Consider the following 137776-nt stretch of genomic DNA (forward strand, 5'->3'; position numbering starts at 1 on the left):
CCACCCCTAACTCCTCCTGGATTCTCTACTGTCCTGTATAAATGCCAGTTACAGATTTACTTGCACCTAAAGTGGCAAAACAATGTAGCTGAGTCATTTATATGAGAAATTAAAGGCCCCGTGTCTTTTACAATAACGTAAATACAACTTAAAGAGGAACATCGCTGCCAGAGGAAGTGTTTTAGGACATATATGTAATCGTTTTAACGGGTTATTATTATATAAATATATATATATTAATCAGCTTTTAGTGAGTTTTCTTTCGTTTAGACTTATTTTGAAAGTGAAAACGTGTTTTTTCTTTAGATTCCATCTGAACTAATCCTATTTTTGTGATATTCGGCTGCATATCTTTTCCTCTTCAAACACACCTGAGATCCTCTCCAAGATGGCCGCCAGTCAGTCGGTCAGCGGCGGCGATCCCTGACTTTATCCGACCAGCTCGGCCTCAGGTACAATCCATGTGTGATTCAGGATTCAGACCCTCGACGTCCTCTGAATGTGTCCAGTATTCTTCTTCTTCTTCTTCTGTGGTTTTATTTATTGATGTGTCTCTTTGTGCTGAGATGGAACACTGTCTTTATTGTCCCTGTTGTTGTCTGTGGCGTCTGATCGTCTTTGTCCCTCTGATGGACTTTGAGCTTTGAACAGGAAAAGGTGAGAGACGTTCACACACCTGATCCAGACGTGAAGCCATAAACGACTCAGTGCAGGAAAACACAACTTCTATTCCTCTGCCGTCGTCACAGCGATCTGATGCTTCTGTTCTGGACAAATGTAAAGATGGAGGTCTGGAAAATAAAACAGGAGCGGATTAAACAACTGTAATTTTATAGTTTTGAAGCTAAAAGATTCAGAGAACTGCAAATAGACCGGACACCAGGAGGCGCTGCAGAGAGGAGTCAGGATGTTAACTCTAAGTGTTTACATGGACGCTGAAGAAAAGGAGGAGAAAAAGAATAAAAAGGAGTGGGGTGAAGAAGGAGGAGAATAAGGGGGAAAAGAAGGAGGTTAAGGAGGGGGAGGAGGGGAGGAGGAGGAGAAAGAGGTGGAGAAGGAGGAGGAGGAGGAGGAGATGAAAAATAAAAAGGGGGTGAAGAACAAGGTGGAAAAGGAGGAGGAGAAGAAGGAACAGGAGAAAGAGGTAAAGAAGAAGGAGGAGAAGAAGGAGGAGGAGAAGGAGGAGGGGGAGAGGTAGGAGGTGGAGAAAGAGGAGAAGAAGGAGGAGAAGAAGAAGGTGGAGGAGGAGGAGAAGAAGGAGGAGAATGAGGGGGAGGAGGACGAGAAGTAGAATAAAAAGGGGGCGAAGAACAAGGTGGAAAAGGAGAAGAAGGAACTGGAGAAAGAGGGAAAGAAGAAGGAGGAAAAGAAGAAGAAGAAGAAGGAGGTGGAAGTAGGAGACTCTGTGTTCATCGTGTTGTTCCATCTTCTCTCCATCAGGGGGCAGTAAAGCTCCATCAGCTCCGTCCGTCCAGGAGGAGGCGCTGTAGGAGCACAGTCTGCTCCAGGAGAGGATCTGACCGGTGACCTCAGGAGACCGAGGACTGGAGGAGAGATGGAGCTGGTTCTATTTTAAAGGAATTAATTTAAACATAAACGTCTGTTTTCTGTGTTTAAACCTGAAACCACTGCTTTTAAAGGCCAGAAGAAGAAATGAGGAGGAGGATGAGGAGGAGAAGGAGATGAAGTAGAAAAGGAAGGAGGAGAAGGAGAAGAAAAAGGAGGAGGAGATGAAGAAGATGAAAGAGGAAGAAAAAAGAAGAGGAGGAAGGAGAAGAATGAAGAGAAGAAGAAAAGGAAGGAGGAGGAGGAGGTGTAGAGGGAGGAGGTGTAGGAGGAGGAAGAGGATTAGATTTGAAATGAAGTAGTAACATTTTATTTTACAGCCTCGTAAAGTCTCAGAGAGTTTTCTATGAAGTTTCTTGGAAAGTTTCTGGAATCTGTTTTTAATCACGACGAGAAGCTGAGAGTGATTTCCTGCCGCTGCTTTTATTTTGATTGGTCACAAAAAAGGAGGTGAATGTAAACGTGACCTTTGACCTCTTTAATCCCCTCCTCCTCCTTCTCCTCTCTTCTCATCAATCAGGGAGGTTTAAATCAGGATTCAGTAGTCCATCACCATCGCCTCCTTCGTACTCCGTGAGTCGTCTACTGAGCGCGCTCAGATCGTGGATCTGTGGTTAATGAAGTCAAACCTGATTAAATGTGTAAAACAATCGCACAATTACCCAGAACAACACAAACTGCTGAGTCATCGTTGTGATGACAAGTCATCACAGGATCCCTCCTCCTCCTCCTCCTCCTGTTCTTCGATTTTTACCACAAACATCTGAAACTATACTCATAATCCACATGTTGAGTTCACTGGAGAAGATGGAGGGAGAGGAGAAGAAGGAGAAGAAGAAGAAAGGGAGGAGAAGGAGGAGAAGGAGGAGAAGGAGGAAGCGGTAGAAGAATTTTGAAGAACATTGGAATAATGTAGTTTCTTTTTTCTTGGTACATCTGTCAATAGTTAAAGGACAGACTCACAAACACGTTAAACTCATTTAATTTTCTAATAAAGACAAATGAAGTTAATATATACACATTAAAATATTTAACCCCTTTACAGATGAAGTAACAGAGAGCTCGGAGCAGTTTCAACCAAACTGTCTTTATTTATGTCACAAACTAAAACGTTCACAAACTAAAAACAACATTCACATATTTTACAGGAAGAAAAAACAGGATTTATATTTGAAGTGCCGATCACGGGAAGGTGCTAACAGCTATTTCAGTTCTGCTGCTGGGCGAGTGGGCGGAGCCAGCAAATAAGAGCCCGCCCACTTTCTTTTTTTTTTTGTTTTTTAGTAATTTAACATGAAATCCCAAATAACAACTCAGGAAATTAGGTTTTCTAAACACAAATTCACACACAGGACATAGACAAACATCAGCTTATCTGTCTTCACTCAGTTGTCATGGAGATATCAGATTTGTGTAAAAGCTTATTGCAGATTGTCTGTTTCCTTCATGCAACACAAGGAAATCTTCAAATTTAACACCAAATAACAAAAGAGAATGCGTTGAAAACATTAAAAATTCCAGAGGACGTTTGAGATTCATCCCTGGCAGATGATGGTCCCAATTTCCAACCCAGCCATCTAGTCTTTGTCTTCAACTCCCTGTCCAGTTCATTAGGTACACCAGTGAAGTCATTCTAAGGTAGTGATTCACCTGGATGATCATTTTAGAGGATGCAGTTTGTGGTGCTGTTAAAATGGATTGATCAGAGGACATGATGTTGGAACAAGCTACGAGTCAATAGTTCTACAAAATAAAAACACGATTGAATCAACAGGTCTCTCAGTTATTAGAAGCTAATGCTGTTATATGTGAATATTTCCACTAGTGTACCTAATAAACTGGCCAGCTCTTTTTAGTCTGTTATTTGTACATATTAACTACATCGTAGTGAAGGATATAAATGTGACTGTAGCGACAGTAAACCTCCTTGTACTCAAACAACAGAAATGTAAGGAACTTGTTTTAGTAATTGTTAGCATGTTAGCGTGATGCTGTTAGCATTTAGCACTGCATTTCATATTTTTCATATTTCTATCACATTTTGTCATAACGTCCAGCTGTACTAAATAAATATCATGAAATTATAATCAATGAGTTAACCTGACCTGGACCATGTATGTGATTCTACGCAGACATACGGGGACAGTGGATTTAAGAGGTCCCTGTACAGTTAATATGTATATTTTAGAAAGACTCAGACTACAACACAAGTCAATAGAACTAGAAAATGAAAACACAGTAGAATCAACATCTTGCTGTTATTAGAAACTAATGTTGAACACCAGAACCTTCATGGAGACTAGATTTAAAGCAGGACTGTTATATTAGAATACATTCACTAGCGTACTTAATGAACTGGTAAAGTGACGGTCCCTAAAATGATCATGAGTCTAAGTTTGTTGTCGTGTGCTCTCATAGTGACCCCTTGTGGCCATTTTGGGAAATTCACTTTCCCTCAACTGTCAAATTCAGGTTGTTGTTTTCCATCTTCCAGCCTTAAGGGGGCAGTAATGAGTCAATTAGATGTAAAATGTCACTGAGTGTAAAATAAAAATATAGGATCTGCACAAATCTTCAAAACATCACAAACGGCAAAGACTAAACAAAAGGAAAAAATTAGGATTGTCACAGTAGCCTGTATTTACAACAATATGTACAAACACATTTACTGAACACACACAGTCACACATGTGGTCCGTTTAATTCTATACAGCTGCTCCAACCTGTGTTCTCTTTGGAGATATTATGAATATTACGACCAGTTCTTATATTTTCCTGCTGGTGAACATGAGCTGCAGCTGTTTTTTATTTGTATTTATTTAGTGTGTCTTGATTCCTGTTTTCAGTGCGGGGATCAACTCCGTGATGAAAATCACACGGACGCTGCAGATTTCACACACACTCGCAGAAACACGAGCCGTCACCGCCGGCGTTTGGTCGAACATTTGGAAACACGGGGCTGTAAATTCTGTCGTATTTCAAAATAAAAGCTGGTGAATTTACACCCCTTTTGTACTGACTTTGTGTGTTTGTCCCCGGTCAAACGGGTCAGGACCGAGATTTGATAATTAAAGACGAGAGGAGGAGAGGAAAAAGGTAAACGAGTACATGTTGTCCTGTGGTTTTACTTCCTTTCACTTCCTTTCTGCTACATTTGCTGCCTCAGAGTCCCATCAGTCCGTCTGTTGTGAGTCTTAAATGTCTGTCTGGAGCATAGACTGTAGGAAACATGGACGCCATGACAGCTCGTGTAAAGTGAAGCCCAAAGCTCCTCCTGTTATCTGGCTGCAGTATAGGTCATATGAGCTGTCATGGCATCCACTTTTCTTACAGTCTATGGGATAAACCGAAATGGTTTTGTCAGGTGAGAACTTCAAACCCTTCGTTTGTGAGTTTAGCGACATGGAGCAACAAACTCCACTGAATGTTGCGCCCTTCCTCGCCCCACCTCCTCTTCTTCTTCTTCTTTAACAGCTCCAACGACCACCAGCGCCTGCGTCGAGTCACATGACTGCTTCTCTGCGTCCTCATCGTACGTTGAATTCAGCGTGCTTCCTCCTCCTCCTCCTCCTCCCCCTCCTCCTCCTCTGCTGTGGAGCTTTGGTATGACCATGCCCCAACAGGTTCGCTTGGCCAGCGCTGACAGCTCCTCCCTGGCGAGCGGGTTGAAGAGGAGATACAGCAACGGGTTGACGCAGGCTGGCAACGGCGCCACGAGCAGCAGCACTCCCTTCGCCGCCTCCGGCCCGGCAGTGGTGGTGGAGGGAAGCCTCAGCAGGGCGGAGAAGGAGAGGAAGGCGACGGGGAGGAAGAGGAGGCAGTCGGAGAACAGCAGCCAGGCCACGTGTCGAGTCAGCGCCACATCCTCCTCTGAGGTGGGCGGAGCCTTGTTGGCGCGACAGTAGAGACGAGTGTAGGCGAGTGTCATGAGGAGGAAGCAAAGCGAGTCGAAAAGCACGAGGGAGACGGAGAAGGCCAGTGAGGATGAGGAGGAGGAGGAGGAGGAAGGCAGCGGCAAACAGAGGGAGGTAGTACTGTGTCCAGCCACCAGGGGGGGCAGCGTGACGGCGAGGCCCAACAGGAAGCACAGACCGATGGACAGACGGATGGAGGGAGGTGACATGGAGCGACCTGGAGAGAAAAATCACAACTGAAGTCTAAATATCGAATATTAACAATAAACTACGCTGGTTTGATCCAGAGGTTTCTGATCTGTATGAGTCTGTATTCACTGTAGCTATTTTTAATTCGGTAAAATCTTCCTCACCGCAGTTCCCCTCAGGTTTATTCGACCGTTTGGCGGTGGCAGTGGCGGTGGTGGTGGCAGTGGCAGCGCCGGCGGCCAGGCATCGCTCCAGAGCCGCGACAGTCAACAGGAAGAGGCCGGTCTGCGACGCAAACACGCACAGGAAGCCGCTGAGTCGACACAGGAAACTGGTCTCCCACTTCGCACCGTACCTGAACGCAACACCAAACCTCTGTTCAAGCGTTTTCAGATATTTTAATACATTTCATGGAGATTAATGAATGAATCCAGGAACATGACACAATCTATTGAACAAACTAAACTAAATAAATACTGTGAATTTCAGAAGTGTTGTTAGTGTATTCTCAAATGTTTGAGACACGATTCTTAATGCTAAGCTAAACTAACTGGTAGTTCCAATACTATCATCAACAACGCCAACGCTCCAAGGTGCTATCATCATCGTGGATCTGGTGGTAGGAACTAAAATAGTGTTTCCTTCAATGTTTGGGGAACTCTGTGTTCGAGTCAAGTGTCAAATAACTGTATCAGTGGCTCCTATTTGCTGACATTCGCTCAACTTCTCAACATCTCAACATCTACAAAGTTTTTTTCTCCTATCATCATCACAACAACTCTCTGAGTTTCATCAACATTCATGACTTCCTGGTCAACACGGTGCTGCTCGCCTCATACTTTTAAGAGTATTTACATTCCAAAATGGCCAATTTATGGTTTTAAAATGTTTTGACCACATTCACAATAGTTTAATTAGTATACAGTATAGTGATTTTGATTTACTGTTTTTTCTAGAAATAGTCCTGGACTTATTTCTGGAAAGGTCCAAGATGGTTAAATTCAGATTAATCTCAGATCTTAAATTGGTCCAAATCCTTTTCTGAGTTCCTGTTTCTGACTTCTGACCTCATTGTTCCCTAATTTGTCAGAAATGTGTCTCAGGTTTTCCTTTCGTACCTCCAGAAGTTTCCAAATGTCCAGGCGTCCACGGCGGCCAACCAACCACTCCACACTCCCATCAGGCCGTTCACCAGGGCGAGCAGGCCAATCAGCAGCTTTGGGGGCGTGACCGAGGAGGCTGGAGAAAAGAAGACGGACAGGACGACGAGACTGTTGCTGACCAATGAGATCGCTGCGATGAGCCACACCCCGCCACGAATCGTCCAGCTACCGAGAAGATGGAGGCAGGGACGAAATGGTCCTGCAGGACAATTAAACCCCCTGTTAGCTTTAGCATTTGGCATTGGTAAATAAGTCTTTGATATTATTAACGGAAACTAATATGATGCTTTTAAACTCAACTATGAACCAATAATTTTTAGAGTAAGTTATAAAAAAAAAGTGTTAACCCTTTTCTACAGCGCCCCCTGGTGGCGGTCCACACTACTATTAGTACCTGGTGCTGGGCTGCAGTGAACTGAGTGTTGAGGTTTGGGTTCATCTTCAAACTCCATCAGAAAATCCTCCCAGTCCTGATCAACTGCAGAGAAACAGTGAGAACATCAGAGCAAATATAGTTTTATTTTCTTTTACATTTGTTTGAAAACCCAACATTCATTCGTGCAAAGCTGATGAACGTGAGTCAGGAGAAGGTGGAGCAGACTGAAAATAATTGATTTACTTTGAAAGACAAATATTCCTGCATTAAGAAAAGATGAATCACGGCTGCTTGTAGCAGGGAATAAGCAATAACTTTTCATCTGATTGAGTGGATCTGTGAGTAACCACTTCTATCTGAGTTTGAATGCATGACGAAATCATAAGAAACAGAAATATATCTAAAGCACAAAGAGGGAGGCAAATGACTCACATGGAAATTTAAATTTGCGATTAATCCAAACAGAAAATGTGTGATGCATCGTTACTGCCACTAATAAAAACACAAACAGAGCCATGAGTCACAAAGTCGCTCCTCCATCAGCACCGACCACATCTTAGTTTAGTGGTGATTAGTTGAGGTACACTCTGGCGCGTTGTTCAAGTGTTTTCTCTCAAAATAGCTGCTCAACTTTTGTATTTTCTTGTTGATGTCTATTTGATTTAGATACACAAAACCCTAACGTTAGGGAACTTTCAGAGGAAATGAAAGGCGTTGACGTTGTTGGTGACATTATCTGCTTAAACTTAACACAAACAAATACAACTGACTTCACCACCTCACTGGAGCCTTGAAAACAAGTTGAAGCCAGCTCAACTTTGATTTGTAGCCACGTCCAACTGTTGTGCGTCAGTTTGTCACTTCTACTTAACATGAATCGTGGCTTGTTGCTGTATTGTTGCTAGTGTGAATGTAGCGTTAGGCAAAGTCTTAGTCTGCTAATTTACTTTTAAGTTCAAGTTCAAGTTCAAGTTTATTATAGCCATTTCAACAATATAACAATACAGTTGATAGGAATGTGTTTTGGTATTCTCACATGTAACACACATAATGACAACACAGCATCACAGTACTAAAGCCAAAAAAGAATAGGCACATAAATAGCAGAGGTAACAACACTTAACACACATAGAAAAAGTGCATGGTGTACAGAAGCAGCAGTAAGGTTGGAGGTAAACCAGGTTATGGAGTTAACTCATAAAGTGCTTAGTGCTTAGTGCATGTTCAGGTGGCGAATAGCTTGTGGATAGGTACTATCCCTAAAACGTGATGTTTTACATGTTATGCTCCTGAACCTTCTCCCTGATGGTAACGGTGTGAATAGATGGTGTGCTGGATGGGAGATGTCAGAAATGATGTTTTTGGCTTTCCTTGAAATTCTGGTGATGAAATGTGAGGCTATGGTAGGCAGACTGCACCTTTTCATCAAAGAGTCTGGTACCTGGTTTGGCAGAATGTTATTTAAAAGGTGGTGTGTGTGTTTTTCTGCTATTCAGTTGCTAATTTTTATAGATTGTATAACGTGCACAATGGTAGAATTTGATTATACGAAGGTTAAATAAAATGTCCAAAGGTTGAATTGTGTGTACATTGTCTCCTGTAGTGGAATCAGTAGTATTTTGTAGCCAGATTCCCTTTCAAGAGGTAAAAACCCAATGTGGAACACTTTGGGTTCTTTGGTTCTCCACATGTCCAGATGGAGAGTGGGCCTGGTTCTATTGTTACTAGAACCTTTGTGGTATTTCTCTAAACTCTTGGTCCAGTTCTAGTCAAGGGGTTGCTGAATGAGGTCAGAATGATATCATTGCTATGAGCTAATCTAGAAGACATCTCCTTTACCTTGTCCGGAGAGGACGGTGTCTCTCCCTGTTGAGTCTGATGCCTCCTCCCTCTCCCAGGACGAACCTCCTCCTCCTCCTCCTCCTCGCTCACAGGAGACGAAGGCGCAGCACTGGAAGGCGTAAGGAAGCTCCATCACCCTGAACACAAACATGATCAACACCTCTCAAACCGTGGACGTGTTTCAGACACAGCTCGAATAAATCAGCTTTATTACACCTGAACGGGACGTGGACCAGAGCCAAGGTGTTTGAGTCACTGTAAACATCGCAGCAGTTAATGAGCCGTGAAGTGGCTGTAATTCAAACCCTTTGTTTAGTCACGTCAGCTGTGTTTGTGTTGCTGCTGTAATGTGGAGGATAAATCAGGTCCCGGGCCGGCGGCCATGTTGGACGTCCAGCTCACCTGACGCGGGGCAGGTCCTCTCGGGGTATTAACTCCATCAACTGATCGTTCCCCGCCAGACGCAGCTGAGTTAAGCTCTGAAGACCAATCAGAGGCAGCGACGACAGCTGATTGGACGATAGGTCACTGCAGAGACAGATAGAGGGCGGGACATTTACTGTTTTAAATTTCTACAACCAGAGACACAGCAGAGGAACATTTAAGAATATAAAACTTCCTGGTTTGATGAGCAGGGCCGATGTAGCATCCTGAATGGGCCCCGGGGCAAAAATAAACTGTTGGGCCCCAGTATTTCATTATGTCCCCAGATACTGTGAGAATATCCAGAAGCTAATGGCAAAGCTAATGGTAATGCTAATGGAGATGATATAGATGATGCTAATAGAGATGCTTATGGTAATGCTAATGGCTAACATGGTGGCGATGCTATCCAATAGTTTGTTTCTGCTGCTAGCAACGTTTAGCATTATCTTTTTGAGAAGTCAATAAATCTTTGGGTTAACCACAAAAATATGACAAAACTTTTCCTGATAGATTTTATTCCAACATGAAGTTTATGAATGAACACATAACAGCTTTATTTTCTTACTTCCACACATTTCTATCTTCGGTCTTTGACTCAGTTTCAGGCGAACTTACAGTTTAGTGAGAGCAGGAAGAGCTGAGAACGAGTTCAGCTTCACCGACGACAATCTGTTCCACGATAAATCACTACATGACAAAACCAGAAAACAAGACATTAAATTTAAATGTTTATCAATAAAATAAAACCAAACTTTCTCCCACCCACCAAACATTTATGGCATAAAGTTGGGAATTGATTATACTCTAGTAAAAACTCTCTCTGGAACATTTCCTCCATTACCTCTTGTCCATGTCCAGGTATTTTCATTTATTTCAGGTAGACACATGCTGGGAATATTTCTCCATGAACACTTAATGTGAACGCATTGAACAGTCTGTGTATTTTATAATAAAGCGCCTTGTTTGCATACATTCCGTCTCTTCTTGTTTTGAACATCATCCTGTTAGTCTCAGTCGACTCACTCACTGATTCACTCAGTCACATTTAAATGTGTTTGTTTCTGTTCCAGGTCTCGTGTGACGGGACGTCTTTTTAATCTGGCAGCGACCTCACGGTGCCGACCCGATCTCCGTGAGGCCCGTTTGTTCAGATTACAGTGAAAGCACCACAGATCCTAGCGTAACAGTCGCTCTTTGTTTCTAATCCCGGGATAAGAGGAAAGAGTGTGAGGGAGTGTAATAGTCTTACGACAGAATTATCCAACAAGCTGAAACAAGGGAAACTGGACTTGTCTGGTTTAGTTAGTTTTAAAAGACTGACGGAGGGAAAGTGTTTGATCGTGTCCTCTTACTCCAATGAACGGTTCTTTAATGAGCCATTATCAGTCACAGGCTCCAGACTTAAGGTGTGAACTTGGACGAAACATCTTGTGTTGCTTCCCATCCGTCCGTTGTGCCAGAATATGGCATCATACCTGTCCTATCAACGAGCAGACCACCTAGATCACTGAAGAGTTTCCATTTGGAAATACTTAAAGACCCAATCATGGGTTAATCAGTCTGTGTTTCTGTGTGTTTGCTTACAGCGAGCGTAGCGACATCAGGCCGGTGAAGGCGTTCTCCTCCAGTTCCTCGATCTCGTTATGGTGCAGATCTCTGAAAAACACACATTTACCTCTATCCTTAGTGGGTGTGATTCCTTCACTGACCCTTTTATCTAAACCTTTAAAGGCGCCGTCGCCAACTGAGAAGCTCACTTCTCCAAAACAACAGAATAAATAACTCACTTTCAGCATATTCATAGTATTTCCATTACATCACCGTCAGTCTGTTTTACAGCAGTGATCAGAAATAGACGACGGTGCTAATTACTCCCACAACGAACAGCTGGCTGCACTTTATTGCAGATTGAACAAACTTTAAAAAAGTTGCACCTGAGCTCAGAGCGTAACGAAACGAAACTCACATCTTCTGGATGCTCTCACAGCCGGAGAAGCTGGGAAGAGTCTGGATCTGATTAAAGGACAAATCACTGCACAGAGAGAGACAGAGACAGGGAGAGAGAGGGGTTTAAGATTTCCAAAACACACCGAATGCATCACAGAGACACTGAATAAAGACGCATCCAGTGTCGTTCTGCATCGGTGAAGACAGACATGAGCTGTATGAGACACTGTCAACGGACGGGTTTGACCTAAAAGAGACGAGTCACATGTGTGAAAGTGCACAGGTGTGGATGTAGTTTGCGTTTGGACTCACAGCAGCTGAAGCTTTGGAAGCTGTTCACACACTGAACCAGGCAAAGAGGTGATACGAGCTCCTGTGATAGTCCTACACACAAAAACACACAATAAACACACAACAAACACACAAACACAGTGTTCAGGATCAATTAAGAAGCATGGCGGTGTGTTCAGGTACATGAAATATATCGCCCTTTTGTTTAATAAAGAGCATTCATAGCACTGTGGTGTGTTCAGGTACAACAAGAGGGTATTATGGTGTGTTCAAGTAGTTGTTAGCACAGGTGAGACCACCTGCTAGGCACTTCTGCCTGACGCACTTCCGCCAGTGCCTTTTTGACCAATCTGGTTTTCTGTTTCCCTTGGATTAAATGTGCAGCATGGTGTGTTCAGGGGCATCACAAGTGTATTGCGGTGTGTTCAAGTACATACAATTTGGTAAACTTTGGGTGGATTGCATAGCTATTAGATTCTATTAGTCCTTGTGTTTGTTTGTTTGTTAGTGTTTAGGATAACTGTGGTGTGTTCAGGTACATGCCAGATGTAGTATAGTTTGTCCCTTTACATCAATTATGCTTTATGATGTGTTCAAGTACAGGAAATGTGTTGTGTTTTTGCATTGCAGGTGTTTTAGATTATCCAGTTTGTTAGACAGCATTTAGGAACATTGTGGTGTGTTCAGGTACATGACTCATCTGGTACGGTGTGTTCCTTCACATTAAACTCATGCTGTGATGTGTACAGGGACAACAGAGTGGTGCATTTAAGTGCAATAACAAAAGTACTCAAATGAGCTCTCTTTCATAAAACGGAACCATAAAATGTGTGATGTGTTCAGGGACATTAATGGTGTTTTATGGTGTGTTCAGGTACATAACCAATCTGATACGGTGTGTTGCCTTTACATTAGGTGTAAACTGTGATGTGTTCAGGTACAGCAAAGCTCCATTATATTGTACTATGATGTGTTCAGGTCCTTTTAAGACGTATTACAGTCTGTGTATTGAGGTGGAACGGCTCATTAGGGAGTAAATATGAAAATAAAACCTGAACATGAGAGAGTTTGATTAAATAAAAGCGGTTTTGTGTAAAGTTTGGATCCTCGTATGATTCAGGAAGTCGGGTGGAGGGGGTGGGGGGGGGGGGTTAAACGAAGGGAAGGGTCACTGAAAAGCAGCGAGTGGAAGAATGTGGGACGGTTTGTTTGGTTGGACCTTTTTATTTCCACCTACTGGTTCAGCGTGAGGTTACTGTCGAACACACGCAGCTTTCAGAAACGAGATTTAATGGAAAAAATACGAGAAAACAAACACAGCGACGGTGTTTATTATGACACGTGGTAAAAAAAAAAAAAAAACTGGGTCACAACAAGGAGAGAGGAGGGTTTTTAATTTCAGGCCCGAGCTGCAGAAAAATAAAGTTTAGAGCGAGCGACGGGCGAATAAGAAGCGCAGCGGCTTGATTCAAGGTTGGGCTCTGAAAACACTACAACAGCAAACACGGTCGGATGTGAAACATTCCTGAGAGTTGGTCTTACAGGCTCTCCAGACTTTTAGTTCCCGTCAGGTCTGGAAACTCGGTGAGGTCCGCCGCTCCGTTCAAAGACCTGAGAGGAAAACAAAGTTCAACCTGAGAAATGTAGCTAACATTCAGCTAGTGTGTCACATTACTAATTAGCATCTGATTGAAGGAGGCTAATGCTAATGCTAATGACACAATCACTCTGGTGTGACCAAATGTTTTTGACTCTTTGATGATGAATGTTGCTCGGAACTGGGCGATGACATCTTGTATTTATATCGACCAATGGGAGCGACTGAGTTCCTCAAACGTTCACCTGAAGGGAACACCATCCGCCATTTTGGTTCCTACCACCAGTTTCACCATGATGATATTGGCTCGGAGCGACGTTGACATTTTTATGTTCTGATTGTTCCACTTGGAAATATACAAGAGGGTTACCTAGGCAACCAGAGCCCAACTGTCAGCTACAAAGAGATGGACGCTTTCGGTATGAACAGGGCTTAGCAATGAAGATGCTAGTTTAGCTTAGCTTTGTGTAAAGACTGGAAGCAGTGGGACTCTGCTAGCCAACTGTTTTCCAAACGTAGTGAAAGTGAATGAAAGTTTCTTACAGCGTGCGAAGCTCCGGCAGGTTCTGAAAAGCCGAGCGTCCGACAGACTGGATCGGGTTGTCGTAGAAGAATCTGTAACAGAAACAAGATTAGCGTCTGACATATTTAAAAAACTGTTTAGTTCAAATTTGTCTGTTTTGAGGAAATCCTTTCCTGTGAGTCTGGTAACTCTCCATCTAGATTTCATCATGTGGCATAGAAATATCAAAGGGTAAACATCTATAAAATGATGCAGTAGATATTTTAAACACAAAAGTTCTTATAAAGACGACAGATGGTTGCAGGAGCAGAATCAGTTCCCAACAGAGAGACGCCAGATAAACTTTACTCTGGTGTGGTTTGGGGGAAGCTAGTCAGAGAGCAGCGGTTAAAAGGTTGAATCGTCTTATTTATCACCTGTTATTTTTCTTTATTTGATGAATGAATATTTATCTGATAATGCACCAATATTTACCAGGCAACAGTTTTGTGGATAGGGAAATTTTATCTTCCCTCCAGGATAAGGAAAAGTCACATTTTATAACATCCTGCATAAAATGGGGCAGGAAAAGATCTGTAACGACATAAAAATACAAAAAAAACCCAAAAACTAAATTTAAATTCCTCACTGGTACCTACATAGTGATCAGCGAGGGATTCCCAGTGAAGGCGTGCTCCGGGATAGACTGGATGTTGTTGCTATGGAAACCACTAAACAGAAAGACAAAAGAATTTAGCTTCATTTCACTCGGTCACATAAAGCTCTTCTTCTTCTTCTTCTTCTTCTTCTATATTAATGTAGTCAATTCATTCTTGGTGATTTGAGTGATTTATCTCATTTCTGGGAGGAACTGGTTACGAAGACAAAAAACAAAACACAACAAAGTAAAATCTTCAGCGAGTTTACGCTAACGTTTGCTGAACTGGAGACCCTGAGTTGTTGTAAATAAACTCACAGCTCCTTGAGGTGGCTCAGCGACCGGATGGCCGTGGGAAACTCCACCAGGCTGTTGTAGTTCAAATCCCTGAAGAAGAAAGAGAGAGAGAGAGAGTTGTCGTTGTTTAACCTCCAACCTGCAGCGCCCCCTGCTGGTTAGACGCTCTACTGTCTGTTTACTCCATGTCAGTATGTGCGTCCATTTAAAAACCAACTAAACAAAATAACAGAGGAATAAGTCACTCACACTCCACCTCTTTGACCATTTTCTTTTTTTAATTAGCTTGGAGCTAGGTTAGCTAGTTAGCTAGTTAGCCAAGATGGAGGCGACCGGAGACGCCACGCTGAGCTTCACAGGTGACGTCATGGAGCGTTTGTCCATCGTTAGAGACAGAAAGCGTCTGAGCTTCGGAGCAGTGGAGCTCTAGGTCAGATCATTTACTGGGAGCGCTATGGAAAGGCTTTACGACGCTGTGGGAATGTCGTCCGCAGCAGACTGGGAAAATGTTTCAAGTAAATGTTTGCGTTTGAAGCCCGATGTTTAGCTTAATCTTTTTTTTTTTTCCGTCTTTTAAGTTTATTAAAGAAACATTTAACTGTGCCTCGCTCCGTCTTTCTTTCTTTTCTTTCATCACCAGCGGAGACTAGAGCATTCCTTGAGTCCACACATGGCTTCAATCAGGTCCTCTCATCCATCTCTGGGATGCAGGTGGCTGTTCCACTCCCACAGATACACTGACTGAGTGGAATGAAGCTGCCACATTGTGAAAATACCATTAAATTGAAATTGCTTCAGTCTGGTTGTGAGTGTGTGAGAATGTGTGTGTGTCCAGAGGACGACTGCAGAGGACGACTGCTAACGACCATAGCTGCTGTTCTACTTTATTCTATTGATGGAGTTTGGAGGGTCGTGATTGGACGATAGCTTAGGTTAGTTTTAATCAGCTTATTGTTCAGATACACAAACATGAGGACCTGTAGGTGGCGCTGTAACAGATATTTAGTATCATGGTTTATCATTTCTCTCATGAAATTTCATTTCCTTCTTGTTTTTATGTTCACAGTTTGAGCAACAATGGATCTCTACCTACCGCTGTTTCAGAACCATGAACAGCTGTTATTTATTTCTTTTGTTCCCTTCTTTTTCCATCTTTCCTTCCTTTTTTCATTCCTTCCTTCCTTCTTTCCTTCTATCTTTCCTTCATTCTTTCCTTCCTTCCTTCCTTCCTTCTCTAAAATAATTAACGTCTGAAATAAATCAGATCTTAACATGTGAGAGTCTTTCCATCTTGTTCCAACATCTGGATCATGTCTCCAAGTCAACAAGCAGCTGTTGATGGTTCTGATCCAGCGGTAGGTAGAGATCCATTAGAGACAGCAGCTGCTACAATATTCTACTGACCACATGATGGCGCTGCTGATTTACAGACACACAAACTGAGATCAGATCTCAAGTGCTGGCTGGGGACGCATGTGGAGACACGTTTATATTAAGACCAGGTAGGTGGACAGGTGAGACCAGGTGTTGATGAAAGGTCTGAACCCGGACCTGATCAGATCTCAGATGTGTCCTGGGTGCGTTCACACCTTAAATCTTTCCACCTGTGATCAAGGATAGAACAAACAGGTCTTAACTTTAAAACTCTCAATGGTTCAAACTCACTTTTAACTATTTGTTGTAAACATTTGGGGAAACGAGGAGTCGTAGAGATCAGTGCATATCGAGGCTAATGCTCGGGGCGTCCTGCAGTTTTTCTAAAGTATTTGACTTGAACATAAATCATTTTAAACATTTGTTTTCACTCTGAATAAAAGCAAACACAGAATTCACGCAGGCATCTCAACGTAGCTGCAACAGAACCGACTTTCTTCAGTAACAAACGTCCCTTCTTGGTTCGGTGGCGCTACTCTGCTCCTTTGTCTTGACGAGCAGGTGTCAGTAATCTGTGGTGGGACGTTTTTTTTATTTTCTGCGGCTCGTGTTACCCACAGAAGGTTTCAGGGGTTTTCTGCGGAGATGTTTTGAAAGCTGGATTTGGGTTTTCTGTTCACCACCATTATCGTCACTTACTGGAACCAGAAAATCCTGATTTGGCCAAAAGGGACGGGGCCAACGTGAAGCTGAGGTTGAGGCAAACTGCTGGAGCAGACGGTGACGCTGGAGCGCTTTTAAAACCCGGATCCGTTTGAACTGGTCACATTAATGTATTTTTTTTTTTCTGCTTTCATTTCCGCCTACGTCGCCGCGCTCTGTGTTTGTGTTTGTAGTTTCGGATGAACATGAGCCTCGGCTGTGGTTTGTTATTGCTGATGATACAGGTACGCAGCCTCCCGACACATGCCTGTGAGCTGGGAGCATGAATAGTAATCATGATTAGCATAGAGCCTGGTGGGCCACACACAGAGTCAGCTCCACACACAACTATTTCCAAATGTATGTTTGTGTGTCTGAACCTGCTTCTCTGGTTGACTGAGAAAACAGAAACACTTCTATCCACACACACATTCCTCACATTATGCACACACACTAATTCATGCAAACACACTCAGGTTGTTCTGTCTCCGGTTAATGTCCAGAAATACTCCCTCACTCACACAACAGAGTTATTATTCGATAGTGAAAAACAGGATGAATCAACCTGGAGAGTGTTTATCAGGTATAAATGTGTGCAGAGCAGGAAACGCTGAAAACAAGTCGCTCATAAATAAAAGTGAAATCTGCAGGTGTGATACTGACAATATGTTGTAACATGATCGTAGCAGAAATAAAAAAATATATGGGGTTGGTAATTTAATTTAATTTAATTTAATTTAATTTTTACTAAAACCATTCATCCACTTGTTATATTTCTTCATCTGGATATTTAAAAAAAAATAAAATTAATTTTGTTTTTCTAAAACATTCATCTACGTATCTGGATATTTAATTTAATTTTATTTTATTTTATTTTATTTAATATTAAATATGCAGATGAAGAAATGTAATACATAGATGAATGGTTTTATAAAAATTTAATTTAATTTAATTTAATTTAATTTAATTTTTAATTTTTTTTTTAAATTAAATAAAAGTTATAGAAAAGTAAAGTTTCTCTAAAACCACTGATCCACTTATTACATTTCTTCACCAGCTCAATAATAACTCATCTAGATGTGGATTTGTTGCTGTGACGTGTCGTTGCTCAGTTTTGACGGCTCATGCTAAGCTAGGCTAACATGTCGTTGGGACAGATTTTCCAGCTGAGGATCCTCGGCTCTAATCTCTCATCTCCTGACCTTTGACCCTGACCCCAGCTCAACCCTGACTCCTCCTCAAACACTCAAACATTGAAACTCACAGCGTCTCCAAACTGTGGAGTCCGTGGAAGCAGCTCGTTCCCATGGAAACGATCCTATTGTTGTTAAGATGCCTGTGGAGAGAGAGAGAGAGAGAGACTGATGGACTAATGAAGCAGACACAGTGTGTGTGTGTGTGTGTGTGTGTGTGTGTGTGTGTGTGCCTTTTTAAAAGGGGCCCCGTCGTCCCGGGGGCCTCTCAAGAAGGTTTTTTTTTCTTTCGGTAATTTCATGCAAATTAGCTTCAAGCCGACCGGACAAAGGGAGTGACAGCAGACTTCAATGCTGCCGCACTGAATGCCATCACACACACAAACAGAGTCCTGCATGTTATTAAAGGCGCTAACACCGACGGACGGACGGGACGGTCCCTGCCACGGTTCAATTTGACGCAGCACACGGCGCCTAGCAACCGTCTGCCCCCCGACCGTTAAAAACAAAAACATCAGCGAGAAACCTGAAGATGAACTGATTTAAATCCAGATGTTTACATTTATGTAAATTTGTTTAAACTGATGTACCAGGTAGGTGACCTGCTAGCTAACTTACTGCTAACGAACAGATTAACATATTAGCAAGTAAGTTAAACTAAGATAAAATTATCCTAACTTAACTTGTTAAATAGAAAGCTAGTCAGATGGCCTGGTAGCTAGCTACACTATCTAACCTGTCTGTAAATTAATTCACCAACCTATTAAACAACTAACTTGTTGAATTAGCCTTAAATCAAACAGCTATCAGTTTTAACTTAGTGGCTAACTTTGTGCTAAACAACTAACTGGCTAACTTTGTGCTAACCTAACAGTTACAGCTAACTTGCTCCTAAGAAAGTAGATGGCTAAATAACTAAGCAACATAACAAGCCAACTAGCTATTTTACCCCTAAACCAACTACCTAGCATAAAAGCTACTTAACCAAACAACTAACCTTCATGGCTAACTGCAACCAGATAGCATAAAAGCTACTTTTCTGTTAGCCTCACTTTCAAGGCTAACTTATTACTAACAAATTAATCCAATTCAGTGTTTACCAACTACTAACTAACTAACTAACTAACATATGTAGCATACAAGCTAACCAAGCCAACCTAAATGGCTTAATTCTCAGTTAAGGTAAACAAGCTACTTTACTAGCCACAGTAGTAACATCCAGAGTGTGTTCATGTGTTTTTGATGTGTACGTACAGCACCACCAGGCGGCCCAGCTTGCTGAAGGCGTGGTCGGGCACGTGGCTGATGTGGTTGAGGGCGAGCGTCATGGCCTGCAGGGCGGGGAGGTCACTCAGCGCCTCCACCGGGACCTCCGCCAGCGAGTTATCGTCCAACCAAAGGTGACGGAGTGAACGAAGGCCGGAGAAACAGCCGGCGGGAACGCTGGAGATGTGATTGGCATCCAGACGTCTAAGTAGAGATACACAGTGAGTTTAATAACAAAAACATCTTTAAACTGACGCAATTTTTATTTTGCTTGATCTTCAGTGGCTACTCTGACTTGTGGTGTTCCCCAGGGCTCCATCCTTGGACCCTTGTTGTTCTCCATTTACAGTTTTGTCCATTATCCGCAACTAAACCTGTTAAAAGGCATGTCAGTCCCCGACACCAAATGTTTTTCTTTCTTAAACTGGAAATTAGTTTGAAATCAAGTGTATAGAAGAATTTCTGATGTAATTAAAAAACAAACTACAAAGTGAGAGGCTTCACTTTACTTTGAAGCCATTCAAGAAGAACATTAGACATCAAGAGGTCGACCAGGAATGATCGGCGGGCCACTCGAGCGCCACTCGACTCGACTGCTCTCGGGACAAACTGAGGTATTTTAATGAGCACAGACTTACAGCTCAGAGTGAGTTTGAGAGGATTTTGTTGAGTCAGTCGAAGCCAGAGCACTCACGACGCAGCAAACTCACTTAGAATTATTAATAGGATTAGTGGAAATCAGAATAAAATCTTATTTAAACTAGTGGCAACATTAATTACTAAAGTAATTACTTTACAAATCCAAATGCGAAGCAGCTCTTTAATAAATGAATTAAACAGATTAGACTTAATTAAACTTTATTGTCACTGCACATAGTAGAAGTACATACACGACTAAATCCACTTTGACATCTATGCTTTTAAATTTGAATTAAAGGAAACTCAACTTCATAAAATCCACCTGGGTTAGTTAGGCTTTAATTTTATTACTTTTGTAATGTAGTAATTTAATATAATTAATGCAATTAATCAGTTGAATGAAAATCTAAATTTCTCACTTCTAGAAATAGCAAATAGTGAGTTTAATTAGCTTTAACGTGCTCGCTGCAGGTGATGCAACATTAACGTGTATGTTTCTTTAGATACATAGAGGACTGTCTGTCTGTCTGTCTGTCCGTCTGTCGTCTGTCCGTCCTAACAATAGCTCCTCTGTTCAGGCAGAGACGAGGATGGGACTTCACGTAATCGTCCATCAGATAAACGAGACACCGCCGACCAGAAGAGAGTCGTCTCCATTCTTATATTCTTATCTACAAACACACAAACTCATGTTTCTATCTTTGAAAGGAGCTTCCACTGACGTAATGCATTCCCTAGACCCCAACACTAGACCCTAACTCTAATAAAATGGCCCCACAACGTTAGCATCCTTTAGTCTCGTTTTACTGTTTGGTGGAAAGGAATCCACACACACACACGGTCCATTATTAATGTATATAGGACAGACAGCCTGATAACACACAGTAATTATACTGAAACTGTACCTGAGTGTGTTTTTATCAACCTGCGGGGGCCAGTTCTTCATGGAATACTAACCTTGTGGGGACATTTATCTGGGGGCCACACAATGTTTTGAGGGTTAAAACCTGTTCAGACTTGGTTATAAAACTAAAACTACGTATGTAATAGTACTAGTGCAGGTGTTAGTCTAAATTATATTTAATATAAAATGTAAATAAGGAATTATGTGTTTATTTTGTATCTTGATTAAATTTGAGAATATAAAGTTACAAAAAGAACTAGAACCTAATGCAATGTTTAATATATATAGAGTATTATTAAATGTGAAAGTTACATTTTGTTCTTCCAATTTAGATTAGAATTATAGTTGTTGAGCAGATTAAATTACTAGAATTTAATGATGTGAACTTTATATGTTACAATCTATAAAAGTTTTTGTTTTTTAAACCTGCGTCTATGAAATAAAGTTTAATTTAATATTTGTGGCTAACGTTGGGCAACGATTAAGATTAAATGCTTAGCTAAGATTATTTTATGGCTAGGTTAGGTCTGAGATTAGACTCAGCTGCACACGAGAAACATGAACTAATCCACACTAGAATAAACACACTGACTTGTGGGAGGTAAAGTTGCTTGTAACGAGAATTAAAACAATAAAAAGATGAAAAGCAGACGTGTAGAGGATGTAGTAAATCAAATGAAATGTGTCTCACAGCGACTGCAGGTTGTGCAGGTTGTTAAAGGCCTCGTCAGGAACGGAGCGAAGCTGGTTGTTCTGAAGCATCCTGTGAACACACAACAAGTCAACCAATCAATCAATCAATCAATCAATCAATCAATCAAGGCAGGAAATCAATCAATCAAATAATCAATCAATCAATGCAGGAAATAATCAATAAACCAACCAACCAAACAATCAATCAATAAATCAATCAACCCACCCATGGTTTTAAATGTTATTATGGCCGTGGAGTTACAATGAAATGTCTCTGATTGGTTGCAGGACAATCTAGTTGATTGTTACTCGAGGCAACAAAAAAATGGTGTTCCACAGGGTTCTGGTCTAGGTTCACTCCTTTTTAGATTACTGTACAAAGATTAAACTATTCTTGTTACTGACTCCATTTCTTTGCAGATGACACACTTTTATATGCTACAGGGTCTATTCCAGATGAAGCTTTGGCTGGTTTTCAGTTTGTTATACTTTATTTAATAAAATGGCACCACTTTAAAACATGCTGTGTATTAAACTTTTCGACTAGATATAAATACTGTACACACAAATCTTAGCAGAGTGTGTTTTCCATGAATTTTAAGATTAATATAGTTATTATTTTTAGTTATTGTTATGTTGAGTTGAATCTTTTTCTTTTATAGAAACCTGCAACAAATAAAAACATAATCAGGACACAACATTTCACAAAAATAACAATAAAACTATTTAAAACAATTTTTTTTGCATGCATGCTTGGCACATCAGCCACTGTACACACCATTATTAATAGTCGCAGTAGTATTGGTTGGTCAGCTGCACTAGTTGTCGTGTTTGTAGGATTAGCAGTATTAGTAGTTCAGGAGTCTTGGTGTTTACAGGAAAACAATGATGAGTGACCCAGAAATCACCGGCTGATATGAGTAAACATGGGGAATGTAAACAGGGAACACGAGCGTCGTTCCAAGCGGCAGAAAGTGTTCGCTAAACCGTGACACACAGGAAATCTTCAAAGTGTCTCTGTGAATGATTAGCGCCAGTAAACATACCACACATTATTACAGTGTGTGTGTTTGTGTGGACGGGGGGGAGCCGGAGTTGGTGTCTCTGTGAGGACCGACTGAAGTTTTAAACCGTCGTAGTGAGGACGTCGTCCCAGTTGGACACGACTTCAAAGGATGGCGAGAAGATTAAGACTTTAAGGTTCAGATTAGGAATTGGGTTAGGCTTCAGTTAAGAGGTTAGAAAATAAAGTGCAAACTCTATTAAATTTACAGGTAACAGATATAGATACAGTTGTCCTTTCACATTTCAGTCACGTTTTCCTACAAAAATGCTCATCAAAAATGTTTTCTTGCAGTTTTATAATCATGGGATCTTTGGCTAGATTAATGTGAGGCTGAGCAGAAATTCAACTTTTTACAGTATGAAAATGATCTTTATGAAGCTACTGTTACCTTGTTTAGGCTAATGTAGGCTAATATAGTTGCTTGAGTTATGTTTTTCGGGCTATCATTAGCTTGTTTAAGCTAACTGAATGACTAATTGTATCTTTTCTAGGCTAGTTAAATCAATATACCATTTCTTTAAACTAACTAATGTGGCTAACATTGTCTTGTTTAGGCTATTTAAATGGCTAGTATTAGCTTGTTTAGGTTTGTTTAATGTTAGCTAATAGTAGCTCTTCCTAGTTTAGGCTAATGAAACGGCTAATTCTATCCTGTTAATGAAATTCAGTCCTCGTAATACAGGCTACTAAATGATGGTGTTCCTCAGGGTTCTATCCTCGGTCCACTTCTTTTTAGATTACTGCAGATTGTTTTTGCTACTGACTCCATTTCTTTGCAGATGACCCAGTTTTATACGCTACAGTCTCCACTGCAGCCGAAGCTTTGGCTGATTTTCAGTTTGTCTTCGACGTCTTTGTATTCACAGAAAACACCAAGTTTTTTCTCGGCCTCTACTAGTGACCACCCTCGCATTAAAACCTAAAACGATACCACAAATCTTAGCAGAAAAGCTGACGATGGCAACAACACATGAATACTTACAGCACTTTGAGGTTGTAGAGGCCGCTGAATGCTCCTCTGGGGATGAAGGACAGATCATTTCCTGCCAAACGCCTGAGACACAAAAAGAGAGAGAGAGAGAAGGATTATAAGCAACGGGGAAATAGAAATCCAGATTTATGTGTGGCGATGTTTGGCTAAAATCCAACTCCTTTCAGCATGAAAAATAACCTGGGATTGGCACATGAGTAAATGTTGACAGCTGTGAATGTGTTTTGTGGAGAGGTGAATAACAACTGGAGATGTATACAGTTAACTGTGATTAAATATGAGAAACCAAAGCACGAATATTATGTATGACGCTTTGTAGCTTCTCCTAGCTTCCTAGCCTCCCAGCTAACAGTAGGTCTTCCAAGCTTCCTAGCATACAAGCTCAAATGGTTACCGCACAAATCTTATATGTCATTCCAACAAACCAGAACCATGTTGTGGTTCCTCTGGTCTAGTGTCCATTCCTTGAGTTTCTTGGTCCAAGAAGTTCTTTCTTTTTCTTTTTCTTTTTCTTCTTCTTCTTCTTCTTCTTCTTCTTCCTGGAAATGTTCAGGACTGACTGATCTTCATTCTCTTAAAGTTATGACGGACTCTTGTTTCTCCTGACTTCATTAAAAGAACCACAGAGACCAAGTGTTGTCTTCCAGGAATTAAATCCAGAGCTTCCTTATATTCTTTCACTCTAAATGTCCTTAGAGGCGACCGTACTTTACAGTTTTGGTCTGAAATGTGGAGGAAGTTGATGTTTTGTAGTCAACTGAATGATTCGTGACCATGATTGTCCCAGGACGCTTCATCAACACTGACCAGGGACCCTCTGCAGGTCTGTATGTTTTCCAGAGGCCACAGAGAGTTCAGCCAGTCCACAGTGTACCCAGCATGCATCTGTGCGGTGTCCTATCGCCGTAGTGACGTTTCTCACGCCGCGGTGACAAATATCACACACACACAGCTGGCAGCAGAGCAGAACAGCAGCCAGAGTCATGTTCAGGTCCCGTCGAGTTCAGCCTCGCTCCCTCTGGGTTTTAACTCGGTCCAGTTTAGCTCTGAGGAAATGTTCATACATGACGCTGCTGGAGGGCGAGGACAGGTGGGATTACATATCATATCCTCACAGATATCTGAGCTCCTCGCCCGCTCAGACACCTACGACTCCTTGGAGTTCATGAGATACCTGATAATGTTTGAGGACTCTGGGGATTAACGTTATAACACCAGGTTTATATAATGTTTGCTCCGACTCCTCCTGAACCATCTGAGCTGAGTTTAGGAGGAGGACTGAGGATGACCGGGGGCCGGCTATCGCTACTGACTTCCTGAGAAGATTCAATATCAGTTAGTTTAGAGATATCTTAGCTAAAATGATTTAACTTAAATCTAAAGCTAATGTTTTCATTGGTTCCAGAACTTGTGGTATCTACACAATATTTTCACTACAGTTTCTCATCTTTCATGTTTCTGTGCTTTTATCCAAATCTTCTTAGCCTCCCTAGTAGTAGAGCTTATAGTAGAATAGTAGCTCTTCCTAGCCTCCAAGCTAATAGTATCTCCTCTAGCTTCCTAGCCTCCAAGCTAATAGTAGCTCTTCCTAGCTTCCTAGGCGCCAAGCTAATAGTAGCTCTTCCTAGCTTCCTAGGCGCCAAGCTAATAGTAGCTCTTCCTCGCTTCCTCTCCTCCCAGCTAATAGTAGCTCTTCCTAGCTTCCTAGACTCACAGCTAATAGTACTGCCACCTGCTGGTTGCTTCATCAGACTTGGATGAAACATCTTCAAGTAACCCAACACGTCCAGTTCCCTTTGTTTCTTGTTTTTGTGTTTTTTTATACAAAGACTTTGGTTTAATTTCAGCGTCAGTCCCAAGGAGGTGAACATTTGTGTTTTATACTCACAGTTCTTCTAGGAAGTGCAGGTTGGACAGATCTCCGCTGGACAACACAGTCAGATTATTCATACTGAGATCACTGTAGACACAGAGAGATAAAGACAGGATTGAAATAATAAAAAAAATGTGAAATTCATGTAAATAAATCAACATCTGAGGTAAAGTTAACAACTCCTGAATTACTAAAGAGCCACAGAGAGACACAGAGACCATTCAACACACTTGGTGTCATATCATCCTTGAACTAAAGTCTAAAACACATCACGAACGGCCTAAAACGGACCAAGAACGTCCTCATAAAGATATAGACATTTCAAGCAAACACACACACTTCACGCCTCCTTCAAAGAGCCGGGAAACGAATGAGTCCGTCAACACACACCTGAGTGAGAAACAAGATGGGAGTGGAAGTTACTGGAAACGCAGTGAAAGCAGGAAGACTAGGAAAGAAATAGAATAAAAATAAATAAATAAAGAAGTACAGGTTTCCTTCCTCCTCCCTGACCTCTGATATAGTTATATTCACAACAATTATTCCCCACAACTCAACTTTATAATAATGAAAACTCAACAATAAAGAGACTAACGGGATAAAAAACTAAAAATCTAATTCAACATCTGACTCTCCCCGAGGCTAATAACAGGTAGCTCAGCATAGCGTTAGCATAGTTTTGTACCCGTTAAGATAATGTTGACATAAGTGGACTTTTGGCTGATGATGGATCACTGTTAGCTTTGTCCTCTGATTCTGCATAAGCTCAGTAGCCTGTTAGCTAATAACAGGTAGCTTAGCATAGCTTTAGCATTGCATTGTATATGATGAATAATATGTCTAATGATTGTATTTAGCAGAAGCTCATCAGTGTGTTGTTGATTCTGCATCGTGAGCGTTTGTGATTGACTCTGAGAGACATTTGTTCGTTTCTTGTGCAGCCATGACGTTCCTCCTCCTCCTCTTTTCTTTTCTTTCCTTATCTGACCTCGTCTATTCCCCCCCCCCCTCTCTCTGAGGCTGATAGCCATCGGCAGGTAGCGTCTCTCGACTCGGGAGGTTCTGGGGTCTGAAAGGAGACGGAGACAGACTGTCTCTGTCCTGGACGCTGGCTGAGGGTGTGTCTGCAGGTTGAATAATATGCCGGTTGTGAAGGAGCTTTCTCAACACCCCATAAAGCCTGTTAATGTGTGAGTGTAGCTTTACAACAGTGTCCGCCGGTAGTGGTCCCGCTACACAAACACACAGAGGACGTTTGTTTGGACGTATTTCAGTGTTACGGCCGATTGGCTTTTACTGCCACTCACTAAAAACACAAGCAGATTTCATTCATTCATTGGCTGACACTCATAAATATATGGTTTATATATATATATATATATGTATGTATGTCTGTATGTATAACTAGGCTACGTGTGCTCAGATACTGAGTTGTTCATTAGCCAGACTGAGGCCTCAGTATCGTCCTGCAGACTTTAAGCTAACAGCCTCCATTAAATCTACATTTACACAAATCACAGTGTTTGTTCAGGATTTGTGTCGGCGAAAATCTGAACCTATAAAATAGTGGAAAGTTTCATCAGAGGCAAACGTTGTGTTTCAAACTGTAAGTGTTTTTAACCCTCTAATGAACAGAAATGAATTCCTGCTGAACTGTTTGCGCCGTTAGCTTTGTGACCTGTTAGCAAATAGCATGTAGCCTAGCATTTGTGCCCTTTTAGATCATGTTTGACAGCAGATGATGGATCACTGTTATCTTTACGCTCTTATTCTGCTTTAGGTCAGTGTCAGTATCCTGTTAGCTTAAAACGGGTAGCTTAGCTTAGCATAGCTTTAGCATATTCTGTGCCCTTTTAGGTAATGCTTGATCACTTTACATAAGTAGACTTTTAACTGATGTTATTAGCTTTGCCTTTGAATTATACATACGTTCTGGTTCTGGGTTAGCAAATAATGGTTAGCTTAGCATAACTTTAACATCACTTTGTGCCCTTTTGGGTAATGTTTGATCACTCGACACAACTGAACTTCACCTGACTATGGATCATGGTTAGCTTTGACCTCTGATTCTGTGTTATCTCATTGTCCTGTTAGCTTATAACAGGTAGCTTAGCATAGCTTTAGAATAGCTTCTTATCCTTTAAGGTAACTTCTGATTGCTCAACATAACTGGACTGTTAATAGATGATGTATTACAATTAGTTTTGCTCTCTGATTTTTAAATTAGCTATATAATGTAGTGGCTAGCAACAGATAGCTTAGCATAGCTATAAACTATTTTAGATAATGTATGAGTACTTAACACAGCATAGCGCACTGATACCTTTGACCTGTAATTTTACATGAGCTTTGTATCCTGCTAGCTAACAACAGGTAGCTTAGCATAGGTTTAGCATAGCTTTGTACCCTTTTAATTAATGTTTGATTGCTTAACATAACTGGAATGTAGGCTGTTATTGCATCACCTTTGGCTTTACAGAAGTAGCTTAGCATAGCTGATCTTTTGTTTAATGTTCGATAGCGTAGCGGGACTGTTGTGTGTTTGATGACGGCGGCGGTTTAACCTGTTGTGTTTTAACAATAAGCTAACATCCAGCTCTGATTACCCTGCTGCTGAGGTCACATACGACGATCACAATAAACTGATTGTTCTGTTTCGAGTTTAACCGCTTTCTGAGGCCAGAGCTTTTATTTTGAAACATCTGGATTTATCTGGTGAATCGTGAACGCACTCTTCAAAGTTTAACTTCAGAAAATAAAAAAAGTTTAATAATTTAGGATAAAATAAATAAATGTTGGGATTAGAAACAGAATGATCTGAGAATAAATTCACAAATTTACATGTTGCAAAAAATATTTAAAAATGCATAAAATTAAACAGATCATGAGAAGATAGTAAAAATATTTGCTAAAAGTTGCAATATTAAGAAATAATTTAAGTATTAAGTTATCATAAAATCAATAGAATTTTCTTGAAAAACTGCATAATATGTTGTAAATATTATAAACAAAATTCAAGGAAAGAAAGTTGTTGAATGTTTTGAATGTAAAATTATAAAAAATAAAACAAGAACATAAAAATGAGAAAGATGCGACACTAAAACAAAAATGTTTCAGCGCTTCATGAAGACTTTCTGAAAATACTTCAAATGATTTCTGTAAAGCCGTTTGAAGCTGTTTGAATCCGTTTGAATCGGTCGTTACTGTAAATCCAGTCTTAAGTTTTCACCTTTAAAGGAGACGGTGAAGATGTTTGGTTTGAGGCTTTAACTCTGGAGAAAGAGAGCGTGAAGATGAAAGAAAAGACGAATACATTAGCCACGTTGTGTGTTGTCTTTATTCCGTCTCTTTGGACTCAAACTGATGGATATCGGACGATTATTCAAATGTCGGTGCGGCGCAGAAAGACAAACTCTGGAGGAAGAAAGAAAAGCGATCTGTGTAGTGTGACAGCGAGGCCTCTCTCTGGTTTTGTCCTCTTTTGCTCTTTCTTTCGGCCTTTCTTTCAGTCGGTCGGGGCGGGGCGGCGGTGGGGCCCCCGGGGCGACTGAACTTGAGGGTGGGGGGTGAGGGGGGGTCTCATCCCCTGGTCTGTCCAATCAGTCCATGTCGTCCTCTTCCAAAAGCAAAATAATAAGAAGAGAAACTCTGTTAGATCCTCCTGAAGCAGATCGACCGCGGACAGAGAAATATTATTATTATTAATTTTATTTAATTAACAAGGCTTCAGTTTTACACGTGACGTAAAGTCTGGACGCCGCAAGAACTAAGTTGGCGAGAAAGTTTCGGCGACGCTTGTTTTTCCCGCGGTACTGCAGGCAGTGAAGGCAACATATTGATACCAGACAATAACAACAACAAGTTTAAAAGTTACTTCCTGTCGATATGTTTTACAGCTGATGTGATAACCATTGGTGATAACAGGCTCTAAAGCATAGACTGTATATAAATATGGACACCACGTCTCCTCTTCCTCTCATTGGTCAAACTGACTCTATTTTCCCGGGGATACGGGCGGCGCCATCTTGTGAGTTTGGATCCAGAGTCTGATCAGTACAGTCTGAGGGTGAATTTGGGGTCTGAGTTGAATTATTTATTTTTTTTTACAACTCACATGGTCCCACAGGACCGCGTTATGGGGTGGTTGGCACGGCAACATCCTGTTTCTATAGCGTCAAATAACTAAAACGAAGCTTATCCAATAAATTGACACTTGAACATTCATCAACATTATATTAACTACCTAATATGACAGAAACCAGTCTTGAGAAATAATTCTTTGTGTATTTTAGTGTTTTAGTTTGGCCCAAGTCCCGCCCACTAACATGGAGGGGGTGGAGCTTATGACCTATACTGCAGCCAGACACCAGGGGGAGCTCTACTTGCTTTGGCTTCACTTTAGAGGAGCTGTTCCTTCGTCCATCTTCATACAGTCTATGGTCTAAACATCTTGCTTCTTCATCGCCACATTAAGCCCCGCCCACCCGATCTGATTGGATCTTTGCTGGAGCAGAATCAGTTCCCAAAGGACAGACTCCAGAACAAACTTTCCTCCACCACAACTGGCTACGCTAGGCTAGGCTAACTCAACCATGGATAGCATTTTATTTCATTTAGAATCAAACACAACGCAGCGATCGTTTCATTTACTTCCTGGTTTCAGAACGTCTGGCTCCTCCTACTTGATGACGGGTCATGAAAGTTGAGGTGCAACTCTTTACAACTTAGTTCCCTTCACACCTGATGACAGAATCAACCATTAACCAACATTAATTCATAATAATTAACATAAATCAGAGATGTTGATCTTTGCTGTGAGAACTTTTATCGACCTCAACAGAAACTTAAACGTCTCAGTCTCTTTACGACCTGTGTGTTAAACCACCGTCAGTCTGAATGCTGCCATCTGTCAACGCCTTTGTGTGTGTGTGTGTGTGTGTGTGTGTGTGTGTGTGTGTGTGCTGCATGTCTAAGCAGTGCAGTGTGAAGCCTGAATGGATGTGATTGACAGCAGCAGCACAGGAATGCGTCGAGCCTCAATGTGATGAATGAACCCACGTACATGTGAAGGATCCTGTGGCCACGCCCCCTTCTGGCAGCCACGTCGGACGTCCTGAAACCTCGACCAGTTCCTCTTGCCTTTCTGTTTATCTGAATCTTTAATTAAATGAATTAATTAATGAGGCATGTGAACGTCCTGTCCTGAGCGACCCCTGACCTCTGACCTCACAGGAAGACGTCCTGGATGTTAGCGCCTGGATGACGGCGTCTTCCTCGTCTGAGCTCGGCTGTCGTCGAGCGAGGCTTTCCATCGCCACGGTCCAGAGCACACAGGTAGGTCAGTCATGACAGACGGGTAAGAAGGACTACCTGACTTCCTGAGAGGTCACAAGAGAGGTCACGTAGACAAAAGAGGCAGAAAACTTTAGCCTCAAGCGATTTCTTTCCACCTCTGTAAACATCCTCAGGTTCAGACGCTGACACAGAGCATGAAGAGGGAAGTTTACCTGGAGTCTCTTTGTTGGGAACTGATTCTGCTTCAGCAAAGATCGCTGGGCCAATCAGATTGTTTGAGGGCGGTGCTTAATATGGTGATTGACAGAAGAGTTGAAGTGTAAATATCTAGTTTCTTGTGTATTTCTAGGAACACGATCACGCCTGAACCCTGCAGCCCTGAACAAACAAACACTCATTTGATTAATTCTTCAATTAAGTTAAAGAAACAACCACCAAAGACGCTGACGAGCTGAAGTGAAACTAATGAAACGTGAATATCTTCAGCTGTTTTTCTTTCTTTTCATCTATAAAGCAGAAACAATAGTATGTGTGCACCAGAAATAGGTTGGAACCAAAACCAAATAAATGGCTCTAACAAAACTACAAAAGAAAAATATAAAAAGAGACTACAGCAACCATAAAACGACATCAAGCAACAAACAAGTATGCGCCAAATAATCACCAACAGCTGCAAATTAGCTTTTAACATATAGATCTTTATATTGCTATTTTATAAATAATAGAGCAACTGCCACGAAACTATTTCCTGAGTTTCTTCGCTAACAAACGCAACAACACTAGAGATAAAACTGCAAAGAGTAAAATTACTACAAAATACAGCAAACAGTTTGATGCAAACACCAAGTTTTGCACCACAACATGATGCAAAACAATGATCTGATTAAAAGACTGCACAAAAACTGTGACTCTAAATCTGAGCCTGTCGCTCAAACACTCGGCTGTGATTTGTTGGATTCGTTTCCCACTCGCAGCTTTAATAAAGACACAAAGACGCTTTGATCGGCGGTCGCTGTGTGTCCATCTGCCCGACTGTAAGGAACACACACACACGGCCGCTCTGAATAGAAGAAGGTTTTCTTTAATGAGAGTGAAATTTAAATCCTGGACATTGTGCTGCTTTCAGGCTGCAGTCAAGACGGGCAGGTTTTTCTTCTGCACGTATTCAGGACGCTGACGTAACGCTGCGTCCAGGCCGGTCACCTGCTGGGAGGTGAACTGGATTTGAATTCATTCTGGTGTTTAACAGTTCACACTCACACTGAAACACTAAATCTTCTCTGATAATTGATGCTAAAGGGGCCACGGCAAACGTCTACGGGAATCAGAGGAACCCTCCAAAGTGCTTCGGGGCCATGTTAAAGGACCACGGAAACTTTAAAGTCCACAAACATCTCTCAGAAGAGAACCCAAACAGCTGCAGAACTTCATGAATAAACCTGTGAATCTTTACGTTCTATGATCTAAAAGCTCTGAGATTGTAAAAACCTTCAAAGTACCCCAGGGACACCTTAAACTCTGAAGTCCACAAAACATCACACAGAAAAATGTGTAAATGCCTGGAAGTGGTGCCTGAAGTTAAGCCAAGTTTACCTCATGAACCCCTGAACTTCATCAAGAAGAACCTTTCTGAAGATCACCTAGAACTTCTTCTAGAACACTCTGCACTAAATCGGACCTTCTCAAAGCCTCTGGGAACCTTGAAGATCTGCGGAATCTCTTGAAGAACCTCTAACTTCTCTTTAAGCAAAAGCCTTCAAAACTTTTTGAACAACTGATACTGAAACATCTTTAGAAGTCACTAGAACCTCTTCAGGTCTCATTAAAGAAATTACAAGTATCAATTAAAATCCTGAAGGACCCTGTAAGACCACCCCCTGAATTTCTTGAAGAACTTTCTAAAGATCAACTGGAACTTCTGTGAAGCCCTTGCCACCAGTTGAACCTTCTCCAAACCTCTGGAACCAGTCAAACACAAGCTTCTGTAGAACCCTTGAGGAACTTCCTTGAACTTGCACAAACATCATGATGCATTTTATAGTTTCTCTAAACACTAGAACCTCTGAAACTTTGTGGAGAACTCCTCAAAAATCTTAGAACATCCTTCAGAATCTGGGCACCCAAAGTTTATTCAAGGGGAACACTTCTAGAAACCCACTAGAACCTCGCTGAGTCACCTGGAACTATTTGAGAAACTTTACCGGGAGCTCTGAGTTCCCTGAGATTGTGGAACATCCAAGAACATACTAAAGAACTACACGGCTTGCAAGAATCACAACAACCTCAAAACTTCAAAAATAAATCTTTCAAAGTTGACGAGGAGCTCTAAGGACTTTTTTGATTGTAGAACCTCAAAGAACACTGTAGCGCCTCAGAACATAAAAACAAACAAACAAACAAACCCAAAAAACATATTTCAAGAACCACAACAAACTGCAGAACTTGACAAACACATTTGAACATGGAAAACCTGGAGCTCCAAGAACATCCTAAAGAACTTCATGTATTTCAAGAACCCAAACAGCTGCAAAACTTCATAAATAAACAACTGGACCTGGAACAAGGGGCTCTAAGGACCCTGAGATTGTAGAACGTTCAAGAACATCCTAAAGAACAACACAGATTTCAAAAAACACGGCAATGGCATACATTGCTGTGCCCTGAGATCGTAGAACATCTAAGAACACCACAGAACCATAGAACATCCTTAAAAAATTGATTTCAAGAACCACGACAACCACAGAACTTGACAAATAAACATTTGAACATGGAAAAGCTGGAGCTCTAAAGAACCTGAGATTGTAGAACATCCAAGAACATCCTAAAGAACTTCATGTATTTCTAGAACCCAAACAGCTGCAAAACTTCATAAATAAACATCTGGACCTGGAACAAGGAGCTCTAAGGACTCTGAGATTGTAGAACGTTCAAGAACATCCTAAAGAACCTCATGGGTTTCAAGAACCCAAACAGCTTCAGAACTTCATGAATAAACATAGTAAAACCCACAGAACTTAATGAATGAACGTTTGAAGTTCCTGTAGAACCACTGGTTCTCCTCAGACGGAACAACAGCCGCAGACCTGCAGAGATAAAGTGACGCAGACAGGTGCGTCCTTTCTCACGACTGCGTAACATCTGCGGACGGTCACGGAGCTGGAGCCACAGGTTTGAACCCTCGGCGCTGACTTACAGGTAGGAGGTGAAGACGCTCAGGTTGCTCGGTATCTCCCGGAGCCCCAGGTCCGAGCAGTCGACCCGGTGCAGCAGACCGTCCACCTCGCACCGACAGCGGCCGGGACAGCTGGACAGCCCCGCCGACCCGTCCCCTTCCCCGGGGCTCTCCACCCGGACCACCGCGGAGCTGTTCATCCCGGACACGGAGCTCTCCTCTGCGGCCACATAGCTCTGCATCTCCTCCCCGGTCACGGAGCTCCAGGAGCCCGCAGAAGAGAGGAGCGCGAAGGCGGCCAGGAGAGCCGCAAAGCCCGGCATGACTTCTCTGCTCCGAGGCTGAAAACAGGAGGAGAGGATGTGTCTGAGTCCAGAGTCCGGATCAGGATGAAGGAGAAGCAGAGAGTTGGAGAAGTTTGAAGGAGCAGCTCGATGGTGGGGAGGCTGGACACGCGTGGAGGGGGGGAGAGAGGGAGGGGGAGAGAGAGAGAGAGAGAGAGAGAGAGAGAGAGAGAGAGAGAAAGAGAGAGAGAGAGAGAGAGAGAGGGAGAGAGAGAGAAAGAGAGAGAGAGAGAGAGAGAGAGAGAGGGAGTTGGTCCCTCCACTCTTCATTTACAGACTATGAACAGAATCTACTGATCATTGATTTGACTTTAATCAGAAATAAAACTATTAAACACCTGAGAGGTCAACTCTGGTTTTATTAGTTTATTAGATCTTTATGTCATTTTGGTAATTCCGTGTTTTTTTGTCATTGTTTTTCAGTCTTTCTTGTATCTTGTGTCATTTTTGTTCTTTTTTTTCTCTAATTTATCGGGGTTTTTTTTGGTATTTTTGGTCATTTTTTTTTCATCTTTATTGACAGTTTTTTGTCTAAGTTTAGGTCATTTTCTATTAATTAATTTTTTTATTTTTTTATTTGATCTTTTTGACCGTTTTGGTCAGTTTCTTTTTTTTTTTTAAATTTTTTTTTTTTTGGATAATTCGTAATTTCTGGATTTTGTTAATTTTTTTTTGTCTTTGTTTGTTTTAATTATTAGTCTCTTTTTTATTTCAGTTTGGTATTTTTTGTGTTATGTTTTATATCTTTCTCGTCATTCTTTTAACCTTCTTTGGCTTCATGATCTAACGTTCGGTTTCATCACAGTAAACTCTGTGATAGTAACAATTATTATTATTTGATATACTATTTTATACACTAAAAAAAAATCAACTGATTATTTAAACACAGTCACATGGATTAAACAGAAGAACTATAAATATAATGGTTGATTGGAGCTTTATATTCTAACAGGAGAGAAGAGTTCCTGGTTTTCTGTTTCTTGAACTTGACATGTTTCTATTTTCAGTGAGACGCTGACACCTAGTGGTCGAACAGCTGCACTGCAGTCACACTAATATATATTATTATTATAATAATAATAATTAAAATAATATTAATTATTATTATTATTATTTATTGGCATTACAGAGAGAGATAGAGAGAGATTATCATTATTACTGTTAGAACCTGTTTTCTGTGATTTGTATTAATTTGCTTTTACATTACTTTCAGCTGTGCCTGTTTTTGTTGTGTTTTATTTTATTTTATTTTCATCACAGTCTGTGTTTGGTGGTGTTGTTGTTTTTTTTTTAATGTTATTGGTGTTTTTAATTTATTTATTATTAGTCGTAGTAATAATAGTAGTAGTCTTTTGAAGTCAGTTTTCTGTGTTCTTATTTCATTTTATGGGAGCCTGTCTTCGTGTGTGTGTTTTTTTTATATCTTCTTCTAATCATTTATTTAATTAATTATTAATTTTTTGTATTTTTCTTTTTTTCATCGGAGCCTGTTTGTTGTTGAGGAGCTGCCTGCGCTGACGGCTCTCATCATGTGATGCTGCAGAGAGGAGGCCTCCGAGACGACGTCTCACTCTGCTGACACATCTGAGCACCAGCTCTTACCTTCTCGATGAGTCCTGGTTAAGCCAAAACTAATTAATATTTATACATATTAAAAAGGAAAGAGAAAACATGATATAAAATAAGAAGTTTATCCAATCTGAAATTATATTCCATTCTTAATAAAATGATAACTAACGTTAATATGTTTTATATTTTATATTTGAGGAAAAAAGGGTCATAAAAAACAGGAGGGGTGAACTGTCGGTGTTTACGTAGCTGTGAGTGAGACATCCTTCCTGACATAGAGGATCTTGGGCTGAGCTAGCCGGCTAACTGCTAGCTCTGAGAGACGCCATTAGTTGGGTGAAAACCAGGCTTTCGCATCAAGCTGAGACGGGAACTGGATCCCGTTTAGATCCGCTTCCCTCACAGCCGTGTCTCCACACTGATAAGAGCCGGGTTCCTGTGCGCTGTCGAGGTCTTCTTCTCATGGTTTTAGCTCCTTTTTTTTTTTAAAGTCGGAAGCCGATGTGAGCTGCGCAGGACTTCAGTTCCGACGGGGTTAGCATTAGCATCGCTAGCTCGATAACGCCTGTTTTGGTTGAAGATTTCCGAGATAAACTGCCAGCCATGGCGGCAGCGGGAGCGGCCGGCAGCAGCGGCAAGACCTACTCGTTCAAGGTGGTGTTACTGGGGGAAGGCTGCGTGGGGAAGACGTCGCTGGTGCTGCGGTACTGCGAGAACAAATTCAACGACAAACACATCACAACTCTACAGGTAAGACAGCCGGGGAGCCGCCGCCGCCGAGCCGCCCCCGAGCCGCCCCGGAGCCGTGACAGCCGGGGCGGCTCGCTGTGGAAATCAGGGCTCTGGGTTCGTGTCTCAGTGTCTGTCACTAGTGTGTGTGGACGCGTGATTGTTAACTCGAAGTGTCTCGGGGGAGCGGAGTTATTGCGAAACCGGAGCTGCCCGTCTAACCGGGATGATCCCGAGTGAAAGTCAGGTGCGTGTCCAGAGGTGCTGTCAGCAGGGCCGGACAGAGGTCCACGGGGGCCCGGGGCTGACGACACGGCTGACGACACGGCTGACGACACGGCTTCACATAAAGCACCGAGAACTTTCAGTTGTTTCTGTATTTTTGGGTTTGTGTTGTACTAAAATAAAACTAAAATGTAACCCTTTAATTGCCCCTTCATCAAGCCCCGCCCACTTGTGTTACTGCTAGCTAGAGTTAGCCAAACGGCAGCCAGTCAAAGCTCAGCTCGCTTACAGAACCTTAGCCTAGGTTAGCCGACACGTCTGCACCGATAACTTTTAATTATTTCTGCATTTTTGAAAATGTTTTCGTAGTAAAATAAAACAAAAACTACCCCTTTATCAAGCCCCGCCCCCTTGTGTTACTGTTGGCTAGGGTTAGCCAAATGGTAGCCAGTCAAAGCTCAGCTCGCTAACAAAACCTTATCCGCCCCAACAACTTTAAATTATTTCTGCATTTTTAGATATGTTTTTGTAGTAAAATAAAACAAAATTTTAACCCTGTAATTACGCCTTTATTAAGCCACGCCCCTCTAGCTACTGTTAGCCAAATAGTAGCCATTACGAAGCTCCATTCGCTTACAATAACCTAGATTCGGCTAGCATTTAAAACTCATGTGAATACAGTGGAGGAAATAACTGAACATAGAATGACGAATAGCTTTTACGACATATGCTAACGTTAGCATGCTAAGCTAAGATAAGACAATCATTTTAATTTATCACTCAGTGTTGCACACAGGAGATAAGAAGTAAAGATTAATAAAATAGATGCGATAAAATACAATAAAAGATGTAGGTCATCTCCTCGTTAGCTCTGGATGCTGTTAGCTAGCTAGCCTGGAGCCAGGGGTCTCCAGTAAGAACTAAAGGGACCTTATTTAGCATTTATAAGCTAAATCTATAAATGCTAAAGAGGTAGTAAACATCACTGGAACGTTTGGTGCCGTTGACACATTTGAATCCGATTGGTCTGATTTTATTTTTATGTTTTTAATTACCTGCTCAATCTATTTATAACCAGAGGCACCTTGGTAACAGTAACTATGGTAGGAGCCCTCTGATTGGTCAGAAGAATTGCCTGCCTCACCTTCCAGTGTCACCTGACCAGAGAGGACGCCAGTAAAAGTTCATTACTAGAATTTATATCAGGAAATGAACGGCATCATATTTCTGGCCTGGAGAAGAGAGTTTAGTTTAAACAAGAGAATCTACTTTCAAAATCATGTTTGTCTTTTGAGTTTACACAGAAAGATAAAGGTTCTTTATCAGCTTCATTGTCAGAGGATGTTTCACAACGTTAAACTGTGGCTGTAACTTAACGCTCACGTTTCCAGGAAAGGACGAGCGGTGGGAAAGTGTTGTGCAGCATTTCCATGTGAGTTTGTGTAATCTGCGGTTGAACACCTCCGAGTATTTGTGTTTGCGTCACTCCTGCAGCTTCTGGTGTTGAAGCTCGAGTCTGAAACTTGAGTCTGAGATCAGCTCACGGCTGCTCTGCTTTCATTCAGGTGTATGAATTACTTCTTGGAGCAGCTTTCACTTCCAGGTTCTTGGAAGACGAATCCACACCGTGAAGTTAAAATATCACGTCTCTCCAAACAGGAAGTGAAAAACAAATTCAAATCCTCAATTATTTCTACAACAACACGACGTGTCAAATAACTGGTCAGCTGATTCAGGAGAGGACGGCTCTGTACGACACTTTGTAGCTCCTCTCAGCTAATAGTAGCCCCTCCTAGCCTCTCAGCTAATAGTTGCTCTTCCTAGCCTCTCAGCTAACAGTAGCCCTTCCTAGCTTTCCAGCTAATAGTAGCTCCTCTTATCCTCCTAGCTAATAGTAGCTCCTCCTAGCCTCTCAGCTGATAGTAGCGCCTCCTAGCCTCTCAGCTAATAGTAGCTCCTCCTAGCCTCTCAGCTAATAGTAGCGCCTCCTAGCCTCTCAGCTAATAGTAGCTCCTCCTAGCCTTCCAGCTAATAGTAGCTCCTCCTAGCCTCTCAGCTAATAGTAGCTCCTCTTTTCCTCCCAGCTAATAGCAGCTCCTCTTATCCTCCCAGCTAACAGTAGCTCCTCCTAGCCCCCAGCTAACAGTAGCTCCTCCTAGCCTCCAGCTAACAGTAGCTCCTCCTAGCCTCCAGCTAACAGTAGCTCCTCCTAGCCTCCAGCTAACAGTAGCTCCTCCTAGCCTCCAGCTAACAGTAGCTCCTCCTAGCCTCCAGCTAACAGTAGCTCTGTGATGTCAGTGTGGTGAGGTTGGACTGAGTTGTGCCAGAAACAAATAAAATAATTCCAGAGTAAATAATTAAAAGTGTTTCAAAGCAGGAGGATTTTTTTTAATGAATGAAAGAGTCTGTGTTTGTAGAGGAGGGTGATGAGACGCCTCCAGGTCTCTTCAGAGTCACATGGTCCAGACTCGTTTCACTCACATGATGCTCAGAGTCAATCATCATAATAACAATCATCATCGTCATGGTGAGCAGAGGTTGTAGGTTAGAGGAAGCGTGATGAGCGTTCAGTCTCCTCTCAGCACGAGGCTCCGTGTTATCAGACCGTTCATTATGAGCCAGTTAGTCGTTTAATCTGTTTCTACCATTTAATAAACTCTAAAGTATAATCTAAATTTGTAGAAACATAAAGAGCATTACATCTACTGGAAATAGAACAGAAGAAGAAGGAGGAGGAGGAAAGACGGAAAAGGTGGAAGGGACTGAAGGAGAATAGAGAGAAGATGTAAGAGGAAGAGGAGGAAACAGAACAAGGAGATGTAGAAGAAAAGAAGAAGAAGAATGAGGAGAAGAAGGAATTAAACATTTTAAAAGTAGAAAAACTAAGTAAGAAGAAGAAGAAGATGAAATGACAAGGAGGGGAATAAGTAGAAGAAGAAAGAGGAGACAGAGGGAGGAAGAGTAGCTGGAAGTATTTCCTCCTCCATGTCCTCCATGTCCTCCTCCTCCATGTCCTGAATGTCTAGAGTCTTAGAAGATGACCAAGATGTCTCCACGTCTCCTTCATCTCTGTCCACATTGATTCCATCTTGGTTCATCTTGTTTTCCTACCTCCATGTCTCTGTCCCTCACCTGATGTTGATTAGTGAAGGTTACCATGGTTACCACCACCACCACCTCCTCCTCCGTAGCATCATGTGTTTTATTGTTGTTTTTTCTCTCGTGTCACGTGGAAACTTCACCTCTTGTGTGAAGAGTGTTAAAGTTTTTCAGCCTCATTAGTTGGAGGTCAGCTGATCCACCTCTGCTCCACATTCATTCCTCCACACGTTAAGTCTCTGATTAACTGAAGCCGTCGCATCGTTTCTGTCTGATCGTCTCCAACCAACGCTTCAATAAATCTGAAAATGGCTGCGACTTGTTTCCAGACTTTGAGCTTTAGCTTCTTATCAGACGAGTAAAACTAGTTTTACTAGTTTTACATTTAATAAACAGACAACAGATGACAAACACAAAGTAGATCAATTAAACTGGAATAAAATCAGAGCAACAGTCTTTAATTTCTGTTGTCAGTCATCGTCTCTGCTTCCTCCCAGCTAACAGTAGCTCTACCTAGCCTCCCAGCTAACAGTAGCTCTACCTAGCCTCCCAGCTAATAGTAGCTCTACCTAGCCTCCCAGCTAACAGTAGCTCTACCTAGCCTCCCGGCTAACAGAAGCTCTACCTAGCCTCCCAGCTAACAGAAGCTCTACCTAGCCTCCCGGCTAACAGAAGCTCTACCTAGCCTCCCGGCTAACAGAAGCTCTACCTAGCCTCCCGGCTAACAGAAGCTCTACCTAGCCTCCCAGCTAATAGTGGCTCTACCTAGCCTCCCAGCTATCAGAAGCTCTACCTAGCCTCCCGGCTAACAGAAGCTCTACCTAGCCTCCCGGCTAACAGAAGCTCTACCTAGCCTCCCGGCTAATAGTAGCTCTACCTAGCCTCCCAGCTATCAGAAGCTCTACCTAGCCTCCCAGCTAACAGAAGCTCTACCTAGCCTCCCGGCTAACAGAAGCTCTACCTAGCCTCCCAGCTAACAGTAGCTCTACCTAGCCTCCCAGCTAACAGAAGCTCTACCTAGCCTCCCAGCTAACAGTAGCTCTACCTAGCCTCCGGGCTATCAGACGCTCTACCTAGCCTCCCAGCTAATAGTGGCTCTACCTAGCCTCCCGGCTAACAGAAGCTCTACCTAGCCTCCCAGCTAATAGTGGCGCTACCTAGCCTCCCGGCTAACAGTAGCTCTACCTAGCCTCCCAGCTAATAGTGGCGCTACCTAGCCTCCCGGCTAACAGAAGCTCTTCCTAGCCTCCCAGCTAACAGTAGCTCTACCTAGCCTCCCAGCTAACAGAAGCTCTACCTAGCCTCCCAGCTAATAGTGGCTCTACCTAGCCTCCCAGCTAACAGAAGCTCTACCTAGCCTCCCAGCTAATAGTAGCTCTACCTAGCCTCCCAGCTAACAGAAGCTCTACCTAGCCTCCCAGCTAACAGAAGCTCTACCTAGCCTCCCAGCTAATAGTGGCTCTACCTAGCCTCCCAGCTAACAGTAGCTCTACCTAGCCTCCCAGCTAACAGAAGCTATACCTGTTTTTCCTTTTGAATAATGAACGCAGAGCACTGCCACCTGCTGGTATGATCAGTTATTTCATCCAGAACACAGGAACCAGATGGTTGTTAGGTTTAGTCTTTGTGGTGCGTTCATGTGCAACGTTTAGGTCCAGACGTTAGAGACGTGAGGCTCTGAACGACTCTCCTGCTCAGGACGTCAAATCAAAAAGAGGAAGCAGTCGTCTCAACGTAATCAGTTCAAGGCTCAGTTAACCTGCAGGTTGTTGTTTTGAAAGTGAATCTTATCTCTGTCTTATCCGTCACACTTGGACAGTAACTCAGTTTAAATGATTTCATGTTCTCACGTCTGTCCTCCTCTTCCTCTGCAGGCGTCCTTCCTCACAAAGAAGCTCAACATCACAGGGAAGAGGGTGAACCTGGCCATATGGGTGAGCCAGTCACAGCCTTTAATCCAGTCCTCATGTTGTCATCAGACTGTTTACTGAACCAAACTTTATTCATACGTTCACAGGACACAGCGGGACAGGAGCGCTTTCATGCGTTAGGTCCCATCTACTACAGAGACTCCAATGGAGCCATACTAGTGTACGACATTACAGACGAAGACTCATTTCAGAAGGTAATGACCGGGTCCTCACAGCTGATAGGAGCTATCTCTAGCTTCTTAGCCTCCAGCTGATAGCTATCTCTAGCTTCTTAGCCTCCAGCTGATAGTAGCTCTTTCTAGCTTCTTAGCCTCCAGCTGATAGTAGCTCTTTCTAGCTTCCTAGCCCTAGCCTCCCAGCTAACAGAAACTCTTCCTAGCCTTCCCGCTAACGGAAACTCTTCCTAGCCTCCCAGCTAACAGAAACTCTTCATAGCCTCCCAGCTAACAGAAACTCTTCTTAGCCTCCAGCTAATAGTAGCTCTTTCTAGCTTCCTAGCCCTAGCCTCCCAGCTAACAGAAACTCTTCCTAGCCTTCCCGCTAACGGAAACTCTTCCTAGCCTCCCAGCTAACAGAAACTCTTCATAGCCTCCCAGCTAACAGAAACTCTTCATAGCCTCCCAGCTAACAGAAACTCTTCATAGCCTCCCAGCTAACAGAAACTCTTCATAGCCTCCCAGCTAACAGAAACTCTTCCTAGCCTTCCCGCTAATGGAAACTCTTCCTAGCCTCCCAGCTATTAGTAGCTCTTTCTAGCTCCTTAGCCTCCAGCTGATAGTAGCTCTTTCTAGCTTCCTAGCCTCTCAGCTAACAGTAGCTTTTCCTAGCTTCCTAGCCTTCCAGCTAACCGTAGCTCATTCTAACTTCCATAATAATACTGTTTTTCTTTCTCTTCGTTATCTCCTTTGTTCATTCTTTATGTTTTCTCTCTGTCGTCTTTATAACCGACCGTTTAAACTTTCTTTGCGTTGCAGGTGAAGAACTGGGTGAAAGAGTTGAGGAAAATGTTGGGGAACGAGATTTGTTTATGTATAGTAGGTAAGTTACCGGTTGACTTCCTGTCAGTGTGTCTGTTGAGTCTGTAGGTGTGAAAGACTGAATCAGACCGAGAACATATTTATCATATAAAAGCTTTTAGGAAGCTTAGAGCAGATTGACAAACAGAGAACTTCCCAAACAGTCCAGAAATAAAACCAGTGGCTCATGAGTTCATGTTCGTCTCTGTCATGTTTGCTCGTGTTGCCATAGCTGCTAAATATCAAATTATTCCTTCGCGTGAGGAAGAACGTCTTAACTGGATTATGTCTGCGACGGCGTCATGTGTTTGTTTTTGGAGTCACGTGGAGGAAACGAGCCGGAGGTCGTTACCACGTAGCCGTTCATTTTAATTAACAGCTGAATATTTGTCCTGTGGTGGAGGAGGAGACCAAACATGGAGCTAAAAGAGGAGAATGTTCAGTTAATGTGAAGATGAGGTTTAAAGTTAAAGCTCTAACAACATAAACAAACTATAAATTAACATCAATACATGAGACTTAAAGGAGCTCTAAGTGACTGAACTGATTTAATCTGAAGTGCTGCTTTCATTTGAGTTCATAGTATTTAGTTGTTGTTTAAGTTCTTAATGTAATAATGAATAATTTACTGGTGTGTTACATAAAGCAGCTGAAAGAGGCTTTTGTTCAGACGTGAATGTTTTTACATTTGATGTTTGTTTTCTTCTTCTGCAGGTAATAAAATAGATTTGGACAAAGACAGACACGTTTCAGTGGAAGAGGCCGAGAGGTAACGACTCCTGTTAATTATAATAATAATTAATAATAATAATAATAATAATAATCCAAGGAAACAAACCTTCTTCCTTCTGTTTCCTCTTCTTCTTCTGCTTCCTCCCATTTTTTCTACTCCTGCGTCAACTTCCTGTTTCAGCTTCTTCTTCTACTTCCCCTTTTCTCTTTACTCCTTTTCTTCGTCCTTTTTCTCCTTCAGTTCTTCATCTCTTTACTCCTTCCACTTCCTTCCTCCTCTTCTATTTACTTCTTCTTCTTCTGCTTCGACATCTAATGAACTGAAACCACAGCTGCTCTGATTTATCTCCTCCGCTGACGTTCGTCGTCCGTTTGTGACGTTTCTTTCTCTGTTTTTGTTTAGTTATGCCGAGTCGGTGGGAGCCAGACACTACCACACATCAGCCAAGTTAAATAAAGGCATCGAGGAGCTTTTCCTGGACCTCTGTAAAAGTAAGACTCCGCCTCATCTCACCAGACGTTTGATTTATCATCAACACAAAACATCAGCAGGAGACTCTTTAACTTTCTCTGCGTCAGTTTAAAAACACTCTCTTGACGTATTTTTTGACGTTCTGCTCGTTTCAGGGATGATGGAGACGGCTCAGGTGGAGGAGAGACTGAAGGGCAACGGGGCCAGCCAATCAGCATCCGGTAGGCGGGGCGTACAGATCGTTGACGACGAACCCCAGGCCACGCCCGCCGGAGGATGCTGCTCCTCCGGCTAACGCTCTCAGTGCGTCGCACACGCTCGCAGACACAACATCCACCAACACACACGCACACACACACACACACACACTCATCAGCTGCTGTGTTCGTCCAGCGCCGCCTCTGCTGCTAAGGATCATGGGAAATCATATTTAAATTTGTTGAATCCCTCCAAAATAAAAGTAACTGAAGTCCCTGAGTGTGCTTTCAGTGATTAACTTCACCCTCCAGACTAAAATAAAAGAGTTTGATTCACTCTGACGACACAAGATGGCGGCTCAGGCTTCAGCAGAGGTTTAGTTTGGTTTTTGGGGAAACACACACACACACACACACACACAGAAACACACCTCCCTCCATTAATCTTCATGTTGTCAAACCCAGAGGAGCAGACTGACGGTGCAGCGACGCCACCTGCTGGACACAAGTCAAACTACAGAGTTCAGGTTTTTACTGGTTTTATTTAAATACTAAAACAAGTTAATAAAATAAATTCAAATAAAATAAAAAGATGAACAGGGAAGAGTTTATTATTCTATCATGTGTGCAGGCAGCCAGCAGGTAGTCAGGAAGGTTAAGGACTCTACTGAGCATGCTCTGTGGACTCGGGACACCTGAAGACGTAAAGCTGCGCGGACGCCATCTTGGCTCGCAGGGTCGTAGTGAGTATTTATTAATGGAAACTAGAAAAAGTCTGATCTCAAAGACGTCCAGCAGACCGTCAGTCAGAGCTGCACACAAATTAATATTTAAAAAATGATAAATAACAGTTAGCAGCTTTACTGAAAGAAAAAAGAAATTAATCTAAAAAAACTTCAGTCAGAGCTGCACACTTTAAATTAAAATGTAAATTAATATCTTTATATCAGTGATGAGATGAGAAACAACAGCAGGAAAAGATTAAAAAATAGCTGCACACGTTTTCTCAAAATGTAAAATATGAATAAAGAAAAAATTTGAGCTTAAACTGTCAGCATTTAAAAAAAATAAAATAAAATAAAAAACAGATTTTAATGAATTAAGGAACAATTGGAAGCAACAAAACGGAGAAGATAAAAGAAATTCTGCATTAAAGTTTGAATTTTTAAATTGTAGATTTACATAGATTATATTTTTTAAAGTAAATGTTTCCCAAAGACATTCTGTCAACATCAGTTAAAGAAAAGCTTCAAACTAGAGCAAATTAAATGACATTATTATTATTATGATGATTAATCGGTGAACTGTGCGGCTCAGCTCTGCTCCTCTTCCTCTACATGATTCAACGGGTTTTTCTAACACACAAACAAACAAGAGGAATAATACTGTGCATGTTTGATTTCTGTAAACCGCTTTGTTTGTCTTACTTTTAAAAGAAATTAAAAAAAATAAATAAAAAAAATAAAAAATAACCGAGCAGCAATTATTTAATAAGTTATATTCAGGTGATGGAAATCTGTACATGAACCAACGTTTCCTCTCTGTGTATTTTACTGTTGTTTTCCCTCCATTAATCTGCTTACTGATAACAAAATATACATAAATATAAATATATATATATTGTACGAGGAAAAAACATGTTGAAACACAGCGGCGGTTTTATCTGCTGCACATAGAAGAAGAAAACTAAACCATGTACTGTGTCCTGTTCTTCAAGGAGAAAAACAAACGCTTGAAAAGAAGAAGAAGTCATTTTGGAACTGTAATTTTTTTAAACTGCGAGTGTCAAAGTTAAGATGTTTTGTAAAAAATAATAGAACAATTATAACGATTTACGCATTAAGGTGTCGCAAACATTGTCGTTCTTTCAAGTGCATTTTTCACGTTCATATGGAGGCGCGAAAGTGTCCGACATTCACGGAATCAATCAAGTCACTGCAGTTCCTCCGACGTCCACCAGAGGCTCCAAAAACAAACCAGTGCCCAGAACTAATGGAACTAACTTGTTTAAATGACATCAAGCTCTCCAGAATTAAGGGGCGTGGCTTCTTTTATTGACAGGTGAGTGTCCTCACAGGTTTCGAGCTATTTATACGGCCAGTTTATATAAGATTATAGCTCATTAATTGTCCAACCAAAGTGTCCTTAAACATTATTGTCCAGACGCTGCCCTCGTTTTGTCCGTCCGAGCGTCAACGTGTAACACGAGGTTTAAAAACTACAAGTTAAATCAAACCCGGCCTTTAACTTCCGGACTGAATCTGAGCCCTGTGCCTCAATTTCATTCACAGTCCTTTGTCTCCATCTAGTGGGTTAATGGTGTTACTACAGCACCACCTTTCCAGCTTTACAACAATATGTAACATGCCTGTGTGGCTCATTCCCCCCAAAAATCTCCATCTTCTGGATTGTATAACGTGCACAATGGTAGAATGTGATGATGTCCAGGCTAAATAAAATGTCCAGAGGTTGAATTGTGTGTACGTTGCCTCCTGTAGTGGAATCAGATTCCCTTTCACGAGGTAAATGACCTAAAAGAATTTACTGAAGCAAAGACGACGCAGTTTCACAGATTTCATTCTTTTATTTTTTATTTTTTTTTGTCCAGTCAGTTTGAGGCGCAAGATGCAAACGTAAACGCACATTCAGATTTCCCTTTTTCAAATGTTACAGTAACATGAAAAATAAAAAAAATACCCCAAACTCCCTTTACAAAATAAAAGCCCAACAAAGGAATGTGGCTTTTCTCTTCTTCAACATTCAGAGTTTTCTTTTGACAGTATCAAAAAAAGGAATAACTTTAACATTCAGTGATATGGAATATAAAAACAGATTAATGGAGGCAAAAGTGGCGTCTTCTTCAAAGCTGCTAAAAAGCACAGATGGATTAAACTTAGAGCTTTAGAGATTTTTGGCAATTTGCTTTTTTATTTGCATCAGTTTATTATTAATTTTTTTTTTAAAGTGCTCCTTTTTGCATCAAACAACAAGAAAGCCGAAGCCAAGACGCCAACGTTGACCATCAGAAGAAAACTGAATCTTGGTTCATTCCTAAAATAAAAAGTCTGCTTGTTCAGTTTAGAGAGAACGAGATTAGAGCCGCAATTCTTCAGGTATCAATTCTTCTGAATTTTGAGATTCAAGCGTCAACAATACTACATCATGTAAACGTTAAACGTTTAAGCTCTTTAAGCTTTTAAAATAATCCAAAATGTCGACTTTAGACTAGTTGGCAGTCTTGACTTTAGTTTCTTCGTTCTGTAAACTATTTTGTGATTTATATTGACAAGAAAAAGAAAAAGAAAATCACCATCTCAAAGCTTTCGTCTCACCTAAGAAAAAACAAACTTTAAAAAGATCAGAGTATCACAGAAAGACAAACCCAGTGGTGTTTTAGCTCCTTTAAAATCACATTTCCATCGATCTGAGGCGTCCCCACGGAGATTTAAGGCACTTCAAGCCGAATACATCAAGCAAACAGGAAGCCCACCACAGCAGCAGGAAGGTGGCGCCGTTCCTCTAGTACGCCGGCGGGTTCTGCAGCTCCTGGTATTTTGGTGGCGCTGCGGTGAAGACGGTGGGAACGGTGAGCAGGACGGTGGAGCGGTTGGGGTAACGCATCTGGTGGATCATGATGGAGGACAGGGCCATGCCGAGCAGCTGCAAGAGGAACGAGAAGCTCCGTTAATAAAACAGGAATTAACCTCAAAAATGAAACGGAATAGTGAGTCGATGGAACTAAACGCTACCGTGATCATCTTCTATACATGTTTCCTATGCGTTCTGGTTTTGACCTTTTGAATGTTAATCTCAAACAAAACCCTAAGTTCAACCTTTTCATTTGAAACTGGGGAGCCACTAACCAGCTAGCCTCAGCTAACAGAGAAAAGACGCAGCTAAACTTGTCAGAATTTCTTTTTACGTCACAATATTTCATCAAATCCAAAAAACATCCACACAATTCTCCATCAACTATGCACCTGTGACTCAGATCTCGTTCATGATCCTTTGTCTCCATCTAGTGACACTTTTCCAGCTTTACAACAATACGTAACATGCCTGTGTGGCTCGTTTCCAAAAAATCTCCATCTTCTTCTGGATTGTATAACGTGCACAATGGTAGAATGTGATGATGTCCAGGCTAAATAAAATGTCCAAAGGTTGAATTGTGTGTACGTTGCCTCCTGTAGTGGAATCAGTAGGATTTTGTAGCCAGATTCACTTTCAAGAGGTAAGAACCCAACGTGGAACACTTTGGGTTCTTTGGTTCTCCAGATGTCCAAATGGAGAGTGGGCCTGGTTCTATTGTTACTAGAACCTTTGTGGTATTTCTCTAAACTCTTGGTCCAGTTCTAGTCAAGGGGTTGCTGAATGAGTTCAGAATGATATCATTGCTATCAGGGTGTTTTCTACTCTCTGATCTAGAAGACGTTTTAGTTTATCACTAATTAATCAGACACAATGTTACTGACACTGAAGTCTGACCTATCATAGAGACCAGGGTCCATAGAGACCAGGGTCCATAGAGACCAGAGTCCATAGAGACCAGGGTCCTTAGAGACCAGGGTCCTTAGAGACCAGGGTCCTTAGAGACCAGGGTCTGGAACATGGACCTGATGGGTGTGGAGATGGTCCTGATTTATTTTAGTGTCTACGTAGAGTTTAGGAGGTTAAATAAATCCAACGCTCACCGCCAGAGCAGCCATGGTGAAGAAGACCACGAGTCCGATGTCGGCTCCCAGCAGCACGTAGCGCATGATGATGGGGAAGCAGGGCTGAGGACAGGAAGTGAAACATTAGTTTCTACATAAGCAGCAGACGTTGGAGCTTTTTAAAGACGGCGTCTCTTCACTGACCTGACTGTAGATGGTCTTGGTGTTCTCATTCCTTTCGTACCCGTACAAAGACTAGAAATAAGACAAGGAAAAAGAAACATCAGTAATTCGACCCTCGAGATGATGACGAGGATGAAGAGCATCTGATGATACTCACACTGTAGGTTATTGTCTGACACTCGTCTTCGTACAACTTGGGGTTGCAGTTGCAGGATTCTGGGACGGACCTCCAGTCACTGTAGTGGAACAGACCACAGCACTGCGCCTAAAACACCAGAAGAAGAAGAAGAAGTTTATTTTGAGGCTAAAATAAATAACGATCAGACTGATCCTGAGCAGGACACCCTGACAAACCAATAACTCCAAAGTCTGCATCTCAACGTTCCTACATAACTGATGACTGAAGCTGACCTGGACCTCCATTAAACTGCAGAACACGCAACGATGAACAGATTAAAATGTTAAATTGCTTTTATTCATTGCTCCAACGTGTCTTATGGACTTTAGACTGCAGATAAAACTCCAGTGAAGACATAAAGTCATAAAAGAGCAACAGGATATAAAAGTGTGTCGAAGCTCAACAAGTCAAACAGGATGTTCACATGAAAGTGGAACAGTCTGAGGCCTGAGGTCTCTGTTGTCTGAACTAGGACGGACGCTTGTATTCTGGTAACAACGGAAACCAGGTTGAGGTTGTTCTGCTGTGAGTTAGAAACAAACAATCAGGTCACCTTCGTCAAAACAATAGGTGATCAGCTGTGTAAAACCTGGAGACGCTCGGGACACGGCGGTAAAATAAAAACCACCTCAATCTGCATTTCTGTCCGGTGATAAAACACCTGACGGCGAGTCGGGCCAATCAGACGGCTCAAAACACACATGAGGAATTGTGGGAGCACAAGCCAGTCGGTTTACACGAGTTCAGTCGTAGCTCGTTCCAAAATACGTCTCATCTCCTCAAGTCGATCCAGTTTAACCACATTCTCAAACACAAACCATCATCCGGGTGAACCGCCACCTTTTCTACATCAACTCAGATCAGAATGCATTCACTGGTGTACCTAATGAACTGGACATGGAGGGTTTGTCTAAAATGAGTGACTTGTTAAGTGACTTCCAGCTGATCCAGAGCGAGTTCACTGAGAGAAGAACGTCTCACCTTCTGCTGCAGGACTTCAATCATGTGCTTCACGTTTTCCTCGTTGTTGTCCAGAGGAACCAGCGTCTTAAACCTCTCCTCCATCGTCGAACCCATCTACAGACACGACACAAACATCGGTTTAGAGACGAAGACGCTAGACACGAACAGAAATCAACCAGGTGCTGACAACGGATCATCAGAGAAATAAGATGAAGATTTAAATAGTTATCATGGTTAGGTTTTAAACCAAAGCTTCCTGTTAACCTCATCATCATATAAATCTGGTTTAAATGAGGATAAATGATTAAAAATATTGAAAGAAGACCTAAAGAAACCTGACCACTGGTCACTTTAAACCTCAATGAGGCAGATCTTAAGATTTCTTGTACTTTCGTTCTAAGACGGATCCTAGATGTTCCTCTTTTATTGCTCTGTTATGACTAAGCGTGGGCGAAACCACACGGTTGTGAAAGATGAGAAACCACAGAGTTATGGTTTTATTGTGGTTCAGTCTTTCCACAGAAACTCTGCAGAACTCTGAGCTGACGTACACCAAGACACCAAGTTAAGATAAAACAGGTGAACAGGTATCAGATATTCTCCCTTCAGATTGATTCAACGCTTGTTTCTGGTGTTTTTTTTGTTCTTTTTTTAAATCCTAATGTTCGTCTGTGTGAACGTGACCTGCCGCCGTCGGACAGACGTCTGTAAATCTAAAGTCTAAATGGGAACGAAAGCAGAATTAAATGTTTACCACAGGACGGGTGGCGGCAAGAGTGAATCCACCTCTGAGCATCAGCAGACCCCCGATGATCATGCACACCAGGAACTGGAAGAGAGGAACAGGAGAACAAATCAAACTACGTGCACACGGAGATTTGACGGTCAGCTAGCGTCGGGCCGCTACGTAGCTCTTCCGGGCGTCGTAGCCTCCTCTGCACAGCTCGGTGCACTGACGGTTCATCTTCAGGACGGGACCAGGAAGATTTAAGGCGATAAAATAACACTTGATTGGAGTCTGAGAACTAAAGAGTTGAACAGGAACAGGGGTCGCATTAACCGAATATCTTCCGTCATTTTGACAGATTGCAATTCACACCCCAGACCACTTGGTGGCCAGTAAGCTTATTAACTGGCTCTTGTCTCTTTTGATTAGTAGAGTCGGTTAAGTTTCGTTTCTCTGCGTATTGTGAGATGTAAGATGTTTGAATGGTGCCGTTTATTGATTATATATCAATCAAACGTGGTAGGACTCAACTGAGCCTGTTCAATCGACTCTAGATTCATGATTCTTGAGTCGTCTTTGATTGCCGGTTATATGAGCCGGATCTTTTTTTCCACTGCTACTGAATATTAATTAAAAATTAATGAACATTAAATGCTATTGAATATGTCGTTGTCATTTTAAAATAATTAAAGTGACGGGTATAAATGGGTTACGACGGGACGTTTATGGCCCTGCCAGTCAAAATGACAGACGATCAAAAGTCTAGCACAACCTCTGAACAGAAACAACCCTGAAACCACCACGTCTCACATCACCCTTAACTACAAACACCTACGACTTTGTGCCACTCTGGATTTCCCCTAAGACGCCACCACCGGTGACCTCAGGGTGGAAAGTTTTTATTTTCATCGTTCCATACTCACTGTGATCAGACACGCTTTGCTCTCTTTGTGGGCCCCGTAGGCTCCCAGGGCGGCGATCACCACGGTAGCGAAGCCGATGATGTAGAGGCCGATGAGGCCGGCGGTCCGACCCTCCACCTGCAGCCACAACGCATCAAACATTAGCATGTTTATTTATTTTATTTTAGGGATTTCATTGGTTTTAAAATCACGTTTAAATGAGTCTCACCTCATCTCCTCCGTTAGCATTGGACAGGACCTGAGACAGCAGAGTGAGGGTGATGATGACGCCGCCGATGATCTGCAACAGAAAACTGATCCATTAGACCATGTCATTAAAAAACAACTAAACACTAATTAATATTTTCATTAGCGGTTCATCTACAGATTAGTTTTCCAACACAGTTTTTTGTTTTTTTCTGATCAGATTAACAACTAACTTCATTTTAATCAGCTCATCAGTTAAACATAACGTTCATTAACTGGACACCCGGGACTTTTATTGTGAAAAAGAAACTATTATTTTGTTTATCCAAACAAAATTCCTACTTCCGGTTATTTTATAATTTTTGTTGTTGAGTAACACTTACCGGAAGTAGACCGAGCGAAAACCAACGGAAGTAAATATTATTTATTCACCGTGTCAACATGAATGTAAAACCTTTTAAGTGTCATTTATATATGTACATATATACACATACATACATATATATATATATATATATATATTTATTTTGTATAACTCGTATATCTCATAACTTTGCACTTTATCAAACCAAACTACTAAAGAAAAGTCTGCAAACGCGTTAAAACGCCTCATAAAGATTAAAAATATCAAACTACAGCTTAAAAACAACAGAAAGGTGATCTGCAGGTAGATAAACAAAAATTCAAGAGAAAAACATTTGGTTTAATTTCACTTTTCTGTTGAACCTGAAGTTTAAACAACTTTTATTTTTTCACATTAAACATATTCTGGGTAAACCTGCTAATTTAAAAATAAATAAATAAAAATAAAAATAAAAATAATAATAATAATAATAATAATAATAATACTGTTTTAATACTCTTCTTTCGTCCAGCATCTTCGACCTGAGCTACGCACTTTTAATTCCCTTCTGGTCAGAAAAACACCGGCGGCCATTTTGAGGCTTTTAACGGACTCACCGCGAACAAGATGTTGAAGATGGTGAAGGTGCGTTTGAGGCAGGTGTTGATCTGCGCCATGTTTGCAGAAAAAAGGGCAGAAAAAAAAAAGCTTCAGAAGTGTTTGTTAAAGTCCAGCTGAGCTTCGACTGCAGCGAAGAGAAGTGAAGGGAGGCGGAGAGAGAGGAGCTGGTTATAAACGACACCAACAACAGGGCGGGCGGAGGCTTCCAGTAACTGGAGGATGGAGGGCAGTTATATGGGCAGTCAGGTCCTCATATGGAGACGTCCGGGGTGTGTTCACGTCAGAGGGAGGGAGGGAGGGAGGGAGGGAGAAGAGAGGAGGGGGGAGGCAGTAAGAGGCAAGGTAAGGGGGAAGAGGGAGGCTTCATTCCGGGAAGAACGAGTGGAAAATTCCAGTTTTACATCCAGAGCTTGTTTGGGCCAAAGGGGACAAGTCAGAGAGTGTTCCTGAAAAATAACAGAAAGTTTGGGAAGTGACTGGTTAACAAAAAGGAGTTGTTAAATATTTCAATGTCACATTAACTGGAGTCCAAAACCATTCAGTTAAACTTTTGTTCTGAAATGAACAGTGTTTTCTGCTGCTTTAGTACTTTTACTGCAGCATCATGTCACTTTAACGTCATGTTGTGATTCTCTCACCTCAACGACTCTAATCTGACAGTTATCTGCACATTTACTGGGGACTTCCAAGCTGTAACCATACGTTACACCAGTGTTTTTCAACCTTGGGGTCGTGACCCCATTTGGGGTCGCCTGAAATCAGAGGTCACGCTAGACTTTTTCGTTGTCGGCCATTTTGACTGACAAGGTCATTAAAATCCCGTCATAATCTATTTTTACCCGTCACTTTAAGTTTTTAAAATGATAATAATGACATATTCAATAGCATTTAATTTTCATTAAAGTTTCATTAACTTTAAGTCCTTTTGTCAGAACAGTATTGACTTAACGGTGGTAACAAAACAAAACACATAAAAGTTTCGGCTGCCGACACGTCTTGTCCGTACTCGGAACGGGACTGCTAGCGCTAGCAGCTCTTAGACGGTACCGAGCTCTGACGTGTGCATCAGTGTAATCGGTGTACCAGGAAATCGCGCACCGACAAAAGTTCCGCGATGTTTGGAACGCAAACTGCGACGAGAGACAAGATCCAATTAATAAGGTCACTCGCCACCAAGTGGTCAGGGGTGTGAACTGCAATCTGTCAAAATGACGGACGGCCTTCAGATTTTTCCGTCACATTTTAAAGAAAACGGTCAGTGACGGAAAATATTCGGTTAACGCGACCGCTGCCTGAAATGTCTAGTAATTGATAAAAAAAAAATTAAAAATTATTTCAGTATCATTCCGGACTGGATGTTATGTCAGAGGTGACATGCGCTCTGTCTGCTATAGCACTCGACTGGTGTAGCAGGCTCAGCCAAGATTATTTTATTACATGTGGTGAGTTGAGAGAGACAATAATAATAATACACAGAAGACATGACAAACTGAAGCTGAAACAGAAGCACTGTAATACTTTCCATCGTTCAAATCTTCACTGTGGCCAGTTCAAGCGTTTAACAAACATGATCAAAAACTAGTTCTAGAAGAAAATGTCTCTGGGGTCGCCACAAATTTGTGATGTCAAAATGGTTCACAACCCAGAAAAGGTTGAAAACCAATGCATTACACTGATCACATCTTCATTCACCTTTCGTCTATTTAGCTTTTATTATATTATGTGAGACAGAAACGTTTTTTTTTTACCCATCTAACTTCCCAACAACTTTTAGTCCCATTAACTTCTTCCTACGAACTATAAAAGGTTCCATCAGAATTTTGGTTGTTGTGAGTCCACCACATTTTAAAGCTCTTGTTTTTGTTTCTGTAGTTCCCTTTAAGCTGTTGTCATTGTGCCTCATTATATCTTATTTCTCTCACGTCTTCTCTCATCTCATCTCTAGTTTTGCATCTCTTTATCTTGTTATGTTGTCACAGTCTCTCATCTCATCTCATCTCTACTTTTCTAGTTTCTGTAAGGGCTTCGTGTCTCTTTAAATTGTGATAGCCTACTATCTCATCTTATCTCTCTCATATCTTATATCATCTAACTGTATCTTATCTCATCTCTCTCATATTTTATGTAATCTCATCTCTCATCTCACCTCAGGTCTGGTTTTTGGGTTCTGTACTTGTTTCGTGTGTCTTTGTCTCGTCCTGTCTTGTCTCAAACTTTAAGAGCCTCTCTCCGCATTGCTCTCCAAATTTAAAATCATCGAGGATCTTTACATATTCGGAACCATGATAACAGGCTTCCTGCTGACTGGATTAGGCATTGCCCTGGTGAATCGGAAAATTAGGAAGATGGTGTCAGCAGTCCAAAGCCCCATGAAGCTGCCCGACATGATTGATGGAGGGAGCAGAGCTGTTAGCGCTCAGACTGTGGGTATAAACCGCAACATGGAAAACATCTTGGAGAAGTTTTCGGCTTTGCAAAGCGAATGAATGGATTTGAAGACCAGAATGTACAAACAGAGTAAGACGTGTCTGTTGAAATGCGACTACTCTCCCTAACCCAAACAATCATAATCTAATCTGCATTCCTTGGCCGAGGCCGCTCCTGGAACAACTCCCCCAGGAGATCGCTGTTGTGAGACGCTCTGTCCCATCCCTGCCTCCCTTCCTTCACGGACACCTGTTGATGGTTGACTCCGTCTGGGACCCGATCAGGGACGTCTCCATGGCAACCTGCTGTGTTATCGCGATGACATCCTGCGAACTGAGGCACTGACTGGGAGGCTAGACGAAGCGACTCTCCAGGCTTACACCATGACTCATCTATATTTAATTATCTTCTGTTAAATCAGAGACAAACAAACCAGGTGAAGCTCATGTTGTCAGTTTTATTCCAGAGATCATATACAGGTTGGTTTTACATGGGTTTAGAACATTAGCATAAGCTTCTCCAAAAAAACACGACATTTTCAATCTAATAATCATTTAAATAAGACAAAAAAAAACTCCCAGAAGCACATTTAACGTTCTCAGAAATGTGCAGACAGTCAAAGCTCTACTTTAGTTTAATTTCCACAAACATATGTCTTGTCCTCACGCTGCAACATCTACATTTCTCCTAAAGGATTAATAAAGTCTCATCTCGGTTTATCTCACCTCCCCTCATTCTATCATATCTATCTTTTCTCATCATCTCATGTCATGACAGGTCTCATAGACGGTTCATATAAAAGCATCAACATGCACCAGGCAGTTCATATTTAAAGGCTCCACCACTGAACCTTGTTGCTGCTGATTGTGCTGTCTGGATCCTGGTCTAACTGTCCTCTCATCTACTCTGGCAGGTTGTACAGCTGCTGGTAGGCGGGCGGCTGGTCGCTGAACAGCACCGTCGACACCGTCAGCGGGCGGTTAAACATCTGGTAGATCATCAGCGACGACAGCAGCGAGCCCAGCAGCTAGAGACGGAGGTAAAGTAGAGACACGGGGAAGGTTAGCGCTGCCTGCGTAGCATGTAGCTAATAGTCCACGATGTGTTTAGCCTCGCTGAAGGATGGATCGTTATTGTTTGGTGGATTAAATGTGGGACAACCATGAAAATGTTCAAGTTTAAAATCACAAAATAAGGAAAACTGAACCTGAAGAAACAAAAAGGTAAATATGAGATGAGATGAGATGAGATGTGACAGACAGAATACAATGTGTGAGATGACAAGAAATGAGATACTATGAAATAAAATACAATATGATGAGGCGAGATGAGGTGGGGTGAAAAGATGAAATGAGAGAGATGGGAAAAAATAGATGAGATGAAACAAGAGACATGAAATGAAATGAGACGAGATGAGAGATGAGATGAGAGATGAGATGAAATATTGAGATATTGAGATATGAGATTGAAGACAAGATGAGATGAGATGAAAGGTGAGATGAGACAGATGGGATACAATGAAATATAATACAACATGATGAGGTAGAGATGAGCTGGGAAAAAAATAGGTGAGATGAAGGAAGAGACATGACATGAAATGAAATGAGACGGGATGAGAGATGAGATGAGATACGATGAGATGATATGAGATAGGATGAGATATTGAGATATGAGATTTAAGATATGAGATGAAGTGAGATATGACGAGATACGATGAGATGAGATGAGGTGAGATATGAGATGAGATGTGAGGTGAGACAGATGGGATACAATGCATGAGATGAGAAGAGATGAGATAGTATGAGATAAAATACAATATGATGAGGTAGAGATGAGACGAAATGAGAGAGATGGGAAAAAAATAGGTGAGATGAAAGAAGAGACATGAAATGAGAAGAGAAGAGATATATTTCTTGTCGACATATCTGTGATATCTCACTCACCGCCAGGACGCAGAGCGTGAAGCTAACGGCCAGAGTGACGTCTAAGTTTGTTTTAACGGAGGGAAGGATGAGAGGGAAGCAGGGCTGAAGGAGGAGAGAGATAAATGTCCATGTTTATTCTACTGTAAACAGAACAACTGTAAACAGAGGACTCTACTCAGTCTGACTGAACTCTGATCTGAATCAGACCGACCTGTTTGAAGACGGACTTCTTCTTCCAGAGAAGGTTTGACAGGAAGTTCTGGAAACACAAAGAGAACCACATGAACCATGTTTACTCTGCTCTGACGTCTGTGTGGCGGCGGACACTCACTCTGTAGTCGATCTCCTGACACTCAGCGTCTGATTGGCTGCACAGACACGAGTCGGGGACGTTGTCCCCCCAGTCTCTGTGTCCAAACAGGCCACAGCAGTTCAGCTACAAACACAGAAGAAGAAGAAGAGTTTCTTATTTACTGACTCCATGTGTCACCAGCCTAAACCAGTCCTGCTCTAGACCTCCATGCAGCTTCTGGTTCAGCTTTAGTTTCTAAGAACTGACACATGTTGGTTCTACTGGGTTTCATTCTGTGCTTCTACTAAACCGTGACGTGGATCATCTCCTCAGACTGATTCAGTTTAACAGCTGACGCTCAGAGACAGAAGTCTAGTAGCTCTGAGGAAACGTTAGCACATTAGTAGCTTTCACTGGAACCAGGAAGTATAGTGTTGCTCAAACAGCTGATTCAACGGCCTTCATGTCAGCTGATGGGAGGTTCCCCGTGACTCTCGTCGTGGTAACGCCTCTACCCGTACGGGGAACGTTTGGAGCTTGTGAAACGGAGGAAGTGAAGGAGTTCAAGTGGTTCTTACTGACGTCTGCAGCGTCTCCACTCGATGCTTGATGTCGTCTGACGCCTGATCCAGAGGAAGAAGTAAACGCCACCTGGCCTCCATCACGCCCTCCAGCTGGAGACAGCAGGGAAATGTTTGTTAGCTACTAACTTTCCTTCCTTCCTTCCTTCCTTCCTTGATTCCCTTCCTTTCTCCCTTTCTGCTTTCCTACCTTCTCTTCTTTTGTTCCTCCCTCCCCCTTCCCCTTTCCCTTCATCTCTCTCTCCCTCCCTTCCTTCCTCTCTCTCTCTCTCTCTCTCTCTCCCTTCCTTCCTTTCTCTTTTTCTTCATTCCATCCTTCCTTCCTTCACCCCTCCCCCTTCCCCTTCCTTTCTCCCTTCCTCTCTCCCTCCCTTCCATCCTTCCTTCCTTCCTTCCTCCCTCCCTTCCTTCCTTTCTCTTTTTCTTCATTCCATCCTTCCTTCCTTCACCCCTCCCCCCTTCCCCTTCCTTTCTCCCTTCCTCTCTCTCCCTCCCTTCCTTCCTCCCTCCCTCCCTTCTCTAGTGTACCTAATAAACTGGACAGTTTGTTGGATCTTATTTGTCTGGATGTTCTAATATTTATTTCTTTTCATATTCGTCCTCATGTCTGTCTCAGTGCGTCTCCTTCCAGTCTGTGGAGGCATAGGACCTGATCACGCCACATTATTAGGACCAGGTAAAGGTGGTTACTTGCGGTCGGACCGAGGCAGCCTGATCACGCCACATTATTAGGACCAGGTAAAGGTGGTTACCTGCGGTCGGACCGAGGCAGCCTGATCACGCCACATTATTAGGACCAGGTAAAGGTGGTTACCTGCGGTCGGACCGAGGCAGCCACGGCTCCGTCTCTGAGCATGAGCAGTCCTCCGATCACGGTGCACAGCAGGAACTGCAGAAGAAGACGCTGTCAGTCCATTAGTTGTCCAGTTTAAAGCAGAACCTGGTGTCTTCTACTCACCACCACCAGAGCCACCAGGTTCTGCCGATAAGCTCCGAAGGCTCCCAGGACGCTGATCGCCATGGTAACGGAGCCGAAGACGTACAGGACGATGTGGCCGGTCGTCTGAACTTCAAGCTGTGTGACAGAAAGTCGACCGTCGGTCAGTGCTGCTTTCTGAACAGGTGAACAGGTGAATGTGTGAGTCCCTCACCTCGTCCTGTCCTCCACGTAGACCGTCCAGAGACGAAGACAAACCAGACAGAGACGTGACCACGATCAGTCCACCCACCACCTGAAGCACACACACAACAACTTTACAGCTCCTTCCAAAAGGTTTATCAGCTCCACAAGTCAATGTTCTACTGGCTCCTTCATTCCTTCCTTCCTTCCTTAATTCCTCTCTTCCTTCGTTTGTTCCTTCCTTCTTTCCTCTCTCTCTCTCTCTCTCTCCTTTCCTCCCTTCCCTCCTGCCTGCATTCTTTCTTTCTTCCTTCCTTCCATCCTTCCTCTCTCCCTTCCGTCCTTCCTCTCTCCCTTCATTCACTCTTTCCTTCCTTCCTTCCTGTCTTTCCCCTTTCCTTCGTTCATTCGTTCGTTCCTTCCTTCCTTCCTTTCTTCCTCTCTTCCTTCATTCGTTCCTTCCTATCTCCTTTCCTCCCTTCCCTCCTGCCTTCCTTCCTTCCTTCCTGTCTCCCTTCCTTCCTTCCTCCCTTCCTTCTATTCTTCCTTCCTTCCTTCCTTGTTCTCTCTCTCTCTCTCTTCTTTCCTCCCTTCCCCCCTGCCTTCCTTCCCTCCTTCTTTCCTTCCTTCCTTCACTAGTGTACCTAATGAACTGGACAGTTTGTCATGAACCACTTTTATTCACTTTATTTACATGACGTCTGCAGATTTATCAGACTGACTCAACCTACTGATAGAAAAGTTAAATATATATTACTATGTATTTTCTAACTGTGAACCGTTTGTATTAAATAAAACGTTAAACTCAGTATTTTTGGCCATGACGTCCCTGCAACAGTTAACTGACAATTAAATAATTAAATGAGGAGTTTCGTTTTCCGCTGAAGTCCCAGCGATCAGGATTCCTTCATCACAGCTGACTGGACACCAGGACGTGAGAACAGGAAGTGAAACACACATGATGCTCTCCAAACAAGCGCCTGTCAATAAACCAGTAAATGTGTAAAACAATCATTAAAACACAGATTCAACATGTCTCTAAAGCCCTGACTCATAAATGTACCCGAGCCTCTTCACCAGCAGAGGTCACTCACTTCCTCTCTATTCACATCATCATCATCATCATCAGCCTCATCATCATCATCATCATCCTTTGATCGCTTTACATCTTCTGTTTTTCTGCTTTTCAATCCAGTAACTCACCACAAAGACGACATTAAAGCTGATGAAGAGACACCTGAGACAAGGACTGACCCCAGACATCCTGAGCTGAAGGATTCAGAGCAGGTGGTGAAAGTGAAATGAAGTCAGACGACTGGGACGGGTTTCCTGTGAGACGATGGGAGGAGCAGAAGATGCCCTGAGTCTTATTTATATGGAGAACTAAACATGCCTCACGCTGCAAAAAAGAATTTAGAAAGACGTTAAAATCCACTTTGACAGTGTTTGAACCGGAGGGGTCCACAAAGTAAACACGGTCAAACAACAACAGATTTCTTTATATTTTCATTTGCAGGTAAAATTAGAATAAAATGTAACATGAATATTTAATTAATATATACATATTTTATCTCAACATGTCATGTTTTCCAGAAATCAAAAAACTTTTATTTGTCCAATAAAACCTCAAACATTTCACATCGTGCATGTTTGAAATAATTTGTCTGTATAGTAAATCAGTTACAATGTTATTTAAAGTTATATTAGTTCAACTAAATTGGATTTGTTTTTAGAGAAAACATTTTTTTTGGGGGGGCATGTACCAACCACTGCACCTTTAAATTTAAAAAATATATATTTATATAAGCGTTTTTAAATAATAAAAACATTTAAATCATGTTAAAAATTATATATTTTTTATTTTTTATTTTAATTTCAGAAGAATTTCTTTTAAAACTACTATTTTACTTTTGGATTAATTTTTTTAATCATAATATTTCAAACAGGAATCAGATTACTAGCTAACTGTTAGCTTAATTGCAACTAGCCGTTAGCGAAGGCTGTTAGCTGTTAGCGGTTACACACACAAGCTAGCAGGGAAGGATTTTTTAATTATTTTCTCACAACCAGTATATTAATATAAAATTATCTCAAATTGTCTTCTCCGCATAATAAATTCAACATTAATAATATTTTAAAGTATTTAAAAAAATATTTAAAATACAGATCTGCCACGTCGTTACCGTGGTAACAGGGTTTGGGGCGCCCCTGTCATAGCTGCAGGGGCCCAGCAGAGGCTGCGTACGTTAAATTCATGCTAGGCTTTAGCACGCCACGTAGCACGGATCTTAAAATGTAAGTAAATTAGACTAATTAGCATAATTAAAACGTCCAAATTGAACCAGTAGTCGGTTAAGTATTGTAAGAGGCTTGTGTTTATGGCTTTTTATTTAGTTTTCTGCTGGTTAAACGCTACGTACTAATCGTATTAATGTAGCAATGCTAATTTTCGTGATGTATTAGCGTAACCATAGCAGCTAGCTAAAGTAGGTCAGTAGTAAAATAAATAATACATTATTACTCAAATAGATTATTTTAGTCATTCTTATTTGATTATAGTAAAAAACTAAATTACCTTATTTAATATATTATTTAAAAATATAAAACAAGCCTCTTCCTGCTCTCTCTCCCTCCCCTTCCTCTCTCTTACTCTCTCCCCCTCTCTCTCTCTCTCCCTCTCCCCCTCTCTCTCCCTCCCCTTCCTCTCTCTTCCTCTTCCTCTCTCTCTCTCCCTCGCCAGTCTTCACCTGAACCTCCTCTCATGAAAATCACCTCCTCCTCGGATCGGATCCGCCGCTGCTGCTGCTGAGCGGCTGCTCCTCCTCCTGCCAGGCCGCTTAGGACGCTTCAGGGTGCGGGTAGGAAGCTCCGGCGGCTCGGCTGCATGAAAAACACCCACCGGCTGCTGCTGCTTCCCCTTGATGCATGATTACAGGAGCTGCAGCGAACACAAGCTCCGGGATATTTACCCCAGGAAGGAAGGATGAGCTGCAGAGGAGGAGGAGGAGGAAGAAGAAGAAGAGGAGGATTTCTGACCATGTTTCTCTCCTTGTGTCTGACATGGACACAGCTGCTGATCTCAGGTAAGCGGCTGCCTCACGCCACACATGCCTGCAGCTCAGCCCGATTCATTCGATCACTTATTGGTCATTACTGGTAATTAATCAGGCCTCTGTCACCCAGTCTCCAAAACGAGCTAACAGCCTTACATTGCACTGATTGAAATAATCAGAATATCCTTAATAATTTGTGAGTGAATCCATCCCAGTAACTGAACACTGTGCATCCATCCCCAAACCTTGCACCATAACCAGAGTCTTTGACATTAAAGGTGCGTTAAAGGAATATATAGAGATATGACACACTGAAAACCTCCTGAAGGGATGACTGTACATGATTTACTGTAAGAATAGCCCATGATGCGCAGCCGTCATCATCACCCTCGTTGATCTATTCCCTCTGTGTGTTTTGGTGTCATTTACTATTTTCTGTTCCCTGAGGTCAAACTGTGCAGACGTGACGCTCTGACAGGAGGACAGTAAATTAACTGATTAAAACCAGATTTAAACCGTCAACACTATCTGACACTGATTTAAAAGCTGCAGCAGCAGGAGAAGAAGAAGAAGACGTCTCCGTCCTCTCTGACTTTAATGATGCGTTCCTGTGTGTGTGTGGTGGCACACAAAAAAATAATCAAATAATTGAATCTAGGTCAGAATGAAGCACCAGACTGACTTCTCACTAAACCGAGTGCTTAATTGGCAGCGTGACAGCTCCTTTAATTTACGAGAGGCTTCCACCGCTTTCACCTCCTCAGCGTCCTTTTAAACGCTGCCTCAGTCGGCGCAGACGCAGCGAGCATCTCCAGCTCCGCTCTGGAGATACAGAACTCAACAAGTTCTTTACTTCTACAAAATCATCTGTTAGGAGCGTTTGTTAGATGATGCTGTTCTCCTCCTGGGCTCCAGCTCTTTACAGACACGTTTTATTTCTAATTACAGTTATTTAAAGATGGAAGCACACGTCAGAGGAAAACGGTGATTAAATAAACTGAACTTATTATTTAGCATCATGTGAAACATCAGTAACACAGAACCAACGGGTCGGCCGTTCTCCGGTGGCGGGTCGTCGATGTGTTGTTCCTGTTCGTCTCTTCTAGTGTTAAAACAAAGGACCAAAGAGTTTTGAGGTTCTAAAGCTGAGAGAACCATTCTGTTGAGGTGTCGTGTGAAGCGGTTCTGTTGCAGTCATGGTGTTTTTCTTTTCTGGTTCAAGTTCAACTCACCGTGTCTTGGTTTAAAGAACGTTTTAGGTCATTTTCACACGTGTTCCTATTATTTTGACATTGTGAGCTAGGCTAAATAACAGAGACTCTTTTAATGTGTAATTCAAACTTCATCCTCCAGAATCGTCATCCAGTTGAATCACCAGCTTTCTGACTCTGTTTCCACATCAGCTGAACATTATTTAGATCAGAACACATTCACCAGTGTACCTAATGTTTTGCCATCTGAGGGTACTTTCAGATTTAAAGACTTTACTGCGTCGTTTTCTCTGGTTCTTCTCTAAACGAATGACGTCACAATAATTGTTCACTGTTCTTGATTTAAAACTAATAAATCTAAACACAATGTGTTCCTCGTGTTTGTATCGTTAGCTAATCTTAGGTTAATCTAGAATAACGGTCTATGTTAACGTTGGCATCTCTTACTGGATATTAGTTTACTATATATCCTCTGTTTTAATAAGTTCATCATAGTTATTCTTATTAAATTACAGTCTAGCTTGAGCTAACCTTAAAACATTATTATATTTCCCCAGAGACTTGCTAGCTTTAGCCTTATGAGCTAACGTGAGTACGTTGTGTGTTCTAATGTTGGCAGCAGCTCTTTGTCACACCATGTTTTTCTGTTGGCAGCTCTTTACTGGATTAGTTTACTGAATATCTGGTGGTTCTTATTAAATCATTCTGTCCAAAATAACAAACCAAACAACATAAACTCTTCAGACATCATGAGAGGCACAGCTCAGAGCTTCTCGTGTCTTCTCTGCCTCTAACACATCGTCTCCTCCCTGTTTGTAAAAGCTAAAATAATCATTCGTCCCCTCGGTGCGCGTGAACACACACACACACCTACATCTGCCTGAAGACATCGCCCTCGCTTTAATTTGACCCGTGATTTGCTGCCATTTCCCTCAGAGCCCCTCCAGCCAATCGGAGCGCGGCTCCGCTCGGCAGCAGGCGTAGCAACCAGGACGCTGTCGCTAGGGAGACGGGGAGTCGGCAGGAGAAGCTGTGTCGGCTCGGCAGCCGTCTCAGAGGACCAGACCGGTCCAGTTCAGTGTCACAGAGACGAGTAGAGACGTTTCTGTTCACATGAAACGCTCTGTGGTATTACTTCTGTCTGCCGCTGGTGATGAACTGATTGTTGGCAAGAAAAACAGTCTGCTAGTCGTGACTCTCTCTGCCAGAACAAACATCTGATCAACAGTCGGCTCTAACTCCTCTGTCCATAAATAAATGAGCTCAAACTAACAAACCCAGTCAACAAAGAAGATATTTGAAAACCGCTAGCTCCAGAAATACTGGCTAGTGGAGTCTAGAGGTAACATGGAGGCGGCTAACGCTAGCAGCCATGCTAACACTGAAAAACATTACCAACACTTGTCGACTTTGTGTTTTCCACGTTTTGAAGAATCATAATTACGAGTTCTAACGCTGAACTAAGTCAGACTAACGTAGCAACAGGACGTCAGGGCTGGACGTCAGGTGTTGTTGAGGGCTTTGATCAATAAAGCTTTTTCTTTAGGAGCATTAATAAGCCTATAGATCTCTCTGAACAGTGACGCTGCTTCCTCCGTGTTCTCTTTAAATAGACGAGGTCCGTCTCTGGATGTGGAGCAGGATGCTGCCGGGGGAGAAGCACTCTCTTCTTCTCTGTAGTTTGGATAAATAAAGCCTGACAATGAATTATGCAGCGTTCGTGTTCCTCACGGCTGAGAGGGTTCAGTCGGGGGGTTTCCCTCTCGGCCGGCCTGCACACACATGGGATGTTTACCTCTCAGGGAGTCCTGCTCGGTGCGATGAGTCCCAGGACGACGTTGATCGTAGCCAGCCGTACATTTATAAAGACTCGTCTCCTCTTCTTCCTCACGTCTTTAGAGTCGGTCCTAAATCAGACGGTGTTAGCATGTGTGGCTAACACCTACCATCCACGGGCCAGTTAGCATGTGTGGCTAACACCTACCATCCACGGGCCAGTTAGCATGTGTGGCTAACACCTACCATCCAAGGGCCAGTTAGCATGTGTGGCTAACACCTACCATCCACGGGCCAGTTAGCATGTGTGGCTAACACCTACCATCCACGGGCCAGTTAGCATGTGTGGCTAACACCTACCATCCAAGGGCCAGTTAGCATGTGTGGCTAACACCTACCATCCAAGGGCCAGTTAGCATGTGTGGCTAACACCTACCATCCAAGGGCCAGTTAGCATGTCGTTAGCTAACGTGAATATTCTCTGTGTTAACGTTGACGTCTCTTCTTCGTCTCTCCTTAGAATCGTCTGCTGGCGACCCCCTCCCTTCTCGCCACTCCGGCCGTTTCCCTCCATCTCAGTATGATCTGGACGCCCTGCCGGAGCCCCACCACCTCCACCGCCCCCATCATCATCATCATCATCATCGTGGTCACCACCAGCCCCTCGCCAGGTTCTCCGGTGAAGAGACGCCCGGCGCCGCGCTGGTATCCAGGTTTCGCCAGGAGCCCGGCGGAGCTCAGCCAGGCGTCGACCTGCTGGCTCGACCACGCCACGAAGTGCGTCCAGAACACGCCGCTGTGTCTGCACGACATCTGGTTACCGTGGTGAGTAATCCGACAGGAGGTAATGGCTGTCGGTCGGACGGCGAGGGGGCGGGGCTTGGGTACTGTTGTCTTGAGGTTACAGTCCTGTAGGTAGGACGTACCTGTGGTTTACATGTTGAGTCAGCTGATTGGAGTAAACGGAGGTCATCTCCTCCCTCTGAGGTCAAAGGTCAAAGCTAACGGGCTCAGTGAGTGAGTGATGGATGAGGAGCTGCAGACGTCTGTCTCTATGTACAGCACCGAGGAGGAGGAGGAGGAGGAGGAGGAGGAGGAGGAGGAGGGATGCTGCTCTCTCTGTTGCTATGGTAACGGTAACCCACTTACCTACACAATGGGTGGTTGCGTAACTCTTTAGATGAACGGCAGCGACCTTCAGGGCGACTTTGAGACGCAGTCGGACGCAAAATACAAAAAATGACAAGTGTTCACGACCGATCAGACGCTCTGAGATTATTATTATTATTATTATTATTATTATTATAACTGAAGTCTTTCCAGCAGCTCTGCCAGAACAGATGCATTGTGGGAGTGAAGGCCGTCTGGAGAACCCTCCGGTGGAAACCGAAAGACAGACGGAGATGCTGAGAGTTTACAGACGAGGTTATTTATCTGTCTGCTCTAACAAATAGTTTGGTCCTTTTCTTCTTCTACCGAAGTAGAAACTTTAAATAAGATGTTGAAGGTTTCCTGTGTTTATAGACGCTGATGTAATTATGAGATTCATCTTCTCTGGAGACAGTGATCACACGTTGTTCCATATTTTCAGATTTAGGAGAGGCCGTCAGTCAGTCCCCCCCCCCCCCCCCCCCTTCTATCTGCTTTTATCAATGGGACACTGCTGCGAGGCTCAGCTCAGCCTTACATAACCCTTTTATGTGTTAATTGACTTCCTGTGTGTGTGTGGTCACATGACCTGTCCCTGCAGGCTCCACTGCCACTCCATCACTCCACTATGAAACCATCACTAATGGATGACTGAGTCACACTGAGAGAAATCATCTTCTACGTCTCTACAGCGTCTAACGGAGCAGCTTTATTCACAAGTTTAACATTTCTACACGAGTCCTGAAGGAAGAACCAAACCAGAGACATGAGACAGTCATATCAGTGAGGTCCTCAGAACAGAACCACTTCAGTTCTGAGATGTTGGTGGGTTTCCTCACATCAACTGCTTGCTTCAGGTCCTTCCACAACATTTCTATTGGATTAAGGTCAGGACTTTGACTTGGCCGTTCCTAAACATTCATCTTGTTCTTCTTTAACCGTTCTTTTGTAGAACCACTTGTGTTCTTGGTTCTCGTTGTCTTGCTGCATGACCCAGTTTCTCTTCACATTCAGCTCATGGACAGATGTCCTGACATTGTCTTTTAGAGTTCACTGGTAGAATTCAGAATTCATTGGTCCATCAATGAGGACAGGACGTCCTGGTCCAGATGCAGCAGAACAGGCCCAAACCAGGACATTAGCACCCCCATGTTTGATGGAGGGATGAGGTTCTGATGCTGGAATGATGCAGTGTTGGTTCATCTCATTTAAACCAAACTATTCCACTTTGGTCTCATCTGTCCACTAAACATTGTCCCAATAGTCTTCTGTCTTGTCCACATGATGTTTAGAAATGTTCTTCTTGGAGAGCAGTGTCTTTGTCCATCACACCATGGTTGTTCAGTGGATTCATCAACATTAACATCAGCCAATGAGAGAGAGGCCTTTAGCTGCTTAGAAGTTCCCCTGGGTTCCTCTGGGACCTCTCAGACTATTATGGAGTGATCTTTGTTGGTGGACCACTCCTGTGGAGGGGAACAGTCGTCTTCAATCTGTCTGACTGTGGATTATTTCCTCCTCAGAAAGCTCCTTTGTCCGTTGCCTTCGTAGTTGATCATATAGTTTATTATAATATGAGAGAAGAGGCGGTGGAGGCTGTGATTGTATAAGTCACAGATGGTTCTCAGTCTCCATCTCTGCAGATAGCCTGCAAGACCCTGCTGTGAGTGTGTGTGTGTTGTTTTTATTGGGTCGTGGGGACCAACCTCTTGGTGAATACTAACTCTGTGGGTCCATTTTTCTGGGCTCCACGTCTCTCTGGGGTTAAAACCTGCTCAGACTTGGTTTTAGGATGAAGGTGACGATCAGGATGAAGTGAGGTTAAGCATTATTTCAGTGGAGGGTCCTCACAAAGATAGAAACACGAGTGTGTGTGTCCTTTGCTTCACACAGCATGTGTTGGCTGCTTGACGCTGGAGTCGATACAGACCACTTCCTGGCTCTGGTTTCATGTTTGGGTTTTGGTCAGACACTAAAGTGCTTTACTCCTATGTGCTTAGACGTTTACCTCATATTTGTTCCACCTGTCTGATTTAAATAATCCTCTGGTTAACGACTGAATAATATTATTTAAACATGAAATGACATATTTGAATATCGATGAATGAAGATTCAAACTTTAGTAATGCTAGGAGGAGCTACTGTTAGCTGGGAGGCTAGGAGGAGCTACTGTTAGCTGGGAGGCTAGGAGGAGCTACTGTTAGCTGGGAGGCTAGGATGAGCTGCTGTTAGCTGGGAGGCTAGGATGAGCTGCTGTTAGCTGGGAGGCTAGGGGAAGCTACTGTTAGCTGGGAGGCTAGGTGGAGCTACTGTTAGCTGGGAGGCTAGGTAGAGCTACTGTTAGCTGAGAGGCTAGGAGGAGCTACTGTTAGCTGGGAGGCTAGGTAGAGCTACTGTTAGCTGAGAGGCTAGGAGGAGCTACTGTTAGCTGGGAGGCTAGGTAAAGCTTCTGTTAGCTGGGAGGCTAGGAGGAGCTACTGTTAGCTGAGAGGCTAGGTAGAGCTTCTGTTAGCTGGGAGGCTAGGAGGAGCTACTGTTAGCTGGGAGGCTAGGTGGAGCTACTGTTAGCTGGGAGGATAGGAGGAGCTACTGTTAGCTGAGAGGCTAGGAAGAGCTGCTGTTAGCTGGGAGGCTAGGTGGAGCTGCTGTTAGCTGGGAGGCTAGGTGGAGCTGCTGTTAGCTGGGAGGCTAGGTGGAGCTGCTGTTAGCTGAGAGGCTAGGTGGAGCTGCTGTTAGCTGAGAGGCTAGGAAGAGCTACTGTTAGCTGAGAGGCTAGGAGGAGCTACTGTTAGCTGGGAGGCTAGGTGGAGCTACTGTTAGCTGGGAGGCTAGGTGGAGCTGCTGTTAGCTGAGAGGCTAGGTGGAGCTGCTGTTAGCTGGGAGGCTAGGAGGAGCTACTGTTAGCTGAGAGGCTAGGTGGAGCTACTGTTAGCTGGGAGGCTAGGAGGAGCTACTGTTAGCTGAGAGGCTAGGTGGAGCTACTGTTAGCTGGGAGGCTAGGAGGAGCTACTGTTAGCTGGGAGGCTAGGAGGAGCTACTGTTAGCTGGGAGGCTAGGTGGAGCCACTGTTAGCTGGGAGGCTAAGAGGAGCCACTGTTAGCTGGGAGGCTAGGTGGAGCTACTGTTAGCTGGGAGGCTAGGAGGAGCTACTGTTAGCTGAGAGGCTAGGAGGAGCTACTGTTAGCTGGGAGGCTAGGAGGAGCTACTGTTAGCTGAGAGGCTAGGAGGAGCTACTGTTAGCTGGGAGGCTAGGAGGAGCTACTGTTAGCTGAGAGGCTAGGTGGAGCTACTGTTAGCTGGGAGGCTAGGAGGAGCTACTGTTAGCTGAGAGGCTAGGAGGAGCTACTGTTAGCTGGGAGGCTAGGAGGAGCTACTGTTAGCTGAGAGGCTAGGAGGAGCTACTGTTAGCTGGGAGGCTAGGTGGAGCTACTGTTAGCTGGGAGGCTAGGTGGAGGGCATTGAATTCATTTCCTTCTTGTTTCTCGTCTCATTTAAACGTTTTCTATCCAGTAACGTGTCCGTGGGTTGACTGAGTTCAGATCTCTGCCTACGACACATCAGAGGTCTGTGTGTGATGAATAATTCATCTCAGCCGGGTGTCTCACATTTTGCTCCCGGACACTTTTAAAAACCAGCACTTTCAACCTTTAGATTTGTACCAGAGGGTTGTTAGCGGCGCGGGACGACGTCAAGGAGCCCTGTGAAAGATTAAAACAGACATAGATAAATAAATAAATATACAGCTCATCTATTTAAAATGCTTTTTAAAGGACGTTAGAGCAATAAGGAGGTTCGCTCGGAGCTGCTCTCGTTTATTTTTTCTCACAGGAGGCAACACAAGCGTGAATAATGTGACCTCATGTCGACGCACTCGTTCAGCTGTGTGTGATCTCATTGATGCTGCAACGTGACGCTCACGTTTCTCCCGCCAGCGCTCTGAAGGAAAAACGCACAACCAAGACCAAAGACGTTTAGTTTAGTGTCTGGTTTAAAAGCAGGAAACGGAAAATATTCACTAAAAACATTTTTGTTCTAAAAAATATGGTGAAAATATAAAATACAGACAATAAATCAGCTCAGCTAATATCTTTACCTCCTCCTCCTCCTCACCCTCCGTCTCAGATGAATCTGATTGGCCCATATTGACCCCGCTCCCCCAAACTGACCCGAGGGCTAACGGCTAATTAGCACTTAGTACCATGAGTGTGTGTGTGTGTGTGTGTGTGTGTGTGTGTGTGTGTGTGAGGGACAGAAATAGCACCTGATCCCGACAGGAAGCGCAGCGGGATAATGGCATTACCTGGACGACGGCCAATCAGGCGGCAGGTTGAGCCCTGCCCCCCCCCCCCCCCCCCCCCTCTAAGCCAATCAGAGATCACAGAATGACTGAGATCAGGAAATGGAGCGAAATGTCCCTGAGCTGTGACTGACAGGCGTTGGTTCATTGAGGGAAAAGCTTGTTCCTGCGGTCGGCCGGAGGATCAACGATGTTTACATGTTCACTGGGTAAGAGTTCGTTCTGAGGCTGGTTCTGCTTTTATTTGTTCCTCAGGCTGGAGCTGAGGATCTGATCTTAAACTAAAACTACTCTGATGATTGATTCCTCGCCTGATTTAGGCTGTTAACGGTTCACAGCTTCTTGATTAAGTGAATTAAGTGTTTATCTTTTAGGTTTTGGACGGTTCCCGGTCTCTTGGTGGTTTATTGACGAGACGCTCGATGCTTGATTCGTTATTTATTTGTCTTTTTAAATCTAATGGGTGTTTTTCTTTCCACCTGAGGAAGCGATGTTTGGTTTCTACGGAGCCTCCGGTGACCAGACGCAGCCTGATAATAACATCATGAGCCCGTCTGGCTGTGGTTGTTGTTGCTCATATTAAATTAAGTTGCTGCAGAACATGTTGTTGTTGCAGCCGTTAGCAAACAGACGCCCACGGCAACACACACACACTCACATGGTTCTGTGTTTGTGAGGACCGTCCATTGAGCCCCTGACCCTAAACATCTAAACTGAGACACCAGCCTTCAGCCTGACGACCAGTCTAAGCAGGTTTAACCCTCAATCACTGCTCTAATTGTATTTAGAGGAACAGTCTGACGCCTTGGACTCCAAACCGACAGTCAGCAGATGAAGTCAGAAGTAAACCTCCTCAGTCTTCACAGATATTCTTCTCTCTAATCTGAAAGGTGCACACACTACAGGATTCTGTTCGTCTTAATAACCCAGACACGTTTATGTCTATCTCATTTATTTTTTACTTCCTGTTTTTTCCCCAGTGGTTGATTTCACTTCCCCATAATATTTTTATTTTATTCTGTTTATACAGACTTTTATTTAGTTTACTTTAGTTCTTCCTCTTTTCTCCCAAGACGTCGTCCAAGTGTGACAGAGGACAGGAAACAGAAACTGTTCTGATCATAAGCAGAGACTCAGATGGACGTTTGTCTCTAATCCGTCTCCGTCTCTGTCCCCAGTACCTGGCCGTGGATGTGAGGAGGCTGAACGTCAGTCTTCTTCGTTGGTTTCGGGAGGGTGTAGCGGCGGCGCTGGGCGTTCCTGCGGGACACGTTCACATCAACCAGCTGAATGTGAGACACGTCCTCTGTCCTGACTCTCTGATTGGTTGATTGACTGACTGATTGACTGATTGACTGACGAGCCGTGTCTTGCAGGAGAAGAAGAATGGCATCGAGCTCTTCGTGTCCTCTGATAGGCTGGGCGTCTCCGAGCCCCGCCCCGCCGAGGAGGTCATCCAGTCACTGAACGTCCGGGTGCTTCATCGCTACCTGGGACACTTCGGCATCACAGAGGTCTCCACTGAGGTGTGTGTGTGTGTGTGTGTGTCTGTGTGTCTGCTGCCCGGTCTCCGCGGTAACCGCAGCCTCATTTGTTGCCGTGGAGACAGACAGAGAGGATGAATTTGGATTATTAGAGAGCAAAGTGCTGCTGCTGAAAGTTTAATAGAACGATTAAAGTCCCATCGATCAGCCGTTAATGTCATTACTCTTCTTCTGTGGTGTTATTACAGCGGCGCGCCAGAGAGAGGCTTTAAAGGAACACTCCACCTAAATCAATTAAATCACCTCAGACTCTGTTAGAGGTGGAAACTGTCGTCAGATGAGTTGATTCAGTTTTCTCCTCCTGCAGAAAAACGTCCTGCAGGGCGAGCAGAGGGACCACGTGTGGAGCAGAGAGGGCTTCTACGCCGTCGTCCTCTTCTTCACCGTCTTCATCATCGTCATCACCTGCTTGATGGTAAAACACAGGAGACGACCGACACGAGACTCAGACCTGAAACTACCATAAATAAAGAACAGACTGCTATAAAAGATTAGATTAAAATACCGTGTAGAGTCAGAAACTTATACATAACTTATAATTACATGAAAGAAACTGGAAATAAAATAATTAAAAGTAAATTCCTTCAGTTTATTATTATTATTTCAGCTGCAGTGTGACGTGTTGTCCACGCGGGGGCGCCCTAGTCCACAGAAACCACAGCGTCTCAGTCTGTTTCTTTATTCTCACACATCAGTCTGTGGTGTTTGATTTTTATTTTCTCTAGATTTGTAACGTGTGAAGGGGTTTATAATAATGTTTGGAACATTTTCTGTAAGTTTGAATCTAAAACTGTTGAAGTATTTACATTTACATGGAGGTTAAATAAGAAATAAATCATCTGTATTCTGACTTGTTTTGTTTCATCTCATTTCATTTCCAGGTTTTGTTCCGACTCAAGGAGAAGGTTCAGGTTTCTGACAGACAGCTCAAAGCTCCGCCCCCTGACCTCCACCTGAGCCCGACCGTCCCCCCAGACCCCGCCCAGAGGTCAAAGGGCACCAAGGTGAACCCCAGACTCAAAGTCACTCTTTAAACTATAACGTCAGCACAGAGTCTCTAAAGAGTCCTTGTTGTTGTTGTCGTCGTGCAGGCTGTGACGTCAGGAAGCATGGTCCAGGCTGAGCTCCCTCCAGCTGTAGCCACGCCCACTCCCCAGCAGCAGCCAATCATAGCCTGCCGCCGCCTCGCTCCTCCTGTCGTCCCTTTGCCGAGGTGAGTTCACGAAAAGAAACTGCGCTAGCTTTCACCTCTGGATGAAAGAATTCACTCGTTTACTAATAAATAAAATTCTCTCCATTATGTCGTTAATTTAATAAAGATTTGATGCTGTCCTGTCGTCTCCTCGTAGCCCCGCCCCTGTCCGTGTCATCAGTTGTGAAGACCACGCCCCTCCCGCCAGCGTTTCCCCGGCGACCGCCAGTCACGAGCTAAAGCCCTGCCCCTCCCCCTTCAGGATGAAACCTGCAGCAGGACTTCAGGAAAGGTGAGTTAGTGCGTCTGTGAATCAGCAGCGCCACCATGTGGTCACAGCTGCTGTCTCTAACGGATCAGAACCATCAACAGCTGATTGGTGAACAGATGTTGGAGCCGTCGTGTCCGTCGTCTGATTTGCTGCAGAGTTTCTTTCCAACGAGCATGTGAACAGACGTCTGATCTGTGGTTTCAGCGACGACGTGTTTCCGTTAATGATCCAGATGAAACTCGGAGCCTCTGGTTTTGGATGAGGACGCAGCGTGTTTATGAACGGAAGCTCAGCCACTTTGTGTCTGAATCACCTCTAACCTGTGATTGTTGAGGCCGTCAGGTGTTGATGTGTGGACGTGCTGCTGAGGACGAGGCTTTAAACAGATGTGTTTACCACAGCTGGATCTGAGTGGGCGATCAAAACAGAGAACGAGCCAACAATAATCTACTGAAGAGTCAAAGCTTGGACTCTTCTCTCTTTAATGCTTTTCATCCTGAATACAGACTAAAGCTTCACCGTGGTTTTATAGGTTGTTGATCGTTTTATAGTTTCAGATGTGAGTTTAAAATAAAAGTTAAAATTATTTAAAGATGTATAACATTTGAGAACCACTGCACTGAAATGCAGGTGATGCTTTCTCTAAATTTTAATTCTAAACACTATTTGAAAACAACATTAACTGACTGAAGTATGGTTTAATTAGAGTTGGGGTCTGTAAAAATCCCTATTAGCTTGGAGGCTAGGAAGCTAGCAAGAGCTACTGTTAGCTAGGAGGCTAGGAAGCTAGGAGAAGCTACTATTAGCTAGGAGGAGCTACTATTAGCTGGGAGGCTACGCAGCTAGGAAGAGCTACTTTTAGCTAGGAGGCTAGGAAGAGCTACTATTAGCTGGGAGGCTAGGAAGAGCTACTATTAGCTGGGAGGCTAGGAAGAGCTACTATTAGCTAGGAAGCTAGGAAGAGCTACTATTAGCTGGGAGGCTAGGAAGCTAGGTAGAGCTACTATTAGCTGGTAGGCTAGGAAGAGCTACTATTAGCTAGGAGGCTAGGAAGCTAGGAGAAGCTACTATTAGCTAGGAGGAGCTACTATTAACTAGGAGGCTAGGAAGACCTACTATTAGCTGGGAGGCTACGCAGCTAGGAAGAGCTACTTTTAGCTAGGAGGCTAGGAAGAGCTACTATTAGCTAGGAAGCTAGGAAGAGCTACTATTAGCTGGGAGGCTAGGAAGCTAGGTAGAGCTACTATTAGCTGGGAGGCTAGGAAGCTAGGTAGAGCTACTATTAGCTGGGAGGCTAGGAAGCTAGGTAGAGCTACTATTAGCTGGTAGGCTAGGAAGAGCTAAAATCATCCATACAGATCATCTTTAGCATCGCCACTAGCCTCACATTTAGCTTCTGCTTTAGCTTTAGCATTATCTCCAGCATTATTAAGTGTCTCTTAATCGTCAGGTCACTGTTTGAACGTTTCAGGATGAAAACATGAATTCAGATCAGAATCGGACAAAAAGATTCTCAACTGGAGGAAAGAAGACTTGACCTTTGACCTCTGAGGTCAGTGTCTCATGTGGATGCAGGGTTCATGTGTCCTCCACTGGTCCTGATGTGTCTTCAGTTTGTCCCTGAGGTCGACTCATTTCTGTCCAGCTGCTCCTCCTTCAGTCTCGGCTTCGTTTCCTTCTTTAGTTCTTTCATAACTGAAAAGAAAACACCTTTATCTGCGCCTCAGCTCAGCGTCCAGCTCTTTAGCCGTTATCTGGCACTATGAAGTCTTCCGTCCAACTGGCGGCACGTCCGCAGATTCAGAGCGCAGCGGCCATTTTGTTCTGGTTCAGAACGTGAGAGCGGCGCGGGGAGGGCGCGGCGTGCTCCTTAAGGTACGACGGGGAAGGAAGATCCGCGGCTCGGAGTGAGAACAGGATGTTTTTCTTGGTGTCTGTGTCTCTCTTGTGTTTCTGGTGTGTTGTCCACGCTGGACGGCAGCCAGACGGCAATCAGACGGTTTGGACGGAGCGGCATCCTGAACAGGAAACGTCCCGACACGTAGCCAGACAAAGAGACTCCGCCCACATTCACCCCGTCAGAGCTCACCTCGTTGGTTCAGCAGCTCTTCATCTGCTGTCAGAGAGTCAGGCTGTTCAGATGAAAGTAAAATATAAAACTCAGGAAGTTTAACAGTGTAGAAAGAAGAATTAGATCTGAACTAGAGTCAACTCATCAGGAGGCTGCTCATCATTAATGTCCTCATCTTCATCATTAATGTCCTCATCTTCATCATTAATGTCCTCATCTTCATCATTAATGTCCTCATCTTCATTATCTACATCAGAGACCAGACTCTGAGGATGGAAGCTTCCTTCTTTCTTTCTTTCCTTTGTCCTCCCTTTTGTCTTTTCTTCCTCCTTCCTTATTTCATTCTTTTCTTTCTTTCTTTCTTTCTTTCTTTCCTACTAGGGCTGAACGATTTGTTTTTTATTTTTAATTTTATTTTTTATTTTATCCTCTTTTTTTCCCAACAAAACATGATGAATGATTTAAATATGACCAACACAATATTAGACACATTTAGTGTAATTTGTGTGGATTTGTTAGAATTAAATTAAAATATGTACGACTTGAAATAAATGACATTTTTATTTAACTGCTCATTACAGAAACATCTACATGTGCATTTAAAGGGGAACTACTGTTTTTTACAACCTGGACCTTTATTTTTAGTATAAAATATCATCGTTTACTCGCCAATGTCACTTTTGTTTCATTTGCACTTGTTCAGGAGATATTTAGATCAGCGTATATCCATATAGCGGGAGTGATCAGGGCACCGTAACACTAGCCTGGTCATCACCATCCTACGTTTCCGCCCGGAATTTGATTTCGCTCTGCACGTTAGTCTGGCCAAACTGCCCTTCTACGGTTCGCGTGTAACCGCGCGGTCTTAGCCAATCAGCGAACAGTTGAGTGATGACGCAAAACTCGCCTGCTGAGTTGCTTGTAGTCCAGCGAAGCTTGTAGTTCAACAGCATAGCAACAATGGCGACGGAGGAAGAGACGCTAGAAGCCATCCGCGAAGTTGTCTCAACTCTCGAGACATGTCATTAACAGCCATTATCTTGAAGAGTCATTGCCACCACGATGACAATGTGGTGATTTACCACCACGATCTCAAAACCGCTACAACATAGCCAGTGGTCTGTTTACTACTGAGAGCGGAAGTGGTAAGCGGTAAGAGCCTGAATTCCGGCGCACAATATACGTCATTACCAAACGTTGCTGATTGGTTAAGGGAACTCCAATGATTTTAAACGTCAATATAAGCATCCGCCCATTACGGAGACAGATTCCTATTACATTGGGCCAGACTAACGTGCAGAGCGAAATCAAATTTCGGGCGGAAACGTAGGATGGTGACGACCAGGCTACCGTAACACAGCCTCTAAATAACATTATCTGCAGTGAAACTCGTTTATTCCACCAATACTTTATGATACGCTAGTGCTGTTCCCCGTTGAGTCTGGAGTTACGTGTTAACATCATCCGGGATCTGTAGACTGACCTACAGACCCCGGACACGTGACCTCCTTGTAATCACGCAAGTTGCGGTTAGAAAATCGCGTTTTATCGTATCGCGATATTATGGCAAATGCAATTAATCGTTCAGCCCTACTTCCTACCTTCCTTTCTTATTTACTTCCTTCTTTCCCCTCTTCCATCTTTCTTTCTTTCTTTCTTTCTTTCTTTCTTTCCTTCCTCTGTCCCTTCCTTGTCTTGTGTCACTATTCTGAGTTCTTGTCATATTTATTATTTCTTCTCTGTGGATCATGTTCTCAGTGAATTTATTTTTCTAACCTGTTCAGGAAGGAACATGAACTCTCTCTCTCTCTCTTCAGCCTCTTCAGCCTTTTCCAGCTCTAAACCTTTTCTCTCTGTCTCTTTTTTTTTTTCCTCCCTCCCATCCTTCCTCTGCAGACGTGGGTCCAACGTCTCTCTGGTGCTGGACATGTCGGCCCTGGGCGCTGTCGAGCCCCTCAGCGTTGCCGTGGTAACCCCCAGGGAGGCCGCGGCCAGGGAGTACCTGCTGGCGGCCGGGCGACCGCTGACACGGCAACAGCTCAGAGACGTCGTCAACAACACGCACAGGCTGCACACGGAGTTCGCTGTGAGTCACTGGGAAGGTCGCGGGTTCGAATCCCTCCCATCATGCACCAGGGTTTAATATGTGACAACAGAACCCTTAAACTATAAACCTTTGCTTTTACTATTTTAATCTTCATATTAAACACATTATTAAATAAATATGAAATAAACTATAAATCTTGTCTTTTCCTCCTTTTTCAGGAAATTCCAATGAACTTCATTGACCCCAAGGAGCTGGACGTCCCAAACCACGGGACCAAGAACAGATACAAGACCATACTCCCCAGTGAGTCCTCTCTCTCTGTCTTTGTCGCTAAGAATCATCAACACCTCCAAAACACCCGGCCGCCCTCGCCTCTCATTTCCTCTTGAACCAGGAAGTTGTTTAATTATGTAGGAGGGGCTTAATGTCAAAGGCCAGCAGCCCCCAAGGACGGCCAACGTGGCGCCGCCCTCTTCCACCGCGAACAATACATCCCCCTCAGAGCACAGTCTGTCCTCGAGGCGTTATGTAACGGGACAATCACGGCTTTGGCTTTGGGGCGCCCTTGTTTTGCAGGTGGGCGGGGACATCAGTGCAGGAGTTGGCGGGAGGTGTTCCTTCCTTCCTTCCGTCCGGCCAATCAAGAGAAAGGAATGCTCACCTAGCGCTGCTGTCGGTCAAACTACGTCCTGTGTTCTAGTTTCTGTGCTCAACTGGTTATTGCATCATATCTCCTTGAAAATGTTCTGCAGCTGAGCGTCAGACACGTCGAGCTGAGCAGCAGGACAGATTCTGGACCAGGTAGTGGTCTCACCTGATGTATGGAACAACAGAGGACGTCTAAACTGTCCCAGATCGGACACAGATCATTGTCCTGCACCTGGGCCAACGTGCAAGGTGTTGGAGTGTAGTTTAGGGGTTCAGGTTCTGGCTCAAGGTTTGGACCTCGACCCTGATCATGACTGTGGTGAACAAAGGCCTAAAACTGTGCAGAGGTTCATCAGTTTAAATGATATCAAGTCTTAAAGTTCTGCAGAATTAGGGGCGTGGCTTGAGTTTGAGTTCGGTGGAGTCAGGTACAGCCAAGATGGGGACGCCTGGAGACAACACGCTGAGCTTTAAATCTGCTCTCAACTAAACATCTTTATAAATGGTTGATGGTTAATGGCAGCTGCTCTTCTAACGTCTAGAGGTCTTCAGTGGGGGGTCCGTGACCCCTAGGGGGTCTGTGGAGGTACTGCATGGGGGGTCGCGAAAGTTTTGGTTGATTAGACATTTTTTATATCCCCCCTGCAATTTTTTCCACAAATTTAAATGTCTTTAAATACACATATACGTAAGTAGGGGGTCCCTGCTCCATCTCCTCATCAGTTTGGGGGTCCTTGGCCTGGAAAACGTTGAAGACCCCTGGTCTAGGCCACTTGACTTTTTGCAGAAAGAAAGTGGACTTTCACCAGTGGAAGTGTACAGAACGGGCTCAAAAACAAGTCCTCATCAAAACCACTGACTGTGTATAAACATGGATAAATCCTCCACATGTTTCCTGAGTTTTGAAGTTTAGTGTTTTGTCTCCGTCTTTGTCTCAGTAACAGTCAAAGAGGTGGAGCATGAGTGGAGCTGAGGCTGGAGACGGCTAGCATGATTCATTAGAGCAACTTTAAATAATAAAACAAGTTACGTTCTTGTCTGTTCCCCTGATATATTCATGCTTCAGCCATTTTATCAGACACACATCTGGAGGTATCTTGCTGTTCCAGTTTACATAATGAGTCACTTGTCTGAAAGAGTTTCAGCCACACCTTTCTAAATGTCTAAATGTCTAAATGTCAGATCTAAACCATATTTTCCTGTTTCCCAGACCCTCATTCCAGAGTGATCCTGAAGTCAAAGAGCTGCAACGACCAGCTGAGCTCCTACATCAACGCTAACTACATACGAGTGAGTGCTGACACATGCGTCACTGTGTTTTGTTAAATCACTCCAGACACTTTATTAGACGTCTGGAACGACAGCAGCCTTTTCCCTCATTGACTCAAGTAAACGCCTGCAGGAGTCTGTAATGTCGCTCTCGGACTCTCACACAATGGACTCTCTTCCTGCCAGGAAACAGTAGAAACTGTCCTGGGACAGCGGAGGCAGTGTTTAAATTCTCTGCCCTACTGTACCTACAGGACGCTGCCAAGTCTAGAGTGGAAATAAAGCATCAGATCAGATGAAAGGGAAGGACATGACTATGTGGTGCTCCCCCCATGAAACCCAAATAACTTCTATTAGTGAAAATATGACGAAAGATGCCTCCAGGTGTTAAACCTTCCTCCCGTCCTAGGGTTACCTCGGCAACGACAAGGCGTACATCGCCACTCAGGGTCCCATGGTGAACACGGTGAACGACTTCTGGCAGATGGCCTGGCAGGAGGAGTCGCCCGTCATCGTCATGATCACCAAGCTGAAGGAGAAGAACGAGGTAGAACAGCTTTACGTCCTCTGATGAGGGACAGAGTACCCACAATCCTCTCTGCTTCTGAATCAGTATTCTTATGAATTGTAAAATGTGCACAATAGAAGACATCTTGACCTTTGTCTCCGTAGAAGTGTGTCCTGTACTGGCCGGAGAAGAGAGGGATCTACGGGAAGGTGGAGGTGTTGGTCAACAGCATCAGAGAGTGTGAACACTACACCACCCGCAGCCTCACGCTCAAGGTACGTTCACTCAGATCGACGCGTCTCCAGCACCTGATAAATGACGGTGATCGGGGATGAGCCGTTCACATCTAAACATCAGTCACTGCCGAGCTTTACTGATGAAGAGGAGCGTCACCTCTACTGGAAACAGAACAGAAGAAGAAGAAGAATTATTAGAAGCATAATCTTGTGTGTCTTCCTGTTTGCAGTGTGGGAATCAAACCCGCGTGTTGCAGCACTACTGGTACACATCGTGGCCCGACCACAAAACCCCCGACTCGGCGCTGCCTCTGCTGCAGCTGATGACCGACGTGGAGGCGGACCGACGCGCGGCCGCCGCCATGGGTCCGGTTATCGTCCACTGCAGGTACCGACGCAGAACCACAGCGACCTTTCACCTCTAATAAAAATAAAATAAAAACATCTGAAATGACTCTAACGCTGTGACCCTCGCAGCGCCGGGATCGGACGGACGGGATGCTTCATCGCCACGACGATCGGCTGTCGGCAGCTGCAGCTGGAGGGAGTTGTTGACGTCCTGAGCATCACCTGCCAGCTCAGAGCCGACAGGTAACACAGCCTGTACCTGGACACTGAGATCACAAAGCATGTGTTATATTAAAGGATCAGTAACAATACTATGAATTATTATGGGCTGTAAAACATTAAACATGTCAACGTAACCAACACTTCCCTTAAAAACCTGTTAATAAATTTAAATACTTGTCATCCTGGGGGATTTATCCATGATCTAGCAGCTATTTCCAAAATGGCCGCCTTCGTGAAGTTTCTCAACATCTTTTATATTTGTTCTCGTACAGAGGGGGTATGATCCAGACAGGTGAGCAGTACGAGTTTGTCCATCACGCCTTGAGCCTGTACGAGGCCCGCCTCTCTGCAGAAACCGGCCAATGAGAGCTCACCGCCGCGGGAGGCCCCCCACGGCTTCAACCAGGAAGTGAGCTAACATGGCGAGTCGTCAGCAGGTTTGATGGGAGCTCCTCTGGAGGAGGCGCTTTGAGTTTGATGGACAGCCAATCAGGACTATTGTGGGCGTGGCCTGCTGAAGAAAAGAAGGAAGGTAACTTTCAGAAAATGGAATGTATCCCTTCTTCTTCTTCTCTGCTTCTTCTTCTTCACGTGTTGTCGGCAGGCGGGCGGCGGTGGAACTCGACTCGGACCCGCCCACTTCACGTCTCCTAACCGACCAACCATCGTGTTGTTTCTGAACTAACTACGCTGTCCTGTTACCTCTTCTTCTCTGTCTCAGAGACGTAGACATAGTTTGACTGGAGTCGGTGGTTTCTGTGTCTTACATGAATTTAAAGTTTTTGTTTTTTTTTAACGTGGTGTTCTTTGGAATATGACTGTTAGCTGGTCGCTCCCTCGGTTTACACCTCCAGCTCAGTTTGTGACGTCAACGCGCCAAATATTACCGCTAACGTTAGGACGAGTTAACATTTTCTTTTAGCAGCTGGTTTTATCGTCTCACAAAACACCCAGATATTATAAACCCTAAAAGTTCAGCTCAGCTAAGATGCTACGTTGCCTAATTAGCCGCATGCTAACATTACTTCCTGATACGTAGACGAGTTTGCTGTCCCGTTAAACCTCACAGTATTAGCATGACGGCTAACGAAACGGACCAACTTTTTAAACTTATTTCCGAGGCCGTAAATGGGACTAGCATTAGCCGTACAGCACATGCTAAAAGCTAACACGTCAATCTAATGATCAGCAAGCTAATGCTAAGCTAAGTCGTGTAGTACAAAAAAAGCAGTTAGAGGCTAATTCTAGCTTTAGTAGTTGAGTGTTGCTTTAATGCTAATAGATAGATGCTAACCTATAAGCTAGCACGCTATGCTAATGCAGTATTTTGTTGTTCTGCTGCTAAGCCAATATTTATTTTTGTACCGTTGAACAAAAGCAGCTCTGTCGAGGGTTTAACATGAAGGATTGTGGGAGTTGTAGTTATTATTTTAGAAGATGGAAACTTTTAGAAAGACCAATGAATGAACTTAATTAATACGAGGAAATGGAAGCTAACGGAAGATGAGTAGGACGGCACTTCTGGCCAATAATTAAAATGAATCTTGTTGTAATATCAGAGTTTACACTCGTTATAATCTCATTCCTACGTCAACGATTCCCCCGCTATCGTGTGATTCGTTGCTTTAAACCAAAAAATGTGAAATAATTTAAGTCACGATGTTGTAAATCCTGTTACCGAGCTGTTATTTTTGGTGTATGAGAGTAATAATAACTTTATTTTTATAGTGTTTTTTACATGTTTTCAGTGTCTTTTAGCAGCAGGTCAGAGGAAGGAGGCTGAGTGGAATCAATAATTGGCTTTTAGTTTACGGAAAATCGTAGTTTGAAGAACATTCGGACGCGACATCTAAACTGAGCCCCGTTCAAGCTTCTCTACTAAACGCCGGAGCAATAACTTTTAAATTTGCCTCAAAACAAAACAAATCAAAACAATACATGCGAGTCAAGAAGAGGAGGAAGAAGGTCGGTTTTATATTTCTTATAAATATTTTAGAATAAAACGGAAGTTAAACGAGGAGGTGTTTTTATTTTTATTCAGTTCCTGTGTCCAGTGTTTTAGAGGCGATGCCAGTAACGAAGAACATTGAACTATTCACCCAATCATCTCCGTGTAAATGAACGGTGTACACTACATGTTAAAGTGCTATTAATGTTCAAGCCACAAACAGAAACCTTGCTGCTAAGACCGGGAGAGCGTCGACGGACGATAAACGAGACCGGACTTTTTCTACGCACCGAGATATTTTTATTTTCTACACGTGATCCAAACCACGGGACTCGGGACCATCATCACCGCCCGTCTCATTCAGGAGCTGGACGAAGAGTTGACTTGGTGATAATCTTGTTGTATGAAGTGAAACGTTTAGCCTCATTCCCTCTGCTGCAGCGGCTACGACAACACACACTGCCTCTGACGTAGTATTGTGTACGAACAGTGGGATGTGGTTCATGTCCTGTACTTTATCGTTGTCGACTGTTGATGGAGCTTAAAGGGACCTTTCCTGTTTAGAGTTTAAATGGACTTTACTGCAGTTTGTTGTTAATCCAGATGAAACTGATTCTGCCTTCAAATGGAAGTAGTGAGTTTGTTGTTATGGCGTCCAAGTGGAAGTTGGGATTACACCACTGCTAGGGAACTCTTAGCGTCTAGAAGCTACAGAGGCTAACAAGTGGCTTAACCTAATGTAGAAATTGTTAAATCGTAATAAAAAGATCAGTAAATCAATAGATAAAATTCAAACTTTAGAACGGTTGTTGGACCAACAAGTCCAGTTTTCTTTGTTTCAGCTTCTTTACAAACATCAAACACAAAAACGCCGTTAAAACTAATTCTTTAAAACGTCTCAATACACAGTTTTAGCAATTTGTGGTTTCAACTGTGTCAACGAGAAAAAATCTCATGAACGACGTCTGCTTGTTGTGTTCATGACTTCCTAAGTAGAAACTGTGTTCACTGGTTGTGTACACGACTCCCTGTGTTGGGCTCAGTTGTTCATCTGTAGATTAATGTTGTAAACAGCTGTTAGCTAAAATCTTTTAGTTGACAAATAGAACTAAAAATTTGCCAACAGGAAAGTTTAGGGTTTTATTGGAATCACCAACAGATTGTGACACGTGAAATTAAAACGTTTGCTTTCAGTTCAAGGGTGCTAGGTAACCTTGATGGCTAAGGACTTCCTCTCACGGATTAGCATGCTGCGTAACTTTACCACACTGTACAATAGCTTTAGCATTAGCTAAGTGAACATTAGCTTGTCAGTTTTAGCATATCTGCTGTTTTGCTAATGTTAGCTAAATACTTTAGCTCATGGAAACGTCGTCGTCTAGTGGCTCCAGTCTGTTTCAGTTTGCTACCTAGCATGCTAGCTAGCTGATATTAGCTGTAACATCATTAATGCAGCTTCTTACTCTACTAAATGGTTTATTACAAAGATGATTTATTTTAACAACGCTGCAGCAACTGTGACAGGAAGTCCCGATCGAGAAGAAAGGAATTATGGGTAAAATGTAAACAACATTAAAATTAAAAACATAAAGGTCCCTTTAAACTTCTCTGGTGTGGACATCACACATCACTCGGTGCACCTGATGCTAATCGGTGTACGACCTATTATACATATGATACGTGGATTTTTAATGTGCTACTTATCAACTTGAATGTTGTACTAGTCCAGAGCATTAGCCACCGAGTAGTGCTGTAACCTCCTTATCTACTCTATCTGCATATATACTGTTACCTGTAATCTGTACATTATTAAAAACACTGGACATGATAAATACGACCGAGTGACACCTCGTCAATGACTCCAACACCTGCAGAGAAGCTGGTTAAAGTGTCAGGTTGTTCACATTTCTAGTGACTCTAGTACCAGTACTGACTAATGTCTGGCTGAAACTTTTGTTCCTAGAAACTACGACGAGACAAAGAGAAAGAGAGAAAGGAGGGGAGCAGGAAGGAAGGAGGGAAGGAAGGAAGAGGTGTGGACGACTAAATGTGGCTCAAACCAACTGAAACAAAAGCAGTTTGGCCTTTAACTGGTAACGCTGCTTCATAGTAGAATCAACTCTGCCCTTTCCTGCCCAGAGGCAACGCAATGACCTGTGGTCGTATTAATAAATACCTTTAATAACATCATATTAGGTAACGAGACGAGACTCTGTGAAGCACAATGGGAAACTTGGTTACACCAGTAGAGTAAATACATACTGCTGTTTCAGAACCATGAACTCTGTTAGGTTCTAGTTTAGTTTGGGTCTCAGAATCTTTTAAAAGGCTCTCATTACTAATGAACAGACATCACTGATTCATGTGATCATTTCTAATAGTGGTTGAATAAATGAGCTGGACCTGTTAAACCTGGACACTAGAGACCAGATCAGTGTTCACACCTGGACCTGTTTAACCTGGACTCTAGAGACCAGATCAGTGTTCACACCTGGACCTGTTTAACCTGGACTCTAGAGACCAGATCAGTGTTCACACCTGGACCTGTTTAACCTGGACTCTAGAGACCAGATCAGTGTTCACACCTGGACCTGTTTAACCTGGACTCTAGAGACCAGATCAGTGTTCACACCTGGACCTGTTTAACCTGGACACTAGAGACCAGATCAGTGTTCACACCTGGACCTGTTTAACCTGGACACTAGAGACCAGATCAGTGTTCACACCTGGACCTGTTTAACCTGGACACTAGAGACCAGATCAGTGTTCACACCTGGACCTGTTTAACCTGGACTCTAGAGACCAGATCAGTGTTCACACCTGGACCTGTTTAACCTGGACACTAGAGACCAGATCAGTGTTCACACCTGGACACTAGAGACCAGATCAGTGTTCACACCTGGACTCTAGAGACCAGATCAGTGTTCACACCTGGACCTGTTTAACCTGGACCCTAGAGACCAGATCAGTGTTCACACCTGGACCTGTTTAACCTGGATCCTAGAGACCAGATCAGTGTTCACACCTGGACCTGTTTAACCTGGACCCTAGAGACCAGATCAGTGTTCACACCTGGACCTGTTTAACCTGGACTCTAGAGACCAGATCAGTGTTCACACCTGGACCTGTTTAACCTGGACACTAGAGACCAGATCAGTGTTCACACCTGGACCTGTTTAACCTGGACACTAGAGACCAGATCAGTGTTCACACCTGGACCTGTTTAACCTGGACACCAGAGACCAGATCAGTGTTCACACCTGGACCTGTTTAACCTGGACTCTAGAGACCAGATCAGTGTTCACACCTGGACCTGTTTAACCTGGACACTAGAGACCAGATCAGTCAGGTAATGTTAATGAAAAGTCTGAGAGTTATTTCTGCTGTTTTTATCTTGTTATAAATTATAAAAAGTTTATTTTTCTACAGATGAAGTCTTGATCTTGCTCCTCTTGTTCTTATAAAGTTGTATTCTCAGGTTCAGCAGCACCAGGAACTAAAGGAGACGAATATAGACTCGCTTTAAAGTCCTCGTCTCGTTGGGATTTAATCAAACGCTTTATTTTTAACGCTGGGCCGTTAGGAGCTAGGTGCAGGTAGGTGTACTATTTATAGCCTCCCTCCATCCCTCCGTCCATCCATCCATCCATCCATCCATCCATCCAGCATTCCTTTGCATCAACGTCTTCATTGAGGAAGTTGATCGTGGACTCGGCAGCGAGAGGCCGACAGGACGTACAGGAAGAGAGAGGGCTGGTGAGACGGGGGAGGAAAGAGAGGACGGGCTCAGTTCGAAGAGGACTGAGTCGAGAATGGACACGAGACCGAGCGGAGACGACCAACAGACGAGACCAAACGCTGAGGAAAAATAAGGAATTATCTCCTCCGACTTTAGAGACTCGTCATTCCCAACTTTTCCAGGAGCAGAGACATAAAGGATATCTTCTTCTGATCTTCTTCTGAAGTGAAACATCAACCGACGCCTTCTACCTCAGGCTCAGGATTATGTTGGTGCATGTCCCCTGTGAGGATCTGAATGTGGATCAAAATGCTGAAATGTAAAGAGGACGGTTGTTTCTGGAGCCTGTGGTTCACCTCCATGCTGCTGCTGCTGCTTCAGGTCAGTCACAAACCACACGGCTGATGTCTAATATCTGGATTAAATGTGTAACTGAGATGGGAAACGACCACAGCGTGCTACCGTGGTCGAGCCCCGCCGCAAAAGAACCTTTAGAAAAATGAATATTAACCGTCTTAACGGCGTCTGTTGGACCGATATTTAAAATCTAACATCCTACATGAGAATAAAGGTCATTAACTGAAATTAGTTTCTCTGTTTAGATGCTTCGTAGTTTAATTAGATTAAGAAATGTTTGTCTTTACGACTTCAAGCTAATCTTTGTTTTTCTTTTCATTTAAAATTCGATCAAAGTGAAAAGATGTTTTAAGATAAAACCATCAAAACCTCGGTCGATTACAGTTTGTTGCAGCCGTACAACGGGACTCTGCTTTACATTCACAGAACAATACGAGAACCAACAGAAGGACTGACTGTCAGACTTTATCTATAAAGTGCAGCTGATGCATGTTTGTGTCTCGTTGTGTCTATGTTTAGCAGGACTTCAACCTCAGGTGTTTCAGTTCCCTTTTGCAGATCTCTTCACCCAGAATAACTCAGCTGAGACGAAGACATCTGGACCTGTTGTGGTTTTAGAAGACGTTTTATCAGACACCTAAACGGCGGCGTCTGATAAAACATTATGTAATTTATTTCTAGAACTTGCACACGTGTCTCTTTTGCATTTCACAGATGGTACAGTTTCATCTTCTCTACCAGAGTTAGCTTGTGTTAGCTTGTTCATCAGTGGTTGCACGCCTGCAGACAAAGTCCACGTTACATTTACAGCTTTTAACAGTCAATCGTCTAAAGTAAGTCTGGAGAAAGGAAGATCTGCAGAAACGATGTCGTGTCAGAGTTTTCTTCAAACTAAGAAGAAGAAACATTCTGTGTTTACACCATCGTTTAAACTGTGGCGTGTTTGCAGATGTGTCTTCTGCACATGCTCAGTAGGTTACTTGTTCTGGGGTTTTAAAGTGGATTAAGTTCCGCAAAATAATGAGCTGGAACAAAGACTTGTGGACTTGGACAGTTTCAATCTGCTTCGTCGTTTATATTTATACAGCCTCACTTCCAGCTCTTCCTGTCCGTCCGTCCGTCCTCTCTGAACTCACTCAACTTCATTATCAGTGACAAATACTTGGGTTTTCTGAAGGTCAGAGGTCAGCCGAGCGTTTTCCCTGTAGCTGGAGCTCCTTGAATATCTGCAGCTGATGAAATGTCTCAACAGACGGAGCTATAAGTTATAGTTATTTAGACGTATTATGATATGATTTAAAAAGATTGAACTCATCTAGATATTAAACTATCAAGACCTCAAAGTGTTGTAGAGTTTTAATTAGTTTTTCCGTTAGTTGTTTGTAAAGAAAGTTGAAACAAAGAAAAGTGGTACAATTACCCAGTTTAGTAAATAAGTAGCTTAGCTTAGTTTAGCTTAGCTTAGCATAGGCTGGAAACAGAGGAGAAACAGCCAGCCTTTAAGAAACACTCACATGTTTTGAGGCTTGACGCTAAAATGTGATGAATTAGTTTGGTAAAAGTTAAAGTTTTCCCACGTTTGAGTTTGTCCAAGATGGCTGCCAATGGACGCATGAAGATTAGGGAATATTTAGAAGTAAAATATGAATAAAGACTAAAAGTGTACTTTAGTGGCTGGTCAAACTAAAATGGAGGGAGTTTGGGCTGAAGTCGTCCTCTGAGTCAGGAAAGTGTTTCTGGAACAATAGCATCAAAGAGCAGCTCCACCCCGACTCTGGATTTTAAGACTCGCGTCTCCTGTTGACTTGAACGCTGTGAGAGTTTGTTGTTTCCTCCTTCACAGAGAACAGAGACTAGACCCAGTTTGTTCTGGGATTCACATCATTACATGAAACTGAAGAGAAGTCTGTTATAGGTCCAGAGAACAAGCTGCAACGAGGACAACTGGTCTTGTAGGGTCTCCAACGAGTCCTGGATACACCATGACCTGGACAACTGAGACAGAACCATGAATGGCAGTGTAAACAGACCTCACACCAACATCTGGTCTCACCTGTCCATGTCTATGTCCCTGTGTCTCCACATGCGTCCCCAGCCAGCACTTGAGATCTGATCTCAGTTTGTGTGTCTGTAAATCAGCAGCGCCATCATGTGGTCAGTAGAATATTGTACCAGCTGCTGTCTCTAATGGATCTCTACCTACCGCTGGATCAGAACCGCGTGTCCCAGACCACCTCCACATGTGGACTGAGGTCAGATCAGATGGACACTTGTGATCAGATCACTCAGGAAGTGGTCTGAACGAGGCCTTAGATGCTCACTCAGTAGGGGGCGCTGTAGACAAAGGTTTGGGTTTATTGGTTTATTGGTTTGTTGGTTTGTCTCCCCGACAGGATGTGAGCAGTGGCGCTCCCTCAGAAGACCACGTAGCATCCACCCCATGTAGCATCTCCGTCTCAGACCTCGTCTCCAGTCAGGACTCCATATCATTTAATGTGACCACACATGGACAGGACTGCTCCTTCAATGTGACGACACTGGACGGTGGAGGAGACGCCACCACGTGTAGAAAAACAAGGAGAGGAGGAGAGGAGGTGGTGGAGCCGAATGAGATTGCCGCCAAAGGAGGAGGAGGAGTAGGAGAAGAGAAGGAGGAGGTGAAGGAGGAAGAGAGACAACCAAACTATCTGGATAGCAACCAGGTAGAAGCCGAGGGTGGAAGGAAGAAGGATGCTCCAGATGTTTTCAGCTGTGTGTTGGCTGAGCTGGAGGCCGGGGCCGTCTACGAGCTCCAGGTTCAGTCTCAAAAAGACAACGAGTCTGAAAACGTCACCGTCTACACCAGTAAGTCCAACAAACACACACGTACACGGTACAGTACCAAAAAACAATAAACATATATAAAACCTTAAAAGGAAGAAAAGAACGGCGTCTCCATGGTGACGCATGGAGGTAACAGCATCATGTTGTGGAGCTGCTTTAGAGAAGGTGGAGGGAGTCATGAATATGTCTAGTGTGTGGGCGGAGCTAGCTCTTCTTCTACTGGAAGAGAAAATCCCGCTAGTGGTGCTACTGAGGAAAAAAAACCCCACCGTGTTCTGAAAGTTTGTTCTGGAGGCGGCCATCTTGTTTTTAATGTTTTGGCCTGATCTGTTCGGTTGTGACGACGTTCAGACAAAATTTATTTGGAGACTTTAGCTTCAGCAGCTGTTTGATGCCATGAAGTTCTACAGTTAGCCGAGATAAGAGCTAATGTTGTTAGCAGGGCTCCTGTGCAAGCTAGCTTTAGCTTGGAGCTAGTTTTAAGCAGTAAACTGAGATGAGAGCTAATGTTATCTGGACTGTTGTAACTTAAGCCAATCCAAAGCTAAAGCTAGGGCTAAGTAGTTAGCTAAGGTAAGCAGTGATGTTCCTTGGACTGTTGTAGCTTCAGCTAAAGTCAAGCTAGCTGCTGTAGAACCTTCTCAGACTCTGGTTGCCAAGGTAATGTCTGGTTTGTGGACATAGCTGTTCTTCTTCTAGTTCTTCTTCTACTTTTTCTTCTTCTACTTTTTCTTCTTCTACTTCTTCTTCTTCTTCTACCCGATGCTCCAAGCTGCTGTCATCATGTTTCATCTGGTGGCAGGAACCAAAATGGTGGACGATGTTTCCTTCAGGGAAACGTTTGAGGAACTGGATCAGACGCTGTCATTGGTCGAGATCATTTCACCTTCATCACTAGAGCATCAGCGTCCGTGGCCTCTTCCTGTCTGGTTGAACCTTTAGCGACTCTCATCAGGTCGAACATGTCCTCTGTTGTGTTGTGTTGTGTTGTTTCCATCTCCTCTGACCTCTCGTCGTTTGAAGTGAAGGAACACGACATGACCTCTGAGTGTTTGTGTGTCTCAGAGTTAATGTGGTGAAGCTTCCCCTCTCTGTGATTAGCTGCAGGAACCTCGGCCCCGCTGAGAGAGAGTGATAGAGCCGCTAAAGTACATTTGTGCGTGGTGTTGTGTCTCCACGCTGGCGGGCGTCCAGAACAGAAGTTGGACCCTCGGTGTGTATTTCCATCGTGGGCAGAGCTCAGGGTTCAGCCATTTCCTGCCTCCATTGTTTCTTTGTTCGGTGGGAAGCTCTGGGAAAGGGCGTGAAGGTGTGTACATATATATGTGTACATGTGTGTTTGTGTTACTGCGCCCGGCCAGAGTCCCGACAGTAACCTTCTCAGCAACGCAAAACACTTGTACTGTAGTGTTTGTTGTTTCTTATCTTTGGCGGCACGCTGGCTGCTACATCCACACTGACCTTTAGTTTCACAGCACGTCTGCAGCTTTATGGTTTAACTCAAAATAAAGTCCTTTAAAAACCACCTCAGAGTCAAAGAGTCTGGGTCGCGTCCCTAAACAGACTTTTAGGTCGAGTCGATTAATTAGCATTTTGTAAAACCTTCAGGTTCTAGACAGAAAGGACGAGACGATGAACGCATGGTCTCGTCCTTTCTGTCTAGAACGTGAAGTGTTCTTTAATGTTCCTGACTCTTAACTCCTATAAACGTAACGACTTCCTCCTCCATCAGTGGCAGAGCGACACTTTTAGCTCCAGGTTTGGTCTCCACCGGCTCCCGAGGGAAATATTTGCTGGTTTATCTGCTAAATGTCTCTTAACTCCTATATTTACCTGAAGTACAGGTTTCAAACAGGGCGACACACAAATAACATAAAACAAAAAGAAGAAAGGTTGGCCCGCCACGTTAAGCCCCGCCCACATGATCTGATTGGCCCAATAGATCTATCCCAGAGCAGAATTAGTCCATTTATGGGCAATAGTAGTTCAGGCTATCTTTCAGGCTAACGTTTCAGCGTTTTTTGTCCTCTGAATATCGTCCAATCAACATCAAGCTGTGTTCCATGGAGTGTTGCTAGCTCCGCCTCTTTTGGGTGATTTCAAAATGGCTGAAAATCTTCCAGATTGTTCTGATAGACTGTTGTATTGTTATGTAGCATCAGGACGTCCCTGTGAACTTAGAGAGGAAAACAATCTGCTCTGAACTACAGGACAGTGATTCTCAACCAATCACAGCCTTCTATCTTTGATCACGTGATCACTTCAGGACAAAGGAGTCGACTAAAACTAAAATAAATGTCTGTTGGGATGTTTTTCATTATCTAACGTTGGTAAAAAAAAGACCAACAGGAAAATCCAGAAGCCCAGGGATATATTTAGCCTAGCTTAGCACGAAGACTGACACACTGACGGGCTATAAACCAAACACTGTTCCTTTGAGGTGATTGATGTGTTTGGGACATGTTCACTTGGGCGACAGGAAGCGGATCTGTCGCCCCATCAAAGTCTGAGTACTGTGGGGGGGTCAGGAGGGGCGGGGGGGGTCAGGAGGGGCGGGGGGGGGCGGGTTCCTCAGACCGTCCGCTGGGTTGTGTTTTCCCACAATGCCAGAGTTAAGTGTCTGAGGTCAAACGACATTATCAGGCCGCTGCATCTGTTCCACACTGAGACAATTTACTGCTTAAATATTTGTAGATAATTTAGAAACCTAAATATATAAAACATATATATTAGTGAAGCAAGACCCACCTGAACTTACCTGAATAAACATGAAACATTATTAAAAGAGTTCAAGATGTTTTTTAATCTCCAGTCGAGTCTTAATCGTCCTTGTGTGCGTCGTGTCGTCTCAGGACCGGCGGCTGTTACCGACCTGGCCTTAACCTCCAGGACCTGCAGCAGCCTGGGCCTTTCCTGGCAGGCCGGCCCCGGGAGGACGCAGCGTTACAGGCTGCAGGTGTGGGAACGAGTCCAGAGTCTGAACGGGACGGGTACGTCCAGCTTCTCTCCAACAGAGCGACCAGGATCTGGAAAAGTTTAGACTTCAGCATCAGAGACAAACACTGGTTTTAGTTCCAGGAGAAGAATTTAACTTTTAATTGTTTACCACACGTGTTAGCATGCTAACGTTAGCACAGACATGTACAGCTCTGGACTGTTGAGCTAAATGAACTGTGGTGGGTCATGTGACCTTTCTGTGCTGCAGGTCTGATGAAGAACGAGACGTTGGAGAGCACGACAACGCGTCACCATGTCACCGGTCTGACGCCGGGGCGACTGTACAACGTTACCGTGGTGACGGAGTCTGGCGACCTGCAGAACAGTAAAACCATCGAGGCTCAGACAGGTGATGAAGAAGAAGAGGAGGAGGAGGAGGAAGAAGAGGAGGAGGAGGAGGAGAGAAACGTTTCATATAATGATTTATTTATTTTTTCGTCTAGCGCCCTCGGCTGTTTCCAACGTCACCGCCGACTTCAGCAACACCACCAGCTTGCTGTTGTCATGGCAACGACCTGAGGGCGACCTGGACACGCTCACTGTCGTCCTCTCGTCCGGCGGCTCACGTCTCTGGGACACGACGCTGCCCCAGGACGCCGCAGAGGTCGCCGTCCATCAGCTGACTCCCGGCTCGTCCTATCAGGTCGCTGTGACGACCCGGAGCGGCGGGCTGACGAACCAATCAGAGGAGATCACCGTCAGGACAGGTGAGATGAAGAGAAGATCCTCTTTTTATTTTCTCCTCTTTGTCTTTTCTTCATCGTGTCTTCATCTTGTCTCCAGCTCCAGCGCCGGCGTCCCTCCTGTCCTTGTCCCCCTCCTCGTCCGGCGGCCTCCTCCTCACCTGGTCGGCCCCCGGGGGCCACTGGGAGAACTACACACTGCTCCTGTTTGACGGCTCCCAGCAGTTAGTCAGTACCACTCTGGACCCGGGGGCTCTGAACTTCAGCTTCCCTGGGACGGGTCTAACTCCTGGGACGATGTACAGAGCTGTGGTGAGGGTGGAGAGTGGAGGACTGACGGCTGAGAGCAGCTGTGACGGATCCACAGGTCAGAACAGGAACGTTTATTAAATATTAAACAGAAATAATGTTTTTATAGAAGTTAAGATCATTTTGAAACCGACACTAGTGCCGTTCCTCTCCTGCTCCAGCTCCTGCTCCAGTGGTGGACCTCCACATCCGTCACTCAGACGAGACCTCGCTCAGCGCCATGTGGAGCCACGCCCCCTCCGGGTCACGTGACGGCTACTCCCTCGCCATCAGCCACGGTAACGCGGCGCCTCAGCTCACCTGAGTCACAGGTGAAACGTTTGATTTCTCACCGGCGTCGTTGTCGTCCCACAGATGATGTCACCAAGGACACGAGGGAGGTGGAGCCAAACATGAGGGAGTGCACCTTCAACGTACTCACACCTGGGAGGCGGTACACCATCACCGTGACGACCAGGAGCGGGAAACTCAACACCTCTGTGTCTGTAGAAGGGAGGACAGGTGTGTCTGCAACGGGACGTTTGTTCACATCAACGTTTATTTAAGGAATAAAAACTAAACGAGGATTGTTTTTGGTTTTAGTCCCGATGTCGCTGAATATCATCAATCTGAGCAGCTCAGGGGTCGACAGCCTCCAGGTATCATGGAAAAAACCTCCAGGAGACGTGGACTCGTACACTCTGACCCTGCTGAGAGACAGGTGTGGACATGGTTAGCCTAGCTTAGCATAAGAAGAGAGCAGGTGACTCCTCGGAGGCTTTTATTTTGACAGGACGAGTTGTTTCTTCTTCTTGTTTCCTCAGCGTCCTCGTCCAGAACCACAGCGTCCCAGCTTCTTCTTCTTCTCTGCTGCTGAGCGGTTTGACCCCCGGCGCCCTCTACAGCCTGCAGGCCGTCACCGTCAGCGGGGGGCTTCGGTCTAAGGTCACCAGTCTGGAGGCGCGAACAGGTCGGATGATAAAACCTGAAACAGACACTTCATCTTTTATCCTCATGTTGTTTGTTACAGCTGAACGCACCACATGTTCGTTTAAGACTTCTGACCTAAATGTGTCTCCACCTGGTCTTAATATAAATGTGTCTCCACATGCGTCCCCAGCCAGCACTTGAGATCTGATCTCAGTTTGTGTGTCTGTAAATCAGCAGCGCCATCATGTGGTCAGTAGAATATTGTACCAGCTGCTGTCTCTAATGGATCTCTACCTACCGCTGGATCAGAACCATCAACAGCTGCTGGTTGACTTGGAGACATGATCCAGATGTTGGAACCGTCAGATCCCGGTTCCCAACGGAGAGACTCCAGAACAAACATGAGCTCAGACGGAGGAAGTTGTTCTGGTTCTTCGTGGTGTTATGAGAACAAGGGGATTAACAAAAGAAGCGTGTGATTGTTTCTGTGGAGACTGAACTGTTGTTATTGTTCAGGAAGCCAAAAGAAATGTCTTATGTAAGACTGTTTGATCACCGGTCTTATTGTGTTAAGATGATTATTCCCACAGAGGATTCATTAACAGGAACAAACTCAGTGACCCAGAACATAACAGCAACGTTGACAAAGTGTTTACAGCGTCTGGAGACGACGGTCTGCAGTCTCAGTCTGCAGCAAGAAACAAACAAATAAACATTTGTTCAAATTCAGCTTTTTAAACATTTTTTATTTCTGAATTTCTTATAAAAAGCTATTTTTTTTTACATTTAAAAGACGTTTTGCAGCTGAATTTATATAAAACTACATAAATCATCATCACGTCACAGCTTTACAAAGTGACTTGTAAAAGTTAAGACTTGTTGAATAAACAGTCCGGGTCTTTTTCTTTTTTCTGGAGCATTGAAGACATTTCTAGACTGTGAGAACATTTGGTCTGGTCCTCGCGTTGGGACTCATTGTTGAGGTCGGGGTCGGGGTCGCCGTCCTCACAGAGCCGGTGGGTGGACGTGTGTCGTGTGATAAGATCGGACGTTTTCTGGAACAATGGCTGAAATGCCACGAAGAATGTTCCACACAAAGACACTCCCAGTCCTCAAAGGCTTCCTGAGCACACACATCTGGACGTCCAGCGCTCTGAGGACACTTGTTGACACACTACATTCTCAGACCATCACAAAAAAAAAAAAAAACACTGAACCCGACTCCTCAAACGAACCTTTGAAGACGAGACAAGACATGTCCTCGTTATGTTTAAGCCTCACATCGGTCCTCACAGCGGTAGAAGAACAAGCACGTCCACACACTTCCTGTTCAGAGCACCTATTGTGTTCCCACAGAATGTCCCAGTTATTTTCAGGACACTGTGTGTGTTATTCCACCGGCAGCCAATCAGCTTTTAGCTGGAGATTAAAAACAAAACAAGCCCCGCCCACAACCCTAAGAGAACCAGACCTCACATCAACATCTGGTCTCACCTGTCCATCTCTAAGTCCCTGTGTTCCTGTAACCATGTGTCCCAGACCACCTCCTCATGTGGACTGAGGTCAGATCGTCTGGTCTGATCTTTAACGTCACCAGTAATAAAATAAAATCTTGTTCTACTTTCAGCTCCGGCATCGGTCTCCGAGGTAACCGTCGCCAATGGCGGCAGGACGGACGCTCTGCAGGTGTCGTGGCGTCCCGCGGCGGGCGTCGTAGACAACTACCTGGTCCGCCTCCAGCACGGGAAGCAGGACGTCCACACGCTGGTTGTGTCTCACTCCTCGTCGCCCGAGTGCTCCTTCAGCTCGCTGGTCGCCGGCCGCCTGTACTCGGTCGTCATAGTAACGAGGATCGGCAGCCTGGAGAACGCCACGACGGTTCAGGCCCGGACACGTAGGGATATTCTACTTCACTTTGTTTAATGTTTAAATTTGTTTTAAAATCAGTTTTAAAATGTTCATATTTTTGTTTTTTTTCAGAACCGGCCACCGTTGAGAATCTAACAGCTGTTCACTCTGGAAGAGACGACTTCCTCAAGGTACAACAACACAAATAAAAATAATAAAATACAGATTTATTTAATGATGAGAACATGAGAATCTGAGTTGAAGATTTAAACCAGAGAATTAAATTAAAACTGTTGGTGTCGAAACTAAAATAGAGTTGGTTATCGTCTGCGTAAAGGAGGATTTTATTTATTTGCTTTAGAACAAAAAAAATAACAAAATCATTGGAACATTTCAAACATTTCTGCCATTTTAGTAGAATCTGTGTCTGTCGTTGTTCATTAATTGATATTTATTGTTGACCAGGTTTACTGGCGCCACGCGGCCGGAGACCTGGACCGCTACGTGGTTCTGATCCGCTACAACCACAGCGTTCTGCAGAGCAAGAACGTCTCCGCCGGACACAACGAGTGCGTCTTCTCGTCCCTGACGCCGGGGAGGCTGTACACCGTCACCGTGGAAACCTGGAGCGGAGACTTCATCAGCAGCGTCTCCACCGACGGACGAACCTGTGAGTCAGAGAGACGAAGGAGACAAATGTAGATCGCTGGCGTTTGTAGTTCTAGTCTTGATTTTCATTTTTATTTTTAACAGTTCCTGCAGCTGTACGTGATCTGTTGCTTGGCGACGCAGGGACAGGTGATCTGAATGTGACCTGGAGCCCCGCCCCTGGAGACGTGGACCACTACGAGGTGTGTTTTATTTATTTAGAGAAATTTTGTCCCAGCGGAGAGACTCCAGAAAAACTTTCAACCTTAAATATGTTGTGGGTGGATAGAAAACAGAGCTAGAGACGGTGAAGACTGAACTTCAAGGAAGTAGTTATATTTTGATTGTTTGTGTTTAAGTATGTAGATCAAAGTCCTGGTTCCCAGAGGACGGACCCCGTTTCCTTTGATTCATTCTTATTTTACCTACAGGTCACTCTGCTCTTCAACGACACCCGTGTTTTCCCTCCGGTCACGCTGGGCAGCGAGGTACGCCATCACCAGCTGACCTCTCTGACCCCCGGCCGGCTTTATAAGATCGTGGTCTCAACGTTCAGCGGACCGAACCAGAGGGCGCAGTACCTAGGGGGACGGACAGGTAGGACGGACGAATGTTGGGCTACGGCCTTTAAAACCCCTCAGAGTCCTGACTTCACAGATTCAGATCTTGTCTCGTCTCCAGTTCCCAGCGCTGTAGGAAACCTCCGCCTGGCTCCTCAAACCGGTGTGATTGGTCAGCTGATGGCATCCTGGACGCCTGGAGACGGAGACCTGGACATGTACACCGTGTCCCTGTCCACCACGGTAGGTCCAACGACCACATACATTCAGATATTTCATTGTGTGCCTCATTTTAGTAGAAAATGTCAAAACGTTTTCACGTCATTGAATCTTAGCAGCGCCCCCAGGTGAGTGGAGGCAGCCTCTAGGCTACAAATACTGTGCTACTGTTTAGTAATTGATAAGTGTCTTTCAAAACACCTTCAGTATTTAGTAAGACCTTTGAAAATCATTTAAAACTCATTTTATTTCACCACAAGTCTATTATTCACCCCGACACAAGTGTTAACAGCAGTTATACGCCAAATACAAAGGGACCTAAACCAGATCCCTGAGGTACACCACACTGAAAAGTATCAGATGAATAATTAACCTTAACTCAATTATTTCTACTTATATTTGACTAATAGTTGATCATTTGGTTAAATGACGGCTATTTGAGAATTCTACCGTCACTTCCTGTCTTTAGGACGGAGTCGTCATTGACACTCGTCTCGTCCCCAAACACGTCAGCTCCTTGGACTTCAGGGATCTAATTCCAGGCAAATCGTACGTCATCACTGTCCAATCACAGAGCGGGAAGCTGACGAACAACAACACAGCCACCGGCAGGACAGGTGAGACTCTGGACGACTTCAGGTCTGACTCTGATGTTGGAGTTGTTATCGGTCACTGACGGTTCTGATGGTTCTGTTCCCTCCAGCTCCATCCAGAGTCACGGCGCTGCAGGCCGACAACGACCACACCACCCACAGCCTCACCGTCAGCTGGGAGAGGCCGGAGGGCGAGTACGACGGCTACAGCCTGCAGCTACTGGACGAGGCCGGCGCCGTTCTGACCAACCGGTCGGTCGCGGCGGGGAGTCGGAGCGAGCGGCTGGAGGGGCTGACGTCGGGGAAGCGGTATCGGGTGAAGGTGGTGACGCTGAGCGGCGGCGTCCCGTCGCTGGACGCCACGGCCGAGGGTCAAACACGTGAGTCCTTGTCCTACAACATGGGAAAATAATTTACCTAAATAAAGACAGTGATCCTCCTTCACTGTCCTCTATAAAGAAAACAGATGAATATAAAACTAGATGTTGATGGATTTATTTAGTCGTCTTTAATTAATCCTGTTTAACAGAAGCTGCCTCGTTAGCGCCACCTACTGGTGAAACTAAGTAGTATGATGCAGTCAGTTATTATAGTTTTATAATTTGCTCCGTATCACTAAATAAAAGGACACCAGGTCACAGGTCGGAGTCTGCAGCGCCTCCATGTGGTGATTTATTTATTTCTTCTTCTGTGGTTCAGGTCCGGCTGCCGTCAGTAACCTGACCGCCAAGTCGGTCAACACCTCCTCCCTCTCGTTCTCCTGGCGTCCCTCAGACGGCCACGTCGACGTCTACGAGCTGTCTCTCTACAGCGTCGCCGAGGCAACAGCCAATCACAGACAGGGCGCCGCCGGAGGCAGGAAGGAGAACCACCAGGTGTTTGATCGACGCCCAGACACGTGACGGTGTTTCTGATGAACCGGTGTTAACGGTTAATCTGTCCCCGCAGGCCGGAGACAAGCTGGTGGACGTCCTGAAGGTCGGCTCGGCTGCAGACGGCGCCGTGTTCTCCGGCCTCAGACCTGGAAGTCTGTACCGGCTGCAGGTCGTGAGCCGGAGCCGAAACATGAGCAGCGACTCGTCGGTCCTGGCCAGAACCGGTCAGTCCACGTATTCTTCTTCTTGTCCTTCATTCATCAACATCTATTTATTTTTCTAACTCTTGTCTTTCCTTTTCTTCCGTCCAGTCCCGTCTCCAGTCTTGTCTCTTCAGGTTCTGAGTTCAGGACGAACCGACCGACTGGTGGTCAGCTGGCAGCATGGGGAGGGAGGCTGGAGCACCTACCAGGTAAAACACCATCAGTCAGGACCAGTCAGGTGTATCACCTCACCTCTACTGTACAGACAGGACAGATAAACAGAGCTAGTTTTTAAATTAGACAAAATGTCAGTGGAGTTTTGAATGGGTTTTCTCTGGTTGGTCTGTGCGATTTAAGGTGGTATTGTACAATGACTCTGGAGCCACGCTGGGAGCTCAGACTCTGGGGGCGGAGCACACTAGCCACGCCTTCCCCGGGCTGACTGCTGGTAGGCTGTACCGTGTTGAGGTCATCACACACAGCGGGGAGCTGACCAATGCCGTCGCAGCATTTGGACGCACCTGTAAGTCTAGAACACAAACACAAACAGATTAAATTTAAACTTTCATTAAATGAACCCGTTGTGTTCCAGCTCCAGAGCCTCCCACCCACCTGTCCGTCAAACAGGGCCCGACCAATGACACGATAGAGCTGCTGTGGTCTGGCCCCGCCTCCGGAGGCTTCGACAGCTTCGAGCTGCAGTGGACGCCGGCGGATCAGCTGACGGTCAGAGAGACCGGGACGATGAGCCGCGTCGTGGGCGGGATGTTCCCGGGGCGACGGTACAACTTCACCGTGACGACCGTGAGCGGGGGCGGGGCCAAGGCCGGACCCACGGTCAGGAGCCAGACAGCCCAGAGGAGCGTGAGGACAAGTGGGTGGAGTCAAGATGATTGTTTAACAGAGACACACATTTAATTTGTCTTGTGACGTAAAACCTTCAGATTATTATGATTAAAACAAAGTAGAAAGTTTAATAAATGACTTTAAACTGTTTAAATATAAAGTGAGTCATTGATCATTTTAACCACTAGATGGCAGCAGAACAAAGGTCCTGAATATAAAAGAGGCTGCTGCCTGTGTCTCAATCTGTTCATCAGATTTTATTTTATTTTATTTATTTATTTATTGGCTGCAGGATCAGAACTGATCGACTGGAGGAATAAAAAAAAAGATTAAAATAAATCCAGGTCACACATATTTATGAATACGACCCAGTTTCTGTTCACAGCCTCTGAAGTATTTATAAAGTATTATATTTATAAAGTATTATATTTATAAAGTATTATATTTATAAAGTATTATATATATTCATAAAGTATTATATTTATATATTTATAAAGTATTATATTTATAAAGTATTATATATATATATTTATAAAGTATTATATTTATATATTTATAAAGTATTATATATATTTATAAAGTATTATATTTATATATTTATAAAGTATTATATATATTTATAAAGTATTATATTTATATATTTATAAAGTATTATATATATTTATAAAGTATTATATATATTTATAAAGTATTTATGTCAGAAACATGAACAACAGGTAAAGACTGATCTTTTCTTCATCAGCTCATCGTCTCTTTGTCTCAGAGACGACGTGAAGAAACAAACTGAACTATTTTCCTCTAACTCTTCCTCTCTCCTCCTCCTCCTCCTCCTCCTCCTCCTCCTCCTCCTCTCTCCTCCTCCTCCAGGTCCGTCCCCCCTGAAGTCCATCCACTGCTACCCCCTCTCCTCGTCCTCCCTCTCCTGCTCCTGGTCGCCGCCGCTCGCCGACTTCGACTCCTACGAGGTCGAGTGCCGTCGGCACGACGACGGGGAGCTGACCTCGGCGCTGAGGCTGGTGGGGGGCGTCACAGCGGTAACGCTGGACCACCTGGAGGCATTCAGGAAGTACTCCGTGACCGTCAGGGTGTCGTCGGCCGGACAGACGAGTCCGCCGGCGACGCACGCCACCACCACCATGATCGACCGTGAGTCTGAGCCCCGGTCCTCACCCCATCACCCCCTCACCCCCCACATACACACACCCTAGTGAAGAAGAGGAGTCAGATGTTTAAATAAAACCTGTTTAAATAGGACGCCTCACCTGGGAACCAATGAGGAGCAGATTCATCTGCTTCCTCCTCAGTGATTTAATTTAACTTCACCAGAGTTCTATTTACATTTATGAGGTTTAATGACCCGACAGACGCTCGGTGAACACAGACCTTCCTGATTAATGTTCATCTGATATTCTCTTAATAATACACAAGCTTCAAAAATAACGTGAGAATGTGTAGATTTATTCTCTAAACTCAAATTATATCAGATTTGTGGTGTTCAGCAGTATTCTTACATCTTTATTTTGTATTTTATGATCTTTATTGGTCCTTTAGAGTCTTTCTACATGATTCTCCATCAACTCTGTACCACATGGTGACTTGCCTGACAGAATCTGAGCCTCAGTTTCATACATGGTCCTTTGCCTCTAGTGGACTAACGGTGGTATTACAGTTAATAAACAGAACGTAGACATCTTGTACAGAGAGTTATCTTTACAACGATATCTAACATGCCCCGAGTCTAACGTGACTCGTTTCTCACAATCCCACAATCCATCGTCTTCAACTGGAAGTCGTTTACTTAAAGTATGTGGCGTTCGAGTGACGTCTAGAAGCTAGCGAGGCTAACAATAACTATTTACAACTAAATTATAAAATATCAACTTATAGTTTCCAGTCATCGTGTCGATATCACCACTAGAGGGCGCCGCCGCTTCCCTAAAACCACCTCCCTTCTAACCAGGTCAGGTTTAACAGCTGCTGCAGCCGGATGACGTTCATAAAGTGAAACTCTCTCCGTCTCTTAATCTTTGATGTCACTTTTTGGAAAAGTCTCTGTGACCCAGAACTCAGTCTGAAAACTTTCTTCTTCTTCTTCTTCAACCTTTCTCTCTTCCTCTCTTTGCTCTTCTCTCGGCCGGCGTTGCGTAATAAATCATCCTGACACAAGCAGACTGGAAAAAGACCAAGAATAAAAATAAATAAATAAAATGAGACGATGACTCTGGAAAATCCCCAAGAAGGTTTATTATAGACGAGAGAAACTGAAGAGGAAATATTCTGCTGGTCTGTTTCTCTGGAGGCTCCTTAATAAGATTTATATACAGTCTCATAATTATGGTAAATTAACACCAAGGTAAATATGGGTTTAATTATTTTTATGTTGTTCTGTTTGATTGACGTGTCCTCGTCCCGTCAGGTCCTCCCGTCCCGCCTCCCACTGTGCGTGTCAGCGAGAGGTCAAAGGTCACGCCGTCCTCCATTTTGTTCCGCTTCAACTGCTCCTGGTTCAGCGACGCCAACGGAGCCGTCCGATACTTCGCCGTGATCGTGGCCGAGTCCGACGGTACGACGCCACCACGCCACCGTAAGACGCCAACCAGACGCAGGTCAAACCAGGAAGTTAAACTGTCGTTTCTCTTCCTCCAGCCAATGAGATGCTGCAGCCGGAGCAGCGCCACCCTCTGCCCTCGTACCGCGACTACATCAGTAACTCCTCGGTCCGGGCGTATCAGACCGCCTACTTCCCGAGCCGCTGTCCACAGGACGCCGAGAACTCACTGGGACAGGTAACGAGTTTAACAAGACCACTACTCAATAAATATTCAGATTAATAATTAACTTATTCATCTGTTATTTGTTCGTGTTAACTACGTCGTACTGGAGGATGTAAATAACAACATAAATGTGTCCGTTTCCAAACGGATCAGGTGATGGAGGTGAACCTGGGGGCGGGAGGAGACCGCCTGGGCGGGGCCTGCGATCATTACCATGACGACGACCTCTACCTGAGTGACAGATATGGCGGCTTCTGTGACGGGCCGCTGAAAGCTAAGACGTCCTACAGGTAACGAAAACAAATCTCCTGTTAGTTACTGGAGTTGAATCCCTCTAGTGGTCTAATGGTGGTAGTACAGGTAATAAACACGACACAGCCATCTAGTAGTGACAGTTAGCTTAGCATTAAAGCTCCACAAACTACATTTTTTACCTCAGTGGTGTGTAACACTGATTGTGTGTTGTTTTTGTGTGTAGGTTGAGTGTGCGAGCCTTCACCAAACTGTTTGATGAAAACCACAGAGAGTTTACTGAGCCGCTCTTCACCGACACCTTCCTGTCGCCGCCGCTCAAGACCCAAGCAGGTGAGAACCTCGACACACCTGCAGCTAACCAATGATTCCATTAATGAATCACTGCTGACGTCCTGGTTCTGATTTATTAAGACCAAAGAAGTGTCATCATTGGTTTCAGAGAGTTGTGGTGATCCCACGGTCTAGTTGTAAATCTTTATATTGGTTTTATTATCTTGTGGTCATTTAGAGTCTATAAATACGATTCTACATCAACTATCCACCACATGGTGACTTGACTGACAGAATCTGAGCCCTGTGTCTCCATTTCATACATGGTTGTTTGCCTCTAGTGGACTAACGGTGGTACTACAGATAATAAACACAGCGTAGCCATCTTGTACAGAACGTTAGCTTTACAGTTATATCTAACACCTTGGTGACTCATTAACAATCTTCTTCTCTATTGTATAATGATCACAATGGTAGAATGTGATGATGTCCAGGATAAATAAAATGTCCAAAGGTTGAATTGTGTGTACGTTGCCTCCTGTAGTGGAATCAGTAGGATTTTGTAGCCAGATTCACTTTCAAGTGTTCGTCTGTGTGTTGACGTGTTGTTTTTCTGTGTCAGAGCCTCTAGGTGGCGTGGTGGAGGGTCTGAGTGCCGGTATGTTCCTCATCGGTATGATGGTGGCCGTCGTCTCACTGCTCGTCTACAGGCAGAGGCTGAGGAAAGTGTAAGTTAGCTTTTATATTAAAAGATTAATAAAGTGTTTAAAGCACAAATAGATTAAATGATTACTTCTAGTGGTTTTACTGTGATGGTTTTATTTTTTTTACTAGTTCTATAAAATAAAACACACTTGAATCAAATAGTTGTTATCTGAAACTAAAGTTTTATTCCTGTCTGTCGCCTCCACATGCTGAAGAAAATGTCACCTCAGTTTTTCTTCGAGTCGTTTAACTGTTGTAAATTAAAAGCTAATTAAAGTAGCGCGCAGGCTGAAATGTTCTAATGAGAACCGGTGGTTGTTGAGGTCTGATGTGAAGCTTTGTGTCTGCAGAGCTGTGCAGGAGAACCCGGTGGTGAGGATGAGCATGTGGAAAGAAGTCCCGGCTGCAGGGATGTATCTGGGCGTCAGGAGGTAAGAGTGGGATCTATAATTACTCCTCCTCAGTGTGAGAGGAGATTAGTTTCCAATACCTCCCACGTCCAATATGTGACTGTGAAGCATCAGATCACATCATCATTCTTCAGTTAATTACTGTTTGTTTGCGTTTGTCTTCACCGCGGCTCATTAACCGACACAAACCACGACTGTAATAGATTAGAAGTGTTGATAAACGAACAGTAACGGTGCTGAGAAGCTTTACGTTGTTAAAATACAATCATCTTTTAAATAACGAGTTGGTCATGAAAGAATAACGACAGAGTCCTGACATTAAAGCCTCGTAGACGCTCAGATATTTAAACTAATGTTGACACAGATCAGATCCTTCATCTGAAGATAGATTCAGTCTCAACGACATGAAAAATTTTTAAACTTAGACTTTATTCATCTGGAAACTGCTTGAGAACCACATGATAAAATAAAATAAGAATAAAAATCTAGTAAAATAAAATGTAAGCAAAGAATTTACTAAATTAGCATATGAACAAATACAAGGAATAGAGACAGAAATTAAAAATATATCCATAGGAAGGATTTATAGATTAATCAGGTGCATTAACCCAAACTTAATCTAGTAAAATAATATTAAACTTAAATTAAAATAATAAAAATAGTAAAATAAAAAATAATAAATTTAAAATGGTAAAAATATAAAACTAATATTGTAAAAATCTAGTAAAATAATTTAAAATAGTAAAAATCTAACTGAATAAAACAAACTTTAAATAGTTAAAATAGTAAGTAAAATTTTAGTGGAATAAAATAAAATGAATATTAATTAATCTAATAAAATTAAATAAAATAGTATAAGCAAAAAAATTTACAATATTAGCATATGAACAAAAGTACAAGAGAGATAGAGAATAAAAATATATCCATAGGAAGGATTAATAGATTAATAAGGTGCATTAATCCAACATTAATCTAGTAAAATATTAAACTTAAATTAAAATTGTAAAAATAGTATTTAAAAATCTAGTAAAAATAAAAAAAAATAACATTTAAAATGGTAAAAATAGGAATTAAAAATAAAATAAAACTAATATTGTAAAAATCTAGTAAAATAATAATTTAAACTAGTAAAAGTCTAACTGAATAAAACAAACTTAAAATAGCAATTAAAAATTTAGTAAAATAAAATGAATACTGTGAAAATCTAGTAAAATAAGATTAAATAAAATAGTATAAGCAAAAAATGTACAAAATGAGCATATGAACAAAAGTAAGTAAATATCTACAGGAAGGATTAATAACTGAAGCATGGGGGTAGCAGCATCATGTTGTTTCATGTTCATATCAGAATATAAAGACGTCGTCCAGGAAGTCAGAGCTTGGTTTAATGGATCCACCAAGAACATTTCTGGTTCAGTTTAAAGACAATAAAGTAATAACTAATAGAGGTCTAGTTTGTGTTGGAGCTAAGACGCCTCCAGACGTTGTCTCAGTTGATAGTTGTCTCAGAGGACGGTTTGTAGGAGGCTCCTGATAAAACTCTGATGGCAGTGACACCAAACTCTGAGACTCTGTTCTTCATCGTGTCTTTTTCTTTTGTTGCAGCAACCGTCGCATCACCAGGTGAGAGTTTAAACCTCATTTATTTAATCTGATGATTAATTGTTGGATTAACACCGATCACATTAACCTGAGTCTGTCTCCTCTGTCCAGTCCCATCAAAGCCGCTCACTTTGAGTCCCATCTCAGTAAACTACAGGCCGACTCCAACTACCTGCTGTCTGAGGAGTTTGAGGTAAATCTGATTGGTCGCTGAGCCGCCAATCAGGAGGCTCCTCCCCTGGTCACTGACTGAGCCCGTGATTAAATCCTGTCTCTGGTGTTTAAGGACTTGAAGGACGTGGGACGCAACCAGACGATGGACGTGGCTCGAGTCCCTGAGAACAGAGGAAAGAACCGATACAACAACATCCTGCCATGTGAGTACGCGGCATCAGAGACGCCACCGAGGTCGGCTTCATACGCTTTATTAGCACAGAGGTATGCTAAGCTAGCAGAGGTACGCTGAGCTAGCACAGGTACGCTAAGCTAGCAGAGGTACGCTAAGCTAGCAGAGGTACGCTAAGCTAGCAGAGGTATGCTAAGCTAGCAGAGGTACGCTAAGCTAGCAGAGGTATGCTAAGCTAGCACAGCTATGCTAAGCTAGCAGAGGTACGCTAAGCTAGCAGAGGTACGCTAAGCTAGCAGAGGTATGCTAAGCTAGCACAGCTATGCTAAGCTAGCAGAGGTATCCTAAGCTAGCAGAGGTATGCTAAGCTAGCGTCCTTTAGCAGGTAACAGTCTAGAGGAGAACTGGTAGCTTTAGTCTTAGCTTATAGTCAGCTCATTATCTTTCTACATAATTTAATTTCATATCCTCATTTAACTTAAACTAATGGTCTGATTTAAATAAGTGACGTCATTAACCCCTAACCTTTTATTATGAGTTTTAACAGCTACAGAGAATAAAATCCTTCTTTTAAAAGTATTAGAAACCAAACACACCCAACCACAGCCCCACTTCCTGTTTACTTCCTGTTTGATTCCTGTTTACTTCCTGTTTACTTCCTGTTTGATTCCTGTTTGATTCCTGTTTACTTCCTGTTTACTTCCTGTTTACTTCCTGTTTGATTCATGACCGTTTCCTTTCTCCAGATGATTCCACCAGAGTGAAGCTGTCCTACCTGGAGGACGACCCCTGCTCCGACTACATCAACGCCAGCTACGTCCCTGTAAGAGACAAACCACAGACGCCATGACAGTTAAAACCAAGTAGAGCTCCCCCTGGTGGCTGGCTGCAGTATAGGGCATAAGCTCCGCCCCCTCCATGTTAATGGGCGGGACTTATCCAATTTTTTTTGACTTTAATGCAGATGTTTTAGTTATTTGATGCTGATGATTGACAGTTGCCGTTGACAACTACTTTCTGTCAAGCTAAGTCTTAGCTCGTTGTTGTGGGACCCTCTGACGTCCCGGGCCCCTCCTCTCTGTCAACAGGGTAATAACTTCAGGAGGGAGTACATCGCCACCCAGGGCCCACTGCCCGGCACCAAGGACGACTTCTGGAGGATGGTGTGGGAGCACGGAGTCCACAACGTCGTCATGGTGACGCAGTGTGTGGAGAAAGGACGGGTGAGGAAGACGATGAATAATTCATCCTGATGTCATCTTCATGCTGATTGGTCGTCTGACGTCATCCTGATGCTGATTGGTCGTCTCTTGTCTCTCGTCTCTTGTCTCAGGTCAAGTGTGACCAGTACTGGCCTCCAGACAGAGAACCTCTGTACTACGGAGACCTGGTCCTCCAGATGTTGTCAGAGTCCGTCCTCCCAGAGTGGACCATCAGAGAGTTTAAGATCACCTCGGTAACCACACCACACTCTTCATCACCACCATACTCTTCATCACCACCATACTCTTCGTCGTCACTCACACATTAAAGACTAAACTTCTTCTTCTTCTTCCCCCTCCTCCCTCCCTCCTCCTCCCTCCCTCCTCCTCCTCCTCCTCCCTCCCTCCTCCTCCTCCTCCTCCCTCCCTCCTCCTCCTCCTCCTCCCTCCCTCCTCCTTCCCCCTCCTCCCCCCTCTTCCTTCCTTCCTCCTCCTCCCTCCCTCCCTCCCTCCCTCTTCCTTCCTCTTCCTTCCTCCTCCCTCCTCCTCCTCCTCCCTCCCTCTCTCTCCTCCTCCTCCTCCCTCCCTCTTCCTTCCTCCTCCCTCCCTCTTCCTCTTCCTCCTCCTTCCTCCTCCCTCCCTCTTCCTCTTCCTCCTCCTCCTCCTTCCTCCCTCTTCCTCCTCCTCCCTCCTCCCTCCCTCCTCTCCTCCTCCCTCCCTCCTCTTCCTCCTCCAGGAGAGCAGCTCTTCTTACCCCCGTGTGCTCCGTCACTTCCACTACACCGTGTGGCCCGACCACGGGGTCCCAGAAAGCTCTCAGTCCCTGATCCAGTTTGTCAGGACGGTGCGGGACTACGTGGACCGGTCCCCGAGTACCGGAGCCACGGTGGTCCACTGCAGGTAGGACCCTTAATGGGAGGAGGGGGAGGAAGGAGGGGGGCGCGTCTGATTGGCTGTTCCACCAGGTCTACAGTCCACTGATTGGTTCTGCTCTACAGTGCTGGAGTGGGACGTACAGGGACCTTCATCGCCCTGGACCGGGTTCTGCAGCAGCTGGACTCTAAAGGAACCATCGACCTGTACGGATGTGTGTTTGACCTCCGCCTGCACCGCCAGCACATGGTCCAGACCGAGGTAGGCCGCTCAGACCTGTCCCACTGGGGTCTGGGGACCCTTAGACCCTGTAGTCATTGGGTCCAGATGTGACGTGTCTCTGTCTCTGTCTCTGTCCTCCAGTGTCAGTACTCGTTCCTCCATCAGTGCGTCAGAGACGTCCTCAGAGCCAGGAAGCATCGTAGTGAACAGGAGAACCCTCTGTACCCCATCTACGAGAACTTTAACCCCGAATACTGCAGAGGTCAGTACTACTACTACTACTAGTACTACTACTAGTACTACTAGTACTACTACTACTACTACTGCTACTGCTTTACTCTTTCCTCCTCTCTCCTCTCTCCTCAACTACTCCCTCCCTCCTCCTCTCCTCCTCCTCCTCTCTTTTTAAGTCTCATCATAACTTCATTTCCTCAGATTATCTCTCAGTATTTTAATCTCTTCTTCTTCTCTCCTCAGATTTCATCTACACTGGACGTTAAACTGACGACTCAGCGTCGTCCTGATTCATTTAGATTCATCCAATCAAACAGAGACTTCCTGTAGAGCTCTGAACACAGAACATTCATCTACAGACCAGCGCTAGTTAGCATTAGCCACATGACGTAGCATCCAACAGATCAAACCTCAACACAGATTGAAGAGAGAAGCTAGCTAACAGAGCTAACGCAGCGAGCTAACGCAGCGAGCTAACGGAGCTAACACTAGCTAGCTAACCTGCAGAGAGGACGTTTAAAAGAACAAACTAAACCTCAAATAAAGACGACTAATTAATTAATGAATGAATTAATTGAACACATGAAGCTGGAGATGAATTTATTCTGATGTTCGTTAGAAATGAATCTATTTTTCTATCCTCTATCTCTGCTCCATATCAGCTGTTTATTTAAAACCTTCCACATATTGCTGTATGTAAATATTGATGTAATACTCTTTATATATATATATATATATATGTATGTGTATGTTAATGAATATAAATATCAACACGTTTCATGCTGGGTCAGATTTCATTTTATAATAAACATTTAAACTTTTCCATCTTTAAATCAAACTGAATCTGTTGGAAACGTCCTGGTGTCTGAATATTTACCTGATACTTTAATGATTTATCCTGTTTATGTTTAATTGGTTTATTAATTAATGATCTAACGATAAAACCTGCTGAATGATTTGATGTTTGATTCACAGAACCTTTGTGATGTTGTGAAATATTCAGGATATATTTTTAGATTCGTTACTGATTTCTACCCAAAGACAAAGTTTTAATAAACTGGACCAATAAATAAATAAATAAATAAAAACTGATAATAAATAATGTTTGTCTGTGTTTCCTTTAAAAAATATAATTAAAATAATTATTTAAATAATTCTGCACAGTTTTAAATGTTCAGTGACCTTTAATGTAAATAAATAACTTTTAAACCTTTAATATTCATAATATATTTATTTAACACTGAATTTAAGTGTCATTTCTTATTGTTTTTGTTTAATTCACATCACTAAGGTAAATTAATTAAATTATCATTTAATTAATTTAACACTAAACACATTTATTAGAGTTTACATCAAGTTATTTACATTTATCTTCTACCTGAACCGTTTCCATGGAGACTGAATCAAAAGATGTGATCAGATACACGTGTTCACAAATCTACTGGAAATAGAACAGAAGAAGAAGAAGAAGGAGGAGGAGGACTAGGAGGTGTTGGCGTCTGAAAGTTTGATTTAAATCCAGTTAAAGTTCAGTCGACACACTTTGGTCTGATTTCCATATCGATCTAGGACAGAACAAGCTGACCCACATACAGCAGCTGTCACAGACTGGATCCCTCTGGACCAGGACCAGGACCAGGACCAGCTCAGCCCACGTCCTCTGAGTCCTGACGGGGACTCACGGCAAAAGATAGAAACCGTCCCACAGGAGTCAGGACAGAGACATCGCCATGGAAACCAACTAAAGAGACTTTAAACAAGATCCACAAGAAGACAGGATGACGGGAAGAGAGGAGGGAGGAATGGAGGAAAGGGTGTTCTCCTCTATTTCCTCTTATTTCTAATGCACGTATTTCTCTGTTTATTTAGTATTTATTTTGTTTTATCTCTTCCTCTCCATTATTGTTTTTGTACTGTGTTTATATAGTTTATATAGTTGTATATACTCTAAATACTCTATACAGCAATATGTGTTGTTTTTAAATGTGTTTTAAAAATAAACTCACATCAACGTAATTATTTCCTCACAAATTTACAGTTAATTTGTTTTTAATCAGTATTTCCTCTAAATTTTATGCACAAAAAGTACTTAAAATAAGTAATTAGTACTTTTATCACCCGTTTTAATGGCTGTAAATGGATCACTCATTAATATAGTCTGTTTTTATTTTTTATTTTATATGTTCAAATACTAAAAACAGAAATAAAAACTGATAACATACTTTAACTGCAGGTGTTTTGTAGATATAAACTAACTCTAACTCTTAACAGCAGAGTTTCAAACATCAGATTTCCTGCACTGACAATAAGTTACTGAACTCAGCACCAACCTCTGGACGGAACCAAACTCCATTCAGAAATCACTCGATTTAAGCTTCAGACCAAACACAGACTCAAAGAGACAAAGAGAAAGAGCGTGTTTTTATTTTACTCACCTAGGTTGAAGGTGAAGATCATCGGTTCTGTCCTCGGTGATGTGAACCTCAGTTTTCTCGTAGAATTCACGTTTTTGTTGTTATTCTCCAACCATTAGCATGAAGCCAACTAGCATGCTAGCTAACGTTCAACCGCAGCTAATTCGGAAGTAGAACTGGAAAATTAGATAAAATGTTCACTAAAACTCTTCGCTAAAACGTCGCGAGTTATTTAAATTAATTTCGGTGATTTATTTGTTGGTATCCAGGCGACAATAACCACAAACTGACTGAAAACATTTTCGTAATTAACTTCACCTGTTTCTAAAAATTAGAGTAATTCTATTATAATAAAATAAACTATTTAATTATGTTGAAATGTCTCTTAAAACCACCTTTATGTTCATTAAACGGTGTAAATCGTCACTAAATTATACAAACGTATATTTAAAAGAAACCGGAAGTAGGAAATTGTTTTTATTTTAACGTCTGTTTATATATTTGTATGATGTTTTGAGACTAACTATCACAATAAAGGCTTTAAGGAGACACATTTTATTTTTAAATTTTTAAAATAAAAGAGGGGCACCAATTTTTATTTTTTACTCTTTCTTTTTTAAAATAAAAAATGCTATTATTTTATTTATATAAAGTAAATATCAGGCAACTTCTTCATGTCTTTACACTATAGATAGTACAAAGATGGACAGAGGAACTGCTCATCTAAACTGAAGTCAAAGCAAGTAGAGCTGGGTGAAGTATAGGTCATAAGCTCCACCCCCTCCATGTTAGTGGGCGGGACTTTGACCAAACTAAAACATTAAAATACACGTCAAATAGATTTATTTATTTATTTTCAAGGATGGTTTCTGTCATTTTAGGTAGTTAATATAATGTTGATGAACGTTAAAGTTTCATTTTAGTTATTTGATGCTCTAGAAACAGGATGTGACATAATGGTGACTACCAGTTGCCATGCCAACCGCTCCGTAAAGCGATTCTGTGAGACTGTGAGAGTTGCATAATAAATATATAATAAACTAGTCCAGTGTATAATCCATCATGTCCTTGTACCAGGTGGAGGTAGAGCAGAGCGGAGTATTAATTAAACTAAAACATGAGTGAGTCTGGAGGAAGTGTGGGCGGGGCATCAATATCACGGCTCCACGTGGCTCCGCCCTCAGACCGTACTGATCAGACTCTGGATCCAAACTCACAAGATGGCGCCGCCCGTATCCCCGGGAACATAGAGTCAGTTTGACCAATGAGAGGAAGAGGAGACGTGGTGTCCATGTTTATATACAGACTATGTTTTAGACTGATGGTAAATAGTAGTTACAGCTGGGAGGATGTTTGGGTAGATGACTAGGTTTAACATTTCTTGTTCATTTCATGTTTGAAACAGTCAGATTTGTTCATTTTGATCCTAAACACTTGAATATGATCGTAACTAATGTTTTATCTCAACAGAGCTTCGGGCCGTGAGAGGTTTGGTATTAACGCTGCCGTCCAAGGTGAGCCGGGGTCAATATGTGTCAGTACGAGACTCATTGAATATTCATCGGCTACAACAAAGAGCCAGCGCTCCCTCTCAGTGTGTCCTCCTCTCGTCTAGGAGGAGGCTCTTCATCTGCCTCCACGTTGATGGGATTCCTGAATGAAAGGAGATGAAGGAGGACAGATGAAAGGACGGACACGCATTCAAACAGACGGACTCTGTCTCCGCCTTGTTTTTAAACCGAGCTTCATATCTTCTCTTCTTATTTTAGTCATGTAATGTAAAAATAATCTTCCCACTTTGTTTTTTTTTATGTAATCAAATGTGCCACATTTATGAGCTGCTTTAGACACGTTAGGAGGAGCTCAGGGTGGATGGAGGGTGAACAAAGAGTCGAACAGTCTGTGGTTGGGCCAAAAACGTTAAACACAGCACCCTCTAGTGGCCACGGTTGGTACGACATATGCTAAGAACTATTCAATTCAATTCAATTTTATTTATATAGCGTCAATAACAATACAAATCGTCTCAAGACGCTTTACAAAAACCCGGCCTGAAACCCCCAGAGCAAGCCTGAAGGCAACGGTGGCAAGGAAAAACTCCCTTTTAACGGGAAGAAACCTCGAGCAGAACCCAGCTCATATGGAGGGACCCATCTGCCTAAGGCCAGCCGGGTACAGACAGAAGAAAGAGAGAAGAGAACAGCAAAGAGAGAAGAGAAGAGAACAGCAAGATAAACATACATCTGTCATAGATACACATATCTGACTAAAGTGTACATGTGGAATCTTATGATACAAACTGATGATGTTACATGACAGTTTGAAAATGTAAGAGGAATCATAGGCAGGTTGGAGAATTGTTCATTCAGGTAGGAGTGGATCACTGCAGGATTCCATGAAGACTGGGCAGGCTGATGAGACCACGACAACAGATGTAGTATAGAGCTCCATGGGAAACACACCACTCCAGGCCAGAGATACTCACAAGAAGAGGGGGGAAGAGGGGGGAAGGGGGGGAAGGGGGGGGAAGGGGGGGGGGACACACAGCAGTAAACATTCTACATAGTAATAGCACAGAATTGTATGACTAGTAGTAGATAGGAAATTAGAGGGCAAGAGCTCTGTGCCAGAGAAAAGAAAGTGGAGGATGCGAGAGGGGAGAGAGAAGAAAGAAGGAGGACATGTGTTTGGTGCATCGTCCCCCAGCAGCCTAGGCCTATAGCAGCATAACTAAGGGATGGTTTAGTCCAGCCCTAACTATAAGCCTGATCAAAAAGGAAAGTCTTAAGCCTGACCTTAAAAATAGAGAGAGTGTCTGCCTCCCGAACCCAAACTGGGAGCTGGTTCCACAGGAGAGGAGCCTGATAGCTGAAAGCTCTACCTCCCATTCTACTTTTTGAAATTCTAGGAACCACAAGTAGGCCTGCACTTTCAGACCGAAGTGATCTGCTGGGATGATATGGTACAATGAGGTCTTTAAGATACGATGGAGCTAGGCCTTTAAGGGCCTTGTATGTAAGGAGGAGGATTTTAAATTCTATTCTAGACTTTAAAGGGAGCCAGTGAAGAGAAGCTAAAACTGGAGTAATATGATCTCTCTTGCTAATTCCTGTCAATGCTCTTGCTGTGGCATTTTGAATCAACTGGAGGCTTTTTAAAGAGCTATTTGGACAGCCAGACAGTAATGAATTACAATAATCCAGTCTGGACGACACAAATGCATGAACTAGTTTTTCAGCATCACTCTGAGACAGGATGTTCCTAATTTTGACGATATTACGCAGGTGAAAGAAGGCAGTCCTGGTCACTTGCTTTATGTGACATTTAAAGGACATATCCTCATCAAATATAACACCAAGGTTTTTTACAGTAGTACTGGAGGCCAAGGTAATGCCATCCAAAGACACCATGTGATTAGATAATGAATCTCTGAGATGCTTAGGACCGAATACAATAACTTCTGTTTTGTCTGAGTTTAAGAGTAGGAAATTACAGGTCATCCAAGCCTTTATGTCTTTAAGGCATGCTTGGAGTTTAACCAACTGATTAGTTTCATCTGGTTTCATAGATAAATATAGCTGGGTGTCGTCTGCATAGCAATGAAAGTTTATGCCATGTTTTCTAATAATCTTGCCTAATGGCACTAGCTTTAATGAAGCTAATGACGTTAAAGGAAAGAACTGAGACTGGAGGCGGATGAACATGAAGTGAAGCTGAGGAGACTCTGAGTTTGAAGACAAAAGTAGTTTTTATTTAAAGATCTCTATCAGGCACAATAGTTTTCATCTTTAAAACACGGGCGAAGCGGCTACATGGTACAGTGCTGAGGTTCAGAGAAAATGAAAGGACGACGGATAAGTTCACAGACGAGAGGAGAGTTCCTGCTCAGGAACAAGAGTGATGACAGAACAATAGAACAATAGAACACGGTAGAACACGTCCTGTCCCACACAGCGTTTGGTTGCTACTGCAGTTCACAGCTCAGCGTATGGCTTCAGATAGAAAATCTAAGAAATCTGAAAGACAACAGCAGCTCAGGAAGTCTCATAAAAACCACAAAAATGCTACGATGACGCTTTCTTTCTTTCTTTGGAGAGGACGGATGATTGAAGAGAAGTCCAGAGAGACAGAAAGACTAGAAATGTCCTGAAAAAGAGAGAAGTGATAAAACAGGAAGAAAGATAGGAAAGTAGGAACTCATGTAAGTAGAGGACAGGAAGCAAAGACAAAGACAAAGCTGAGACGTAGAGGAGGAAGAGGAGGAGGAGGAGGAGGAGGAGGAGGAGGTATAAAATGAGGTACGAATGGAAGAAGAGGAAGAGAAGAAGGTAAAACAGTGGACTTCAGTTTGATTCCTTCAGGCACTGACAGTGTTTCTGTGAAGCTACATCTCTACTTCCTGCTGTTCTCTCCACATCCGTCCAGTCAAACGTTGACAAAAATGAAACAGGACGACAGAGTCCAGAGTCTCCTCAGGACATGTAACGGCTACGTACGTCAGCTGAGGACGGGTTCGTCTTAAAACCAGAGGAAACAACAGATCAGCTCATCTCTACTTCATCTGGTCATTTATGATTCTGTTGGAGGTTTACACAAAAAAAAAAAATAATGAGTCTGTTTCTGCAGATGAGGTTTAGATATGAATTAATAAAGACTTGTGTTCATTCTCAGACGAGAAAAGACAAAAAGCAACGATCAAAGTCAAATTAAACAAACACAGAGAAACAAAACTAAATCAACCTGATGAGAAAAAAGACTGGAGGTGATTCACCGTCGGTCTGCAGCATCAGGAAGGAAGGATGGAAGGAAAGGAAAGAAAGGAAAGAAGGATGGATGAAGGAAGGAATGAAGGAGAAGGTCTGAACAAGGTCTTAGATTCATCAAACGTTTTGGTTTCAACTGTCGTATCTGACGCTAAAGTGACCGAACTAACATGAAAGGTTTCTATTTATAGAAACTAGACACTCAATGTGTCCTGGGTGGTGGACAGGTGTGATCACATCTGTCCACCAGGTGTGATCACATCTGTCCACCAGGTGTGATCACATCTGTCCACCAGGTGTGATCGGGGCCTTAAAATCTGACAGTGAAGAGTAAACGACTTCAACATGACGTCTGGTTCTTTTACAGACGTTACAGATGTTGAAGTCTGAGTTGATAATTAATGAAATATCAGTTTTTACTTTTGTCTCAGACTCATGAGAGTCAGACGGTGTCTCAGTCGGTCTGTTTTTATGAACACTTGCTAAAAAGGAAATGAAACAAAGAAAATGTGAACAAGCAAATAAAGGAAGAAGAAAAACATGAAGGATGAAGGATGAAGCGTTGAGGAAACTGAACGTCGGCTCTTTGCCTCCTTCCTGTTTCATCTTCTGACTGTGGACTCACTTTAATCTGTTAATATTCAAATGAAAACATCCGTCCTCTGTAACATTTGCAGAGGTGGTGCTCCCCGGCCTGACCTCCATCAGAGCCTCCTGCCGTCAGCTGACGCCTCGGTTCAAAGAGGAGGAGGTTCAGAGTCCCAGGAGCAGCAGGAGCCACTAATGACGGCTGCATTTAAATGCATAAATAAATAATAAAAGCTGGGTTTAATTATTTAAATCCACCTCCAATTATCTTTTTAAAATGATCCTCTACATGTATCAGATTTATTCTGACGGACTGACGGATGAAGAGGGAACAGCAGCGATGATGAGCTGGTTGAACTCTTCTCATAGTGTCGGTGAAGTCTCCGACCCTGAACGCAACACCAGGACTCTGCTCAGAAACATTTATGGCTACTGGAAACTACATCAACAGAGGAGCTACAGTGAAGGACGAGGATCGTCCTCCAGGTTTGAGTCTGGGTTTGAGGGTTCAGGTCGGGATGTGACAGCTTTTATCAGCTCTGGAATCTCTTATCGAATCTCAGTAAACGTCTTCACTCGTTAACAATCAGTTCAACTCTGCCTTCAAATGGAGATCACGACATCTAACAGGAGGTTTAGGCTTCTGCGTCAATTTAACTCCGTAGCTATGGCGACAGCTCAGACCCTAGCACCTTAGCCTGACGTCCACCTCCCCAGAAATGTAGCTACGTGTCACGGCAACGTAGACCAAGAGCTGTGATTGGTCCTCTTGGTAGTAGTGTGTTTCCTCTTTAGTATTTCCAGCTGCTTCTCCATCTCTGCAGTTTTCTAACTGATTGTTTTGGATCAATAAAGATGGAACACATGGAGGAAAGTTAACTGAGGAGGTTCAGAGATACAAACACTTGTACGACTCGTCTGCGGTGAAATTTCGGCGAAAGTTTCAGTCGCCCTTGTTGAAAGTGAAGCAGGAAGTAGAAACAAAAATTAACCCGACACAGCGCCGACTAGTGTTTGGGTGGAGTCATTACAGAGTGAGACAGACTGAGGAACGCATGAGTATAAATGACTTGAACTGGCGTAGGCTACGTACGTACTTTAAATGAGCCTTACGTCACGAGAACACAGATGCTAAGCAACTGCTAGCATCTAGAAGCCTCCAAGGCTAACAGCAAGCAAGCTAACAAGAAGCTAGCTTAATGTACGAAACAGAAAGCTGTAAACAGTCAGTTGAGAATATCAACACGTCCCACCACCGCCTAGCTAGCCACGTCTAACAGCCGCTACCGTTAGCTGCAGGTTTAAAGTTAATAAAGATTAAGGAATAAAGGTTCGATAAGAGATTTGTTGAGTTAATAAATCTGTTAAGAACCAGCCATCAGAACCCAACCAGAACGTAACCAGAACCATCCAGACAAGCCTTCGTCTCTCTGATCTGTTTAAGATAAATTTAGGAAAGTTTCTCTACAGTTTCTGCTGAAATCTACAGGCGCCAGGCTGGACTTCACCTCGTCCTCGCCTCATCTCCGCCGTGGCTCGTCGGTGGCGTCTTCACTTCGTCGGTCGCCCGCCGGCTCTTCGACGTCTTTTCCGATTTCACGTCGTGGAAACAGTTTTTCTACCTTAATGTTCCCGGTCGCGGCGTCGCACCGGCACCGCAAACAGCGGCAGGGTCCTTGACGGCGACGACAGCTCGGGGTCAGAGTTCGTCGCCAGGGGGTCGCCGGCCTTGTTGCCGCGGCGATCTGAGGACGAGGCGGAGAGGTCCTGGCAAACCTCGTAGGAGCATTTCCTCTTCTGGAGGGCCTCGGCCCGGACGGCCAGGGAGCGAGCGCACACCGTCAGGAGCACGATGAGCGTCCCCAGGAGGAGCGACACCATCGGCCAGAGGACGCAGTGAAGCAGGACGCTGGTGTCGTGGGACCGACGCCACAACACGTCGTCAGGCCTGAAGACACAAGAAGAAGAAGAAGAAATAAACCTGATCAGCAGTAATAACCTCTGGTGGAGGTATCTGCAGGGCGACTAGCACTAACGGCTAACTCTGGAGCTTTTATTAAAACGTCTTGTCTCTTTGATTTCAGTCTTCTAACACCGACTGACCCAACAACTCAACGTTTGAGGGTTTCAAACCGACTCATCCGGAGACCAACTGAGTTCATGAAGCCGTATTTATTTATTTATTTTGAGTGCTCCAGTTTATTTTCCTTCCTCCTGTAGAAACCAAAGCAGAGCGGATGTTCAGATCCCTCTGGGCCCTCATTTAAGAACCAGAGTTTCCTCGTTCGGAGATAAAAATAAAAGCGTCCAAGGTCACGGTTAAGCATCGTCTCTGAGTAACGGGAGGATTACGCTGACACCGTGAAGCTGCTTTTCTTTGTCTCATCAGTTTTTTTTTTTGGACGCTGCGTAAAAATAAGTTCTGGACGGAAGAGAAAGGAGAGAAGAGCTTCTCTAAGAAAGTCACAGCGTCTGGTTTGAGATAAATAAATAAATAAATCTATCTGCTGTGATGAAAACGTGACTTTCTTTTCTTACATTTCATTTTGTTTGAACATTAATCAACTTAACAGTAAATCTACCAGCGTTAGCCAGCTGGCTAATTTTCAACTGTAGTCCTTTAAGATGTTTTAAGAACATGAAACAGACTCTGAATTTATTAGAATTATGTTGTAATTCAGTTTAATCTTGTTTTAGCTGATTCATTTTGGCTGTTTTTTATGCTCAAATCAGGATGAACTATAACTTTAGTAGTGATGTTCTGACCCGACTACTGTTAGCTGTGAGGCTAGCGAGCTAGGAAGAGCTGCTATTAACTGGGAAGCCAAGAAGCTAGGAACAGCTGCTGTTAGCTAGGAGGCTAGGAAGAGTTGCTATTAGCTTTGATGCTAGGAAGAGCTACCATTACCTGGGGGGCTAGTAAAATCGCCTCAGTAAATCCAGTTATCATTTTCAGAACTTGCACACCTAGCTTTAACATTAGCATTAGCAGCTAACCGTTGATTCCTTTAGTTGTTGTTTAAAGGTACAGACACACCAAATGAAACTAAAACGTTGCTGCTGAACGCACCACAGAGACTATCAGCTGCTACGTTCTGGAGGAGATGACTCTTCGTACCAGCAGGTTATTTGGTCTAATGTGACCTGTCCTCTTGTGTTTTTACTTTTATCAGTGTGAGCGTCGCTGCAGTAGAGTTAGCTCAGACGCTAGTTTTCATCTGGACTGATGGTACAGTGTCTAAAACCTGATCGTAGCTCGGTCTGTGAGTAAATGGAGCCATGAGGACGATAAATGGAAGGTCAGAGGTCACAGGAAACAAATCATAACCAGAACAAGGCTCCGGACGTCTGTAATCTATCTAAACTTCACAGCATCACACGTCCCAGCGTTTCCAATTTAACGGCATCACACCTCGAGATGGACTGGGCTGTAGGCGGGGGGGTGGGTGGGGGGTGGGGGTCTCACCTCCTCTGCTGGTTGAAGAAGCAGGTGAAGGACTGGCTGCTGACCTCCTTGGTGAAATAATCCTCCCACCACAAAACGCTGTCCTTGTTCTTCTGGTTGTCCCTCTCACAGGGAGGGACGTACGAGCACTGAGACACACAGAGGACAGACGTCAGTCAGGGTTAAACCACAGGTAACGGGTGAGACTAGTCAGGAGGTACCTGCTGTTAGTGTCTGCAGTAACACATACAGACCATGACAACGGTTCATGATCTGTGTGTGGGTCGACCAGCAGGAGGCGCTGTGACCAGGTCAGGACCAGCTGCTGTTAATGTTCAGTTTCAGTTTCAGAGAGCGAGGATTAACCTCACACAGACACACGGATCTGAATAGCAGGAGGTTGATTGGTGCCTTGGCTGGTTACTGTGGATGAGAGGGTTGCTATGACGACGGTGTGATTGGTACGGAGGCAAGGGAGGCAGGGAGGGAGGCGAGGGGAGAGAGGGAGGGAGGGAGGTGGTCTCCATCACAGCAGAATATCCCTTTGGTCATCCACCGCCGTGAACTCCTCCAACACTTTCTTCTTCTCTTGTCATCAACTAATATATATATCCATTAGAATACATTCACTGGTGTACCTAATGAACTGGCCAAGGGGTGTGTACACCTGCATGAGGGATTTAATGTCCTCCAGCTGTTCCCTCCTTCATTCATTAATTCATTCATCCATTCATCCATTCATCCCACGGGCCAATCCCAGCGGCGCCTCGCCCTCGATGACGTCACAAGCGGGGGCCGCCCTGCCGGAGGAGGAGGATGATGATTGCGGTTGCCATGCCAACGGGCCGAGGTTACAATTAAACGTGAGTGTGTTTGTGATAAATGAGCCTAAATGAGACGGATGTGGAGTGTGTGTGTGCTGACATGTCTGCAGGATGAAAACACGGCGACGCTTTTAGATCTGATCTCTGGGTTCAGACCGTTAACGCTGACACTTTAACTCACTACACTCACAGACCTGTAGCACAGATGACACATTAAAGATCAGGAATAACATTAGCATAACATTAGCATGCTAATAAAACTGTCAGGTTGTGAGGGATAATCCATGGCACAAAGCTAACGTAGCATTAGCGTCTTTTTGGCAGCCAGCAATCCAGTGTCAGCAGATTTAATGTAATTTACCATAAGTTAATAAATCATAGCATTAGCATGATTTAGCTGCCTGCAATCAACCACCAGCTGACTGGAAAACTATTTAACAAGGAGCTGGAAGAGTTTGTGAGTCAACTACAAGATCATGAGACAAACACCGTCCACCATTTTGGCTCCTGCCACCAGATCAACAGGAGCAGAATCAGTTCACAACGGAGAGACTCCAGACCAGCCTTCCTCCTCTAGGACACCTGTTGCTGAGCTAGCGTCCAGGCTAGAGACCAAAACACAGAGCACAGATCCATCTATCTATCCATCTGATCTATCTCTAGTGGATGCTAGAAGAACTGGAGTTATTTTTCCTTCCTTCATGATTGAAACTGTCTGAAAAATTAATAAACGGTGAGTTCATCAATCACGTCCTGATGGAACAAACATCGTCTGATTGGCTGTTAATGAGGAAGTGACCTTTGTCCTTCAGGAGGAAGAGAGGACGTGATCAGAACTCAGAATTAAATGTTTCAGAACCACAAGAGGGCGCTGATCCTACAGACGCCCTGGGATGATAATAATAATAATAATAATAATAAGATTTAAAAACAGTTCACTGAGAAGCTTAGAATGAATTTAAAGAGACAATCAGGATCTGTTGGTTGATCTGTTGGTAGCCTTCCTGTCTGATGGATAAACAGATTAACACGAGGCCACGTCCACCTGCCTATCCTCCTGTCTGTCCTCCTGTCTGTCTGTCCTCCTGTCTGTCCTCCTGTCTGTCTGTCCTCCTGCCTGTCCTCCTGTCTGTCCTCCTGTCTGTCTCTGCATTAACAGCACAGTGACGATAATCTCTGTTAGACTCATATTCATAAAATCCTCAATAAAACAAACCCAGTGTTTATGAGCCTCCATCTTTTCTCCTTTCTAAACTTAACGATTGTCTCAGGTGAGTTTTTTACTCATATCTCCTACGATCGTTCAGATTTAAAGTCCTCAGAGTCCAGACAGTGACCCCAGAGGACGGCCGACCTGCAGCCGGCGTCTGTGACCTTTGTCTTCGTTCGTGATTGGCTGATGAGATTAGAGAAACAGGAAGTGATGAATGTAAACAAAACAACAAAGGTCACAGAGAAGACTCCTTCATCTTCATCTGAACTAACACGACGACCTAGAACAAGTAAAGAGCCGATCAGCTGATCCAGGAGACACCAGCTGACAAGAAATAATATTTAGTTTTAGAGATCAGTGAGGAGGGAGAGAGAGACGGCGCCGTCCCCAGAGATGGAGGCTCCTCGCTGGGTAGGGAGGCTCTGATACCCCCCCCCCCCCCCTTCGTCACTGTTAATTAGCTTAAGTTAGCATGACACACACACACACACACACACACACACACACACACACACACACACACATCATTACTGCTGTCGTCATCCCTCAGTGATTACATTAAGAGTTTTTTCTGGTCGCTCGCTGCCTGAAGCTTTTATAAATGAATAGTTCTGTTTCTTCACGTCTGACCTTTTTGTCTTCGCCTGTTTCTCTAAACTAACGAGCGATGAGCGTCCTCACAGGGACAGAAACCCCGCGCTCCGTCCATCAGCTGCTTGTATCTGCTCTACAAACAGTCAGTCTGAAGCCGTCTCCTCAGTAGAACAGTTTAATTATTCATTTTAAAACTTTAAACCACACCGATCGATGATTTAAACGTCCTGAAACTAATAAGCTCCGTCTATAACAGATTAGTCTGGGGTCAGAGGTCATTGTTAATATTAAAATAAGGATGAATTAATGCAGAATGTGTGTGTGTGCTGGTCGCCGGTGCCTTCTGGTTCCTCTTGTCATTTACATTTAAAACCTAATTAAGTCATAAACGAGGAAATTACTGGCGGGGTAATTGGGCCGAGTGAAGCCACCCACCTGCCCTCCATCTCCGTCTCTCTTTACTCCAGATCACCATCAACAGGAAGTGGAGGAAAGAGTCGGGAAACAAATCAGAGGGAGCTTTCACAGGCTTGGTGATTATATCGTTGTTGGACATGCTCTTATTTTGGAAAATAAAATAGTTCTTCTTCATTTTATTTTAGTAAAGTGTGGACATGGACGTCTGGGACGCTTCGGTCAGCTCATAAAAACATGTCGATTAATCCGGAGATAGTCCAGACCTCTGCCAAAGCAGCTTTAGTCTGTTAGTCTGACTTCAGAGAAGGATTTCAGCACTTATGGAATAAATAATGAGATGGAGCTCTAACCCGTACACTAAAACCAAATCTTCCAAAAACACGAGCGTAGCCCCCATAAAATTAGTACACTATCAGATATTGGCCCCTACAGCCAAATAAAAACAGGACCACACACCTCCTGGGATAAAAACAGTGAGAGGAGACACTCTAACGGAGTGTGAGGCAGAGCCAGCCGACATTAATCTGAGTGTGAAACCGGTGAGTTATATATCTGATAGAAAGCCAAGAGCAGCGTCATGAGCTCAGACCAATAAAGAGCAAACAGAGACTAAAACCAGAGCAGAGCAGGGACATTAATCGAAACACGTCCATTAATCGGCTTCGCCACGTGAACTTTTCCTCTTTAGCCCCGAGCTGTTTGTTTGAGCTTCCACTTGAACGAACAAACAAATACGATCGAGACCGAAAGTAGAGCTGAAACAAAGACAACTGGACTTGATTCTTTCTGGTTTCATCCATAGACAGTAAATAAAGATGGAGGAGGAACAGCTCCTCTAAAGTGAAGCCAAAGCAAGTAGAGCTCCCCCTGGTGTCTGGCTGCAGTATAGGTCGTAAGCTCCACCCCCTCCATGTTAGTGGGCGGGACTTGGGCCAAACTAAAACACTAAAATACACATCAAATAATATTTTCAAGGATGGTTTCCGTCATTTTAGGTAGTTAACATAATGTTGATGAATGTTCAAGAGTCGATATTTTGGATAAGTTTCGTTTTAGTTATTTGACGCTATAGAAACAGGATGTGACATAATGGTGACTACCAGTTGCCATGACAAGTTTCAAATTAAGTCCAGTGTATAATTACAAAAGAAAAAATACATTTCCTTGTAACTGTAAAAAGTGTGGGCGGGGCAACAATATCACGGCTCCACGTGGCTCCGCCCTCAGACCGTACTGATCAGACTCTGGATCCAAACTCACAAGATGGCGCCGCCTGTATCCCCGGGAAAATAGAGTCAGTTTGACCAATGAGAGGAAGAGGAGACGTATTGTCCATGTTTATATACAGCTTCCACATTTTAGCTAAAGAAGACGGAATAGGTTGAAAGAGGAGTAAAGGAAGACATGTCACTCCTACATGGATGAGGAGGAGGTGTGATGTTTTAGAGAAGCTTCACTGTTTCAAGGAACACCTAACAAGCATGACTACCACAACGTCCCTGCTATCCCATCATTACTTCTTTAACTGGACAATGACCTCCACTCTTTGGAGCCACGACCTGGCCTCCACAATCACCAACAGACCTAAACCCAACTGAGATGGTTCTGGATGAGTTGGACCTCAGAGTGAAGGCAAAGCAGCCAACAAGAGTTCAACACCTCCTTCAGGACGACTGGGGAAACCACTAAAACACAATTAAGTCTTTTAATTTGTCTTTTAATAAAAAAGAAAACATTTGAACGTCTTTTTGGATGTCTGCTGGATCTGAGACGAGACACACAGACACGTCAACACGTTTGATAACCTCCCTCAACGTTACTGTAGACTCACATATACACACACAGTGACACACACCTCCTGAACCACCCCGGGTTTATTGGGGTCGGGAGTTCGATTCATTTTTGCAGGAAACAAAATGAAGTGTGGAGACGAGAGCAGAGAAAATTGCTTTGAGAGAAAAACAAACAAACAAACAAAACATAATAAATGGACCAGAGAGGGTTTTTACACATGGCTGAACTGTAGCGTCTGTGTGTTTGTGTTTGTACGTCTATCTTTGTGAGGACTGATGTCAGGTTTAGAGCCTGTGAGGACATGTTCTCAACCTCTCTGTCCTACGGCACTGGAGGTGAAACTTGTCTAAAAAAAGACTAAAATAAATCAGGACTACCTCCAGAACTATCAGGTCCAGGCTCCTGACCCTGGTCTCTATGAATCCTGGTCTCTATGGACCCTGATCTCTATGACCCTGGTCTCTATGACCCTCGTCTCTATGGACCCTTGTCTCTATGGATCTTGGTCTCTATAACCCTGGTCTCTATGACCCTGGTCTCTATGGACTCTGGTCTCTAAGAACCCTGGTCTCTATGGACCCTGGTCTCTATGGACTCTGGTCTCTAGAGAGAGAAATACCACAAAGGTTCTAGTAAAATAGAACCAGGCCCACTCTCCATGTGGAGAACCAAAGAACCCAAAGTGTTCCACGTTGGGTTTTTACCTCTTGAAAGAGAATCTGGCTACAAAATCCTACTGATTCCACTACAGGAGGCAACGTACACACAATTCAACCTTTGGACATTTTATTTAGCCTGGACATCATCACATTCTACCATTGTGATCATTATACAATCCAGAAGAAGATTGATATGCATGAAACTCTCCAGGGAAACCAGTCACCAGTCAGGTGTGCTACGTATTAGTGCAAAGCTAACTTTCACTGCAAGATGTCTGTATTGTGCTTGTTATCTATAGTATCACCACTAGACGACTAGATGGAGACAAAGCCCACATATAAAATTGAGGCACAGATTCTATCAGGCAAGTCACCATGTGGTGGATAGTTGATGGAAAAATGTGTGAATAAGCAAAAAAAGGACCACAAAGGGTATTAAAAACAATATCAGCTGCATTTATTCTAAATTATTTTGGATCTGATGAAATGTTGAGATGTATTTAAGAGCCCAACATGTTCAGTTGAGATCCTCCAGTCTAGATTACATGAAGACCGATTAGCAGACATAAAGTTCTCCAGGAAAAACAAAAGGGCCCAATGATGAATAAGAGTGTTCATGCTTCAGCACAGAGCAGTTCATAAACAGAGACAGTTGATCTTGGTGCTGTTGATCTTAATGTCATGTCAGTCATCTGGTCCACAGGCGGCTCCATTAACTAATTGCCCCCTATAGACACAACACCAATTAACTCAGAGCGTCTCTCTCTCATCATCTGTCTCTCTGTCAGCTGTTCTGTGGCGTCAACGTCCATTTCAGACACAGCTGCAATTAACGTTCCCTGTCTGTGTGTCGCTAAAAGGTTACGAGGACCAACAGTTTGACCTGCTCGGAGGAAGATTACATGTTTTTATAACCTGGCGTCCGTCATCTACAGAAGTCAGATCTTGTCTTTCTGACCCAGGAGTTCACAGGAGACACTTGGACCACACCGATCATCAAACACACTACCACAGCTGCTAATTATTGGTTGTATTTCCGACTAATGCAAATGGTGACAGTGTAGAAATGGTTGCATTCAGGCTCATGGTTCATGATGCATCTCAGCTTTGTGAATTAAAAATCTCCATCTAGGTTCAAGGGAACGTCTCCAAATGCCAATAAAAAAATTAACAAAGTTTTATTGACAGTATACGAGATCGTTGAGCTCACATGTTTCCTGATGTTCTGAAACTCAGACGTCTCCATCTTTTCTGACTCCTTGCTCATTTAAAACATGTTGTGTTGATATAATTTAAACAGCTGAGTTCCACACCCTTGATCTGGTGTGGAGGAACAAGGAATGGAAAAAAATATCTCTTGAGACAAGAACTGTTTTAGTACCAGGATGTAAACATGTTGATTTAACATGGAGGTCTATGGACACTGACTCACAGGTGGAGCCTCTAGTGGACGATGGAGGAAGATGCAGTTCTAGAAGTTTCTGTTTGGTTTTTATCCAAACATGAGAACCATCTTGGTTGTTGTAGACTTTCATGGACAGTCGCTGCATATTTATTTTTCTAGACAACAATGATTGGAAGAATATTTTAGAAGAAGCTACTTGAAACCACAAACAAGCTAACGATAGCCTGAGAAACAAAATTTAAGCAACTATATTAGCCTAAACAAGATAATGTTAGCTGCTATGTTAGATTAAAGTAACAAAGTTCATTGGCTTTCAGGCAAGAAATTATCCCTAGAGACGAGAACTATTTTAGTACCAGGATGAGCACACTCCTTGAACTAAACCATCACCGCCACCATCTTGGTTGTCGTAGACTTTCATGGACACTCGCTGCATGTCTATAATTTTCTAGCCGTGCAGCTAGCTACATGTCAACCATGAAGGCTAGCAGCAGGCGGGACATCGATGCCAGGTCTCCACACTTGGACACTCTGCTTGGAAATAATGCCACAGAAAGAAGATGGCTGCCTCTTCTCCCATCTCTGAGATATTTTGGCTTCACTTCTGGAAAGCTGATAATTTTGCTCCAGGGGTCATGTGTGGTACTGCAACTAAAATGGCTCTGATTGGTTGGTAGATCATCCAGTGTCCTTTCTCTATATCAGCCGAAATGGACATTACAACAAATGGAAGATTTATTTAAAAATATATAATATGTTAGTTGTATAGAAAAGGTCACGGAGCCAACGAGCAACGACGGGTGACATCCATCCTTTCCAGTTTTCACCCTCTCTGTGAGACATTAAAGGATTTCTAAATGAAGCGTGACTGGTCTCTCTCTCTCTCTCTCTCTCTCTCTCTGCCTGTGTCTCCACATCATCTGTCACCATGGCGACGCAGGAGCATCGATGACGCGGCGTCTCTCCCCTCTATATTTACTCTGTTGCTGTAGCGACGACCCAGACGTGCACTTAAGAGGAAGAAGAAGAAGAAGAAGAAGAAGAGGAAGAAGAAGAGGAGTGGACTTCTGGGTTTGTCTCTGCTGGTGTTTTTATTATTTTGGCCGAGGACCATTAATCCCGTCCTCCTGGCCAAAAGTATGTGGACGACTCAGCATTACACCCATATGTGATTGTTTTAACAGCAGAAAAGAGTAGAAACACCTGGAAAGGAAAGACAACAATCAACTAACTTCAGTAACACAATGTTTTGGTTCTTCAACAGGAAGAGCTGCTATTAGCTGGGAGGCTAGGAAAGAGAAGCCTTTTAATACCGCTTTTCTTGTAAAACGTTTCCGCAGGATGCCAGGATCATTTGCATAATTTGCAAAGAAACACCAATGATTTCCCACAAACACATTAATGCCTGCATGCGTCTGGATCTTAACCCTGATCCCTATCAGAGACCCAAACAAACCAGAACCAAACATCAAGACCCCACAGGAGTCTTCAAGTGTCCACAAACTTTTGGCCATGCTTGAGGTTTTGCAGGAGACACATGGACGCTCACACAGCTGTGGACTGTTTACCATCAGCTGCTCGTTAATGGTGTGTTGTGTCCCAGTGGATCTATTCCTGCTCATGACTTCAGACAGCTGCGATACAAAAACCAGTCAGACTCAAACTCTGCTGACGCTCAGACGCAAATAAATAAATAAATAAATAAAGCAGCAAAGGGTAATTGACATAATTGATGATTCCATTTTTATCTTTGCATGTTTCAACCATTTAACTTCTGCGTTCATGTTTCCTGTTTTATTTTGTTAAGTTCTTGTTTCCAGTCTTACCTCCTTCCTGTCCTGTGATTTCCCACCTGTGTGATTGTCTGCCCCGCCCTGATTGTTTCCACCTGTGTCTCCTCTGCCCTTGTGTATATAAAGTCCTGCTTTTCCCTTCGTCCTCTGTCGTGTCATACCGTTGTTTTCTCCATGTCTTGTCAGGTCTTAGTATAGAGTCAAGTTTTGGTCTTGTCATGTTCACGTGTTCTTCCTGTTTTGATTTTCTGAGCGCTTTGTGTTTCCTTTTGTTTGATTATATTCATTTTTACCAGCTCCTGCCTCACCTCCTGCTGTCCTACCTCACCCTGCCACCCTTGACACTGAGTCACCTGAGTTCACCTGTGACCTGTTGTGAAGTCTGTTTAATCACTTAACTGATTCTATCAGTGTTGATGCACTTTCTCATTTTAATGTAACTACCGTCAACATATAAACCAAATCTCTGCTCGTCCATCTCTAGTGGACGTCCCAGGCTCTGGTTGCCATGGCAACAAACTCGTGTATTTCCCAGTGAAACGAGCAGAATATATAAATATTGGTTTATTATTTTTGGAGAAGAATGAACTCATCTCGTCACCAAAGAATGCCGTCTCCATGGTGACACATGGAGGTAACAGCATCATGTTGTGGAGCTGCTTTAGTGAAGGTGGAGGGAGTCGGCTTATCTCAGTTAGCTGAGATAAGTTATTAGCAGGGTTACTGCGCAAGCTAGCCTTAGCTTGTAGCTAGTTTTAAGCAGTTTACTGAGATAAGTGCTAATTATCTGGACTGTAGTAACTTAAACCAAACTTAAGCTAAAGCTAGGGCTAAGTAATTAACTAAGGTAAGCATTGCTGTTCCTTGGACAGTTGTAGCTTTAGCTAAAGTCAAGCTAGCTGCTGTAGAACCTTCTCTCAGTAAGATTCAGCTCTGTCCACAAATAAGACAGTTGGGCTCTAGTGGCCTTGGTAACCAGTAGAACATAAAGATATGTTTAGTTTGTGGGCGGAGCTAGCTCTTCTTCCTCCAAGCCTCTATCATCATCATGGTAGATCTGGTGGTAGGAACCAAAGTGTTGGACGGTGTTTCCTTCAAGGAAATATTTGGGGAACTCTGTGTTTGAGTCACATGTCAATCAACTGGATCAGTGGCTCCGATTGGTCGAGGATTTTAGTCGAAGTGTTTGTTGATGTTGGATCTCCTCAGTCATGTGTCTTTAGAAACAGGACGTAAAACGGTTATCTTACCTTGGGGTTGAGGACCAGCTGCTGCTCGTCAAAGTGCAGCAGAGCCACGGAGTTGGACTCTGAGTTGTTGACAAAGATCTGGAGACAAGGATAGAGAGACGTCCCCTTGCAGTCAGCACCGCAAGTAAAGACACATTCAAACATCTCCTCAGGACGCAGCACCGACACCACCTGGAGGAAGAGGAGGAAGACCAGGAGGACACATTATTAAGATGTCCAAATTAAGATCAGCTAACTTTAGCATGTCATACTAACTAGCATGCTACTCAGTGTATCATGAGATAAATAGATGAGTTTCTGAGGTTATATGTTAAAAAAACAAAACGCACACAAAGTACTTCCACGCTAAATTAAAGTCAGTTCTGGATGCTAACATTAGCAGCTATTTAGCCCCAGCTGCTAACATTAACTCAATATTATATTTGACACACGCTGGTTAGAAGTCATGATAAATGCATTTTATTTTCTTGTGATGTCAAAAATAAAAAGACACAGTTTGAAAATGTGACTGTAAATGTTAGCCAAGCAGCCAAACAGGGCTTTGGCGATACATGCTAACTATTCCTAGCTTACTGATTTTAGCATGATCGCACGTAGTTGCACATTTAAACTCTTTTGAAATATTCTTGTTTTAAGATTAAAAAATAAATAAATCCAGCTCCTACGTTTGGAGCTAACGTTAGCTCAATTAGCTAGCTGTAGCTTGTAAAATGTGACACTAACAGTTGTCGGTTGAAAATAAAAAGCAGTATTTTGTGTATTGAATAAAAATAAATGAATTTTCACAGTAAATCTGTCAGTTTTATTATTATTATAAATCATGTCCAGTGGTTGACTAGATTAGCAACAGTCTTGACAACGTTTGTTCCTACAAGGTATGCGGGCGTTGAAGAGTGATGACTGCTGATTATTAGACTGAAATTACAACCGCCGGCATGAAAATAAATATCAATATGCGGAGAACACACAATCAATCCCTGCTGATTAGATCAGAGTCAAACTTTTCTCCATCAGTCAAGAGGTCGGTGAGATGCAATAAAGTCAGAGTCGTGTGATTTATGTTTTCTGAAGCCGTGGATCAGACTCAGTCGCTGCAACATGACTTTGAAAAACAAAAAGACAAAATAACCCAGAAAGCTTCCACTCTCCTTAATGCATGAACGTTATTCCAAGATGATGCAATAAGCTAACAGCCGAATAAATCAGGCCGGTATGAATTCATCATCCGCAGTGAACGGGCTGTGGCCGCCTGTAATTTAAATCATGAAAACTCCCGGTGGCTTCAAAACGCTGTGCAGACACTTTTAATGATGCACAGCGTTGGGAAGGAGGCGAAGGAGCTGGAGTCGGACAAATCTGCTTCATAACGACAAACAAAACGCAAGATTTAAATAAATAAGGGAATCAGAGGAAGGCCTGGGGTCGGTTTGAGCCGAGGTTTCTAATAATGTGTTAGACTTTCTGTCAGAAAATAAAGGTCGTGCTTTTCCTCTGCCACGATTTCACACTTACCAAAAATTCTCCTGCAGTAATTTAAATGTTATACTTGTGTAGTTTTGTATTCTGGAAGAGTGGAAGGAGCTCTACATAAACAGTTTAAAAGTTTTTATTCTGGTAATCTGACTGTCTAAATCTCATCCAGTCATTTTTTTTTATGTATTTTCCAAACAGCTGCTAGTGAATTCATGTTTCTAGAAGCAGACCGAGCTAATCTGAAAGTAAAGAAACTCGTAGCAAGTACGTACCGCTACAGCGTCAAAGGAGAAAATACAAAAACTGTGATCGACTGAGACAAACTGTTTTTACTGCAACGCTACAAAACGTTAACATCAACCTTCCCTCTGCAGAGCACCGTCACAAACGAGTCTTCATTAGCAAAACCAGGACTTTGTTCACGGTCGATCTTTCTGTGCAGCTGAAGGTTTTAAGAAATGGTTGGTGTGAAATTGTCCTGTAAAAGCCCAGAGGTTTGCAGATGGTACAAACCCAAGAACAGGAGGTTTCTGGGGTAAAAAATCTGCAAAAAGTTTCTCAAAAGGTTCTTGAGAAATCTACAGGAACTGTCCAGTGTATCATCAACTATGAATTAAAACCTAAACTGACAAACAAATTCACAACCTCAATTACCTCAATAACAATTATGTAAAGTAATATCAGTACATCTGGACTGATTGACAAAACCAAAATAAAAATAAGCAACCTGTTTATCTGCTCTAATTATCCACAGAGTTAATTAACTTTACTTCTAAGACCATTAATCAATTAAATTAGTTCAATTAACATAATACATCAGTTTGTATGAGTACAGGTGGAGTAAAATATAAATGGCTAACTTTAGCATCTCTTTCCGCCCAAAACTCGATTATTGAAACTTCAGCTAAAATAGAGTTAATGTAATTTATTACTAAAACAATGTTGCGATAAATATTAAGAAACAGGTGGCGCCAAATAACGACATTTGTTTTTCTAGCTAACATCTTTAAAATGTTCCTTATAGAACTGTTTCAGAGACGTTCATGTGATATTAATGAATTAATGAGTGAAGGTCAACGAATTGCACGTCTAAAAAACACTTCCTGATTCATTTTCTCAGTGTTTTATAAGTTAAATCAGTTTGGATGAAAAATATAAATAAAATAAAGACGGCCCTAACCTGGGCTGTCACTGAAGTTAAAATCTGAGGCAGAGTGTCAGTGACAGATGATTGATCCTGTCACATCACATCAGCTGATCTGGGACTGATCTGCATTAACGCCCGTCCTGATTTATGAGTGAACACTTTAAGCTTCCGAGGAGATTAACACAGATGAGCTCATCCTCAACTCTCCGTATCGATCCACTTGTTCTGCAGCATAATGTGTTTTTAAAAGCACCGGCTGGCTTTAAATGAATTATTGTTATTGACTGTAAGTGAATCAAAGTTTAGAGTTTAAAAAAACTAATTTAGAAGAAGTCATTCAACATCTTCACATAATAACAGCTCATCATTACTGTTATTTATTAAAAACAGGGTGAAAGTACTGAGTTCTGTCTAAATTTGTTAGAAAAATGGCAAAAAAAAATGTGAGAAAGTTTTACTGAATGTGACAAATAATAAAAAAACAAACAAATATGAGACGTTTTCAATTAATTATCCACTGATTAATTCATAGTTTCATCACTAATCAATGTTTTTACTCATAATCATCCTAATAGGAGCTTTAACATGACGACACTACTGGATAAATATCTACAGGCTGAAAAAATATACTAATATTTATGGATATTAGACTAAATATTAAAACATTAGTGAATTTACTTTAATGCTAATAATATATCTATATATTTGGTGCATTACCTGTATTTTATTGTTTGTAAATCTGAATTAATTCAGGTTAAACTAGTGACGCTAGAGCCACAGACACAAACACATCCTGCAATAAGTTCCACGGGAGTTTAAAACACTAGAGATCTGAATCAAAGTGGTCTGATGCTGCAGGAGCTGACCCTGCCTGGTCCCCCCTGCAGAGGACCGGACCGCGCTGCCTCCTGCAGCCGGCGGCTCGGAGCTCGTCCCCGGGGTCTTACCGTGCAGTTGGCCGGTTTGCTCTGAAGGCTCTGCAGGGTCGGGCTGAGCCAGCAGAAGCCCAGGATGAAGAGGCTGAGGATCCCGCAGGCGATCAGGAACAAGCCCAGCCGGATGCTCTTGTCCTCGGCCTCGGAGTACTCGTACGACACCCGGATTTTCGCCATGGCAGCCCCGAGCGGACCTCCGCCGGCATGGAGAGGAGGACCGGAGGATGGACGGATGGATGAAGGAGGAGGAGGAGGAGGAGGAGGAGGAGCAGAGAGGTGGAGGCTGCTCTCCTGCTGCTGAGAAAGTGAGAGGAGTTTAACCAGCGGCTGCTTTCTGCCTCAGTCTGGTGTCGTTCATCCTCCCTCCCTCCATCCTCCTCTCCCTCTCTCTTCTATTTCAGCACCTCTTCATCCTCCTCTCTTCATCCTCTTCATCCTCATGAATCTGATTTAAAACAACAACAACCAGGGAGCGTCTGTAATTAAAGGCTCAGTTCACCCACAAACACATTCACTCCAAGTAGAGACACGAAAATATGCTGCAATTATTAATAAGGTTTAAATCAAAATGTTACCTGTTGTCTCAGTGGGACTCACCTGGAGACAAACTGCAGTTCCTCTAACGTCCACTAGAGGCTCCAGGTTTCCATCCTGCTACTAAAACTAATTTCCAGAAGCCAGACAAGCTAACGTTAGCCTGAAAAACAAAACTTAAGCAACTATATTAGCCTAAACAAGCTAACGATAGCCTCATAAAGATAAATAAAGCAAATCTACAGCGCTCACATGACGTGTATAACTACTCTTCTGTCCGTCACTTGATTTGATAACTTTTATTTTGAACATGTTAGTGGAAATAAATAAAATTAAATTAAGAGATAGACAATTAAAATCAAGACGATTGATTTATATGTTCAAAAAGGAGTAGGAAGAAGTAAATACTTATACGGTCCTACCCTCTTGCTAACTGACCCATGCATCACCACATTAAGCCCCGCCCCCAAGCAATCTGATTGGTCCAGCAGATCTTTACAGAAGCAGAATCAGTTCCCAACAGAGAGACTCCAGATAAACTTTCCTTAAAAAGATTTGTAGGCGAATTTGGTGGTTTGACTTTCAGATCTGAACCTAAAAAATAAAACAAAGATAAACTCCCCCATGTCTGAGAGATAACGTCCTTTATAAGTTTCGTTGCTGAGATTGTTTGGTGAAGACCATGTTTTAATGTTTTCCATAAAGTTAACAATCCTTCATGTCATGAAACCCTGAGACAGTCAGACCTCATCTCTGGCTGAGGTGTCCACAAACTTTTGGTCTCGTGGTGCAGCTTGTGTTTATGTGGCATGTTTCTATGGTTTCTCTCTCTCTCTCTCTCTCTCTGCAGGTTGAGCGATGCTCGGTCGCCCCGGTGGTCCGATGACTCAACCCAGATTTGTGTTTCATTTTGCCGCTGGCTGCTTGTTGTTCTCTGTTACAAGCTGCATGAGATAAGCCTCTTAGCAGAGACGTCACTCTGCTCCTCTGGACACCAGGTTTACCTCCACACCAGGACCACGGACACCAGGACGAACTCAGACCAGGAAGTCACAGGACGTTTATGTGTCAGTGAAACGTGATCAGACTCTGTCCAGGTCTTTGTGTGCTCGTTATTAAAAGCTCAATGATTTAAAGATAAAACAGGTCACAGGATTAATATCAAGATCACAGGCTTTCATCTGGTGCCTTCATCAGGTCGATGTTTTCATTTTGTTCAAATATCTGAGTAAGAAATGAAAGAACATGTGAAAATAAACATTATAGCAGCTAAACATTAGCATGTTAGCATTGTAAAGTACAACACCAAAGAGCTTCTTCTGTATTTTTAAATGTTTCAGCTCTTCCTGGTTCTCATTTACTTACAAGACACACTAAGCTAACAATAGCTCTTCTATAATATAACCAGGTCAGTCGGGTCACATTAGGAAGTCTTCAAGATGCCGTTTTAAAGTTTCTTTCTGTTCTTATTATTCTTTTCAACAAGTAACCTGATAAATAAAATCAATTTATCACTTTATTTTGAAACTATCCCGACTTTACTTTTAGAAGTTTTCCCACAATAAAATGAGAAAGAGCCAATCTGAAGATAAAACAAACAGGAACGCCATTAAACGAATGCAAATAAAAAAACAAATCAGTTGTTTCATCCACACGGACGAGAAACAGAAAAGTTTGGTTTGGATAAACAAACTTTCTGTTCTTTCTATTTGCTGTGGTTTAAAGTTATTTCGTCTTTGTTCTGATTGTGTTTTTTATTCTCCAAGGAATTCCAATTTAAAGTGTGTGTGTGGTCTTGTTTTTATTACGTTGTGGGGACCAAAGTCTAGAGGAATGCTAACGCTCTGGGGACACGTTGTCCTTCTCCAGGGATGAAACCTGTCCAGACTCTGGCGTAGGGTTATGTGGACGCATTACGGCAGAGGACAGTCCTCTCAAAGACAGAACCGACAGTTTGTGTTTGTTCAGACCAGCAGAGTGTGATTGGTGTTAAAGATGCAACCAGTAATTCAAATCGGTCTCTGAGGATCAAATGATCAATGAGGTGACTAAGATCTATTGATTTCTCTCTCTCTCAGCCGGAGGAGGAGAGAGTGTGAATAAAGAAAGGAACCTGTTGACAACAACAACACAAACCACAAACCAGCAAGAATCACAAAACCTCTACAAGACACATGATCTTCACACATTCCTTCGTTACCATGACGAGCTCTGCTGCCTCTAAAGTTATATTTACTCTTAGACGTCCACCTCCAAACACAAAACCTTAACAACTTCATCCTCGTCGTCTCTCTTTTCTGTTGCAGTGATTTCAATAAATATTTATTAGCTCCAACAGAAAAAAAAACACATCTGAATAAAGTTTAAGCATCGTAACTACAGACCCAGTAGAAAACACTTCACTTTACACTCACTGATGATTCAAACGCTGCTGAAAATAAACCCTGGTGAGAATTCCTTATTTGAATAAAAACTTGTGCATGTGAGGTGTTTTTAAAGATGACATCACTGGTTTGGTTTTAGAAGAACTCAGATCAGAAGGTTTATTCCAGAACCACCAGACCAGACTTTAGCTGCTTTAGCTGTTAGCTACTATGTTAGCCTAAACTGAGTACCAAAGTACCATCTGCTTCCAGGCAAGACATTATCTCTACAGACGAGAAATGTACCAGGATGTTATCTCTATGGAGGCTGACTCACTGGTGGAGCCTCTAGTGGACGATAGAGGAACTGCAGTCCTAGAAGAAACATGAGCACACTCCTTGAACTAAACCACCACTGCCGGTTGTCGCAGACTTTCATGGACACTTGCTGCATGTTTACAAGTTTCAAGACAACAATGATTAGAAGCTGCTAGCTGTGGAC

At 43.3% G+C, this 137776-nt stretch overlaps 7 protein-coding genes across 10 annotated transcripts; 3 read left to right on the plus strand and 4 right to left on the minus strand.

Annotated features, from left to right (window-relative positions):
• Positions 1-2710: 2710 nt before the first annotated feature.
• LOC311508956 (leucine-rich repeat-containing G-protein coupled receptor 5-like) lies at positions 2711-35861 on the minus strand. The gene is made up of 20 exons (XM_084573961.1): positions 33958-35861; positions 25485-25556; positions 23588-23659; positions 21538-21609; positions 19292-19507; positions 18109-18180; positions 14790-14858; positions 14473-14544; positions 13855-13926; positions 13257-13325; positions 11736-11807; positions 11443-11508; positions 11061-11132; positions 10092-10163; positions 9453-9578; positions 9048-9187; positions 7227-7310; positions 6788-7031; positions 5834-6024; positions 2711-5697 (listed from the first exon to the last, which is right to left on the minus strand). Exons 1-20 carry the CDS (start codon positions 34548-34550, stop codon positions 4961-4963), a joined length of 3183 nt encoding a protein of 1060 aa, XP_084430087.1. The 5' UTR covers positions 34551-35861; the 3' UTR covers positions 2711-4960.
• A 315-nt stretch (positions 35862-36176) lies between these two features.
• On the plus strand, positions 36177-44530 carry rab21 (RAB21, member RAS oncogene family). The gene is made up of 7 exons (XM_084573965.1): positions 36177-36599; positions 41777-41836; positions 41920-42027; positions 42808-42871; positions 43564-43618; positions 43985-44073; positions 44209-44530. The coding sequence occupies exons 1-7, from the start codon at positions 36453-36455 to the stop codon at positions 44346-44348; spliced, it is 663 nt and encodes a 220-aa protein (XP_084430091.1). The 5' UTR covers positions 36177-36452; the 3' UTR covers positions 44349-44530.
• A 2281-nt stretch (positions 44531-46811) lies between these two features.
• On the minus strand, positions 46812-53249 carry LOC311508959 (tetraspanin-8-like). The gene is made up of 9 exons (XM_084573964.1): positions 53023-53249; positions 52085-52156; positions 51877-51993; positions 50981-51055; positions 50245-50340; positions 49243-49350; positions 49107-49157; positions 48942-49025; positions 46812-47910 (listed from the first exon to the last, which is right to left on the minus strand). The coding sequence occupies exons 1-9, from the start codon at positions 53080-53082 to the stop codon at positions 47770-47772; spliced, it is 804 nt and encodes a 267-aa protein (XP_084430090.1). The 5' UTR covers positions 53083-53249; the 3' UTR covers positions 46812-47769.
• Positions 53250-53591: 342 nt separating this feature from the next.
• Positions 53592-61978, minus strand: LOC311508774 (tetraspanin-8-like). Of its 4 annotated transcripts, none has more exons than XM_084573728.1 (9): positions 61947-61978; positions 60575-60700; positions 59403-59483; positions 59210-59326; positions 59066-59140; positions 58249-58344; positions 57710-57814; positions 57590-57637; positions 53592-57480 (listed from the first exon to the last, which is right to left on the minus strand). In XM_084573728.1, exons 2-9 carry the CDS (start codon positions 60632-60634, stop codon positions 57130-57132), a joined length of 933 nt encoding a protein of 310 aa, XP_084429854.1. In that variant the 5' UTR covers positions 60635-60700; positions 61947-61978; the 3' UTR covers positions 53592-57129. The 4 variants fall into 4 exon arrangements, with proteins under 4 accessions (XP_084429854.1, XP_084429855.1, XP_084429853.1 ...); XM_084573729.1 differs by lacking the exon at positions 61947-61978 and having other exon boundaries at positions 53592-56480; positions 57397-57480; positions 60575-60982; XM_084573727.1 differs by lacking the exon at positions 61947-61978 and having other exon boundaries at positions 60575-60982.
• On the plus strand, positions 60565-85536 carry ptprr (protein tyrosine phosphatase receptor type R). Its single transcript, XM_084573738.1, has 17 exons — positions 60565-60658; positions 62112-62454; positions 65932-66236; positions 72036-72149; positions 72234-72383; positions 72709-72816; positions 73283-73405; positions 73493-73614; positions 73751-73885; positions 77832-78021; positions 78201-78285; positions 79841-79920; positions 80309-80446; positions 80572-80682; positions 80874-81031; positions 81121-81234; positions 81486-85536. The coding sequence occupies exons 2-17, from the start codon at positions 62355-62357 to the stop codon at positions 81577-81579; spliced, it is 2127 nt and encodes a 708-aa protein (XP_084429864.1). The 5' UTR covers positions 60565-60658; positions 62112-62354; the 3' UTR covers positions 81580-85536.
• A 1409-nt stretch (positions 85537-86945) lies between these two features.
• Positions 86946-110721, plus strand: ptprb (protein tyrosine phosphatase receptor type b). The gene is made up of 40 exons (XM_084573525.1): positions 86946-87281; positions 89651-90101; positions 92933-93070; positions 93286-93426; positions 93521-93784; positions 93861-94127; positions 94231-94347; positions 94424-94570; positions 94652-94769; positions 94873-95018; positions 96606-96872; positions 96959-97017; positions 97292-97496; positions 97580-97677; positions 97906-98071; positions 98156-98277; positions 98723-98870; positions 98957-99226; positions 99546-99721; positions 99795-99945; positions 100033-100133; positions 100282-100447; positions 100517-100798; positions 101638-101916; positions 103187-103333; positions 103417-103556; positions 103698-103834; positions 104023-104129; positions 104692-104797; positions 105125-105205; positions 106790-106807; positions 106898-106979; positions 107073-107163; positions 107879-107955; positions 108221-108355; positions 108466-108588; positions 109071-109234; positions 109333-109468; positions 109571-109691; positions 109907-110721. The coding sequence occupies exons 1-40, from the start codon at positions 87198-87200 to the stop codon at positions 109927-109929; spliced, it is 6051 nt and encodes a 2016-aa protein (XP_084429651.1). The 5' UTR covers positions 86946-87197; the 3' UTR covers positions 109930-110721.
• An 8330-nt stretch (positions 110722-119051) lies between these two features.
• LOC311508458 (calcium-activated potassium channel subunit beta-4-like) lies at positions 119052-134557 on the minus strand (the record flags this gene model as incomplete). Its single annotated transcript, XM_084573221.1, has 4 exons — positions 134390-134557; positions 130823-130993; positions 120895-121022; positions 119052-119376 (listed from the first exon to the last, which is right to left on the minus strand). Exons 1-4 carry the CDS (start codon positions 134552-134554, stop codon positions 119052-119054), a joined length of 789 nt encoding a protein of 262 aa, XP_084429347.1. The 5' UTR covers positions 134555-134557.
• Positions 134558-137776: the final 3219 nt, after the last annotated feature.

Source organism: Chelon labrosus, assembly GCF_963514085.1.
Source record: "Chelon labrosus genome assembly, chromosome: 23".
Lineage (NCBI taxonomy): Eukaryota > Metazoa > Chordata > Actinopteri > Mugiliformes > Mugilidae > Chelon > Chelon labrosus.

Coding starts and splice junctions, on each gene's coding strand:
- LOC311508956 (XM_084573961.1), bottom strand. CDS start 34,550: ATGAAGAGTGGAGGGACCAACTCCCTCTCTCTCTCTCTCTCTCTCTCT. Junction 14,545..14,789: donor CTGAGCCACCTCAAGGAGCT/GTGAGTTTATTT, acceptor CTTTCTGTTTAG/TGGTTTCCATAGCAACAACA. Junction 5,698..5,833: donor TAAACCTGAGGGGAACTGCG/GTGAGGAAGATT, acceptor TTTTCTCTCCAG/GTCGCTCCATGTCACCTCCC.
- rab21 (XM_084573965.1), top strand. CDS start 36,453: ATGGCGGCAGCGGGAGCGGCCGGCAGCAGCGGCAAGACCTACTCGTTC. Junction 41,837..41,919: donor GGGTGAACCTGGCCATATGG/GTGAGCCAGTCA, acceptor ATACGTTCACAG/GACACAGCGGGACAGGAGCG. Junction 42,872..43,563: donor GATTTGTTTATGTATAGTAG/GTAAGTTACCGG, acceptor CTTCTTCTGCAG/GTAATAAAATAGATTTGGAC.
- LOC311508959 (XM_084573964.1), bottom strand. CDS start 53,082: ATGGCGCAGATCAACACCTGCCTCAAACGCACCTTCACCATCTTCAAC. Junction 49,351..50,244: donor TTGAAGTCCTGCAGCAGAAG/GTGAGACGTTCT, acceptor CTGGTGTTTTAG/GCGCAGTGCTGTGGTCTGTT. Junction 49,158..49,242: donor GTCAGACAATAACCTACAGT/GTGAGTATCATC, acceptor TCTTATTTCTAG/TCTTTGTACGGGTACGAAAG.
- LOC311508774 (XM_084573728.1), bottom strand. CDS start 60,634: ATGTCTGGGGTCAGTCCTTGTCTCAGGTGTCTCTTCATCAGCTTTAAT. Junction 59,327..59,402: donor TACGTGGAGGACAGGACGAG/GTGAGGGACTCA, acceptor TCTGTCACACAG/CTTGAAGTTCAGACGACCGG. Junction 58,345..59,065: donor CTGCCTCGGTCCGACCGCAG/GTAACCACCTTT, acceptor TGCTGTCTCCAG/CTGGAGGGCGTGATGGAGGC.
- ptprr (XM_084573738.1), top strand. CDS start 62,355: ATGAGCTGCAGAGGAGGAGGAGGAGGAAGAAGAAGAAGAGGAGGATTT. Junction 79,921..80,308: donor TCAACGCTAACTACATACGA/GTGAGTGCTGAC, acceptor CTCCCGTCCTAG/GGTTACCTCGGCAACGACAA. Junction 81,032..81,120: donor CCGGTTATCGTCCACTGCAG/GTACCGACGCAG, acceptor TGACCCTCGCAG/CGCCGGGATCGGACGGACGG.
- ptprb (XM_084573525.1), top strand. CDS start 87,198: ATGTGGATCAAAATGCTGAAATGTAAAGAGGACGGTTGTTTCTGGAGC. Junction 93,427..93,520: donor AACCATCGAGGCTCAGACAG/GTGATGAAGAAG, acceptor TTTTTCGTCTAG/CGCCCTCGGCTGTTTCCAAC. Junction 109,469..109,570: donor AGCACATGGTCCAGACCGAG/GTAGGCCGCTCA, acceptor TCTGTCCTCCAG/TGTCAGTACTCGTTCCTCCA.